The 144,179-nt window shown below is 42.6% G+C and overlaps 1 protein-coding gene across 3 annotated transcripts; it reads left to right on the forward strand.

The window, feature by feature from the left end:
• Positions 1 to 21,268: 21,268 nt before the first annotated feature.
• Positions 21,269 to 115,767, forward strand: LOC133451513 (spermatid perinuclear RNA-binding protein-like). Of its 3 annotated transcripts, none has more exons than XM_061730630.1 (18): positions 21,269 to 21,542; positions 59,657 to 59,754; positions 69,773 to 70,002; positions 72,189 to 72,354; positions 77,823 to 77,967; positions 85,520 to 85,659; positions 91,032 to 91,127; positions 91,228 to 91,339; positions 93,466 to 93,563; positions 95,182 to 95,275; positions 96,550 to 96,618; positions 99,986 to 100,194; positions 101,912 to 102,061; positions 103,002 to 103,136; positions 108,968 to 109,108; positions 109,179 to 109,302; positions 111,093 to 111,158; positions 115,037 to 115,767. In XM_061730630.1, the coding sequence occupies exons 2-18, from the start codon at positions 59,752 to 59,754 to the stop codon at positions 115,123 to 115,125; spliced, it is 2,067 nt and encodes a 688-aa protein (XP_061586614.1). In that variant the 5' UTR covers positions 21,269 to 21,542; positions 59,657 to 59,751; the 3' UTR covers positions 115,126 to 115,767. The 3 variants fall into 3 exon arrangements, with proteins under 3 accessions (XP_061586614.1, XP_061586616.1, XP_061586615.1); XM_061730632.1 differs by having other exon boundaries at positions 85,538 to 85,659; XM_061730631.1 differs by lacking the exon at positions 115,037 to 115,767 and adding an exon at positions 111,261 to 114,327.
• Positions 115,768 to 144,179: the final 28,412 nt, after the last annotated feature.

The following is a 144,179-nucleotide window of genomic DNA, read 5'->3' on the forward strand; positions in this document are numbered from 1 at the left end:
GATATGAGATGCTACTAATACTACTGTCATTTAGCTTTTATCCAAAGTGACTTGCATCTGTGGGTGTGTGACCAAATAAACTAAACCAGGGGTGTCCAAAGTCGGTCCTGGAGGGCGGCTGCCCTGCATGTTTTAGATGTTTCCCCTTTTCCACACATCTGGTTCTAATTAATGCTTGTCATCAGCTTGTCCTCAAGGTCTACACAACTCTGTTAATGACACAGCCATGTCTGTCAAGGTGCGTTAAAGCATGGAAACATCTAAAACCGACTTTGGACACCCCTGACCTAAACCAAAGAGGTGGTGATGACAAAGAGAAGGGGCCCAAGTACTGAACCTTGGGGCACCCCTGTGGAGAGTTGATGTAATGAAGATGTTTTTACTTGCCATGACACAGTGAGGCAGGAACAGAACCAATAATACACTGATCCTGAGAGACAGAGGGAGAGTAGAGATAGCAGTATGTTGTGGTTGACTGTATCGAATGCAGCAGATGGGTACAGGAGGATAAGCACAGATGATTGGCTCTCGGTGCTCTTATGTCTTCTGTCACAGACAGCAGTTTCAGCCGAGATGCCCCTTTTTGAAAACGGGTTGATTTGTATTAAAAAGATCACTTTATGTGAGGAAGTCCATGACCTGTTTAGAAACTGCTCGTCCCATAACCTTGGAGAGGAAGGGAAGCAGGGAGACCGACTGATAGTTCTCAGTTCCCAGAGAGGGGTTGAGCATGTTTTTATTTTTATTTTTTACATTGGCATGATCATAGTTTATTTGAAGGCAGATAGAAATGTGCCTGAAGCGAGCGAGGAATTTTTTTGTGCTCGTGGCTACTGGCACAACCCTAGGAGCTATGGCTTGGAGTAGGTTCGGTAGCAAGAGGGCTACCTGTGTGTAGTTTGGATACCTCACAAAATGAAGAGGAGCATGTGGTTATATGACTGTCAGGTTTAAACAACCTAGAACATCAAAAACATAATACAATAGGTTAAATTTTTACTTGAAAGGAGAATGGACAGAGATCTGTTTATTGAAAATCTCCTACCGCTCTGAAGCGTACTCTCGTTATTTCCTTAGGGTGGTCCCTAGTTACAATATGAGTTGCAGCTCTAAGGGGGAGGGAAAACAGCTGCAATTCTCCACGTTTACATAAGTCCTTATCTTCAACTTATTATATGTTGCTCATCCTTGACCTTGAAACAGCCCGGTATGTCTTCAACCGGGGGAGCAGTTCTTGTTTTGCATAGCTCTTTGATGACTTCCGCAGTCACGCTATATGACTTCTCCTCTCTACATAACAAACTCTAAAAATTTTAGTTGTACTGTACATACACACCAAACAAGCTTAGTTTGTATGTTAAGGCAATTGGAGTAAATATGACATTACTTTATGTTCAATTATTCTTACAATGACCAAGGGGGACGGGTTGGGACCAGTCGGGTCACCTCACCAGTTCAATGTTAGGCTCTTGAACAGAGGCGTTTGCCAGTTCCAGTGACGTCTTCAAGCCTTTAGCTGTTCCTTGTAGGTTATTTTTTACTTCAAGAAAGGATTCTGTGTTGTGTCTTTTTCAAGTTGCCTAAACATTTTGAGAGGACTTTACATCCCTTTCCAGCTTTATGCAGATTAACTACTCTTGATCATACGTCTTTAGAGATCTCCATGTTGTGAGGCATAGTTCACATCAGCAGATGCTCGTTATGCACAGTAAACTTGAATGTTGCACTTTTTATTTTTTTTACTTTTCAACATATTTCTTAAATCCATGTACAGGTATGCAATGAGTTCTGATGAGGGAACCTTTATTTTCTGAGAGCAGTGTGGTACAAGAACTGGCTACCGTAACCCCATCACAACGCATCGCCGTATCTTTGGGGCAGAGCAAGACGAGGAAGTCTTTACCGGTTATCTCCTTGCAGGCAGAGCTCCATCCTCTTCTTCCATCCGTCAGTCGGTCCTCATCTTGGCGGACACGTCAACTCCGTCTCAGTTTCCCAGCAGATGGATGAGCAGCAGTGACGGACATTTCTCCGCTCAGTTGACAGTAGCAGCAACGCTCTGGGAAGCTTTTAAATATAAATGAGCGAAGAATAAATTAAGGTTTAATGATTTACGAGAGCACCAATCTGATAGATGAATTGTCCAGGTTTTTTTTTTTTTAATTTAAACCAGATACACCAGAGTTGGAGACTTTTTAGACTTCTGTCAGTTGGCTTTTCTTTGATCACTGTTGATGCAAAAGGGTTTCATCAGTTAAAAATAACATCTTGCAAATTTTAGTTGTGTTTTATAAATTTCTAGTAAGAGTGTTTTGCTGGTGAAATGATCTATTAGTGTATCTTGTCCGGTGATAGTTCCTCACTAACTGGTTAATCCCTCGTTAATCTTGACTTTTCTTAATTCATTGCTGGATTGTCTATTTCTTTTCTTTTTAATTTAATATGAGAGAAGTTAATGTCAGTTTCTCCTGCAGAGGCCAGTCTCTCCCTTAGAGATAGCTTGTGAAGCTCTGGCCTTCAGGAGGAACTTGTTAGGATGTCTCCTGGACGTCCCCGTATGGAGGTTTTTCGGGTATCCACGTGAACGCCTAGGGCATACCCAGGATACAAAGAGAGACTGCATCTTCTGGCTAGATTGGGAACGCCTCTGCATTCCTCCATAAAAGAGCCGGAGGAGGTGTCCAGCGAGAGGGAGGTCTGGGTCGTCTTTTCCTGGGCTGTCGCCCAAACTAAGAAAAGTGATGGATGGATTGGATGTGTTGTCGTTTCTGGGCTTTCAGTTTTTTGTCCTCACACCAATCCACATCCTGAGTGTTTACTGTCTAAAAAATGGATCCCCTGTGGAACAAAATGTCCTTTCTTCTAGGGTCAAACTCGCTATACTAAAGCAGACGGCGGTTTTTACTGTAACAAAAGTTTAAGAAAGTGAAACCATCCTAGCACGGACGAAGCCTTCAAACTGTCCGGGTCTCATACATGATAAACTTTAGGAACCAGTTCGTTAGTGTGGTCGGGATAACGATCTGGAACAAAACGTATCTATTGTTAGGATGTAGCACCCAAATAATGACCTGTGGGATATTGAGTTAAGCCAAAGGTTCATCTGGGTGCACTGTTCGGCCTTAATGTGCGTTATGAATGTCTCTGCTGCAGTGATGCATCCGGGATGAGAAAAAGAGCAGCAAAACATGCTTGTCTGACTTGAGTCTGACGGGGCAACAAAGCCCAACACAATAAATAAATAAATACTTCAGAGAACTGAGTTTTACGGAGCTGGGCATCCAAATCCCAAAAAAGAAATCAATCAAAATAAATAAATTATGCTGATAACTTGTTCCTACTCCTTTAGCTCCGTTATGGACATTAGGACATTAATAGCAACACGAATGAACGTGGATGCAGCCGCTGAATGCCGGTGAGGCCGTGTTTTCCTCCATGTGTAAGCCGGCACATTCAGCTGTGTGTGCAAGAAGCCTGCAGAGGCTTCTGACCTTGAACACCGAGTGAAACTACCAGAAACGCGCAGCAGCTCATCAAATATTTACGCTCCGTCTGCAGGACTTGATGTTCTCTTCGCTTCAGGCAGCCAGGTACGAGCATGGAGTGCTTCTGATCTCCAGTCCAGAGTCACTGCAAACTCGTGAACAGCTCGTTCCCACCTCGGTCTCACAGGAGGCTTGTGAGGTCGAATCCAGCTCTTTGAACGATTTCTGTCCTTTTCCGTCACTGGATCAGTCAGTTGTTCGCAGAGAACCGGGGATCCCTCGACTCTGCTGGGGGTTTCGTGGGCCACATGTAGCCTGAAGGTCAGAAACCAGGTCCGAAGGAAACTGCAGATGTGGGCCACATCTGTGCCAGACACTCAACACTCTGTAGTTTTACGTCCTTTGTCTCCCGGCCTTCATTAGTCACACCTGAAGCTTGTTTTCCAATTATTTCTCAGTATGAGTCTACTCTCCATCCGGCCTGTCATGTTTCTGTTCCCGGCATCGTTACCTTCCAGGATTCTTGTTTGTTTCCCTTTTTTTAGACTTTTTATTTTGATTTCCTGTCTTACTGTAGTTCTCTGCATGCCTTTCTTACTTTAATTAGACGTCTGTTGTTATTCGTGTGTCTGCCTCCTGTGTTTTACATGCGTTTTCGATCCCGATTCCCACGCAACCGTTCTTGTGCCTCAAAATGAAAAGTTTCCCGTCTTTGTAGCTCGAAAAGAACCTGAAAGATAAACGAAGACTTCTCCGTTCATTCGGTAAAAAGGGATCTATGAATACACTGAACTGGTCCCGATGACAAGCGAGTCAATCAAGCATTTCTGAGAAACCTCTAAGCTGGTCATAACTTTTACTACAGCAGTGATTCTGATTAGATTTGTCCAATAACATCTGTGTGCAAATGCAATGATATACTGAATTATTGAATTTCTGTCAGCCATTCGACTCAGCAGCTTTTATTCAAGGTACACGGAGTGCTTTCAGTTTGGTTGCAATGGTTTGGTTGGTTTTTAAGTTATCTGTAAACGTTATTTCACTTTGATTTACATCGAGATATGATCACAGATCATTTAATCTGAAATCCTGGGCTCATCACCTGCCTCCAGAGAACAGGATGAGCTCAGGGTAAATTGCAATGGAGATTGTGCATGTTAAATGAGAGCAACCTGGAACAGATTTTTAAAAGAAGCTCTTTCTTCAAAACTCAGATGTTTCGTTGTCATGATGATGTTTTTTTTCTGTACTTTGTGTGTTTTGTCATTGTTACGTATCTCTGTGATTCGATGTTGACTTGTTTCCTCCTTTTTGTCTCGTGCCTTGTTTTTTGATTTGTGGTATTTGAAAATGTCAAAGAAATAGGAAGGGAAAGTGTTACCTCTCTGCACCAAAAAAGAAGCTCCTGATTACGGTACAATTTCCAGCTTTCTGCAGTTTTAACTAATGAGGTTCATAGAGATTCACCCGTGTGCAGCTTTCATGGATGTGAAGTCCAGCTATGGAGAATAACATTGTTTCTTTAAGCTTCTGCAAAGCTCAACATCTCAACATAGAGGTCAGACCGGCTCACTTTTTGAGCCAGTCCCTAGTGGTCAGTCAAGGAAGTGCACGTTCCCGTGCTTGTGGGATTAAGTATGTCTTTCTTTTTCCAAACCTTGTTTAATCCAAACATTGGGCAAATTGGGCGGTCCAATCGAGCCTGGAGCACATCCACCTTACCACGAGTTAGCTACTTTAGCTCATCTCAGCTCCTGCTACCGTACACTCAGTCTGATCAGATCTGCTCACCCATCCTCTCTTTCTTTTTTTAAAGCTTTTTTTGGCACTAGTGGCCTTTATTGGGAAAATATGTAGACAGAGGGGGGAAGACATGCAGTACAGCACAACAGGCCGGGACTCGAACCTGCACTGCCTGCACAAGGACTACGGCCTCTGTGAGTGGCACCCGCTCCACCCACTGAGCTATCCGGGTCCCCACCCGTCCTCATTTCTGACGTGGCCACTGAAAAGATATTTGAAGTGAACTGAAACCAGGCCAGTCTGGACCCTGCGTGACAGCGAAGCCCCTAATTGACCCTTTGTCAGCCTTCTGATTGGTCCCCGACTGACCAATCAGAAACATCGTCCTCCGTTGCTACATCCGGGTCAGAATATCCGGTTGGACCAAACAGCCGTCTCTCTCGTTCACATCAGTGGAAAAAGTAGTTTTTTACTTTCCTTGTATCCAAATTTAAATCACTTGATTATTTTTTTTAAACTTCGTATTAGTAAAATGAACACATAGTGTCGTGAGGGTTCAGCGTATTTTTATGCCCAAACTGGCAGAAATCCGATCCGTACTTCCAAAACAAAGTCGACTCGGCAGCAGCTACAACCCATACAACTGTGAACGCGTTTATGTATTTGTCTTAAAATGGTTAAGCGGTGTGTTTGGGGCACTTGTAAAAGAGAGAATCACAGGAATACATTTCATCCCAAAACCAACAGTAAATTATGAAAAATGTCTGCTTTGGATAAAGCTATGTGGACAGTCACACCTTCCACCGTGCTATCGGCTAAACTCGTCAAAAGATCTTGTTTTTCCACCGAAGACCTCTGTATTTTCAACTCACTACACGGTACCTGAAGTGTTCCTTTTTATTTATATCTAGTTGCTGTTGATTTTCTCCGTCCAATAATTAGAAATAAAGTGATGTAAAATCCTGTTTTTACAATGGAAGTGGACGGGAGAGATGACCTAGCAACGGGGGCGGGGCTTGACAAAGGGTCAATTATACATGTGTTTGTAGCTTTGTAAATGCATAAAAATTCATCCCTGTATGGGGGTAATGGACATGAGAACGAAACCGTTTTTGCTTTTCTTTTTGTTTTTTGATGTTTTTGCACCAGGTTGCAGGTATGTTGATTTTATGGCAACAGAGAACATGCTCACCGTGAACAAAACGGAGAGGAAGAAGACAGAAAGCATCCTGCTTGATCCAAATGCCAAAGAAAAATGAAGATTCATGTGAGTCACTTGCACACTGATTAATCGTGCCAGTAACGGCGGGCTTTGTTTATCCTCCAGAAGCGGGAACGTCTGACTGTTTATGTGGCAGAAACGCGTTCGTTGTGTCAGAAGCCTCCGCGCTCTCGATTGAACGTGAACCTTTTGTTAAAGATGTCATCATAAAGATATCACCATGTCAGGAGAGGTTGCTTCACAGCATCCCAGGCACTGAGCCGGGAGGGTTTATGAATAAATGAATTGTAAACCAACACGTGGCAGCTTGACGAGCACTGACGCCCACTCTGCTCCATGTGATGACTGTAAATGTGCTCTGACGCTGCTTCCATCCAGATTTTAAGGTGTGATCCTCATCCTCATCACCATCTCCAGTCAGTCTGGGTGACGGCGAGAGACGAGAGCTGCTTCACCCGTCAAAGCTGACGTGAGCAGTTTAAAGCCCCCAAAAGGAAGACGAGTAATATTCATCGTTGACGTTTTGGAGCTCTAGACCAATCAGGTTGCCGTCCCTGCAATCAGGGAGATCCACACATGAAATTAAAACGGCCTTGCTTCGTCCTGTTGGGACTAAAATGTAGATTACAAAATAAAAACTCTGCTAAAATGTGTCTTCATTTTCGTTGATCCTTAATATCCATGTTTTCAGTAGTTCAGTAGTTCGCGGCCCGCGGGGAATCAGATCCAGAAGATGCAGCTGCAGGTTAGAGGCTGATGCCGTTAACGCAGAGCTCTAGGTTCACGTCAATTAAAAACAAAGTTACAGAGAAAGGGGCCGATGGCCGGCCACGGGGATCTTCTCTGGGGCTGGGAGAATAAAAAGAACCATCTTTGGATACACTTTCCTACATAGACGTGGAAAAGAAAACTGAATGTGTCGTCAAAAAAGAAAAAGATGGTGAGAAATGCGTCTTCTCTAGAGTCTTCTGTATCTGGAATGAATGTATTCTTGAGTCTATAAGGTAACAATAATATAATAATAAGATAACCTTGTTTGGAATTTAAAATGGCTTTGGCTAAATACAATCTTTGACTAAAATTAGACTAAAATGGTCCTGGACAATTCTGACTAAAATGACACTAAAATGCTCAGATTTTTAGTCGACTGAAACTTGACACGACTAAAAGCAGTATGAACGTGACTAAAACTAATAAAAACTAAAATGATAGCTTGACCCAAAGACTAGACTTAACCTAAAATTGAAACGGGCGCCCAAAAACAACACTAGTTGGGACCATTTCCACACTGTCACACCAGTGGAATGACATCGGACGCTTAAGATAGCAGTTTCTTGCGACGTGGCTCCTTTCCCTTTGGGCTTATACTGAATCTGCTAAATCTGTCCTTCTGCAAACATATTCGGTTGTAACCTGAAACTGAATGTCGGATCTCAGTGGGGTCAAAGGAAGAGTTCATGTAGGAAAGTCAAGATAACTGTCGGAATTCTATTTAAAGAAAATCTGATCGAGTGTTCAAAAATTGGAAGAAGGAAGTGATCTGATCAAATTTCACCGGAAGCATTTATGGTACAGAATCGTAGGCTCACGGGTCCAACTAGAGAAATGTATATAGAGGCTACCACATGTATGATACAAGATGAAGATGGCAGATACACTAAATGCATTTGAAAAATGAGGAATAATTATTCAGACATTGCCAATCACACCCATTTATTCTGGCTATGTCCTAAATTAAATGTATTGGAGAGAGGTATTTGATGCCCTCAAAGAGGTTTTTCAACAGGATATTCCACAAGACCCCACAGTGGCACTGCTGGGAGTAATACCCAAAAGCCGGGACAGGAGGGCCAAGAAATACCTTTTAAGTATATTATTATTTACTGCAGCCATGAAGTGCATAACTATCAGATGGCTGAAACCAGAGGTCTTTTACCCAATGTTGCTCGGCCCACCTGCTAATTCTTACTGTATTACACATATTTTATACAAATGCCAATTTTTCCTAGAGTAAATATGGTGCCTGCTTTTCTATACACAACGTTGTACCTTGGAGTGGACAATTATTATTATTGACTTTACTATTTTTTTATTTTTTTATTTATGGGTTTGTTATTATATACGTATATTTTAGAGTGAATAATTATGTTGTTGTTTTCTCTTGTTTTATTTGCTTAATACTTAAGTATAATGTGTACAAATGTTGTATGCAGCTGAAAAAGAGAAAAAGAAAGAAGAAAATGTATGTGGTGTATTGTTGAAAACTAAATAAAAATTAAGTTCCAAAAAAATTATTCAGACATGAATGTTGTATTTGTAGGGGTGTCATATTAGTGTGTTAATTGCAATTAATTAATTACAGCCATATTTAGCGCATTGTTTTTTAATTGTTCAATCTATTTTTTAATCTCTAACTTTACTTTTACTGTTTGCGAGTTGCCGTAAATAGCTAAGACTGCATCAGTTCGTCTGTTAAAAAATAAATAAATTACTTTATAAAGCCACTTTTTTTTTGTTTTTTGTTATATATCAATCTTTTGATCTGCCACAATAACGTAATGAATTTAAAGGAAAACACCTCAAGTTGAGGGCTTTTCGCTGCAATTTTTAGGTGCTTATAGAAAAGAGATTTATTAGATTAATTCATTACAGATTTTAATTAATTAATCGCAAAAAATGTTTAATCGCTTGACAGAACTATGTATGTGACGTGAATTATGAAACTCTACTGATTAATAACAAAATAAACCAAAGAAAATGGATGACGTGAAAAGTTAGAAGATGGCATGAAAAGTTACATTTTTCTACCCGAACATAATCCTATTAAATTCTTGTGATCGAGGTTGTCGGTGTGTCGGGTGTGGACCTGGGTCTCTTATACGAGTCAGTACACTTGCTTTAGTTTCAAACTCAACTTCGGTTTTCAGTTCCTTTTTTTTACCTTCACCCAGCAGCTAAACCACATGATTTGCTGCCTGCTTTTCCATCTTTCTCTAACTCGACAGGTCCCACTCCGACTGCAAATTGTAAAATCGTGCTGTAGTAATCAAAGAAATTTAAAGGGGACCTATTATGGCATCTAATGTCTATTTTACACAGGCTTTGAATGTCTTAAAAAAAAAGCTTTTGATTTTTTTTGCTAAACAAATTCAGCCTCTGAGCCATGTCTGCAGCTTCCCAGTGTCTAACCTCCTTCTCTATGCTGGATTCTGGGTGGGCGGGGCTATGATAATGAGGCACTGTGCTGATTGGCTGCCTGAATGACGCGATACACCACTATGAAAAAATGGCGGACGCTCCGGGCGCGGGGTTATTTACACTGTGTCCTAATTACTGCAAGCGATGCGAGCGAGCGTCACTGTCAAAATTAATTCCATTGCTTTATTTTCTATTGGACTGTCCTTACTGTCCTAACTGGATGCAGCGCCGCGCTGCGCTCAGTTTTGAGCTGATCATTTGTCGGACAACCTGCTTCTATTTTCTTCCTGTCGCTCGCGATGAAAGCCAGTTGAAAGCGCTGTAGGAAATGGTCATGGATGAGGAACGGCTGATCCAGTTAGTTGAAATGAGAAGTTTTCTCTATGATACCTCCTCATTTCACTACAAAAACCTCAATAAAGTGGCAGCTGGCTGGAGGGAGATGGACAGAGAGCGTCCGATGTCACGCAGTGCGACGCGATAGTCGGACGCTCGCATGCAGTTACCCTGCATTCACACTGAAAGCGTCACGGGTGTCATAGGCAGCCGGCTGCCATTCATTTTCTATGAAAACGCACGTCGAGAGGCAGCGGGAGCAGCGGGAGCAGCGCGTCAATTTGAAGTTGAAAAATTTGAACTTTATGCAAATGAGCAGCGGCGACACCGAGGCAGCGTCCAATCACAGACCGGGATTCCCAAAGCGAGACGCCTCAATGCAGATTGTACTTTCATGTACACACAAACGTACACTCATTCACATGAGCAGAGCTGTGCACTAACAAACTTATTTTATCAGGAATTAATATATTTAATCCAGCAAACTGACATTTTTGCTGATTTGACTGCCGTTTGTACCTGAACTGCTCATGTGAAACACGTAATGCCTAAATTATGGTTCCGCGTTAAATCGATGCAGACCGTACGCCGGTAGGCTCTGCGTCGGTGTAATGCGGAACCATAAATCACCCTTAACTGATGGTTGAAGGCTGGATGGTCGGAACGATTTTATTTGCTACATCAATCCAATGCAAAATCATTAAAAACCATGCTTATTTATCACAAAACACAGTTTAAACATCATGACCAAATCCGCTAGGACCCGGTGTGTCAGTGTTCACTGCAGACAGACTGCAGCTTCACCGGGACCAACGGCTCTGATGGTTGCTGTTGATCCGCGGACCAACCTTGTTAAGGAGCGTCAAACTCACTCTTATCTATGCGGAAATAACGCTAAAATATAAAGAAGGCTTCCCAAAGTGTCATCTATGGTGAAATAGGAAACTGAAGATGTGCACGCTATATATAGATATGTGTAGACTGTTCCCTCCAGTTCTGCAGCGCAGCTTCAAGCCTCGTCCACTGCAGGCGTCGACAGTGCATGAAGCAAGCAGCGCTGAGGACAGCGCGATGCTGGCATCAGGAGATTTTTTACGCTTTCAGTGTGAACGCAGGGTTAGGACACAGTGTTTAGTTGTGGGCGTGGTTTGCATTTTGGTTACGTAACGAAAGGAAGCAGAATCTGAACAGCTCGTAGAAGCCACATCAGACTGGATGGCTCATCCGGGCGGCTGTACAGACACTGCAGAATTTGGTTGCTTTGAGTTGGTTGAGTTGGCAGGCTGAGGGGAGACCACTTTATATATGTTAAAGCAAGAAAAAACATATTTTTCATAATAGGTCCCCTTTAATGCACAATATGTGTCTGTTAACAAAATACTATTTAAATAAAGTATTTGTTAATGGTTGTTGGAACCTTTTCTGGGGACTTTCTGCTCCTTCCTGTGATGCATGTTGGTCCTGTACATACATAGATACTCTGTAGGACTAAATGAGGCCAAGCAGTCAAACTGATCCTGCATCTGCAGAACGGATCAAAACCTTTAGATACGTTTCAACCCAACAATCAACTCACCCGAGGGAATCCAACAAACGCAGGTTTTACCCGACTTGCCTCGCGGGGAAGAGAAACGCTCCACCTCAGAATAGAAGAAGGAAGCAATCTTGGACTGGATTTGTTGAAAATCTTTTGAAGTTTTTGAATCATGGTGTGGCGATATCGGGAGGTTTTTAGGGGGATCTTTTTAATCCCTGCTGTGCATACACATTCCCCACTTTCTCTCGTGCCCTATCAGGGTCACCTTCACCGTTAATCACCCCTTCCTCTCTCCCTCATTAGATCTGCACATCGCCTCCATCTCCACCTCTGCATTATAATAAAGGGATCAGGATGAGAAGAAAAATGAAAGAGGTCAGACACAGCAGTGAGTGAGTCAGTGTCGACACCTTGTGTAAGTGTGTGTTGAAGGGTTGTGGACGCCTGCCCATCACCAGCACCTCCCCCACCCCACTGCAGGCCCTGACTGTGCTGCACATTCGCTGTAAATAATGTGGAATAACAAGTGTTGTCTCCACGTAAGGCTGCGAAACGTACAAATCTTCTGCTGCTGTCAGAGTGAAAACTAGATTTTCAACATTATAAAAACCAGCTTGTCTACAATTCTTTCATGACAGCATTATTTAACAAACAAAGCCAGAAAAACCCAACATGAGATTTGTTGAGCCATGTTTTGCAGCAACAATTTGATGTTTGATCAGTCTATGACATCACTTAGTGAGGTCGGGCAGGTGGAAGCAGCAACGGGATGACCGGGGGGGTGCAGGCCAGCACGCAGCTCCCGAGGCTCCGGCCTGCAAACATGCACAAAAGAGAAAAAAGGGGGCCAGCACAAGAAACTGCAGCAACGATGGACAAAAATGATGGCTATGAGCTACTTAAAATATAAATGGAAATGGAGAGGAGAGGAAGGGAAGAGGAGAGGAGAAGAAGGGGGGGTTCACCACCCAGCGCATCATGTCGGTGCCCCCCTGCAGCATAGGCCTATAGCAGCATATCTACCCATTGATATACTGTATATACATTGATTGTCTTCAAGTGAAACATTTACATTTTCTTTTAATTTGTCATTTTCAGTCATGTGGCTCTCTGGCGCTGCGCTAGTGCTGCTGACGGACATCGTTCCCCACGTGAGAGACACTAACATCGCAGTTACAAATCTTTCAGAACGGGTAACTGAGCCCCGTCCTGCTCCTCTTAAAGGAGCTTGAGGCCGGATTGTGGCAGGATTTATGAAAAAAATCTGTATACATTTTAAGTTTTCTAGTAATAATGTCAGATGAAGCGTTCCAAACCCAAAAGAATGAGTCCTCTAGTGTATCTCTCCTTTGCCTTTAACAGGCTGTGTGCTGCAAAATGTGCTGCAATTCGGTCCCGAATTTCCCGCCCTGGGCTGCGGATGTGACGTCACATGACGCTGCATGTGCGTTCTCCCCGTTCTCCCGTGCCGGCTTCACTGTTGGCTGCAGTACCCCCAACGGCCGTCGTGGTGAAGGGTGGCGCTAGAGAGTCTCATTTCTTAAAAGGAGCCTCAAGCTCCTTTAAGGAAAGTAAATTTGGTTTCCCATTTTTAGAGATATTTACACAAAGTCTTCGCTTTTTTGGCAGAAGCCTTCTCCCTGGTTAAATCCATCCATCGCTCCTATTTGTTGTTCGGAGTTTGTTCCTGTTGTCTTCACTAACCTCGAGAGAACTGCCACCCATGCTACAGCAGGTGGCAGTTCTCGCGAGGCCAGTGACAATTTAGTTTGCTGTTTAAAAATGATTATCATAAAATGGGAAATTTACGGGAAAATGTTAATACGGGAGGACGGCGGGAAAGAGGTAAAATACGGTAGTTTCCGGGACAAAACGGGAGACTTGACAGGTATGCCTCCCACTGGAAGAAGAAGTTACTGCGCCTCGTGTTCTGCTTCCTTTCCACGGTTTCATCCATTTACTAGTGGAGCGTTTATGTCAGGTACAAGGTTGTTCACGCAATAAATCAGATGTCTGGTCCGTTACTTTAAATGCCTGTTTATACTATGATCTGATTTTTGTTTGTTTGGCCTGACACCAAACTGCCACACAATACCATGCTTTGATGCTCATGCGGAACTAAGACTCGCTGCAGTTCCTCCACCGGCCGCTAGGGGCTGGCTGCACAAGTGAGTCAATCTCCATTGACTCTCTTGTTAAAATGTCTAACTTTAGAGGAGAAATAAACATTTACAGCCTGGTTCAAAAAGCCGTTTTGGTCTCAATCATTTGATTTCACACCCATGTCAACCTTTCTGGACCATGCCAGGAGAGTTTATATCAACCATGATGCTTCGTGAAGCAACCACCCGTTTGTATTAACCAAGTGTTACGCTGTTTTCTGATTCTGAATCGACATGTTAACATCGCTGTAAATGTCCGACAGCAGCCCTGCAGATATTTCGGAGGGATTCAGGAGCTCGGAGCAAAGCTAACTCGTCAGCTTGCTGTCAATCTTTGTGAAAGGGACTTTAAGACAAAAGGGTTCGAAGGTAATTTATGTTCACCGCAGCATCTTGCAGAAATTTCTGGATTTGCCAAATAAACTCGGGCTTTAAAAAATTCAATCAGCTGCTCATGTGCGGATGAAACATTCCTGTCGTTGCGGCCCGTCAACGTAAAAGACGTTGTACGGTGTCAGAATTTTTCACAGATATCCTGGACGAAGGCGAGCATCCAAAAAGTAAAATAAAACTATGAGGTGTGTGTGTGTGTGTGTGTGTGTGTGTGTGTGTGTGTGTGTGTGTGTGTGTGTGTGCTGAATCATGTTCCTGTAAACAACCTTCACTGATGGGACTGTCAGCTGAGATTTGTTGGAGGGTTGGATTTACAACACGGAAACAAACGGGTCTGAACTTGTATGCAAAGATTCATTTATTATTTATTTCTATACCATAAAACTCGCTTGAGTGGGCGGGTTTCATTCGGGCTTGACTCAGGACCGGGAAGCCTCCAGAACATCTTTTAATCTCTAAAAGAAAAAAAAAAGCGAGGACAAAGATCTTAATAGTTGGCATGATTAATAAGCACCACAGAATAACTGATTGATGGGGAAACACTTTTTAATTTAGGGGCCTGGAGTCGCGCTCAAGACTGATTAAATCCCGCCATCAACGCGCCGGAGACTTGAGCATGTGAGCTGTTTACTGAAGAGTTTCATCTCTGCGGCAGGAGGAGATGCCGTATCCCCCCGAGGGGTTCGTTTCAAATTAAAGCAACGCTGTGGAAAGATTGTTTTTGGGTTTTTTTTCTGTATTTCTTTTTTATTTGCTTTTGTGGGCCTCTTCCAGCCTCGGTGTGAGGGACCAAGCCGGTTAAGCACGAGGACATGAAGATTTTAAAGAAAAAGAGGGTTTTATTGCTATCTAACAACTCATTCAGGTGCTTTCTCGAGTTCTTACAACCAACCACCGCACACGTCGTTCCCGAACCACTTTTCTTCTTTGAAATATCCATGTAGTTGCTATATCCTCTTTGTCAGTGCAATGTCGGCACTCGGCACAACGCCAGTGCTAGCTAGCAAGACAGAACTAGTCCGCCAGAACGGAAGTGGATTGCATCGACGGGAGGACTTCAGGAAGTAGAGCGGCAACGGCTCAAAAACTTGTCTATACATGGGTGCAAATAGCATACATTGATATTGGTAGCAGGGTTTAAATAACCTACGCATCAGTACTTGCACCCGGGTGTAAACAGCCTAAGCCTATAAATAAAGGTGTGTACCAATTAAAGTGTCGGTGCTTGCAACCTCTTTGCTGCTAGTGTAGAAAGTGTAGAAAAACCCTGTACACTATAGTCCTGGACCCAAAATACTCATTTGTCCGGATATCCATTGATTAGGTGGATACTCTGTTTACAATCTGTAATATTTTGTAATATATCGCAAGCGTTCCCTCACTTTTTTTCTCGCCGGTCCAGGCAGTTTGGTCATGTGGACCTTGGTCATCCGGTGGTGCGCTCGTAAACCACCATCAAGTGTGATAGATGGGCCACAGTCGAAGACTGGGCTCTGGATATTTGTTGTGATCTTTCACAGAAGCTCTGGATCTTATAAAACGTCATTTAGGAAAAGCCCCAAAAATGATGATGACAACATCCTAAAACAAGACAAAAAAAAAAAAACACCTGCCTAACAAGTGGAGGACTAAACTAAATTAATTTCAGTTGGACATAATACAATCACACCGGTCCGGACACCAGTCCAGGAACCAGTCAGGCCCACCGGTCCGGAAACCACGCAGGGCACCAGTTTGGGAGGCAGTCCAGGCACCGGTCTGGGAAATTGTCCAGGAAACGGTCTGGGCACCGGTCAGGGAACCAGTCAGGGAACCAGTCAGGGAACCAGTCAAGGTACCAGTCCGGAAACCACGCAGGGCGCAACGGGCCGGGCGCCAGTCCGGGAGCCATGGAGGGGGTAACTTTATTTGACACATCGAAACCATGGACTCCAGAAAAGACTGGACAATGCAACAGTCAGGTGACCCAAAGGTTTTCTGAGGAGCAATTTTGAAGCCTCCTCTTCTTCTTTCCTCTTTCCACTGTTTTTCCACCTGGAACGCCGTAACACCTGTCAGCCAGAGTTACCCGTAGCAACCATCTCCTTTAGCCGATCCACGCTGAAGCAAATCCACGCTTGAAGAAATATCAATATGTAAATCCAATAAAATGTAAACTAAAACTTAAAGGAGCATGAGGCAGGATTTATGAAAAAAAAATTGTATACGTTTTAAGTTTTCTAATAATAATGTCAGATTAAGCATTCCAAACCAAAAAGAATGAGCCCTCTAGCGTATCTCTCCGTTGCCTTGAACAGGCTGTGTGCTGCAAAATGTGCTGCAATTCCGGACCGGAATTTCCCGCGCTGTCCTGCGGATGTGACGTCAAATGACGCTGCATGCGCGTTCTCGGCGGCGCACGAGTAAACATTGGATACGCGTGTGAGTCATGGAGGCAGCTTCAACTTGAATTGGGACTGAAAACAGATGCTGACATGACTCATTTCCTACTGACCAGGTAAGATAACATTGTAAGTCATATTTAGAGCTTGATTTGAAAATCACATGAGATTACACACGCGCTCCCGTGCCGGCTTCGCTGTTGGCTGCAGGAACCCCGACGGTTGTTGTGGCGCTAATGAGTCTCATTTCTTATTCTTGCCTCATGCTCCAAATACAGTCAAAATAAAAATATGTCAATAAAACAAATTAAAACTGAGAAAAGCGATTCTCTTAGGTCTTCAGTAAAACGGGTTAAAAAAATCAATTCAAATAAAGCAGTTTTGATCTTCAAGCCTCCATAGCTATATTTCGTATCCATGGCAACGGCACTTTTCCTTTTTCTCTGGGACATCATGAGGTTGAATTTTACAAAACAATAAGCAGATATGCAAAGCAGCTAGCCCCTTGCACTTTATTGACTTCTAAGCTGTGAATAAAGAGCAGAATCGCTGTAACCGGCTGCAGGTCGGGTCGGGTCAGTCGTCCCGGCACAGTCTGAGTGGCCGCTCACGGAACTGCACCTTCCTGTTACTCCACCTAAAGTTGCTTTCGTCAACGAAAATTATGACTAAATATCGTCGTTAACGAAGCTTTATCACCTGAGGAAGACGAGACACAACGAAAATGCTGGTCATGTGACGATGACGATAATTAAATATATAATGCAATATTGTAGACGAAAAAAAAAAAAAAAAGGCTAAAATGTAGATTACAAAATAAAACCTCTGCTAAAATGTGTCTTCATTTTCTTTGACCAAAACGAGACGATACGAAATGTTCTAACAAAGATTCTTAATATCCATGTTTTCAGTAGTTTCCTCTGGTTTAGTTCTGCTGCTGGGTGACGTCACGTCCTCAATCCCAGTCGCGGTCCGCAAGGAATCAGATCCAGAAGATGCAGCTGCAGGTTAGAGGCTGATGCCGTTAACGCAGAGCTCTAGGTTCACGTCAATTAAAAACAAAGTTAAATAGAGAAAGGGACCGATGGCCGGCCACGCGGGGATCTTCTCTGGGGCTGGGAGAAGAAGAAGAGACCATCTTTGGATACACTTTCCTACATAGACGTGGAAAAGAAAACCCAATGTGTCGTCGAAAAAGAAAAAGATGGAGAGAAATGCGGAAAAATAAATATGTTGTAAACTCAAATTAGAGTCTTTGACTAAAACTAGACTAAAATGGTCCTGGACAATTCTGACTAAAATAAGACTAAAATGCTCAGACTTTTAGTCGACTGAAACTTGACACGACTAAAAGGAGAATGAACGTGACTAAAACTCATAAAAACTAAAAGGATAGCTTGACCCAAAGACTAGACTAAAACTAAAATTGAAACACGCTGACAAAAACAACACTAACTCCACCCTGACTTTTAAAAAGCACAAGCGGAGATTGATCCTTGTACTGTAGAAACCAGGCAGTGAGGCTGCTGCAGAGACGGAGGCTTCTCCCTCCACGGTCCACCTGCTGCTAAGTGACGCAGGCTGACACACACACACACACACACACACACACACACACACACACACACACACACACACACACACACACACACAGCCCTGTAACCCTGCACCGTGCTGATGCAGCAGTACAGCAGGGCTACTTGAGCATGCAGGACGGTGGTGCAACATGACAGACGAGCACTGAGATGGCCGTGGGTGCACGGCGTTATAGATAGATGTCTGTGGCGTTAAACACACGCTAGATGGGGGGTGTCGGCTGTGTGTGTGTGGGAGAGAGAGAAAGAGAGAGAGAGAGAGAAGAGACTACACATGCATTTGGATGTGAGAAAGTGTGCATGTTTGTTCGTGTGCTAACAAGAGTTTGACATCAACAAAAAGACATCAGCTCACTGATGATCACTCGTCATCTTCATCAGAACCACCTTGCAGAGTTTTTTTCTCTCCAGGATGTTTGGTTCAAATGGGAAAAAGGCAAATTGGAAATTAAGGAAATTGCTGCAATTACTGCGATTTGCTTCAGCCCGACTGGTCCCGAAGTAAACTGTAGGAGCCGGTGCTCAGCTGCTAAACATTCCTGCCGCGTCCATGTGCAGGGCGCTGGTGACTCACCAGCAGGATTGCTCGGTTACCTGAAGTGCCTCCTCTTGTTGTGTGGAAGCAGCCTCAGCTTTCACCTGAGGAGAAAGGAAGACCTGAGAGGCGTCACTCTGCTGCCATTTCACAGAACCAAAACACATGGACTCACTTTTATGTGCAACTTTCTCACACTACGTGTCCTGCTCATAATCAGATCCAAATAAAAAACATACAACACCACACACCCTCGGTTTTATCAAACTTTTATATCAATTTGTTGTATTTGTGGAGTTTTGTGTTGTTGTTGCTGTAGTTGTTTTATGGGCTCATTTAATGATTTTCTTTGCAGTTTTTTTTTCTTTTTGTGCTTATTTTGAATCTTTCTACTAAACAGTGACGATCAATACAGTCCCTCTGTCTCAGTTGATTGTATGGTAACTCATTTCTGCCAAAGTTCTCCTCAATCTAAGAAACATTAACTGAAACTGCAGCTCCTATTGTTCTTTTTCTTATTATTTTTTCGGTTTTCTAAGGACTTTTTTTTCTGCATTCTTGCCTTTGGAGACAAGGACACTGTGACTTCATATAGTTATTCATTTTATTGATTGCCCCCCCCTCCCATTTAATAACATGGATGGTAAGAGAAAAAAGCAAATACACGTATTAATATAAACCAAAATGATAAATAAATGGCAAAACAGATGAAAACAAGAATTCTTTTGTATTTTCACAATAATTGCTAGTCTACAAAAATTAGTCAATAGAAATGTGCAAATATATATTTTCTGAATACATAATTTTTGTATTTATTGATATTTTTAGTCCTTATTACCTGTCTTCCTTATTCAGTTTTTTCCTGTTTTCCCTCCAGCTTGTGTCTGAGTCAGGGCCGAGTATAAGTATTAAGAAAATACGACAACATTTGACTTTTAATCTTTTGTTAGGACTTTATTTAACACAATAATGTTAAAAAATAGAGAGTGAGCACGTGAGGAATACTAAATACTCCCCTTAGCAAGATGTGGTGGTTATGAAGATGAGGAAGATGAGGAAGATGAGTAACTGTACTCTCAGCTGGGTCTGTAAATACACACTTTCAGTCACACACACAAAAATAATCACAATACCGGTACATCCTTCTGAAGACACTGAGCTGCAGTCGGGATAATGAGCTGATCATCAGCATCATCTGCCGAGACTTCTATAAACGTTGAACATCGAGACGTTGCAGCTAAACCGGAGAACAACATCACTTCAACTTTGCAGCCCTGCCTCACAAAACTCACTTTTATGTGGCACCAAGTCCAGAAAGCACTTGAAATGAAAAGAAGCTCTGCAATGTTCAGATCTTGAAGTAAAAATAACTTTGAGGGTATTTCGTCACGTTTACTAAATCTTGATTCAAGGTTTTTTTTAATTCAATTCAGGCTGTGGTTATAAAAATATCCATTTGGCTCCTCTTATATTCCAAAAATTAGTTGCTCTTTTCTTTTGATCATTTTGAAAAACACCCCCATGAGACATGAGCACATCATTACTCCGGTTAGGCCTGATAAACATCTCGTCAGATCAGTGTAGACTGAGGTTTGAGAGGCTGCAGAACAGCCAGTCCCACCTCAAAGTCTGTGTTCAAATTACAGGCTGCAGTTTTACAAGCATAATCAACCCAACTGGAAAGCTGGTGTTTACAGTGAGCATAAATGGTGGATAATAACTCATCTTGGACCCGGCAGAGGTCGTTTTACTGGCATTCCTGATTCAGTCAGGTTAGAGGTATAATTTCAATCTATTTTTAATGTTCAAAGGGAGATTAAACTAGTTTTTCCTTGCAGACATTACGTGTTGCACAAAAAAGGAAGTCACACGTAGGCTCAGAGAGTTGGAGGCGTGAGCGTCAGCTGAATCGTGGCTACGGAGGAAGTGCTCGCCAATCAAACTGTACATGGGGGTGGGATATGTCTAAAGTACATTTCAGACATTTAATTGGTTGGCTATTGGATGACAAATTCACATCAGAAGCATCACCCGTGGAGTGCGGAGGAGGGCCAAGAAGAACAAGAAGAACCGAAGAACAGAGGGACTGTGGGGGGTCAGTCAGTCAGTCAGTCTGACCAACAACAAATTGGACTGTGCAATAACTTTGTACAATATTTCACATTTATTTCTTTTCTATTCATATAATTATATTGATGGCACTGCACTTTTTAGTTGTATCTTTTTCTATCTTTATATGGGTGGTGGTTTATGGGGTGTTTTATTTCTCCTTTCTTGGTTCTTGTAGACAGTGCTGAGTGAGTGAGATGGAGATGTCATTTTCCCTGAGGGAACCTCCCAAAGGGATTAATAAAGTAATCTGAATCTGAATCTGCCTTCACTCTCGTTTTCACCTCTTATAATGAATGAATATTTCAGAAGTACTTAGTCTTGTGCCTACTTTATGATAGTTTGCATTGAACGGATTGCATCTCAGTTATACAGTGGACATTTTATAACCACTGTTGATACTATATCCACTGCACTTAGTGCTTATTGCACTTCTGATTAGATTATAATTGCTTTTCGGTGCCTTGTCAAAAGTGGGAACTCCGGTTGATTTCACCACCTATGAATAGACAATCTTTGTTTTCGCAGTAGTCGTCGTGGTGCGCATGCGCTACCCCCTGCGCGGAGCGCTGACAGCAGGCTGCCGGAGACCGTCGATGCTGCCGCGTCTGCCGCTTCTACCGCTTCTGCCGCTTCTACCGCGTCCACCGCGTCTACCTGCGGGCTCCCACTCACTCCACGGTGCGAGCGAGCTGTTGGCCGGACGCAAACTGACGCCAAGAGACGGACTTTTTTTCGTTGGTCCCATTCCTGGATTTGTAAACAACAGAAAACGACTGGAAGAAAGTGTTTTCGTGGGCTTTTCACGGGGGGCTCCGGTTCCCCCTCGGCGGACGCTCTGCGGAGGTAGGTGTCCGCTTTTGGTGACAGTTTTGGGGATGAACTCGCGGCGGCTGCCGCTGTCCCGGATCACCTGCAGCCTCTGCAGCTGCAGGCGCCGCGCTCCCTGGTAAACTGCGTGCAAGCTGCTACTAATTGGGGGGAAAAAAACACACACCAAACAATTAAAATATAAATGTCCCTTTTCAGAAGTACATTACGCTGGCTTCACCTGTTTGTGGTGATTGTGGAGGACGTGTAGGCCCGTGCAGGACGGATGCACCTGCTGCGAGTAATTACTGCACACCGCCTTTAAAGGGTCCCGGCATCAGCGTGGAGGCGCCCAACACACCTCTGGGGGGTTTAATGGTCCTAAATGTGCCTTTTGAGGGTTTTAAGGCTCCTAAATGTACTTCTGAGGGGGTTAAGGGTCCTAAATGTGCTTTTTGAGGGTCTTAAGGGGTCCTAAAATACCTTTTGACGGGTCCCAACCTGGTTGGTTTGAAGGAAACGTGGTTCCTCAACCAGAGAGGATAATAAAACTGTCATGAGTTTAATTCAACGCAGGTTCTGGTCCAAGCTGTTTTTTGTAGTCCGTTGAGACCAGTGGCGTCAATCCAGTGGAAGCTAAGGTATGGCAAGGTTACGAGTCACAGAACTTAGAGTATCAATCAACATGTCCAGCAAATACTCATCACAGAAGTCTGCTATGTAGCTTGTCTGTGTGGTCAGGAAAATTGGAACTTTTTCAAATGCAGTCTCGCTCACTGCAAAAACTAAAAAAAAAAAGGAATATTTGTCTTATTTCTAGTTAAAATGTCTAATTTTTAGTCAAAAAATCTAATTACACTTAAAACAAGAGTCATCACCAGAAAAAAATAACTAATTTGACAGATTTTCACTTAAAATAAGTGGAAAAATCTTGTTCCACTGGCAGATTTTTCCACTCATTTTAAGTGAAAATCTACTTGAAACAGGTGAGAATGGTTGTTTTTGAGTCTTGTCTTAAATGATATGAGATTTTTTTTTACTAAAAATTAGACATTTTAACTAGAAATGAGACAAATATTCTTGTTAAGATTTTCAGTTTTTGCAGTGTATAATAACTAGTGAAATCAATCATGTTGTTCTGATTTGCATTTGTAGTTATTCTATATGTATTAAGTAATAGAATAATCAATACAAATAGACACAGAGTAATTCCATAAATGTATTTAAAAAACAAACATTTACATTTTCCCTTGAAGCCAAAGTGTGGCGGCTGCCATACCTTCATACCCAATTGACGCCCCTGGTTGAGACCCTCCCCTAAAAAAACAAAATACAATTAGATAAGTAGATACAAAATGTACTTGCAGGTAAACCAGAAACATTATTAATGGTGTGTAAAATGGAGATAGAAACAGACTCTGATTTGCAAATCTAATAAACCCGTTTTTTTTTTTGGTGCATGAAAAAAAACATCAAAGTGAGGTATTTTACCGTTTCATGATAAATCTGAGCTCAATTTTGAGTTGGATGAGGGGCGATGCGATTCAGAAAAGTTGAAACTTGGCCAACAAAAGGTTGGAAATGCGAGCGGTACTAAAAACCACCTGGAGGGACATCTTGCAGCCCGGTGGTTTGATCAGTAACAGGACCGTGTCATGACTGGGTATGAAAGGAGCATCACTGAGGATCTCAGAAGAGTTTGGTTATCTGCAGATAATATCAAATGTTTCAGAGAATCTGGAGAAATCTCTGTGTGCACGGGACGAAGCTGAAAATCAGCATTGGGATTTTCGGCATTGGACTGCAATCTCTTATTGTCTTTGCGGCAATCTGGGACTTTGCCACTAGATGGCACCAGTTGGTATTGAGTCCTGAATGTGACATATTACCCATTACATAATGTCTAAGCACGAAAGGAACCTTTCTATGGAGGATGTAATTTAAAAAAGAAGTTGTTTTTGGTAGGAATCATTTTCCGGTGGCACTTTAGCTCCTGCTAACCGACAAAATAAAACAAAAAAACGTTTTTAATGCCGGTAAACAGAGTTATGACCAGAAAAGATCAAATGTGGGAGCAGGTGCAGACCATAATCTGATCATGTGACGTTCGTTTTTACAATTATAATTGTCCCGCCCACGAGAGACAAGGGGAGCGGGGCTACAGATGCTCCAACATGGCTAGTTTGCTGGTCTGGTATCGACTCCAAAAGTTGTTTGGGACTAAATTTAAAGTTTTCACGTTTGCTGACTTAGGACTGTTTTTGTGGCTTTTTGCAGGACTTTGTTGGACACGCTCTTTGTTTAGGGCAGGGGTCGGCAACCCAAAATGTTGAGAGAGCCATAATGGAGCAAAAACACAAAAAACAAATATGTCTGGATCCGAAAAAAAATGAAAAGTCTTGTATCAGCCTTAGAATGAAGGCAAATGACGAAATGTTGAGAAAAAACCCAAAATGTTGAGAAAAAAGTTGAAATGTCGAGGAAAAAACCCATAATGTCGAGAAAAAAGTCAAAATTTCGAGAAAAAAGTCGAAGATTAATGTTGAAGTACAATTTTGAGAGAAAAGTCGAAATGTTGAGAAAAAAGTCTTTAATGTCGAGAAAAAAGTAAAAATTGCGAGAAAAAAGTCGAAATGTCGAGAAAAAAAAGTTGAAATGTCGAGATTAAAAAGGAAATGAAAAAGGAAGAAAGAAAGAGAAAAAGGAAAATAAGAAGAAAAAAAAAAGAAAAAAAGAAAAAATAAAAAGAAAAAAAAGAAAAAAAAGCAACAAAAAGGTCAAACAGTTTTGAAAAAGCTCCAGGAGCCACTAGGGCGGCGCTAAAGAGCCACATGCGGCTCTAGAGCCGCGGGTTGCCGACCCCTGGTTTAGGGTGACCCACGTGTGCGTGGCAATGCGTCGATGACAAAGTATGTCGACGATATTTTGAAGTCGGCATCATCGACGCATCGCTACAGGCCGAGATCGATCCTAAAGCTGCGTGTGAAGTGTGAACGCAGCGTAATAAAGTGTTGATTTCAGATTTTCCAGACTCTGTTTGAGTCCTGGTTTGGGAACTGTTGGGTTAGATAACTGAACACCTGCAAGAGTTAAACGTAAATCAAGATAAAATATCAGTAACATGTGCAACGAGTTAGTTTACTTTGATTATTGAAGTACGCTTTTATTCCTAATACTTGGGGACTCGTGAGGGTGTTTTTTAGTGCAGTTTCAGAGTATTAGTCCGCCTGCCTCCCTCTATTGATTTGGTTTGGTGCGAGCGACTAGCCGGGACGTTTCATCTCTGCAAGCGTTAAGGGGATTTTTTTCTTTCTTTCTTTCTGAATTTCAAAAAGTAGATGAATAAGATCGAGATAATCGAGTGTCTGAGAACAAGATGTAGCCTCAAAACCTTGTGTCCTTGCGTCACATCAGAGGCACAAGTCGGCCGTAAAACGTGAAGCTATTTCAAACGATCGACGGCATGCAGTGATGAGTTTAGGGACCAGATGACACATCTTTGAATGCTCAATGTGAAGCTAACCCTAACCATTGGACATTACTCTTAAGATTTCTAAAGGCTGTATCTATCTTATTTTAAGTGTGGTGGGTGAGTTCTCGGGGCATTTAGTCATCAGACTTGCAAAACCTCTGCTGGATCTCACTGCTGTTGGCTGAACTGTGTTATGAAAGGCTGGCCTCGACCCGGCGATCACAGCTTTTCATGTTTCAATCAAAAAGGAAAGGAAAGGAAAGATTCGTTGTATCCTTGGCACTGAAGGTTTCTCTGGAAGTTGTGTACTACTGGAGGCGTATTCAGCCGCTGTTACCGTACAGACCCGTCTTGCAGCTCTGTCCTGAACGGCTGGTTTCAGGGGAGGAGTTTGACACTTGACCCCGCCCTTCTCAGTGAAGTGCCTTTTTCTAAACGTGGTTGAGAAGGACTGGAAGCCGTTTAAAAGTGGTCGCAGTGGGCTGTTAGTACAGTTAACAGCATATTCTCTTTTAAAATAAAAATGACTTTCCTTGTTAGGACTTATTTCACAACTCGTTGAGTAAAAAAAAAAAAAAAAATGCGATGCCTGAAAATATTGAATGGAGTTTGTTTATTTTCATTCAATGCTGAACATATTTGAGGTGTAAGTCAATTTCAGTTGAATTAATGTCAACGTTGGACTATACCTGGCATTAAAACGCCTACACCAGGGGTCGGCAACCCAAAATGTTGAAAGAGCCATATTGGACCAAAAACACAAAAAACAAATATGTGTGGAGCCGCAAAAAATGAAAAGTCTTGTATAAGCCTTAGAATGAAGACAACTCATGCTGCATATATCTATATTAGTTATAACTGAGGAAATTTTTTTTTTTTTTTATTATGCACTTTGAGAAAAAAGTCGAAATATCGAGAAAAAAGTCAAATGTTGAGAAAAAAGTCGAAATGTCGAGGAAATATTCTAAATTTTGTGAAAAAAGTCAAAATGTCGAGAAAAAAGTTGAAATGTCGAGAAAAAAGTCAAAATGTTGAAAAGGAAAAGAAGACGAAAAAAGAAAAAAAGGTAAAAAAAGAGAGCGGAGAAAAAGGTCAAACATTTTTGAAAAAGCTCCAGGGAGCCACTAGGGCGGCCCTAAAGAGCCACATGCTGCTCCGGAGCTGCGAGTTGCCGAGCCCTGGCCTATGCAGTCATTCAAATTGCTGCCGATTGGACACTTTTTAGATTGTGGCCTTTTGGGCACTTTGGACCTAAAAACCGCTGCAGGGTTTGACCCCACTACGTTCTTGGGTGCAATCAGCTATAGTTTAGCCCTTGAGGGCTCAAAACCAGGTCCACGTGGATTGAAGGGGTCAAATAATTTAAGGTTTTAGTTTATGCACTGTTCTGTCACTGTATTGAAGTGTGAAGTGATTATTTTAGTGGCTGCTAAATACCACTGTTTCAGACTAGAGTAAATCAGATGTGTAAGGTAATTATCTCTCAAATCGTCATGTTAAAGTTGTTTGATCATAATTGAAGTTTATTCTGATATTTCTGCTCTTTATCTGATAGTCGGAGCTTTTAAGTCCCATCTTACCCATTTCCTGACTTTCAAAGGTTCAAAATTGACTTCAGTTGCAACGTAGCCAGTTTTCAGATGCGGAAGATTGATTAGGCCCTGGATAAGTGTTGAAAGAGTAGGCGTACCGCGAGCCTCGTCTATCGACTTCCTGTCCCTGCAACCACGATTTGCATGTTGGCAGTAACGTTACCAGACCAGTTTAGAAAGATAACCAGTAACGGCAGAGAGAGGGGAGGCCGAACGACGGAGAAACAGGAGATTGAGGCTGCACCATTTAACCAACGGGAGTCTTTCAGTCGCAACCAGAGTTAAACGATCCTATTGAGGTGCCTGATCAATATGACCAGGGGTCAGAAGTGTATTGACACTTTTTAAAGACGATCGAATGAGAGACTCTGGGTTTCTGTCGGGGAACAAAGGGACGCCGTTCCTGCTCAACTTTAAAGCTGCTTCCGCATTTGCATTCACCTCAGCCCAAACCTGATAGACGCCCGGTTCAGGTTTCAGTGAGGACTCGTGCGTGCTGAGTGGACAGTGCACGAGGAATGTAAATAGAAGCTGTAACCCGAACCCGGCGCCTGAGACCGGTCGCCTGGGGACGAGCTGCAGGGGACGATGCTGCTGCGGTGTCGCTCGTGCAAACGAGGGCCCACGTGTGTGTGTGTGTGTGTGTGTTGTGTGTCTGACATTTTGATTTCAATTGGGGTCGTCCCGCGTCGTGAGTCACAAGTATACGAACGCCATGTCAACGCTGAATCACTCAGCTTTCCACCTCTGTTTGATCGGCATCTGAAGCCTCCGGTCTCTCTGAACCGATGCTGTATCCCGCTTGATTCCACAGAAATATTTATACTTATTTCTGCAACTGATCCTTCAGTATAAAACTACCTGCTTTAAAATAAAATGGTAAAAAAAAGAGAGTTGGATTCTGATTAGTGCTGTCATGTAATTAAAAATATTGAGATTAATTAAGATCTGTAATCAAACTAATGAATCTCTTTTTTAATCTCACCTAAAAATTGCTGAGAAAAGCCCTCAACTTGAGCTGTTTCCTTTAAATGCATTACATTATTGTGGTAGATCAAAAGATTGATATATAACAACAAAAAGTGGCTTTATAAAGTAATTTATTTATTATTTTAATAGACTGCTGGACATGCCTGGAGCCTACCACTAGCCCACCACACAAACACAGATTTCATAATAAAGGCAACTCGCAAACAGAAAAAGTAAAGTTAGAGATTAAAAAAGAGATTAAGCCATTAAAAAACATAACGTTAAAGTTGTTAAAGTGTTTATATTATACTTTTCTGCAGTGTTGTGATCATTTATCAGTGATGGAAATGTGTTGCTCATCGAAACTGAAAAGTTTAGCAAACGTTGTCCCTCTCAGAACCATAGTTGGCCTCAGTTGGTCATAATCTTATATCTGAAGTAACCGAGGTGCAGTTTTCAAACCAAAAGGAAGTTCCTTGACTGACCACCTGGAGGAGGGTTGGAGGTCGGGTCTCCACCGACCTCCGTGTTAAAATGTCATGTCAACTTTACAGCAGAATAAACATATTTAGAGGCTGGTACTCAAATCAGTGTTAGTTTTATAATCAAAGTAGCTTCTTGTTATTCTTCTACGGAAGTGGCTTTGTTGTGCTTTTACTTTGAAGCAGGAGAGGAAGGAAGAAAATGAAGGTAAAAGATGTGAAATGATCCGTGAGTAAGTCCTTCCATGTGTATTTATAGAAATAGAATAGTTGCACCTAAAACCTAAAAGCCTTTAAACACTCAGGGAAATGTATTTAATGGCATTTGTTGTCTTGGAAACGGCTTCAAGTTTTTTCCTGTTGCGTATGCTGCACTCAGATTTCAAAATGTTCAGTTTTCATTCACATTCAGTCCCCTCACTCACGCCTCCTGAGGGTCCATCAGAGTCGCTTTCATCAGAGTCCCTTTCATATCTGAAACGGTAGCGCCAGTCCTAAATACTTGGATGTTACTTGGACATCTGGTTTTTCTATTCTGTTTAATGTTTCCAATTTTTTTTATTCCATCACAAGCTGTCGGTCTCCGGGGCTTTTACTCCTCGGCGGCCCTGAATGTCACCTTCAGAGCCGTTGACAGCCTGTGATAAACCTCAGCGCCGACACACACTAAACAATAAAGTCCTTCAACGTGACGTCTATTCCTAGAAAAGACTGTCTTTACCGGCGTAGATGATGTTGTTACTGTTGTACCTACTCTCATTAATACGGGGCTGGATCTTGGGCTGCTTCAGGACCAGCAGGAGCGTGCACACCTCCTTCGTTCATTGGTGCACGCTCCTCCTGCATGTCAGACAGAAATGAAGCCTTTTTAAAGTCAGATGGAATCGTGTACAGAATCTTCCATAGCCCATAAAATGATGACCGGGAAGGGTAGCTGTTTAAAATTGGCAGTGAAGGTGAAAAAAGAAATCAATTCACAGCATGATTAAGGTCTTCACCTGAGGATGAGGGAGGTGAGATGAGTGAACATAACGATGTGAGGCTTGAAGGGCTGCGACTGTAGCTGTCCGTTAATTACTCGGCCGGCCGAGCCACACTTAAACCGGCTTCTCTGTTCATCTACCACCATCTAATTTCAGTCCGTTAGGTTAGACTTGGATGTTTAATTCGTTAGATTCCTCTCAACTCTGAGTGATATGAATATGAACCAAGACATCTATGGTGTCTCTGAAGCCCTTAAAATTTAAATGTACAAACCTTGAAAATTAAAAGAGCCAAATCTGGCTCCTTCCCCCAAAAATTCAGAGTTGAATCCAAAAACTTTCCTGAAAATAGGACCTGACTGTGTTTCCTGCTGCATTTCTCACTGACTCTGGAAGTTCACCCAACAACCTTCTGCTAAAGTTGCTTTCGTCAACGAAAATTATGACTAAATATTGTCAACGAACCTTTATCACCTGAGGAAAACAAGACGAGACACAACGAAAATGCTGGTCATGTGACGATAACGATAATTAAATATATAATGCAATATCATAGACAAATAAAAACAAGACTAAAATGTAGATTACAAAATAAAAACTGCTAAAATGTGTCTTCGTTTTCTTCGACCAAAACGAGGCGAGACTAAATGTTCTAACAAAGATCTTTAATCTCCATGTTTTCAGTAGTTTCCTCTGGTTTAGTTCTGCTGCTGGGTGACGTCACGTCCTCAATCCCAGTCGCTGCAGCGGGGAATCAGATCCAGAAGATGCAGCTGCAGGTTAGAGGCTGATGCCGTTAACGCAGAGCTCTAGGTTCATGTCAATTAAAAACAAAGTTACATAGAGAAAGGGACCAATGGCCGGCCACGCGGGGATCTTCTCTGGGGCTGGGAGAAGAAGAAGAACCATCTTTGGATACACTTTCCTACATAGACGTGGAAAAGAAAACCCAATGTGTCGTGGAAAAAGAAAAAGATGGGGAGAAATGCGGAAAAAGAAATATGTTGTAAACTAGAGTCTTCTGTATCTGGATTGAATGTATTCTTGAGTCTATAAGGTAACAATAATATAATAATAAGATAACCTTGTTTGAATTGTAAAATAGGTTTGGCTAAATACAATCTTTGACTAAAACTAGATTAAAATGGTCCTGGACAATTCTGACTAAAATAAGACTAAAATGCTCAGACTTTTAATCTACTGAAACTTGACACGACTAAAAGGAGAATTAATGTGACTAAAACTAATAAAAACTAAAATGATAGCTTGATATGATAGACTAAAACTAAAATTGAAACAGGCTGCCAAAAACAACACCACCTTCTGCACATCAACAATCTCTATATATACGGAGCTAAAGCTCCTAATTCTGTTTCATGATTCAATATCATGAAACCGTCCGGCACGCCACCAGTTAATCGCTCATCAGTATGCGTTGTCAAACTCCTGTTGTGATTTAAAAGTGAAGATGTCAGAGATATGGGAAAGTGGAATGTAAAAAAAGGCCAGGGAGTTTGGTTATTTTATTCTTTCACCCGTATTTCCGTCTCTGTCGTCGTCGGGAGCCGAGCATGAGACGGCGTCCAGGACGAGTGCACTTACACCTGTTTGATGAAGGCTATTAGAGGACAGCGATGCTTCACACGAGACGGCGCTGTGCCCCCACCCCCCGGCCCAGGGATTGCATCACAGAATCTCTGAGCTTTTATCCTCTCAGATGAAGACATAAAAGCACAACTTTCTCTGTGTCTTTCGGAGCGTATTTCTGATCCAACTGGCTCGGGCTGTGTGTTTTTAATTCAGGCTTTTTACTTCTATAAAAACAAATAATCTTAGTAAGTCTTTAGTATTAGGAAGTTTCAGTCTCAGTCTCAGACAAACTCAAGTAAAACTTTTCTTACAGTCTGCCTTTTATTTATTTATCAAAAATGAAGCCAAAAAGGGGGAAACACACCGACAACACTAAGCACCCCCCGACCGCCTCCGTAGGATTTAAGACAGTAATTTTTAGCCAAGTATTGCTGTTCATCGAAGATTTTATTTTTTAAGGTTGATGGTCTAGAATACTCCAGTGTTTGTGTTTACATATTGCCAAAAGGGTAAAAATAGGGCTGGGCGATATGGACCAAAAGTCATATCTCGATATTTTCTAGCTAAATGGCGATACTCGATATATATATTGATATTTTTTCTGTGCCTTAATTGGGGTTTCCCCCAAAGCATTATAGCATAGCATCTCCGTTAGCATCTCTGTTAGCATCTCTGTTAGCTTCATTTTTTCTGATCAAACCCTTAAAAAAAACAGTTTTAATACAAAGCCTCGTGCCAAATGTCACACAGGTTCCTTTATTAACAGAGGTCTGCACAATATCAACATGTATAAAACAAATGAAATAAAAATAAACTGCTGCATATATAGAATAAAAATGCTTCTTGAATAAAATAAAACAAATATCCCTTTCGTGCATAACAATTAAATTAAAATTGTAATTAATACAATGTAGACAGTAACAGGCAGACTTTTCCACTGAGGTTGACAGTTGTGCAAATAACAAAACATTTGTGCAAATCTCAAATAAAACATTTAAGTCAATTTGTCACAAAATAAGCTATCAAAATGATTAAAAAAAAAATGTAAAAAAAGATTTTTTTAAATCGATATAAACGATATTGTCTCGTACCATATCGTGTTTGAAAATATATCGATATATATTAAAATCTCGATATATCGCCCAGCCCTAGGTAAAACATAAGCAGATTTCCTAGAGACAGTTGTTGATGAACATAAATGCAGACTGAAACATAAATCTGTGTTTTAGAGTTAAATTTTTTCCAGGGAGAAAGAGTATTGTTTACTTCATGTGGCCTCGATGTCCAGCAGAACCCCCTCAAACCCGCTGTCGGTAGAGATGTGGGGATCTGCAGGACCTGAGCAGCTTGTGTGTGTCAAGACACAAGATAACATCTCTGACTAGGGCCAATTTGAGATCGGAAACTATGTGATGCAAAGTGTCGACATGTTGCAAAGCATTGAAAAATGCACTTGTTTAAAGTTTAAAATGTAACAAGGATGTCTGCTTCAGTGCAACAAGAGTGTGGATGGAAAGCTGCATTTCACTCAGAAAGAAGTCTCCATTAAATGTTTCCCCGTCACAGAACGTTGGTCGTTTTTGTGCAGATGGATGTTCTGCTGATTGACATCCTCCTCCCCTAAATACTCGTCTATTGTCTCGACTGGTTGTTGTAGTGGACGGACTGTTCGGACCTCTCCTAGAGTGATGAAAGCAAAGCAGGCTTTTTACTCTCCTGTTAAACCTGAAACGTGTGTGTGTGTGTGTGTGCACACTATTTAAGGACCAGAGAATTTGCTCCATTAACAACATTTTCAATACCGTCCCAGTACAGAAGTGAAAAGGCCACATCAGCAGTCTCACTGCATCCACATCGGCTCGTATGGGGAAGACGGACATTGAGAAAAGCCCATCATCCATATTCAAACCACAGCGTAGGATCGTGGTTCATGCTGCGTCTCAGTCTGACGCCAAACTTGAACGTGGGTTGCAGAGGGAAGGTCAGAGCTTTATCTGGTAGCCCTGTTGTTGTGGCAGAAGTGTTGGGTGAGGCTGTGGTCGGACGAGTCTGGCAGGGAGGTGTCTGTCCCAGGTGGGGAGTTTTCCTGGAACTGTGCCCTCCTTTTGCTGGTCTCCATCTCTCCATCCAGAGACCCGTCTCCTCCTAGATGACTGAACTCCTCACCATCTCTGTTGGAAGAGTCCAGCTAACCTGCAAGGGAGAGGGGAGCAGCATAGATCGACCAGTGATCTGAGAGTCTGGCCTTTTGGCTCATCGTCTTCATCGCGGCAGGCCGGTACAGATCCACCAACCCGATCCTTCCCTCAATGTACCGCTTCGTTCATCCGTCCCGTTTGAACGAGACCCTGAGACACCTGCGTAAAATGTAAAAATCTGGCCTGCAGGCGAGCCCGTTCAGAACTTGGACTCTTCTAATATTTAGTGTTGTTTCAAAGAAATTATGCGCTGCCAGCTTGTCAGGTTCGGCACCGGTGTGATGACGACCGTGGAAGATCCTGGTTGGGGAGGTTTAGCCTCGTCTAGCTTTGGAAAGATGGAGGGGGATGGAGGAGGGTGGAGGAGGATGGAGGGGGATGGAGGGGGATGGAGGGGGATGGAGGAGGATAGAGGGGGATGCAGGAGATGCAGGGGTTGTAGGGTTTTCTACTGAGGGCGGATAAAAAACCCAACTGGATGGTCCGTCTCTTCGTTATTGTAAAGAACCAGGCGGCCATGTAGATGTGCAACTTAAGTGTGTCCATTTAAATGAGCTTCTTCTTTTGCGTTGTGCATTTCAAACACTTTTTAATTCCTCTAAGAAACTAAATTCTGCGAGCTGATCATTTACTTAAATCAGGTGGTGAATTTGCTGCCCTGCATTTCGCCAGACTCCTTTTTCAGGGCGTTAAATAGGAAAGCGGCGCTGCTCTCAGAGCCTCCCGTTCTAAATGTCAGGTTGTTAATCTCATCGGCGGCAGCAGCAGTCGGAGCAGTGTGAGCAGCTGTTTCACCTCACGCACATCTGCCAGCAGCGCTCAGAGACGCGTAGCCTGAAGAAATGGGATCTCCTGAGCCCGTCCTGATCTCAGGACGTCTCTGTGACCGACGCTCGAACACTGATGACCTACATGCTGCAGGTGACTCCAGGCGCTGCGTTCTGATTGGTCAGAGTCACAAGGAGCTGAAGCTGCATCCAGGTGTTGTAGTGTAGTTGTGTAATGAGACGGCGGCGACGGTGTTTAACATCCGACCGCCGGAGATGCGTTCATGCGATGCAGAAAAGCTTGTTTCATCTGGAAGCAACGAGACGAGCGCCTGCTAATCATGAAGCTTCATACTTCAATCCTTAAAGGAATGACATGCTTTTCTCAGTACGTCAGCTTTATTTAATAATATTACATAATTAGCTCTGCATTAAACTATTAAAAGTAAATATAAATCATTACGACGGAGATGCAGCCACTCAGTGGGTGGACGCCGTCATAGCCCAGCTAACGATGTCTTTAGGACGCGTTATGGTCCGTGTACGGCGGTGCAGAGTTGTGTTGGAGATGTTCTGGTGGGTCAGGTGACACCAGGTATGGAGGAGGATTTAGCCCCCCGAGCTCCGAGCTTGACACGTCTGACCTATTCTGAAAGAATAGAGGTAAAAAGTAAAGCTGCTGTTTCCTAAAACACGTCACCCCGGCTGTTGATTGGAGGTAAAAGACTGATCAAAAACTGTTTTTCATCAGTCCTTTTAGATTTATTATTATCTGTGTTTGCAACAAAGACGAGTCACTGTTAACCAGGCTCATGGTGACGAGAATAAATGATGATTTGGAGTTCAAAGTTCTCCATGAACGATGGATCAAGAGATGTTTTTCTAGGGATTTTATAATTTATACAAAGCAACTTAACATATTATTAAGATTGTGTTTGTTGTTCATAAAACTGGTGATTAATCAGCTTAAAGAATAATAATTTCCTAAGATCATGACTGGTTTTATGTACAGCAACAGGGATGAAGTCACACAGAAGATGAAACGGGTCGAACTGAAGGTTACAAGGATTGAAATATATGCAAACATCCACCCTAAGAATGAACGTTTGTTTCCCTGTAATTTACATGTTGAATGTAATTCCCTGCAGCCGTTCACACTAATAAAAGCACACCCACATACATCAAGTATATGTGTAACCTCCTTCTGCGTCTGCTGAGAGCTGAGTGCTTTACAAACACTACAAGGGTACTGAAGACGGTGGTTCGGTGAGCAATAACGAGGCAAGGCAGGAAAATAATATGCAGTCCTGCAGAAGGCAGCTACTCTGCTCGGTGTCGCTCGCATCGTTTTCAAAGACGTTCTCTCTCTCCCGAGTTTCCAAACATAAACTTTCTGAATTCTGTGGGAGGTTTGTGACTTCAAGACGGAAGTTTTAAACATTCATTTCAAGGTTTTATGATGCATTCACACTAATAGCCCTGTATTTCCGGTCTGAACCAAAGCCGAGGGATAAAAAAGCCTTTCAACGTTAAACAAAAGACACCAGAAGAAATGTAGAAAGGTCCAAACCGGCTGTCGTGGGGGCTCTGAGTCACATTTGGTGGCATTGTGGCAGCAGGGGTCAACACTATGAAGGCGTTTAGGTTACGTCTAGGGATGGGCGGTATGGACTAAAAAATGTATCACGATAATTTCTGGCATTTATCCCGATAACGATAAAAATGACGATAAAAGAATTACCAATTCAACTCCACCTTTGTAACTATAAATCTATCACCACATTCAGTCTTTGGAGCCCCCAAAACACTGCTCTAAAAGAATACTAAATACTACTAAACTACACCAATTCAATTGAGTTAATAAAAACCAATTAAATAAGTCCACCTGTACTACAAAACTGGAATGACTGAGATCCGCCATGTTTGTTACACAAAAACGTATCAACGGGAATCTTTCTTTCTTTCTTTCTTTCTTTCTTTCTTTCTTTCTTTCTTTCTTTCTTTCTTTCTTTCTTTCTTTCTTTCTTTCTTTCTTTCTTTCTTTCTTTCTTTCTTTCTTTCTTTCTTTCTTTCTTTCTTTCTTTCTTTCTTTCTTTCTTTCTTTCTTTCTTTCTTTCTTTCTTTCTTTCTTTCTTTCTTTCTTTCTTTCTTTCTTTCTTTCTTTCTTTCTTTCTTTCTTTCTTTCTTTCTTTCTTTCTTTCTTTCTTTCTTTCTTTCTTTCTTTCTTTCTTTCTTTCTTTCTTTCTTTCTTTCTTTCTTTCTTTCTTTCTTTCTTTCTTTCTTTCTTTCTTTCTTTCTTTCTTTCTTTCTTTCTTTCTTTCTTTCTTTCTTTCTTTCTTTCTTTCTTTCTTTCTTTCTTTCTTTCTTTCTTTCTTTCTTCACGTACGTTGTGCGTGGATTTAACGCAGAACCATAAATCAACTTTACACAAAAACATCATCAACGGGAATTTATCATTTTTTACCGCGAGATGACAAATTCTTATCGTGAGGAATTTTTTTGACGGTTTATCGTGAGCGGTAAAATATCGCCCATTCCTAGTTACGTCTCATGTTTATATTTGCCTCCAACTTCTTCTGCAAACCTGGCATCCCAAAGTGGCCCGTTCTTCTCCATCACTACAGGACCGTACAAGATACGAGGCTTTGAGACTCTGGGGAAACGACCAGACTTGTTGAAGTTGTAATAGCCGAAGTTAACGCTATGAAGACGTTAGTTTTACTCATGTTCAGTTCGGTCAATTCAAATTCAAAATGCTTTATCAATCCCCGAAGGGGAATTAATTGAATGTGACACGATGCCCTTATCTATAGCCGGGGTCGTGTGACTGTGTACCGCAGGGCTCTTCTCCCGAACCCACGTGCAAAGTCGTCTCATCGAAGCAGTCGAAGCTGTGCAGCGTTAGATGTACGGATCTTATAAGACTACAGAAGTCATGCGGTTTGTTGGTGTATTAAGAAGAATTGGACCTATCCCCTGTGACTTCACCCAGGTTTCTTTTGGAGAGCAGTTTTAAAGCCTCTTTTCCTCACATTGAGTGAGGAAACTCACAGTCGGCAGTTTTATCAAACTTTACTGAAAAACTTTCATAAAATATCATTTTCAGTTCGTTTACAAAACACTCGAATGCAGGAAGAGAGAAAGTGATGTTACTCCAGCAGCTGCAGAACTTCCCAAAGAGCTACCCGAGAGACTTTTCTAGAAGATAATGAAAGTTTTATCGATTTCTGTCAAGTTATCATTCAGACGCTCCCAAAGTGCACCTGAGAGGAGAACAAAAGGGAGGGGGGGGCAGTGGTCAAGCAGATGAACAGAAATTCCTGTTATACCTGTTATTGCTCCACTCTCTATATAAGTTCTTTTTTTTTTAGTTCAGAGTCTAGTTTCTAGACTCTAGAAACTCTAGAGTTTCATTCTAGTTTCATTTAAACGTTAATGTTTCTTCATCTGTTTAAATATGAATGCAGAAAGAAAAATTGAAAAGAGCTAATGGAAGTTAAAAGAAAACGTAACCGAGCTTTCCTTGAAGACGTTTCCATGAAGAAATGGGGTCATGGGGTCTCAGTTTGTCTGAGTAAATTCAGGTTCCGGTCACCTCACAACAACCTGGCATTTTTATCACAATTTATTCTTCTTTCCCAAGTAAAGAATAATGTATTTTATTTGTAGTAACGGATCCAAATTATCTTTTTCATTTCCCCTTGTGTAGTTTAACCACAAACGAAGCATATCACTTCCCTTTTCATGCTTCGGTGGGCTCCTACACAACACTTTTAGGAATCAATCTCTTCTGCCGCTCAGATACAACACTTTATAGATTCTGGGTGACTTTGTTTATGACCGTATAAAATGAACTGGAAAAATGCTCTGACATCACCAGTAGATTTCTGAAAGCAGAACTGACTCCCACCCAATGTTGGTGGTGGAGTCTCTCAATTGTGTGGTGGTCTGTGGATGCCCAACTTTTAGCTTGGCTCACGTTGATCTCTGCTCACGTTGACCTTGGCTCGTGTTGACCTTGGCTCGTGCCAACATTACTTTACAGTCTGAACCCGTCCTTGATTTAAACATCACTATCCAAACGGCGGCTGAAATAAAGTTCTGCAGAGCCAAAATGAAAACTGCCGGTGTTCTGGCTGATCTCTCCACCGAGCCACCGAGGCCATCCCGGCCCGTGGCTCCTGAGTTGTTGTCAGTCGCCTGGCGGGAGGCCATTTCAGCTGTCACTCAGAGGCTTCCCCCCTGGACCCCGTGGAGGCCGACCCAGAATCGGCTGCTGTGGTCTATTAGTACAATTAACAGCTCAGCAAGCAACATCATCTTTAAAGTGAAAATGATTAAGCCGTCTCAGCTCTTAATTCTCAGCTCAGACGTCAGATTCATCAAAAATGCAAATCACTCATTAGCTGAAGTGGTGACGGTGAGCGTTAATGTTGCGAACTGCAATTCAGTTGTCACTCAAAAAGAGAAAAACATGCTTGTAATTATGCATAAATGCATGGCTGCATCCACACCTAGCACAGCTGACAAACAGCCAACCAGACTGGGAGCTGCAGGACACCGCTGAAAACATGAGGCTGGTTTAAAAAGGGGGTTCCCTCTAAAACACGATGTCCGGTGGACAGATATGGCCAGACGTTTCACTACAAACACTATGTTTACAGAGAGAACTTTATTGCTGCTTACAGCACGTGAAACTCTTCTGAATGAGAGCCGTTTGTGAGATTACGGCTTGAAAATTAAGCAACTACATTTAAATAAAGTACACGTCAGCAATAACAAGGTGCGCTTGAGTAACTTTGGTGTTAGAATAAATGTAATGTGAGACGTTACATTAGAGATCTGTCAATCAAGATTTTCTTTCTATTATGTAGCAGTTTTATTTTATCAATTAGTTTTTAAGTAAGTCAGATATTTGCTATAAATGTAGTAATTTCTTCCCAGCTTAAGGACCCAGCAGGTGAGGGGTTTGGGTATGCTCACTTCCGAAGACCGATACCTCGTTAATCCGTTCAGATATTGGAATTAGAAGATAGACGATGGATACCTGTATTGATTCTTCACGGCCGGTGGAACGGGTCATCATCCCTGATGGGTACCAACTGTTTAACAGATTGCATTTAGACTAATTAAGGGATGTTTTTTAATTACTCAGACTTTTTCGTACCTGGTTTATCTAATTAATTTCGCTATTTTTGTCACAGCGATGCTTTCTGCTTCAGTCGGAGCTGTGTGCTACTCCCAGTCCCTAAAAAGAGTGGCAACCAACTCGTCTTCAGCCGCTGACTCCCTCCTCCTACGTGTTTATTTCTGCAGACTTTGGCAGAGGTTTTTAGTTTATTCATGCCAGTATTATGTGTACAGTAATAGCTGGCGTTGATAAACTTATTACTGAAAGTCGTCTCCCTCGGCGACTTCACTCTCTCAACTGGAAATCTAAGGCCACGTGTAGCGCGTTGATTAGGTCAGCCTGCATGTTTTAATCCAAAGTAATCATCTATTTGGGGGAATTAACAATAAAACTGTCTAAATTTAGAGAATCCTGCTCTCAGTGCGACAGATTCCTCGTGCACGGCAACAAAATATGAAATGTCAGCCGTCGCTCCTCTCGTCTGACACGCAGCCACTGCTGCTTTTAGCATCGGGGGGATGAGAGTGCTGTGCTCGCTGGGATGTTGCTGGGTCCTCGACCCAGAGCTGATCCATTAGTGCATTAATGAAGCTGTAATCCTCCACGGACAAAAAAAAAATGACTAAAGCTGCTGTTTCATAACAAAGCAGCTGTGTTTCCTGAGTGGGCGTCACCTGATGAATTAACCGCCGAAGCTCCACTGGAGACAGGTGGAGCTGGTGGGCTGCAGGTAAAGTTGCTTTCGTCAATGAAAATTATGACTAAATATCATTGTCAACAAACCTTTATTACCTGAGGAAAACGAGACGCAATGAAAATGCTGGTCATGTGACGATAACGGTAATTAAATATATAATGCAATATCATAGACGAATAAAAACGAGACTAAAATGTAGATTACAAAATAAAAACTCTGCTAAAATGTTTCTTCATTTTCATTGACCAAAATGAGACGAGACGAAATGTTATAACAAAGATCATTCATATCCATTTTTTAAAGGGGACCTATTATGAAAAACACGTTTTTCTTGCTTTAACATACATAAAGTGGTCTCCCCTCAGCCTGCCAACTTAGAGAAGGAGGAAAGCAACCAAATTCTGCAGTGTCTGTACAGCCGCCCGGATGAGCCGTCCAGTGTGATGTGGCTTCTACGAGCCGTTCAGATTCTGCTCCCTTTCGTTACGTAACGACGGGCGCGATTTACAGAGGTCGGCCTCCGATGCGTGAAACCACGCCCACAACTAACTCCGCCGGCCGGAGCTTCCGCCATTTTTTCGTAGCGGTGTATCGCGTCATTCAGGCAGCCAATCAGCACAGTGCCTCATTATCATAGCCCCGCCCACTCAGAATCCTGCATAGATAATGAGGTTAGAGAATGGGAAGATAAAGACATGGCTCAGAGGCTGAATTTCAAATTTATTTAGCAAAAACAATCAAAAGCTTGTTTTTAAGACATTCAAGGCCTGTTTAAAATAGGTATTAGATGCCATAATAGGTCCCCTTTAAGTAGTTTCCTCTGGTTTAGTTCTGCTGCTGGGTGATGTCACGTCCTCAATCCCAGTTGCGGCCCGCAGGGAATCAGATCTTCTATATCTGGAATGAATGTCTTTTTGAGTCTATAAGGTAACAATAATATAATTATAAGATAACCTTGTTTGAATTGTAAAATGGGTTTGGTTTAAATACAATCTTTGACTAAAACGAGACTAAAATGGTCCTGGACAATTCAGACTAAAATAAGACTAAAATGCTCAGATTTTTAGTCGACTGAAACTTGATACGACTAAAAGGAGTATGAACGTGACTAAAAGTAATAAAAACTAAAATGATAGCTTGACCCAAAGCCTAGACTAAAACTCAAATGGAAACAGGCTGACAAAAACAACACCAGTGCAGGTGGATCTGGTCACGTTCAGGGCTCCACCAGTCTGCAGAGTGGGTGCGTGTCGATTGGAGGCGCGGTGTCTGTTTGTCTTATCCCACGGTGGTGTTTGCACGTTCTCAAGCTGCAGAAATGAAATGATTATTTATTCATGCGCTTTCTGTCGCCCGGTTTAAAGCGTCTGTGCCTGATCCAGATCGAGCTCTTCTCAGTGAGATGTTTTTTATCTGCACCGAAGGTATAGAGCCATAAATTAACTTACAAATCACATATTTGCAACCACTGACTGTTGTCTGTCATTGCAAACTTTCTGGATTCAGACTTGATCTGCCTCAAGTTTTAATGACTGAACAAAAATGCAGACCCGAACACCGACACTTCTTTTCTACCTTTATGCATAATTTACTGGTAGAGTAAATATAATTTGTTTTTTTTTATTTGCATCGGCATCATGTCGGCCGTATAGTTGATTTCAGATTGTAATTATTGTACTATTTATTTGCTGATGAAGTCTCACTTTCTCAAATGGTGCAGAGAGAGCTGAATATTGAGGCAGGGGATTGTTTCCCGAGGAAAACGATCTCCAAGCAAACAAAATGTGTTTTTTTTTTTTTATAAAGCCCAATTCAGCAATAAGGTGAGTTGGAGGCTTTATATAAAATATAAAATGTGTTATAGCAATTGTATAGAACCAACTACGTCTGCTATGAAATAAAGGAGACTAATAAAACTGAGTAAACTGTACACTGCAGTGAAAGTCCTTTGCTTGAGTTCAATCAGAGCTGTTTTGGATAGAAAAGCCTTAAAATGTGATGATTTAAAAGAGGCCCCAGTTGCAACAGACCTGTGGCTCTCTGGGAGTTTGCTCCACTAATGTGATCCATTAAAATTAAATGCAGCTTCTCTGTGTTGACTTTTAACTCCGGGAACAGAAAACGAAGCCTGTTGGGAGTTACTGAGAGACCTGGATTGTTTAGGCTCTGAATCATTTAAGGCTTTTATACCAAAAATATTTTAAAATCAATTCTCTTATGTACCGAAAGTCTGTTTCTTTTATTTTGTGATCCACCTTTCTGGTCTTGAGAGAAAAACCCTCTGAATCAGCTGCAACTTGCTGGTTGATCTTTTATCCAGACCAGTGATCGCACTGTTACAGTAATGAAGTCCACGGCTTTTTTTAAACCACTTTGAGACATTAGTTCCTTAATCTGGCGGATCTCATGCCTCAGCTGGTATGACTGTTGAAATCCTTAACTGTTCTCCTCTGGCTCAAAACACCATAACCTCTGCTTTTGTTTAGTTGAACAATTCTTAGTTATTTATCTAGTCCTTAAGGCACTTCAAGAGTGTTTTGAGGGGCTAAAATCCCCTTTTTGTTCTCTGAACAACTACGGCAGCAAATTTAGCTTATTTGCTTAAATGTGAATGAAAGAGGCCCCAGATTAACATCCTGGGGGACTCCACGTCTTTATGGTCTGCTCAGATATGCAACTAATCGTCTGGAGATGAACAGTTTGCAAATTTAGTGGCCAGATCAAATTTTCATCTACTTCTGTGTCTGCATTGACCGTTCAAATGGAGGCAGTAAAAAGTAGCATGTTTTTTTTCTTTTTTTGTAACTTACACATAAAAATTTGGTAGTCAGGTTTAACATGCTGATCATGCCAAGACGTCTAAATGTCTGTTCTGACGCTGGTGCATTGAGATGCACCAGCGACCATTAAGGTTTGTTTATGCATGTTTGTTTGTACCAAACACCAACGAAGCCTACTACTTCCCAAAAAATAACTACAGTAAGTTCCTTAACTAAGCACTCAGTCTCCATTAACCTTCATGTTAAAATGCACAACTTCACAGCAGAAAATAAACATATTTACAGCCTGTTTTCTTGGGGGGATGTTTTTTAAATAATTTATGTATAATTAGGGACATAATGTTTTGATTGAAAGCAAGCAAGGGCCTAACTGCCATTTCTTTTGCTACTTGAAGCTCTTAGTGATGTATCGACTACTGAGCTCTGAATATTTACTTAGAATAATCATTTATATTTTAAAGAGATGATGTGCTTTTACTTTGGCAACAACGTGGTGACTGGCTGTGGTTCGGCCTGAAAGGGTCCTCGTTTCAGTTCTGGCAGCACTTGTTTCAAATGACGTTTCTGTAATGACGCATGAAAGGAGAATATTTGAGCAGATTGGATACGAATAATGCAAAGTAATATTAATTAGCATCATAAATCTGAATGGCTGGAAACAATACAATTGACCCTTTGTTAGCCTTCTGATTGGTCCCTGACTAACCAATCAGAAAAATCTGTCTCCGTTGCTACATCCGGGTCAGAATATCCGGTTGGACCAAACAGCCGTCTCTCTCATTCACATCAATGGAAAAAGTGTAATTTTTACTTGCCTTGCATAAAAATTCAATGTATTATTTTTTTAAACTTTGTATTAGTAAAAGGGAACACTTATAGTGTAACGGTAAATTACAAAAATGTCTGCTTTGGATAAAGCTACGTGGACGGCCGCACATTCCACCGTGCTACCAGCTTAACTCATCCTCTGTTTTTTAAACTGATTTAAAAGTGATGTAAAACCCAGTTTTTACGATGGAAGTGGACGGGAGAGATGACAGTTTTGTCCGACCTAGCAATGGGGACGACCTAGCAACGGGGGCGCGGCTTGACAAAGGGTCAATTGGACTTCATTTTCTTTGGTTTTTGAATACGTTTCACCTTCCATCCTGTGACGGTCGAGCTAACACAGCTTAAAGTCTTTACCTCTATAGGACCTAATCACTAAGCTCAGATGGGTTTCCGTTGGCAGGCCTCTGGAAACACAGCAACCATGTCAGTTCCTTCAGTGTTGATGTTGTTCTGCTTTGTTTTTCTTGGTTCTTCAGCTGCTTCTTCTATTCACGGGTGGTTAACGAGGGGTGAAAGTGGTGAACTAACGCCACCAAGTGGTGGGGAGTTTGTTTGACAGGTCAGCGGATCCTACAGGGTCTATTATTGTAATGGAGAGGAAACAGCTGACGGTTCTGAGCGGGATGTCGGCCCTCTTGTAATTCCAGCCTGCTGGGTTTCAGAACTAACCCCCACTAAAGGGATCGCAGCTCTTTTTGCAAGAGGTGAGATTCCTTTAGTCCGTCCAGTCCTAATGAGGCAGAAATAAATGCAGCTACTTTTAATGTTTGTGGCAGTTGTGTCTCGTTCTTGGATCTGGGGTAAATGAAATCCATCGTTAGCCTCTTAGCCTTTCAGGGCTAACGTGTAATATATCTTCATAACATTGGGCTTGTTCAACCGGGCCATGTTAATTTAAGTGTTGGATGTAAATACCCCCCTTGTTGTGTGCCTTATTTAATGATGAACTATTTTAAAAGTAAAGTAGATGAATGCTTGGTTGGAGAGGTCTCGGGGGGTGGAGAGGTGGGTGGTGCCTGGCCAGGCTTTGCTCTCAGGGGTCTGGCTGGTTGTGTTGGGGTGGAGCCTTGTGCCGGCCAACTGGGTCGTGGGAATTCCTGGTTCTGCTCTCGTCATTTAGGGGTGCTAGATGTGGGTGGGATGGAAGATTGGACGTGTGTGGTTTTGGTGACGGAGTGCAGCGTGGTGGGTTTGGGGGGGGGGTCTGGGTGCTCTCAGGTGCTGTATATGTTGGTGTGAATGTGTAAAAGAGTATCAGTGTGTAGTTGTTGGATGTTAAAGTGATATCTGAATGTACATTTACAACGTTAAGATTTAGCATTAGAATATTAGATTACTTTCTGCATTACTTTATATGTAGATATGTTTTGTTTTTTTTTAAATAAATTCACAAGACTCAGAAAAGCGGATGGATATAAAATGTAATTCTGGAATATTGGAGAAGTTTTGAAGTTTTAGTTCTTTGTAGCCCTTTTCAGACATGTTAAACAGGATTTATGTGTATTGTTATGCGTGTGCATGTATGTAGATGTGTATATATAGATAGGTGTTGGATGTATATACAGCATAGATAGGTGTGTTCATATTGGGTATAAATGTATTTATTTTGTGTACATTCAGTTAAAATAAATTCATTTATTTATATAAATTTATTTACAAGGGATTCTATATGGTTTTTTTTTACAATATTATAAAAGGCTTCAAATTGCAGTGATCAGCCCCACCGCCACCCGAGTAATTGGATCTGAACGGGGGAATCGGTGCAGAACGTTTTGTTGACATTATGGGTTTTGGAGAAAATTTGCAAACTTAAATTTGGCAAGCTATTTACGTACATGTACAGTACATATTAAACCGTAACGTTATTGACACACAGGAAGTGAAGAAGCGGAGAGACTGTTTAGCCAATCAGAATGCAGAACACAATGCACAATGCAAATCCGTGAAGCAGCGAGACGGTGAAAGGTGAACCCCGTTATAGCGATGGATTACTGTATATCTATTTATATATATCCACATACTGTAGATTCATACTGGTGTTAATGTTAGGCTGTATCGGTGGTTTTGACATATCTGGAATGAATCAATGAATGTAAAGTTTATTTAGACCCAGAAACCTACAAATGAAGAGAGAGATCTGACCTCTACTTTGCTTCACATAGCCGGTGTTGAGCATGAAAGTCAAGACGTCACTGCCTTTCACCTCCTGTTTGCAGCTGGCCGTCTCTAATTAACACTTCTGCAGAAACCTGATCCGATCTTGCCTCTTCTGTTGCTGAGCTTCAGCAAGACGAGCAGGTGTAAATTGATTCACAACACTATCTCCAAAATAGCTGAGACGTGTAAAATGTAAACGTAATGATTTGCAAATCTCAAACCAATATTTTATTCACAGTGGAATATTAAATCCACATCAAATGTTGAAACGGAGGGGGAAAAAATGGTGGCATTTCAGGATCTTGTCATTTCCTGTCTTTGTACGAAAGAGCTTTGACCTGCATTTTTCATCACAAACTGTATTCTTAGAAAGGTAGTTATTTCCATCACAGATTCATGTCTGTTTTTTTTTTAAGTTAAGTGCTGCCTGACGATCAGGCATCCGGTGAGGACTCAGCTTTGTCCCATACGCACAGAGATTCTCAGTATCTACTAGTGTTGTTGTTGGCAGCCTGTTTCAATTTTAGTTTTAGTCTAGTCTTTGGGTCAAGCTATCATTTTAGTTTTTACAACTTTTGTAGTTTTTTGAGCTGTGTCCACCAAACCCTCTTCATCCCTTCCACCCACATCTCTCTTTAATTGTCTCCCAGACGTTAAAACTCAACAATGGAAAAACTGGAATATGCTATTTATTGGTTCTGAATCTACCCGTACAAAAGTTGAGAGCTTGAAAGACAATCCGACTGTTTCTCCTTCCTGACTTGGTGTAATCCTTGACAGCACTTTCTCATCTATGTCATATATCCATAACATCACCTGCTCTGCTTACTTTCACCTTCGAAATACAGTTACAACCGTCTCCCACAGATGTTGCTGCTTTGGTTCATGCTGTAGTTACTTCTCATCCTGACTACCGTAACTCCCTCCTCCTCTCAAATCCAGCAACACACTTCAACTAGCCCAAAACTCAGCTGCCCGCATTATCACAAGAACCATTGATCAATCACCCCCATCCTGCAGCAGCTCTACGGGTTTATGATCAAATCACGCTTGAATGTAAGATTCTGCTTTTTACTTTTAAGTCCGTCCATAGCCTCGCCCTCCCCCCACTACTTATTTGAGCCTTTGCACATAAACACACCATCTCTGGGTCTCAGGTGTTTGTCCTGCATCCAGCTCCCAGTACCGTCTGCAGCTGCTCTGTCACCTCGTCTCCTCGTCTCCCACCTCACATACGCCTCTTTTCACTTCTCAATCCCTTCTGAAGAGACATTTTTTTAAATCTGCTTATTTCTTGTAGTTTTTTTAATTGTTTTATTGTTTAGTGTTGCCCTGTGTGATTGTTGTGTCTTGTTGGATGGTGACCTTGGCTACACTGAAAGGCCCCCATGAATAAAATGCATTATTATTATTTCCCAGACCAGAGCATGCTGGGAGATGACTTTGGTATTCTTTTGAGGTAAAGATAACATTTCTGTCTGAGACGTGTGTGTGTCTGTGTGTTGCTGTGACTCGCTTATGTAACTCTAGCCGGTTTTTATCAAACTCTGCAGAAAAGATGAACTCTGCTTCTGCAAAGAGAGCAAAGAACTTTTGTAGTTTGTGAAATGTGTGTTTTCTCTGCTGTGCAGGAACGAGTCATAATGTTCAGGGTTACAGTATCTGAGCTGAAATACATCCTGATCCGCTCCGCTGTGCTGCGAGCGCCCACACAGATTGTCTGCAAGTCAGGGAACAGCGTCTGATGCAGAGGTTATCTGGCCAGGACTCGTATAGTTTTTCAGATGATGTTCACAAGATGTGGTCCTCGTGTTTCTGACCTGCTTTCACAACCGGCGCAGCCGTGATGCGATACCCGACGCTTGAACATGTGGTAGGCCTCAAAAAACAGCACGACAAGAAATGCTTTCAGCAAGGATGAGAGGTTTTTGTTACATGTGTCGATAGATTGTTGGACACGAGCTCCGCTGGCATCTGTTAAAGCAGCGCTTGTTGGAACCTGTACAAGTGTGAACATTCCTGCGGTCAGGGTTTTGGGAATAGAAATGACCGTTAACCTTTTAGACTCCAGGAAATCACACGTTGGCGTCATCGGTGACATTGAAAGTGTGATTAGAAGAAACGTGCAACATAAATAAGAGGTCACAGTTAAAATACGCTGCATTACGCTGCAGAGTAGAACGTAATATTGGTAATCATGTCCGACCGACGCTAAAAGCAAAACCCATTTTACAATTCAAACAAGGTTATCTTATTATTATATTATTACCTATTTTTACCTTATAGACTCAAGAATACATGCATTCCAGATACAGAAGACTCTCTAATTTGAGTTTACAACATATTTATTTTTATAATAATAATGGCTTGGTTTTATATAGCGCCCTTCAAGGCACCCAGAGCTTTACAGAGATCATTATTCATGCATACACATCCTCACTGGTGGTGGTAGCTACGTTTTGTAGCCACAGCTGCCCTGGGGCAGACTGACGGAAGCGTGGCTGCCATATTGCGCCAAACGGCCCCTCCGACCACCACCAAACATTGGGTTTTCTTTTCCAAGTCTATGTAGGAAAGTGTATCCAAAGATGGTCTCTTCTTCTTCTCCCAGCCCCAGAGAAGATCCCCGCGTGGCCGGCCATCTGTCAACAACTTAAAAAATGGATATGAAGGATCTTTGTTATAACATCTCGTCTCGTTTTGCTAATGAAAATGAAGACACATTTTAGCAGAGTTTTTATTTTTTAATCTAAATTTTAGTCTCGTTTTTATTCGCCTACGATATTGCATTATATATTTAATTATCGTTATAGTCACATGACCATTATTTTCGTTGCGTCTCGTTTTCCTCAGTTGATAAAGGTTCATTGACGACGATATTTAGTCATAATTTTCGTTAACGAAAGCAACGAAGTATACAACGAATAAATTAAAAATGATAAATAAATTTAAAAAACTCACCAAGGCGAGTGTTCATTTTTCATGCAATTAAACTCAATAATTTATGGCCATTGAAGGGAAATTAGCATGAATTCTTTTTAGTAATCTATTAAGTTCTGCTCCTGAAGTGTCACATTGTCACAGGACTCCCGGGTGTGTGAAACCCCCACCAGCCCTCGGGTTATCGAGAGAGCGCCTGCGTTGCCTTTTGTTGTCAGATCAAATGTTGTACAAGCTTTGTTTGTCAGAGCGAGGCTCCTTTTTTCTTTTTTTTTTTTAAAATCCCCTCCTCTCCCGATGCACACTTTAAAATCTAGAGCGAACATAAAAGCCTCCTCGTAAAAGTTACCTGTGGTGAAAACGACCCAAATAAACACAGCCCTCAAAATAAACGCGTCCCCAGGGTCGTCTGTTGTCTCTTAAAAATGAGAGTCGGGAGAGGAGAGGCTGCACACGGCGAGTACCTGCAGGTGGGACGGCTTCCTGGCACTGAATGCAGCAATTTGGTGAATATTTCTGCGCAGGGTTGGTCTGCTTTTATAGCAGGGCCCTACCTGACCCGTACCTCTGCCGGGAACAGAACCAGCACCGCTACCTGTGAAACACGGACTCAGAGGCTGCCGTGGGATGCTTTCACGTCTCATTTCATGTGCAATTTCAGATAAAGCCTTGACCTTTTCTGAAGCCGTTTCCCTAAAAGCATCACTCACACTTAGTGGACCGGCTTTTACCGTCACGACAACGGCGACGCGGCCGTGCTGCTCTTACTGGTGGCTGACAGAACCCAACATGTTCTTTTGTTTTTTGTTTTCCTGCCAAAACGTTTCATTTGTTAATGTGAAAGTTTGCTTCTTTGCCAAGTGAAGATGGAGATGAGCTGTTCCCTCTGTCCTTTTAAAATGTGTGAGTGACTGTCTGAGAACAACGTTAGTCAAAGAACGATGGAAAGGGATTTGCATATTTTTCTTTGTACAGTGCAGAATATCTTTAAACCATAAAAACAATGTGTGATGTGCGGCGGACGAGGCTGCAGGCCCGACCGGAACTGTGGTCCTCGGATGGAACTGCATCAAGAACTGTCGTCCATCATCAGCTGGTAGAACCCCGTTAATCGACGTTTCTGGGCTGGACCATCACCGTGGAAACGTGTTGGAGTCAGACGACTCTGGATTCCAAATGTTTTCTGGTGTTTGCTGTGGACCGTCCAGACTTTCATCAGTAACGAGAATTGGCCCTTTGTCAAGCCCCGCCCCCGTTGCTAGGTCCTCTCTCCTGTCCACTTCCGTTGTAAAAACTGGGTTTTTTATCACTTTATTTTAAATTATTGGACCAAAGAAAATAAACAGCAACTAGATATAAATAAAAAGGAACACTTCAGGTACCGTGTAATGAGTTCAAAAAACAAGATTTTCGGCAAAAACTAGATATTTTGATGAGTTTAGCTGATAGCACGGTGGAAGGTGGGGCCGTCCACGTAGCTTTATCCAAAGTAGATATTTTTTGGTTTTGAGATTAAATGTATTCCTGTGGTTCTCTCTTTTACAAGTGCCCCAAACACACCACTTAACCATGTTAAGATTAATAATTAAAGGCTTTCGTAGTTGTAGCTATGGGTTGTAGCTCCGACTTTGTTCTGGAAGTACGGATTGGATTTCTGCCAATTTGGGGATAAAATACGCTGCACCCTCACAACACTACAAATGTTCCTTTTACTAATACAAAGATTAAAAAAATAATCCAGTGATTTAAATGTTGATACAAGGAAGGTAAAAACTAGGCTTTTTCCATCGATGTGAACGAGAGAGAGGCTGTTTTGTCCAACCGGATATTCTGACCCGGATGTAGCGATGGAGGATGATGTTTCTGATTGGTCAGTCAGGGACCAATCAGAAAGCTGACAAGGAAAATGAATGTGGAAAAAGTTCACTGGGATGTTCAGAGCAACACACACTGCCACCAGGACCACTTTTTAAAATATTTATTTCTCCAGGAAAGAACCATGAATATTCAACAACTGCACATTAGAAAGGCCTGGCAAGGATACTAAGGATACTAAGGGTTTTTTTTTTCAACTATGAATATGATTAACAAAAAAACCTTTCATTTTTAGATTAAAAAGGCATAGTTTTAGTACTTTTGTTCAGCATGTGGATGGACTCCAGCATAAGTGAGCGTAAGTGGGCACTTTTAGTTTTCTGGAGGTGAAACGGCATCATCCTCCCATCAGGTCGTCTTCCTGTCGGATCCGGTCATCTTGCAGGTAAAGATGCCGTTAGCGTCACCCGTGGGTTTTAGTGCAGCTCACACTTCTCCCACTCAGCTGTACTTTGAGCGATGTCGGACTTTGTGGATTTTGCTATTCGCTAACCATTAAGAGATGCAATGATAATGATTAAAAATAAAATCCTGATGTACCTGCATGACGCCTCTCTGCAGCCCTACTGAGATTTTAATAGCTTTTGCGAGCAGCAGTCACAGATCTGTTTCAGAGTCACCACCTGCTGATTTTACTCCCAACCCAACAAGTAATGCATGTATGATTCACAGTCGCTTCAATTCTGTTTTAATTGCTCTAAGTATGTTAATTACTGTTTGGTGAAACAAAATCACACCTTCTGACTCAGGTCAGAGTGTTTTTTTAAATTTTCATTTATCATAACGATGTGGATCCAGTGATGGTCCTTTTGATGCAGTAACTGTTGATAAGCCTTTCCAAACACTTGATGGGAACTAAATTAATTTGACTCATCCCCCCTCTATTATTTTATACAAAGGCATGTTTGCTTGATAACGGGTCTATTTTTACGCTGAGGAAAAAAAAAACACTCTACTTTCTGCTTTTTCTTTTTTATCCCTTTAATTTAGCGCTATCTCATTGTCACATGCTGTGCACACCATCTGCCACGACTGCAGCACCATCAGCGTCCTCACAAAGTCACTGCTGTATTCTTAATTATCTTCCTTTAATCACCTTCAGCCTTGAGGGAGATGAAAGGTTATGGGGAAATGACACCGCCAGTAGAGTTTCTGAAAACTGCAGCAGAATGCTGTTTGCTGAAAAGCTTTCCTCTGTTTCCTGACATCCAGTAATATTGTGGCTGAATCGCTCCTTTTCACCTGCTGCATCTGCGTGGAGCTGAGCTTTAGGACTGTTTCTGGGTAGGACTGGGCGATGTGGTCTAGATTCATATCGTGGTATATTTCTGTCATGTTGTCTCATATAATTGTTCAATTTTCCCCAATTTTCGTCGAATACGTTCTCTTTCATTCTCAGTATGAATGTCATTTTTCCATGTAGGAATGGGCGATATTTTACCGTTCACGATAAACCGTCAAAAAAATTCCCCACGGTAAGAATTTGTCATCTCACGGTAAAAACGATAAATTGAGGAAATGAGCCAGAAGAAAGAAAGAAAGAAAGAAAGAAAGAAAGAAAGAAAGAAAGAAAGAAAGAAAGAAAGAAAGAAAGAAAGAAAGAAAGAAAGAAAGAAAGAAAGAAAGAAAGAAAGAAAGAAAGAAAGAAAGAAAGAAAGAAAGAAAGAAAGAAAGAAAGAAAGAAAGAAAGAAAGAAAGAAAGAAAGAAAGAAAGAAAGAAAGAAAGAAAGAAAGAAAGAAAGAAATATTCCCGTTGATGACACATTTTGTATTGGTATTTTTTTATCGTTATTGGGATAAATGCCAGAAATTATCGTGATTAATTTTTTTGTCCATACCGCCCATCCCTATTTCCATGGCGTGGATTTCCTTGACCATGTCCAACCACTGCTCCCGCCTTGGAGCGTTCACATTGAGCCAGTTCCTTGTTATGGCTTTCTTGCTTGCTGCAAGTAGCACTTTAGTCTTTTTTTCATTATAACTTTCTAACTTTTTGTTCCCAAGATATATCACTGGACAGGTGTTTGGTATTAAATACCCCTTAACATTTTTAAGGACTGAGTTAACATTTTGCCAATACAAACTAATTTTCGTACATTTCCAGAAGATGTGTGTATGATCTGCCTCCACACTCCCACACAGTCTCACACAGTCTTGTTGTATAGCTAGTTGCTTAGATTTGATCTTTGGTGTTATAAAGTACCAAGTAAGGTTCTTCCAGCAGAACTCTCTCCATATTATTGAATCTGTTGATGTACATTGTCTCTCACACATATAATACCACTCCTCTTCTTGTATTTGAATATTTAGCTCTGCTTCCCATTTTGCTTTTATATAAAACGTTGATTCTCTCCTGCTCTCAGTCAAAGCTTGATAAAAAGCAGAAATAGGCCGAGACCCTTTCTGTTTGTACCATTTCATAATAATCGTGGTATATTTCTTAACTTTGGCTGATATGATATTGTTCCGATATCGATATGAATTATATAAAAGAAACTGCCATGGACAAAGAACCAAAAAGAAGTGAGCAACAAAGCCAATAACACCCAAAAACGTTGTACGAGCTGGTAAACGTTATCTGGCTGTAAATCCATCCCTTTATGTCCCCCTCTGAGTGAAGGAAGAAGTCGGTGGACATTGTGGAGTTTGTTTTGGCTCCTGGCTGGAGCTCCAGCCTAGACGGGAACCATGTGACCTCCGCTCTCCAGGGGTTGGTGTAGTTGGGGTTAATGTGTCAGTTTTGGAGAGCAGTTTCTAAGATAGTTGAACTTTAGTGCCAGAAAGAAACAATTCACATCTATCCCTGCTGCGGTACCAGCGCCGGTGGGCGCTGGTACCGCCCACCGGCAGGTGGAAGGCGTGCAGAGGAAAACTTCACGTCCAGAGGTGGAGTCGACATCTCCGGGCTCGGAGGAGTCTGTTTTTTTTTTGTTCTTTTTTTTTTAAAGCATTTTTTTAAATGATCGTTTAGCTCATTTAACTGCTATCATTAAAAGCAACGCAGTCACCACGATTTTGTTCACGTCCACGTTGGTATTCTTTTATCTTTACTTTACAAAGAGTACTGTATTAATATTTCGCAAATTATCTAGTCGATATAAACTGAATAATTTGCAAAGGAATTTTGACTTTGAAGTTTAGTTTTCCCAGAGTTGTATAAATAAAGAAATAAAAAGGCCAAATCTGGGCCAAAACACAGTTATGTCTCTCTGTTTCACTGCTTGACTTCAGGCCAGTCGTCATGGGAACGGGACGCTCAGTGACTGGTCTGAGGAGTGTGCAGACGGTTGTCATGTGGTTTCTGGGGCAGCGAGTGGACCGCGGCGAAGACGACGCTCGAGGACACGAGCTGAACCAAACTGCTGACCTTAAGTGCCGAGGGCTCGGCCCCGGAGCCACTTCTAGGTTACCCGAAGGCTAAAAAGTCTTCCAGAACATTTTTTAGGTTTTCTTTGGCACCTTTATAACAAAACTTCAGGTGTCAGGGCTGCAGGATAACTTTTTTGGGGCCTAAAGGGTTGGAAGAAAGTATTGAAATTGTGTTGTTTACCTTCTTTGTTCAAAACCGTGATCGGTTGTTGGGATAAATATTTATTTTCAACACCCAAATCTAGATGGTTTTATTTATTTCTCACAAGCCCCCATTTTGTGGTCTTTTTTAGTGCTGTCAAGCGATTGATTAAATAACATCTGTAATTAATTAATCTCTTTTTTTTAATTGCACCTAAAAATTGCTGAGAAAAAGCCTTCAACTTGAGGTGTTTTCCTTTAAGTTCATTACATTAATGTGGGAGATCAAAAGATTGATGTTTAACAACAAAAAAGGTGGCTTTATAAAGTTATTAATTTTTTCAACAGACTTGAACAGATGCAGTCTTAGTCATTTACATCCACTTGGATGTAATTAATTAATCGCAATTAAGGCGCTAATTTGACACCACTAGTCTTTTTAATACCTTCTAATACCTTTAAGTGTTGTAGGTTCAGAGTGGCTACGCCTGGTTGGTCCCAGGGGAGACTTCTTTTTATGTCCCGTCTCTGTTTTTAGTGTCTCAGTCTCTAAATATATATATAATAAATAATATATGGCTCTCGGGCTGTGAAGTAATCCAGGACTCCTCACCTTCCACCGTCCTCCATCTCTTCCTCCTCAGTAATCCGTCACTCCCTGACGTCATTCAAGTCTCATTCTGCTGAACGGGTCAGAGCAGAGCTGCGGCAGCATCGTGGAGCATCACCGACACGAAGCAGCGCCGGGTTTTATCTCTGCAGCTCGTTAGTATTCATGTGTTCCCTCCTGTTTGCTTGTACGTAGCAACATCCTCCATTATTGAGCAGTAGTAAAAGCTTTGAAGTTGTGCTGTTCGGGGACTGTTTGTCCCGCTTGTGGGGGGGGGGGGGGGGGCGTTGTGGTGATTGAAGGCAGAAGATCGATCTCAGCCGAGCTCTGCGTGCTGTAAATATACCTACATATGCAGCTCTGCGGCGTCCCCCAGAACGAGGTCAAGGTGACGGGCGATCTAATTGAGGCCGGGCCCGGCCCACCTGCTCCCCTGAGATGTTCTGCTGCAGCGCCGAGACCTCAGACCGCCGCTCACTTCTCATTAGTGTCTGACGGCGTGGGCAGAAGCTGCAGCTTCAGCTTAACACGTTTTAATACTGAGAAAATATTCAGAGTAATTAAATCTGGGTGTCAGCATGAACGGGTTTCGGAGCAGAATTACAGTGGCTGAGAGGGAAGGGAGTGTCCTGAGGATAGAGGGATGGATGTCGGCGGTTGATGGTGATGTATCTCAAGAAAAACATAGAGAGAGAGAAAGATGAACAAAAGAGTGCGTGTCTTGTGGTTGTTTTTGAAACCACACACTAAACTGTCAATATTTATGGATTGTGTCAAAATGTAGTATGATGTAAGCAATGAGTACCTCCAGAAACATTCGATTAACCAGTTTACTTCACACAAATCAGGAAAACTACCACAATAACTCATTTCCCATCTGGGATTATTGAAGTATTTACTAATTGAAATGAATACCGAGTCCCAACGTGCAAAGCACAACTACAGTGAGGGCGATTTACATCACTTTTACGAGTGGTGGAGCCTTAATTAATATGTTAGTCCCCACGTTTACATTTCAATTAACCATTACTGAAGAATTCTGGTCGTATACTAAATACTTGTCTTAAGTAATCTTTTAGTTCCACTGTTAACATGGATAAAAACGTTCATGAAGCATGAACAGATGTTTGGTCCAGCTGTTGGACAGCCAGCCTCCAGTGGCCATTCGAGGAACTGCAGTAACTCATAGTACTGCATTCGCTCGGCCTGGAAGTTGGATGGTCGGTGCTGATGGAGCTGATGGAGCTGCATAGTATGTGTTTGATAGGGGAAATCTCTTTCAAACTGCCTGTGCTCGGTGTCAAATGTGGACATTGTTATTAGGGATGTCCCGATCAGGTTTTTTTGGCCCCGATCCGATTCCAGGTCAGTTGATTTTGAGTATCTGCCGAGACCGAGTCCCGAGCCGATACTTACGCTGTGGGCGCTGAAGTGCGTGTTAGTTCCCCCATGACTTCAGCGCCCACACCCTGGGTGGGGTTGGCGAAAGGGCCTTTCTGTGTGGAGTTTGCATGTTCTCCCTGTGTTCCCCTGGGTAGCAAGGTGAGCTACCCTCACAAAAACATGCAACAGTCCTGGGCTCTACATGCCCCCTCTGGCCAGCCGGGGACAGATGGGGTGGGGAGGATCTGGCCGGAATAACGGGATCCTTCCACGCGCTACGTTCGGCCGGAGAAACCCCACCCTGTCTGGTGAAAAGAAGCGGCCTGATCACTCCTCAGGTTAAGGAGGAGACCTGAGCTCAGTGCAGGACCTCCCGGGGTTGGTAGAGGGAGCAATGCCCAGGACTGACTTAGGTAGGAGCACTGGGTGAAAAAATCGGGAAAAAAATCGGGAATAAAATTTTTTTTTAAATTGCAGAATAAACAGATCCAGGTTGTCCCTCATTTTTATTTTATTCTTATTTTATCATTTAGCATTTAAACAGTACAGTTCTTTTCGAGGTAGCCTGAATAATCAAGTAAAAATAGTGCAACTATTAACTTAACCGTTGTAATTTTACTTTTATTTATTTACCTCCGCTGCTGTGTGCATACGCAGATCACAACAAACAAACAACTTTATTGAACTCACTTTACGTGACATCAGAATCAGAATCGGAAAGATGTTTATTGCCAAATAGTTTAACACACACAATGAATTTGTCGTGGTGATTGGTGCAATACGAAAGAACAAATAATATTAAAAGGAAAAATTACAACATGTTGGTTTTAAAGTACTGGAGTAATGAGTCTGTACAAAGGTGACCTATGATGTGCGTTAATGTGACGCATAAGCTCAGAAGTGGAGTCTTTACGTCAGTGTAACGTAGAGTGGGATGGGGGGACAGTCTGTGGTAGACGGGGGAGAGGGGCCTTGTTGACGAGGCCACTAATGAGAATAAAATGTATATCCGATCCCTGATCGGGATGCAACGTTCGGTTTTGATCAAGTCTGAAGGTAGAAGATAAAGAAGGTAAATTAAGCAGAATAATGTACGATTGTTTAATTAGACTGTACAAAGCAGATGTATTTCAGTCACCATGGATTCTGCTAGTAAAGCGGATACTGGATGACTGTGGTTTTTCTCACCTCTGGCTCTCTCAAACATGGAATAACATTGACTGGTTGAAACTAACTGTTGAGCAAAGGTTGAAAGATCAATTTCAGCAAAAATGGCGAAGTGAACTCTATAGGATGACATCATGTGATATTTATGCAGAGTTTAAGCAAGAGTTTAAGCTAGAACAGTACTTATTGTGTCAAAATCAAAAGTATAGACAGGCCATTTGTAATTTTAGGATGAATAACACCAGAATCCCAAAAGTCACTGGAAGGTATAAAGGTCTGGATAGAAGTCAGAGATTCTGTAACCTCTGTAATGTCAACTGTATTGGAGATGAGTTTCATATTTTGTTCGAATGTAAATATAATGAATCTCAGACAAAAATATTTACCAAAGTATTATACAAATCTATGCTTAAATTGATTTTGTTACTACAATCTAATAAGTTAAATGTTATTTATAAATTAGGCGCCTTTTTGAAAAATATGTCCTTCCTCTGTTCAAATGATATTTATTTTGCCAAATTGAGTATTTTAATTGAACATGTACAGCCCGCCACTTGCTATAAATGTACAATCGTTTGTATACTTGTGCTCCAAACCATGTGATCATAGTCTTGAGTTAAATAAATGATGATGATGAAACAACATGATCGGATCAGCCACTGTCTCACTGTGGGATCGATGACATCACCAAAGATCAGGTTCAACCAACCTGGTCATTCGTGAACAAACTGATCTGACATTTCGTCCACAGTCTGAACCAGTGAAGAGTTCTCTTTGTGAGATGCAACAAAGCTCCTAAGCTTGTGCTTCCAACAGGTGTTTGATGGGCTGGGAAACCCAACCCTGAATGCGTTCGTCCTCATAGGCCCAGAGCTCTGTGGGACGAGATCGACCTGAGGAGGAAACTAGTTCTTTAGAAAGATTAGCTTGTCCGGATCAGCTTGTTTACAAGTGACACATCGTTAGTCTTGCTGCACCGCTGCAATCAGTTTCCTTAGGCACATGTGACGTATATAGTCCAATGTTCTGCCCTTCAATGGTTTATTTTGAATTATTTATTGAAATCACTGATTTTAAACTTGAACGTCAAGTCCATGAGTCTTGAAGTTAATTTGACAGGATGACTTAATCTGTAATTACAAGTCTGCGCTTTGAGATTTAATAAAAACAAGGATATGACCAGAAGGCAGGAGGAAAGTTAATTTAAATTAAACACATTTATAGAAGACTTGGTTTAACCTGACTGGAGCGTCACTTCGGAGCGCCATCTGCTCATCAGGATTCTGTCCGAGGGAACGCGCCCGTACAACTTTGTGAAAACAGTAATGAAGTTGTGTGCCGTGACAGCTGCTGCACCGCTGATTACTCCGGCACACGTCGGATCTGCTGCCAGGCGCTGAGTGAGCCCGACGTCTGAAAACGAGGCAGCGGAGTTGGAAACACCAGACGCCTGCGGTCCACCTCTGCTGCGGGGGGGGGGGGGGGGGGGGGGCCTCCAGGCTGCATCAGCTCCTACAAAAAACAACACGTGTCCTGAACAAGAGCATCTGCACTCACGTTGCATCATGGGTACTACAGGTTGTGACGAGGCAGAGGGATGGACGCAGTACACACGAGCACATATCAGGCTTTGCTGTGGTTAAACCGTCCGTGGTGAATTAGAAGATTAATTTTTAGTGACTATCACATGTTTAAATAGTCAGAAACGGGTAGTTCGCCTGGAGGTGGACTCCCTCACCAGAATCTACAATTATTAATGTTACAAAGACATAAAACGGAGCAAATCTTCCTGCTTGAGATGCAGGATTCATGACAGTTTCTACTTTGTTCTTGTTTTTCTTATTGAAATTCTCTATTTTCCATTAAAATATTGAACATTATGCTGAGAAAATTCTGAAAAGGACTTGTTCTCTTCTTCCTTCTTCGTACGCCAGTGTGTATCACAGGATGCTGAAGCGGGGAAACATCTAAACCATGCTGGAGGCGGGGCTCTCTGGGACTAAAGTTGATTTTGTCAAGAAAATTATGACTAAATCACCTTAATCACCTGAGGAAGACGAGACGCAACGAAAATCCTGGTCATGTGACGATAATGATAATTAAATATATAATGCAATATCGTAGACGAATAAAAATGAGACTAAAATGTAGATTACAAAATAAAAACTGCTAAAATGTGTCTTCATTTTCGTTGACCAAAACGAGACGAGAAGATGTTCTAACAAAGATCCTTAATATCCATTTTTGAAGTAGTTTCCTCTGGTTTAGTCGCTGCTGCTGGGTGAACAGGCTGCCAAAAACAACACTATCTGGGACCAGGGAGGACCCGGTCTGGAGTGAACAACAGAATTGCAGTTTGAATACGTGTGAACGTATGAAGTGGTGAACAGTCGCGCTGCTGCTGTGGATCACAGCACTTGTACTTGACCACAGCAGTAGCGCTTATTAAGAGCAAAATGATTTCTTGAACCAGGCTGCAAATTCATTTCTGCTCTGAAGTTGGATGACTTTTTGACGTGCAGCCGGCCTGGAGGTTAAGTGGTTGGTCGAGCTGACGGGAAGGCCATAAAGTAGTCGTAGTCTGTCTTTACAAACATGCATTATGTTGATTTTATTTATGGATTTTTAAGGAGAAACTAAGTCTGAAAATGACCTCTGCATCGCCGTTTATCAGAGCCGTGCTTCACATTTGAGAGCTGAGCGGGCTGAGTGGAGGCATTTTAGTAAATTACCGCCACCGGTGTCGGGATCACATCTCCGAGGGATCTGATGGACTCATTAGGAGCCGTTGTGGATCTGCAGTTTTCCGTCAACGAAACTCTTCTGAGACCAGATATATCGTCTCTGACAGCCGTTTAATGCTTCTATTTCCTGGCGTGTATATCTAATTCATGGCTCCACTTGTTTAGCAATGACTGTACAGATGAATAATTGTGAGCAGCAGAAAGTTTGAACATTTGTCTTGGAGGTGGAGGTCACCGTTGTTCCTGAGTCGTCTGTCTGTGTTCCTCCGCAGTGACACTCAACGGCGTTGGACTGCATGAAGAGGCCGAGTGACGGGGCTCTTGTCCTCACCTAGACCCCCTCCCGCCGCCCCCCCGCTGCCAGGACATGGTGAGTTTCCTCCACAGACCTGCCCACGTTCATTAACTTCACTAACCTCCTAAAGACTCCAAACTGTTGTTGATTAACAGTTTTCACGTGCGCTGTGTACGTGCTGCCTTCACTTGAGCTCTGGGTATTGGCCAATACTGACCACAGATCTGATCCCAGTGTTTTTGTTTTTTTTTCTTCCCCTTGTCTGCATATATATTAATGGTTAATACCAAGTTTGGTAAAACGTAAAGCATATATATGCATTTTAATCTTTTTTTAAATTATTTTTTCATTATTTTTTTTAAATACACAGGAAAACACACAATGGGCACACAGGCCTTTGGAATCTGCAATAGAGAAAAGAAACAAACAGAAATGGGAACAGGCAGAGACACAAACAGCAACCATTCCATGTCTCTAAAACTGAATCAAGACTAGGCTACTGCGATTATCTGTCCCCTAAAACTGTGTTGGGGGGGGACACTGATCCCAGTGTTGTTTAATACGTTTGTATTTCAAAATCAACGTCATATAAAATATCTATTAGATACATAAACTGTAGCCGCAAATATGTGGAAGAAAAAGTGGTTTATATTGAAACATTTGAGCTCATTTAAGGTCCAAATGCATGTAATAAAAGCTGATTATTTTCCTTTCAGATGGCGGCTGATGTGATTTAATGTCAGATTTGTACCATTTTGAGAACCGTTTCAGATGTATTTCTCCGACCTGGGGAGCTGTGCTGCATCTGGAGCTGTGCTGCAGCTCCAGATGTTCAGTTTCACAGCCAGATCAACAGCTGGCCGGGCCTGGTCATCTGGGGGGATGAAGTTGACAGTTTGGGCCGTCATTGCTCTGATTTCGTGCTGCAGCAGCAGAGGATCCTGCCTCTGCTGCTGCAGCACGCTGCTTTTTCCATTTGTCTTGATAAAAGTCAAGTGTCTCTGTAGCTTCACCTCTGGATGCCGCAGCTTCGGTTGGTAAACATGATGCCGTTTCCTCTGCTGTCTTTTTGAGGAGCAAAGGAGAACTGGGGTTCAGGGTGTAACAGCTGGTGCACGGACACGAATATTTGAGCATATACTGATTTTTATTTTTTCAGGAGTCCTGGCGAGTATGTCTGGTATCAGTATCGGAATAATGCAATTTAAAGTGTTAGCAGCAAAGAGAAAATGTGGCCATTCAGGAAAACCTCTAAATGGACATTTAATGAATGCGTAACGTCTGGCCTCGTCAACTTCGTGACTGCAAGTATCGCAGGTGGCCCGGTCGACGCCCTGACGGTCATCATCTGGTCCCATGTGGTGCTTTTTTTGTGGTGATTTTTAATTTATCTTCAACAATTTTTTTATTGATTTTTTTTCCATTAAACATATACATTTGTTACAGCTTAATTTCACTATCAATCTGTACATAAGCAAAGAATAGCTGTAATATTCAAATAGTTACAATTATATGCACCAGGCCGCAAAATAGCTCCCTTGATTGACCTGTCCTTACTTCAGGCTAGGAGAGCGATTGCATTAAGGTGGAAAAGTATGGATGGCCCGACACAGGGAATGTGGTTACGGGAGATGGCGTCATGCTTGGCACTGGAGAGATTAACGTATATCGTCAAAGGGAAACTAAACAAGTTTACAGAGATATGGGACACTTTTATGCAGTTCCTGGAAAGTGATCGGACTGTAATTGATGATTAAAACCTGAGGGGCGGTGCTGGTGGAAGCTGGCATGCCTTTTATAAGAAAGCAGGACCGCTTATACGTATATTTTTTGTTTCGCTTTGTTTTGTTTTGGTGGGGTGGGAGGGGGGTTATCATATGATTTGATATTATGTCATTGTATGTTTGTATTTGATTTAATTCACCCTTGAGTGTTGGTTGTTGAGGGTGGGGGGAGGAGGGATGTTTGGGATGTCACAGCTCTTGACATTTTGTTTAAAGCATAGTAAAACATGCTCTTTTTGTTTAAGTCTAATAATGGACTAGAGTATTACACTGATGATGGCCCTGAAAGGGCTGCAAAGAAAGACTTTTTGAAGCTCCACAGAAATATTTGGAAAACTGTTTGTGACTGTATGTTCTGTCAAAAAACGAAAATCAATAAACATATTGTTAAAAAAAAATAGTTACAATTATGAGAGAAACAAAACAACAGACAATAAAACAATAAAAACAGAAAAAGGCAATCCCTCCCTCCCTCCCTCCCTCTCACTCAACCCACCCAGCCCACGCCACCATGTGTCCCATTTATCCCTATAAGTCCCTGTAATCACCAGGTTGATTGTCTAATGTTGTATTTTCAAATCAAACATCACAAAAGGATTAGAAAAAAACAATTTGAATTTATTAATTCTTATCATTGATCACTCTGTAGACACTTATGTCCTAGACCATGTTAGTCTGATCTACAGGGAACCTTCCTCCTCGATGGCATTATCTGTCCAGTTTTGTCCTTTTTTGCAGCTTTGTTTAATACCTGAGTGAGTGCTCGGATGAATTGTGGTGATGATTTGTGTGGGATTGTCACGCAACATCCTCCGGTCACAGCGCGCTGTTATTTAGCACATTTTAAAGAGTCACGACTAATCACGCCCGGTCGGGGGAAACGTGCACGCTGTGGCGTGAGGCAGATAGTCGAACAGACCACCTCAGCGCTGAAGGAGTGGGTTCAAGCTAGTGTTGTTGTTGGCAAACTGTTTCAATTTTAGTTTTAGTCTAGTCTTTGGGTCAAGCTATCGTTTTAGTTTTTATTGCTTTTAGTCACGTTCATACTCTATTTAGTCGTGTCAAGTTTCAGTCGACTAAAAGTCTGAGCATTTTAGTCTTATTTTAGTCAGAATTGTCCAGGACCATTTTAGTTTAGTTTTAGTCAAAGATTGTATTTAGCCAAACCCATTTTACAATTCAAACAAGGTTATCTTATTATTATATTGTTGTTACCTTATAGACTCAAGAATACATTCATTCCAAATACAGAAGACTCTAATTTGAGTTTACAACATATTTATTTTTCCGCATTTCTCCTCATCTTTTTCTTTTTTTCGACGACACATTGGGTTTTCTTTTCCACGTCTATGTAGGAAAGTGTATCCAAAGATGGTCTATTCTTCTTCTCCCAGCCCCAGAGAAGATCCCTGCGTCGGCCATCGGTCCCTTTCTCTATGTAACTTTGTTTTTAATTGACGTGAACCTAGAGCTCTGCGTTAACGGCATCCGCCTCTAACCTGCAGCTGCATCTTCTGGATCTGATTCCCCGCTGCAGCGACTGGGATTGAGGACGTGACGTCACCCAGCAGCAGCCACTAAACTAGAGGAAACTACTTAAAAAATTGATATTAAGGATCCTTGTTAGAACATTTCATCTCGTCTCATTTTGGTCAACGAAAATGAAGACACATTTTAGCAGAGTTTTTATTTTGTAATCTACATTTTAGTCTTGTTTTTATCCGTCCACGATATTGCATTATATATTTTAATTATTGTTATCGTCAAATGACCATTATTTTCGTTGCGTCTCGTCTTGTTTTACTCAGGTGATAAAGGTTCGTTGTCAAAAGCAACTTTCATTCCAGCTTCTGTCTGTAAGGTGTAACGCTTATTGGATTATCAGATTGATTTGTGAAAGAAACCAGCTGTCAACTTTGTCAGACGGAGATCAAATGTACTTGGCTTAAGTATTGCAGCTTCTACAAGATATGTCCTGAACTCGTGTTCAACTGGCGTGATAGTCTTTCCTTGTGTCTGGACACATTCAGCCCCACATCATGATGCCACTGCCTCCGTGCCTCAGTGGGGACGGAGCTCCCAACCCTGCAGACTTAATAATGACCATTAATTATGACTGAACCACAGGTTGGATAGACTGTCTGGAAGTTTCTGGTTGCATCTCTGTCACTTCTGACCTTCAGAGATGCCGTTGACCAGGCCGGTTCCTTCATTAAACCCTCCGTGGCATGTTCAATCTCCTCAAGGGAGAATACGAAACCTTATTATTTCTGATATTTTCATCAGACTGAACCAAATTAGGCAATGAAACCGTTGAATGTCCTTATCTTCTGACAGCAGCACGAGGCTGAACTCTCGGATGTTGTGCAGGTGCCAAACCTATCAAGCCTGAGACGAAACGGAAGTTGATGCTTTTGAAAGTTTTTCATTTCATTTTAGGGCTGCAATGATTCCTCAAGTACCTCAATTACAAAATATTATCAAGGAATTTCCTCTGCCTCGAAGCCTTGTTTAAATAAAAAAAAAATTAAAGGGGACTTATTATGAAAAACACGTTTTTTCTTGCTTTAACTTATATAAAGTGGTCTCCCCTCAGCCTGCCAACTCAGAGGAGGAGGAAAGCAACCAAATTCTGCAGTGTCTGTACAGCCACCCGGATGAGCCATCCAGTATGATTCTTCTACGAGCCGTTCAGATTCTGCTCCCTTTCGTTATGTAACGAAGATGCGATTTACATAGGTTGGCCTCCGATGCCTGAAACCACGCCCACAACTAATTCCGCCGGCCGGAGCTTCCGGCATTTCTTCGTAGCGGTGCATCGCGTCATTCAGGCAGCCAATCAGCACAGTGCCTCATTATCATAGCCTCCCCGCCCACTCAGAATCCCGCATAGATAATAATGATAAACTTCACGTTTCGCATGGATTCTTTTTAATGTGACACAACGTGGTAACACGCATGTGTCCCTTTTTAAAGCGGACGAACGCCGGCCGGGACTGACAATGAGAAAACGCAGCTAAGAGGAAGAGACAGAAGGTGTGGGATCATTTGAAATTAAAAATGAATAAAAAATAATAAAAAAAAGGCCCTGGTCCACATGGTGTAAGACTCTTGTTCCGAGTCCCGGTCCACAGCCAAGCATTTCTGCGTGTGAAGTTGCACAATTTAAAAGCAGTGTTTCAGAATATTTTTTATTATTGATTTTTTTTTTTTACTAGTTTGAATAATATGTAAATAAATGTCAATTATTCTCATAAAAGAAACAAATTGGTTGTTTTTAATTAAGTAATGTCTTGTTTTCTATTTTCTATTCATAATTGGGCTTTAAGTAAGTTTTATCCGATTAATCAATGGAATATTTGATAGAATAATCGATCACCAAAATATTCGATAGCTGCAGCCCTATTTCATTTAGATCTTGTTAATATTTTGTCAGTGCGTTTGAGGGTTATAGCGGTCGACACTGCACACGCTCACCGTTGCCCCCGGCAGTTCAGCGAGAGATTAGTTGGGTCTAGATGAATGACCCTCGCACCTCTAGCCCCCGCCCCCCCATGAGATCGGCGGGCATGAATTATTAAAGCCTCATCATAAATAACTCAACATAATGAGCGGTGCTTACGCGCTGCAGGCAGAGAGAGAGGAGACGGAGAAAGAGAGAGAGAGCTTGGAAGGGAGGGATGACTGAGAGAGGCGGCGGTCTGACCTTGGGACGAAGGGCTGCCACCATGTTCAGCGTGGTGGCGGTCGCGCTCGGTGCTGGGAGAGTCGCCTCTGCAGGAGACCGATGGGAGGAACCAGGCGCTGAATTAAAGAGTCGTTCAAGTTCAAAGCGACGTGTTTACTTTAGGTTGGTTCCTGCAGCAAGACAGTCAATATTTTCAGACTTGTTTGTGCGTAATTAGCCGGCGAACTCGGCTTTGATGATCTCGTTTGATGCCGAATGATAATGATGATAATCTCCCTTTGAACCGCAGAGGTTTGCTGATGCGTAGCTGCTGATGACCTTTCCGACGTGGCGCCTATCGGAGCCCCGCAGCAGACGTGTCAATGAGAAGCAGCCGAATGTGAAATTATGAAAATGTATCCTGAAAACTCAGAAGACATCTATTCATTTATTTATTCATTGACCTTGGACTTAGTTGCTGTTGATGAAGACATGTACCTCTCTGTTGATTCCTCTTTCCGGAGCTGCGTCAGCTCTGACACTTTTGTAGGATGAGCTGCACAATAAATTGCAAATGAAGTGCAATCTCATTTCCAAGTGACGGCAGTTCTTCCGCACTTTGTTTCAGGAGCTGCAGCACAAAGAATCACTCCTACAGAGTTTATCAAATGCTCCTGAATGCACCCGCTTCTCACTCGGCCTTTGTTCCCAAGTCCAGTCAGAGCCAAACCTGGAGAAATACACACACCCCCCCACAACATAACAATCAATACATAGAAATAAATACTGAGGGATTATGTAATTAAGTTAACATCAAGAGTTGCATTGACATCAATATGATGGTAAATAAAAGCACAAATCCATTTACAACAGGAGATTATAAATGTCATTCTAATTAATGTCGACTGCCAGGATCAAGGGTTGAGGTTGGAATCCTATCATCACAATAAACATTTCAATTTGTGAAAACAAATCATGCCAGAAAAACCTCGATCTCAGTTAATTAAAAATCACAATTCTCATTGTTTCCCAAATCTTATGGCCCGAATGTCTGGTGTGGTGTTTCTCTTGAGATCATTCCTCAGCGTCTAAGGGCTGAGTTGGACCGGGGTCAGGGCTGAGTCGGGGTTGGGGCTCTGACTGGGTGGTTTTTTCCCTTCTGGATCTGTTCTGTGGTGGATTTACTGTCTTAAATCATTGTCCGGCTGCGTCGTCCACATTAACATTTTTATTATCCTGGAGGTTATTTTGGTAAACTTGGGAAGTCATTTTCATGGCAAGTGCTGAGGCCCTGATGCGGCGAGGCATTTTTTTATTTATCCTTTTCTGGAGAGCGGTTCTTCTGTCTCCACCCTGGACCCCGTCTGGTCAAGACCGATTCAGATCAGCAGACACTTCTAATGAACAGCAAACGTCACACTTTTGACTGTCTTATCCATGAAAGCAGCTCTACATTACTTTTACACATGAAGACCGGCTTTAAACTCCTGATTTTACCATATTGTAATCAAGAGTATCAGTATAAATCTTTACATCATAACATGTCAGGAATAAAGGTAATGGGATGTATTGACTACAAAGTGAATGTTACTCCGCAGATGGCTCATTCCAGTATTTGGTTTTTACTCAACAAGCTGTAGATTTATGCAGATTGCAGAATTTAATCAGCCCTGCAGGACTGACAGAAGGATGCTTAGTCAGATCACTTGTTGGGAGCAACAATAAAACAGAAATACATCACGTAGCTTGCCAGTGTTTTATTGCAGCAAGAGGCAGCTGAATTCTGCAGATTTAGGAGTCTTCATTAGAGGATTCTTCCCGCCAGGCTTCAAGCTGGACATCTGTACTGGAGCCCAGAAACTGGGACAGGTCAGCCATGCTGGCGGGATGTTGTGAAGAGACATGAGAGCAGAGGTCGGAGGTCAGAACGCATCAGTGGTGAAGCAGAGACAACACCCACTCCGTCCATCACATCCTCCTTCTCAGCATCACGTTGACGAGCTCAGAAGCTCGCGATTTGGTGTCTGTGATGCGACGAAAGAGAAACTGTTTGCAAAGTGAGCGTACTGTAGGTCACGTGCTACAAAACACAAAGCAACAATCCCGACTAAAAGTAGAGCGACACAGTATTAAGAAACATGCAGTTTGTAGTGTCATAAATGAAAATTGCAAAGATGATATAATTTGTGATATAAAGTATGAACCAACAGGTTAATGTCTTTGCTAAAATTGACTCCCGGCAGGAAGTTTTCTGAGCAAACGCAAATAAATCAAGTGTGTTTTATTAAAAACACATAAAGAAAATGTAACATTTCTTGAAAGTCAACTTGAGCAACAGAAGCAACCCCAGATCATAATACTCACTCACACCTCCTCTCACGCCGCTGCACCGTCACTCTGGATCAGGGGAAATCTGGACACATCGGGATCACATGACCTTTTTACTCCTGATCCAACTTGGATGTTCTCCAGCTTCACGGACGAGTGTTTGTAATGATGCTACGCAGCTGTTTAGTCCCAACACTCTTTACTCTTCCTCCTACACAGCACTGGTTACTGGAAAAATATTACTGTAGTAACGCCTAACTTTGAACTAGGTTAGTGCTAGACAGTGCTGCTAGTAATGATTTACATAACATTTGTTTTTTTATGATTAAAAATGTTCCTGCAGTTTTTGATGATTATTCATCAAACATGTTTAATTTAGAGTGGTATATCTAATGTGTTTGTATAAAAAGGATATTAAACTCTTCAGTGAAGTCGTTACACCCATCCATACTCTCACTGACTGTGGGTCTGGTACCCGTCCCACTCATGGCCATTTCCACTGGTATAAAGTATCAGAACAGGGCAGGGGCGGGATTTATCAATTACTACTTCATTACTTATCCAGGTGACAGCTTGGCTCTCCAAGTTTTTACTGTAAAAGGGATGACATCCTGCACTGCAGCCAGTTCAGATGTCTGCTGTTGGTGTCAGAGCGACTACTGCTCTGCTGACATCACATGCTTCGGTTCTCCTATGGCGCTTTTCCACTAGTACCTACTCGGCTTTACTCATCTCAGCTCGACTCAACTCGGCCCGGTTTCTTTTCCATAACAATCCAGCACCTGGAGCAGAAGTGGGTGGGGTTTGTAGCAAAGCTGCTGTAAAATATTTGATTGTGTGATCTAAACAAAGAAGACAACAACACTAAAGATGTAGAACATGGAGGAGATGATATATGTAGCTGGGTCTGTGGCTTGTGTTTGATATCAAGTTAAAAAATGAGAGTGAGAGAAGCTTCAAGCGGCGAGGCTTTTTAATTATTTTGTTTGTCTCGGCGCTGCTGAAAAGTCCGTTGGTAGCCGCGAGCAGCTATGAAGTGACAGAGCTTCTGGTAGATCTGGTCGTTCTTTATTGCCCGTCTAGATCCCTTTTTTAATTTCTCTCCTCAGCCACCAGGTTTATGAACATCTGCACCTCAGAGTTGGATCATGAAACAGACTTTTTTGCTGCCGTTGCCTGTCGAATAAAATGAACAAGAATCCACCGTCAGAGTCGCTCTTTCGCTGATGTCACATCCTGACTCAGACGTCTGACTCCAACCCCCCGACCAATCGGTGGTGTGTAGTGTGATGTTGTCAGATACAGCCCGACTCAGCCGCTTATGGCGCTTTTCCACTAGTCCCGCCTCAGCTCGGTTCTACCCGCCACGGCCCCGTCTTGCGCTTTTGCACTAGGGGCTGAGACGGGTAGAGCCGCTCCAAGCAGATACTTTTTCTGTAACCATTCTGGTGAGGTTCTAACCGGGCTGAGCCGGGACTATTTCTGACGTCACCACCCTCCGCGCCACTGATTGGTCGGGGGGCCGTCAGACGTTTGAATCAGGAAGCGGGAGTCAGCGCGAGAGCGACTCGCGGCTCGCAGTGATTTTATTATAAAGCGCAAACGTCTGTTTGGTGATCCAACTCTGAGGTGCAGATGTTCATAAACCTGGTGACTGACGAGAGAATTAAAAAAGGGATGTAGACGGGCTGTTTTACTCTCAGCCGCTCGCGGCTCCAGCTGATTTCTCATCAGCGGCGACATGAACAAAGTGGTTGCGCAATCGAGTATGTCACAGCAGCTTCACCCCAACCCCCCCACTTCTCACCTGGCTGTGGAAAAACAAACGGGGACAAAACGGGTGGAGCCGCGCCGAGCTGATGAGGTACTAGTGCAAAAGCGCCATTCGAACCTCGGCAGAGTAGATACAGAAAAAGTATCTACTCGGCACGTTAGACCCCTGGTGGGAAAGCGCCAAGCCGAGCCGGGCTGAGTAGGTACTAGTGGAAAAGCGCCAAAAGTGGGTGTTTGTTTGTTCAGCGGGTCTGTTGGGGCCCACTTTGAAGTCCAGAGGAACCAGACTAACTGATTGTATTAAAAAAGGAAAACAACTGAGAAGGCCACCTGATTGTTTCATTATTAGAAAGATAACATTTCTACTGACTTTCAGTTCTGTGGGATCTAAAACCCCAGAGAGCTGGGAACGTCACAGGTTCGACTTCATCACCTGTACTCTGACCTGCCACCTCTTCACTCTCCTCCTCTGTCAACCGAAGTGAAAAATGAGTAAAACAAGAAAGAACTGAGGCCCCTTCTCTCTCTCTCTCTCCGTCAGAGGTCATTCCGGTCATTTGCAAATGATGACCGCCACGTCATGGCCAAACATGCCAGCATCTATCCGGCCCCGGAGGAGCTGGAGGCCGTGCAGATGTTGGTGTCCACTGTGGAGGGAGCCCTCAAGAAGGTCTCTGATTGGATGGATGAGCTGAGAAACTCTCCTGGGAATACTTCCCCCCCTACCGAGACGAAGGAGAACACGGTGGAGGAGGATGCTGCAGAGACCCAGTGAGTGCTCCAGTTTCAAGTCTCGTTTATGTTGTTTACCGTCGCTGCTTTTATGATTGTGCGATATTTTGTCATAGTTGTATTATGCTTTATTTTCTTCCTCAGCACGGTACATGGCAGTACATTACTGTTTATATGATGCCTTGAGCTGCTTCCTCTGCAGGCTCCTGCATCTCTTCCCCCATAAAGCTGTTTGGAAATAGAGGTGTGTGAGATGATGGGATGATTAAAGGCGCACATCACTAGTAAATTCTGCGTACTTCGCTTTAAGGCTACACATCTACACTCAGAGCTCCGGCATCCCTAAAACCTCAAGTTGAGATGCAGAGCAGAGCGAATTTGGGACAAATAAAACTATTGTATTGATGGCATAACAACGAAACAACTATAATATTTTTTAGTTGTTATGGTGCTTTAACCGGAGGCAGTAATGTTTTTACATTCATTTATTTCCTTGACCTTAAAGTCTTAAACAGAAAACACTGCGCTAATGAAAGACTGTACTTGTTTCCACAACGCCCTGCATCCTCTTGTGGAAAAGTTAGAACCTCCATTTAATCTCTTTTTTTTAAATCAATATATTAAAAATCATCTGTTCAGAGGGGATTTAGTAAAACATGAATACAAGCTCAGATAAACAAAAACATGTCTTTCACAGTGCAATTATTTATGCAACACAAACTAAGCCAAAGAGGAAGAACTCTCATGTCCAATAATGCGAAGTCCCCCCCCCAAACCCAGACTTGTGTCAACGCAGGTGTTTCCTGTTCTGGAGAATTCAGAGAGGCATTTTTAAAATGCTAGGCTAAAACATAAGCAGTGGTTTAGAGAAACAATCGTCGTTGGCCATCAAATCTGAATACGCTTGTAAAACCAACTCCAAACATTTCAACATTTTACTGTGAGAAAAATAATTTATAAGCGAAACGCATCACAAACAGTCGCCAATCTTTCCAAGAGTGGAGGTTTCAGCAAATAAACCACAAGGTCAAATTGCACAAAGAAATACTAAAAAAAAAATACTAAAAGATAACCCAAGAGCTACAGGTCTCAGACCCTTCCAGCTTCATTGAGCCTGTTAAAAGTACAATATTATACTTTTCCTAACTTTCAGAAGTTCAAAATTGACTTAAACTGTAATATACTCATTTTTCAGGCCATCCGATGGTCATTTTAAGAGGTTCACAACCGATTAAACAATAAATAAAGTTTTAAAAGAGCAGGAACTTCCATGATTTTGTATTTTCAAAGTAAAATATTTCCTCACATGAACAAAACAGTAATTACATCTGCAGTTTGTGTCTCTTTTTTTTTTTTTGATATATTTTTATCCCGGTTTTTTTCCCACCTACCTACTGACAGTCCTGGGCATTGCCATCCTCTACCAACCCCGGGAGGGCCCTGCACTGAGCTCAGGTCTCCTCCTTAACCTGAGGAGTGAGCAGGCCGCATCTTTTCACCAGACAGGGTGGGGCTTCTCCGGCCGAACGTAGCGCGTGGAAGGATCACGTTATTCCGGCCGGATCCTCCCCACCCCATCTGGCGCCCCGGTTGGCCAGAGGGGGCATGTATAGCCCAGGACTGTGTGCATGCTTTCGCCAACCCCACCCATGGTGTGGGCACTGAAGTCATGGGGGAACTAACACGCACTTCAGCACCCACAGCGTCCCCCGGCGGGAATCGAACCCAGGACCTTCTTGCTGTGAGACCGCTGCACTACCAGCTGCGCCACCGTGCCCCCTCAGTTTGTGTCTCTAAACTCCACGTCAGCCAAACCCTAAAAACCACTAGATCATGGAGGGGGAGGGGGGGAGGTACTTGGTATTGCTCACATTATTATTTCCTTTTCTTAAATTAATACAGGCGTGGTGAAGGAAAGATAACACAATGTTGTATTTGACAAATGCTGGAATGAAAATGTCACAACAAAGGATTCAAAGAGGGAAGTAAACGTGTTTAAAACGAAGAACAACACAATAGCTCAAATTGAGGTTTTTTTTTGTTTTTTTTTTAAGTCAAATGTTGATAATCCATGTGCATGTACTTTTCCTCCATGTACATAGCCGTACATGCAGAAATACTTTGGTCCAGGCTTGTCCTCTGGCTGGAGAGCGCCGTTATCACCAGTAAACCCTCTGCTTGGATGTGACATTATCTGACGCTGGCCGTCCTCCATCCGCCCTCAGGTCTGACGGGGCATCGGTGCTGTGCGGGGTGATGCGTGTCGGCCTGGTGGCCAAGGGTCTGCTGATCAAAGGCGACATGGACCTGGAACTGGTGCTGATGTGCAGAGAGAAACCCACTCAACTGCTGCTGTACAGCATCAGCGCCAACCTGCCTCTGCAGATCCAGGTAATGTCGGCCAAACCTCCAGCTCTCTGCATCCAGAACGAGGCGTGAAAGCTGCAGCCGTGACTCCTCTGAACTGAGTTTCAGTGGAAGAGCGGTGGTCCGCGGGGAGGGATGGGAGGGTCTTTATGTGGGATAAAAGAACAGCTCGTTTAGTGGCGGCGGAGAAGAGACGCGCCGACAACCGGAGTGAACAGAGAATGTGATGTGCACATATTAGGCAGATAGTTGCGCTGACTTTCTTTCTAGCTTGAAAGTTATAACATTTAAAGTTTGTGTTGGACTGGATGAGTCTGAAAATTGTATTTATAAATATTTGCCCCTCACAGATTTCTACCATTTTTTGTTGTTTTTGTTTTACTATTATTATTACTATTTCTGTCATTTAGCAGATGCTTTTATCCAAAGCGGCTTACATCTGAGAGAACAAACACACCATTTCACCTGGGGAGCAATTAAAGTTAAGGGCCTTGCTCAGGGGCCCAAGGTGGTTCATCTTGGCCATTCTGTTGCTTGAAACTGGGTCCTCCAGACCCAAGCCAACCTCTGTAGCCACGGTTTAAAATCATCACAACACATTTTTACATCGAATTTAACCTGAGTAAGTGCGGAAGCGTATTGCATTCACTTAAAAAAAAAAAAAAAAAGCTTTGTTTTTCATGGTATTATATTTTTGTTGGCCCTGTTGTCCGGGATACTTTTTTCTGTGCTGTTTTAGGTATAATTCTTTCTGTTTTTCTGACTAATTTTTTCCGCCCATACGCCCCCGAAGGCGTTTCCGTCTCCACAGCTGCACACCGTGCAGATCCAGTATTTTCAGCAGTCTCCACAAAGCTGCCTGAATGCATTTCATATGCATCATCTTGTATCCATGGAGACATATCTGTCCAACTGCTCCTGGAGAAACATTGATATGTTGAAAAAATCTGAATGGGCTTTCCGTCTGAACAACCTCATAGTCTACAGGTGTTTTTGTGAAACTAATGGTGATACCATCTACATGGCTTAAAGACAGGACTCTCTCCGGTGTCTTAAACCCATATCAAAGTAAAACTTGACTAAACTAAACAAGTTGGTCATATTTGCTTTCACTAAATCAAGCTCTAAATAAAGGGATGAATATGATTGTTTCAGATGCTTTCTAAACTGGGGAGGGGGGGTAAACTGAAAAACCATGTTGGAAAAATATAAATAAAATAATTACACCGAAAAACTGGGCTTTTTAATTTTTTTTCTAAGTGAATGTAATACGCAAGTAAGTACAAAATGAAGACTTTAAATGATGATTTCATTTATGACGGGAAAACGCACTCCAACCTTAACTCCAGGTGGAAAGTAATTGCTCCTTGAAGGCCTGCCGGCCCGTGATGATTTAGCCAGCCTACAGTATGCTGACATGGCATACATCATCCAAGTTATGGGAATGTTTTCCATGAGCTCAGAGCAAGATGAAGCATGTACTGTACGCCAGCCAGGTCGTGTACAGGTCACTTATACTTATCTCCAACCCACATTGACATATGCAGACGGGTTCTGGGCGACCACAGACCCTACATAACATCTTTCCATGTTTCTAGTGTTTGTGAAAGCTTGCCGCGCGCCACGGATAATCTAAATCATCAAGGTGTAACGGGGCCTTGAACCCAGTTTTTTATTTATTATTATATTTATTATATTTATTTATTATTTATTTATTTATTCAAAAGATGTATTAAACAAAAATTTATGAGTGAGACCACACAGTTAGAATAATCAATGTTTTTGTACATGATGCTTGACAAATGTTTCTCTATTTTTATATCTCTATTTTTATATTATTGCCATTTTTAATGTACTTAGATTTAGACTGACAAGTGTCAGTTTATTTTGTATGTTGTATTGTATGTTTATGTGATGTTTTATGTGGACCCCAGGAAGATTAGCAACCACGACAGTGGAAGCTAATGGGGATCCGAATAAAGAATAAAGAATAAAGAATAAAGTTCATAGTTGGCGCTCTCAGCGGCAACAACTGTAATCAAGGTTTTATGATAACAAGGAGTTTTCCACATCGCTGTGGAGGTATTTGGGCCTGAATTATTCAAATTCAGCCACATTGGAAGGGTTTGGAGTTAGATATAAGCCTTAATATACCGAGGAAATGCACATATATGATGACTGAGTGACTTTTTGACAGCTGAATTGGAAACATTAACCTTTAGGTCTTTTAACTCGGCAATTAAGCTTGAACATGATTTTAAAGCATCTTCAAGCATGGAAGAAACATGGAAACATGTTATGTAGGGTCTGTGGTCGCCCAGAACCCGTCTGCATATGTCAATGTGGGTTGGAGATAAGTATAAGTGACCTGGACACGACCTGGCTGGCGTACAGTACATGCTTCATCTTGCTCTCAGCTCATGCAAAACCTTCCCATAACTTGGATGATGTATGCCATGTCAGCATACTGTAGGCTGGCTAAATCATCACGGGCGACAGGCCTTCAAGGGGCAATTACTTTCCACCTGGAGTTAAGGTTGGAGTGACATTTTTCCTTCATAAATGAAATCATCATTTAAAGTCTTCATTTTGTACTTACTTGCGTATTGCATTCACTTAGAAATTTCTTTTAAAAAGCCCAGTTTTTTTTTCAGTATTTTCAGTTTTTTGTGGTATTTTTTTTCCAACACGGTTTTTCAGTTTACCCCCCCAGTTTAGAAAACATCTGAGACAATCATATTCATCTTATCCAGGCAACGTTAAACATGATGCTCCTGCTGCAACTCCTGCAACGTCTTCTGTCAGAGCATTTAGTTAAATAACTTTTATAAAGTCAATGAAAGCAAATCTGACGACAACTCTGCGTCTGAGCTTTTGTGATCTTCAGCTCAGTTCATCCCGCTGAAGACGTGGAGGTGAAGTTTTACAGCAGATTTGCTGTCGTTTGGTCTCGGTCGACCTCTCACCGTCTCATCCATGACCTTCACTCTCCTCTCACTCTCCTCTGCTGTGATGTTAGCTGTAGCTCTGAACGGAAATCTGAGGTTACTTTAGCTGGTTTTCGCTGATAGCAGGGACGAGAAACGGCAAGAGATTCCTTAAAGTAATGAAATATTCCTCATATTGAGCCTCATATTTCAGCATGAAAGTCTTTTGTTGCAGTTTGAAGGATTTAGTCCTGAGAAGTGAGTGACATGTGAGTATTTTACAATCATTAACAGCTTAAAGGACTAGACGGTATTCTCTCCCCAGAATACCGTGTGGATGTTAGTGAGAGGGAAGATGTTTTCGTTCTTAAACCTGATGAAAAGATCACCTTTTTGTCTGTAGAAGACACCGCGGAGAGGATCTGAGGTGGATGTAATCTGAGGAGGAAGTGGCTGCTGCCGCTGCCCAGATTACTCTCCATTTATCTGCACTGCTCAGTTTCCTAGAGATGGAAGCCCGGGCTGCACTGCTATCTCACCCCTGCTCTTCTGACCACAAGCTATTTCTTATTTCTGTACTACAAATGGATTTGATGATTCTCAGCAACCCTTACGGCCGGCTGAGTTTTACCTTCCAGTTCATAGCTCCAGCATCGAGGACGTGTGCAGTGTTTCCTCCACAAACGTCCACTAGCAGAGTAGCGCCGCTGCTTTGAGCTCAAATGGGCTTCCTGCGTCCTCGTCTCTGCCGATTATCACCACGGCTGCAGTGCGAGCTTCAGGAAACCATCTGAAGATCAGATTTCCCGTACTGACATGGAGAGATTGAGGGACAGAGGAGTGATGGATCAGGCTGTTTCTCACAGAGATGGAGAAAATGCACAAAATGGTTTGGCATCCTGGGAAATATCAGCAGGGAGGTGAACTCTGGAGTAAATGAAGGGAACCTGCTTGTTTTTGCTGCTTTAACATCCCAAACTGCTTGGACTGTGTTTCTGTTGGCACGATTATGAATTTATATTAGGGATGTCCCGATCAGGTGTTTTTGGCTCCGATCTGATTTTGAGTATCTGCTGATAACCGAGTCCCGATCCTTTCGTAACACATTAAAATAATGAACAAATGCACAATAAACAGATCCAGGTTGTCCCCTATTTTTATTTTATTCTTATTTTATTATTTAGCACTTAAACAGAGCAGTTTTCTTCGAGGTAGCTTGAACAATAAAGTAATAATAGTGCAACTATTAACTAATAAAAAATTTGAATAAAAACAGCAGTTCAACTTAAAACACCCAGCAGGCATGTAAACAAATAAGCAAATAAAGGAGCAACAGTGTCATAAAGTAAAGTAATGTGCTTTTTGGGCTGAACTCTTACTTCTTACTGTCCTTACAGAATAAAATGTTTGTGTTTGAAGGGACCTATAATCTTCCTCGCTGTACCAGGGGGTCGCAAAATTACTTGGTTGCTTGTTGATACACCAGTTGTTTAGCATTTTTTCCATCATCTGTTTGATGCGCTGATAAAAATAATGATAACAAAATATATGTGGGATCCCTGATCGGGATGCAACGTCCGATATCGATCAAATCTGAAACAACGTGATCGGATCGGGACATCCCTAATTTATACCGATTTTTTTTTTAGTAAACAATAAACATCCTGACAGCAGAGCCCGGACCACTGGACGAGTTTGTTCCAGAACCTTCATTATTTTATTTTCCAGCTGTTTTTCAGCTTGGGATGGTTGTTGCTTGACCCGGTGTTGACCAGGCTGATGACGGCGAGCTTACCCAGGTCCTGTGGCTACAACTGCAACCACCCCAGATCATGAAGCCTCCACTACCATGCTTGACATGGATGTGATATCAAACATGGCGCTGACTAAGACTAAACAGCTGCACTTTGACACTAAATCAATCAATCAATCAATCAAACACGGTGACCCAGTACAGGGACTTGTCTTCATGCTCTGTAGAGTTAAAAGCCTGTGTAAAAAAAATACGATTTAAAATCATACCTCACAGAAAGCGGGGAGATCACGACAGAGTCCAGGGGCCCGGTCCCCCCTCAGAACCACCACGAGCATCTGATCTGAAATTTCACAGATGGAGGAAAGCCATTCCAGATATTTGTTCTGATTTATGACTTAAATCCAGATCCTGGTCCAGTCCAACTCCAGAGTTCCTCCCAGCAGTGCTGGAAGTGAATCTCTGGGTTTTAATTAGTCCACAGACACAATGACTTCTGCTTTGTTTAATTTAAATGTGGAATTGTGCGGACTGTCCATGTTTTTATGTGTCTGAGACGAAGCTGCGGCCTCGGTAACTCACTAGCATCACGATGAAGAGTTCTGCAGGTTGTCTGCTGGACAAATGTCACGATTTCTGAGGATGACTTTGTGGCGCTGAATCACTCTGAATTTCCTGCATGTCATGTCACAATGTTCAAGTGCAATTCTAACCCAGTCAGGAGAGGTTGACGTCGTATTTCCATGAACAGCAGGACTTCATGTTGTGACTGAGAAGCTGAATGTTGAGTTAACTGCAGCCCTGCTTTGCAGACGTTGACGGACGACGGCTACGAGGTTCGGTCATGCGTGCCCGAGGCGGCCATCCAGGTCTGCAGCACCAAAAACCCCGGGCTCACGCTGAAGATCACCCTCACCTCCCTAGCCATGAGGGAGGAGCACAGCGCCGGAGAAGAAGGTACCGACTCCTCTCTCTCCGCCATCCCTCCGACATCCCGCTTTTAAGTTGACCTTCATGTAAGAACAAACAGCTGAAGATGTGGGTGGAAACACGGGAATCTGAGGGTGTAGCGTTGCTGTGAAACCGGAACCTGAGACAGACCGGTGGGGGGGCTGAAAGCTGAGAGGAGAACAGGAAAAGGAGAAAGGCTGATATGGATCTGGGTCAAGCACAGTGGAAATAACAGACGGACGGGAAGGATGGCTGCAGCGGGTTGAGATGGAGGAGGATGGAGACGTCTCAGGTGACGTCTCCATCCTCCTCCGACTAGTGTTGTTTTTGTCAGCCTGTTTCAATTTGCTGCAACGAGCAACAAGAGTCGCTCGGCTAAAGTGATGTTTCAATTTTAGTTTTAGTCTAGTCTTTGGGTAAAGCTATCATTTTAGTTTTTATTAGTTTTAGTCACATTCATTCTCCCTTTAGTCGTGTCAAGTTTCAGTCGACTAAAAGTCTGAGCATTTTAGTCTTATTTTAGTCAGAATTGTCCAGGACCATTTTAGTCTAGTTTTAGTCAAAGATTTTATTAAGCCGAAACCCATTTTACAATTCAAACAAGGTTATCTTATTATTATATTATTGTTACCTTATAGACTCAAGAATACATTCATTCCAGATACAGAAGACTCTAATTTGAGTTTACAACATATTTATTTTTTCACATTCTCCCCGTTTTTTTTCTTTTTCGACGACACATTGGGTTTTCTTTTCCACTTCTATGTAGGAAAGTGTATCCAAAGATGGTTCTTCTTCTTCTCCCAGCCCCAGAGAAGATCCCCGCGTGGCCGGCCATCGGCCCCTTTCTCTATGTAACTTTGTTTTTAATTGACGTGAACCTAGAGCTCTGCGTTAACGGCATCAGCCTCTAACCTGCAGCTGCATCTTCTGGATCTGATTCCCCGCGGGCCACGACTGGGATTGAGGACGTGACGTCACCCAGCAGCAGAACTAAACCAGAGGAAACTACTTAAAAAATTGGATATTAAGGATCTTTGTGAGAACATTTCGTCTCGTTTTGGTCAACGAAAATGAAGACACGACTATTTTAGTCTCGTTTTTATTCCTCTACGATATTGCATTATGTATTTAATTATCGTTATCGTCACATGAACAGCATTTTCGTTGCGTCTTGTCTCGTTTTCAGGTGATAAAGGTTCGTTGACGACGATATTTAGTCGTAATTTTCGTTGACGAAAGCAACTTTACCTCCGACGAGCCAAAGTCACGGGTTCAGATTCAGAACAGGGATGTTGATGAAATCTGTAAGTGACTGAAACGTTGATGGAAAACGCAACTTTCCGATCTGTAAGTAAAGAGATGGTGTTTGCTGCCGGGGCTTTAACGTTAATGTTTTCTTCCACAAATGGGAGTGAAATTAAAAATGAATGACACTCGAGTCGAGACTGAAGAGCTGCCATTAACAGCGGAGCCCCATTACCGGTTTTGCTCCGAGCAAAGGAAAAAAAAAGAAAAGAGAGCATTAACAAAAGCTTAAAACAATGTTTTTTAACAAATGGCTCCAAGCAACAGCTGTCGAGTCACAACATTTCCTGCAGGATTAACGTCCTGTCACGTAAACCAGTGTTTCTGTGTTTGTTGAGCAGCGTAAAATCCCATAAACTCTCACTGAACAAGAGCAGATGTGACTGTTCTGACCGGGTGTCGTGCGTCCAGAATGATCACATGGTCGCACGGGAAAGCTCCTTGTTCAGAACTACCTTTTAATCTGGTTGGGTTTTGACAGCAGGATCCAGAATGACGTCTCTGAACACACTCGTCTCATCTGAAACAGTTTGGGTCGGGTTTACTAAACCCGGAGAATCCCCCAGCAGGGTAACAGGACCAGCTCACATTAGTGGACGGAACAAACACCTCTTCATTGACCTGTTTGAGAGGCTCGTTGCCAAGGCGTCGATGGATAACTGCTGTGATGCTGCTTCGTCTGGGTTCTTCTCACCAGTTTTCCATTACTGTGCAACAGCAGAGGTGGATTACTGGAGCGGGTCGATTTATTTGTTATTTGGGATCACGATACTGTTGATGAGCTCCAGGAAGAACCTATTGACGCCAGAGATGATGAAAGCCCAGAAAGTGTGAACAAAATTAGAAGGAATTAATTAAAATACATAAATTAATCAACAATAATGTTTATTAGTAGTTAATTGAAAGAAATTAAGCCGACCAATCAAAACAAAATCTAAAATATCATTTTAAAAATTTGATTTCTACTTTTAAGCGCCACAAATGTCCCATCATTTCCAATAAATTCCCGTCAGATTCCCCTCTATCGTCAAATATTTGCAAAATTCTGTTGGAATTATTTCTGAAAAGTTGATGGAAAGTTATCAGACACTTGTTTTGTTTTGTCGCCACAGCCGTCCATATAACAGTGTGTACGACACGGATAAAAACAGCTTCACAGCTCAAATTTAAAAGCTGTTTGTAGATGAGCCGAGCCAGGTGATCTGTTCTCGTCCAGATCTACAAACTTACAAGACAGTCGACAGAAATCTAACTTGATCCAAGTTATAACTAGATCAACTCGAGTCTTTATGGAAGTTATGATACCACGATAATATTACGAGTCCTGCCCAATTTAAGCTGAGATTGACTCCAGCAAGACCCCTGTGGCCCTTAATGGGCGGATGGATGGATGGATGGATGGATGGATGGATGGATGGATGGCCGGATGGATGCACTCACTACTTCTGTGGCAGTCCTGTATAAATCCCAAATAACCCTGGAAAAGGGTTCGTCAGAGCTGAATGTTTCGTCCTTCTGGACATCAAGTCCAAACCAGTGCTTCGTCTTTCTCCTTCCTGTGAGCTGGGGTGTGTTTTCAGGTGAAGCTCATCTTATTTTAAATGCTGGTGCTGTTTATACGCCAGTCCTGCTGACAGGGATGCTGCACGTCTACTCCTGTCAGCCGAATCTTCCTGCAGCCTCCAGAGTGTTTGCGTCGTCTCTCCTCCCTGCAGACGTGCAGCTTCTTTCTCTCCCTGATCTTATCTCCACTTTAATAGTTCTCGTCTGCCTCCATCGTTTGACATTTTAGACAGTGGAAATTGCAATCTGTTAGAGCTTTGATATCGTTTTATTGCCTTGTCGACTCCATTCCCAGTCAGCTGCTGAGGGTTCGGAGCCAGAATTTATCTGCTCATTTCAACATCATTCAACATGTACGAGTTCTGGTCCGTCAGTTTAAGTCGAGCACTGGGAACCACAACTTCTGCACATAAACTATTTTAAGGTTGTGTTTTCCTCTTTTTATCAACATGTTTCAGACGATTGCATTTCACTGGATGTATTTCAGCCTCCTCAAAAAAAAAAAAAAAACGATAACAAAGTTTGTTTTATAAGCCTTTAAATGTCGCTTTCTCTTACTTCTGCATTTATAGCTTAATTCAAGGTCATAAAAATGTGAACTTACAGCAGATTTGCAGCCACAGCGATCAACGGATGATTGGTTTTACCACAAACCCCGACATGGATGAACTTGTACTAAATTCAGCAGACGTCGGAGGAATGGTCAGGGGAGTAGTTTCATGCGGTCCGAACTTGTCAGAAAATATCAACCAAGGACCCTTAAAGGCTCCAGAGTTTAATTTTCATCGCTTTTAATTACTTCTGTGTTGCATCACAATTTACTGATAAATATTTACCATTGAGCTGGGAAGAGCCGATTGGCCGAGACGTTTGTGCTCTACTGCAACACAAGTTCCCTTAACAACTCTTCAGTAGTGTCGTGGGTAGATGAAGTATCCCACATGTCATGGGAACCAGTTGTTTTGTTTTTAAACCCAGGAAAACAGGAAAATCTGTACATACTACGGAGAAAGAGAGGAAAAAACGTTGGAAAAAAGTCCCTTTTTAAAATTCTCCAATAACCTTTTGGAGCTGAAACTTTGAAATTTCAAGTATTGGTCTTATAAAAGGTTAAAATCGTGTTGAAAAAGAAATGTAATGGTGAGATTTGAGCGGGTTGTTTTGATGCAGGAGCTTCAAAGGAATCGTGGGGGAGAAAACAAGCTTTAAATGCAGCACATGCAGTTCTCCAGAGACGGGCCAAAAGTATGTTTTCTAATTTTAGTGCCACCTTTAGGCCACATTTTGTAATTATAGATGGCAGAGGTTTGTTGTGTTGCAGCGTATCGAAAAAGCTTCTGGCTGTTAACTTTGTCAACATCCAAAGTTTAGTGTCCTTGATAGTTTTTGCTGTCCAGACACTTTGGAGGCAGAAAAAAGCAGAAAATAACACAAACTGCTGGAACTGCGGTTGAGCTCCTGCAGCTTCACCAAACACGTGTGTTCAGTGCTTCTGTCTGGACCCACGTTTGAGGAAATGTTGTCAAAACCCAACTGTTGCCGCAGCATCTCAAGAGGGCTCTCCGTAACCATGGAAACAGTCCCGTCTGGCTCCTGTTCCTCCTGTAGCCGTCGCCGGCCTCTGCTCACTGACTGTTGGTTTTGTTGCCGTAGCTTCGCAGGTCGCCCCTCCGCCGCGTGGAATGAAACTCCTGTGGCGCCGCTGCCGATGAGGCCCCCCAGGGTATGAGGAAACCCCGGGTACACGGGGCTTCCCCCGACAACCAACCAATCACTGTCTGCCCCCCACCCCACCCCCTTCTCTGTTGACTGGACTCTCTCTGGGTCACCATGAAATTCTGGTCCATGTCTCCAACAAGCAGTGACTACATTACCCAGCAGCCCCCTGTCCACATCTGTGTTTTTGTACTCTTAATTATTGGGGCTGGCTGATTTCTATTGGCTCACAATGGCATCCCATAATTTCATGCTGGAAAAATGGTGTGGAGTCAATAAATCTGGTTTTCTGTCACTAATGAAAACTCCCTTCAGCTGATGGTTTCGAGGAGAATCTAGTGGTTGTCCTGATCCGTGTGCGGTCCGGACCTGCGAGTGACGGTTCCTTCATGGCCTGCCTCCGTTAAACCCAGACACCATCCGAAAGCTGCTCATCTCACGACTAAACTGTTATTAAAAATACAGTATTCACTCACGGTCCTGTCTCAGTAACCTGGAAGTGAAGTGGCTGGAGCTTGCCCTCCAAACAATAACAAAACAGGCAGTCATCAAAATAGATTCAGATAGTCCATGTGGAGGCGACATCCACAAATCGCTTACAGTGCCTTTAAATACAGAGCAGGATCTTGTAGACCAGTTTACGTTCAGAATTTCAGATTAAACATCTGACTGGCGGGCTCTGCCTCAAAACCATCCCCATAAAATAATTTGCTAGAAATATAATTTTCATTGTCTCTTTGCTAGAAAATGTCTTATCAAAAGGGCGTAGTTGCAGATTTAAAATGGATTAAATCGTCGCGTAAACGACCTTGTCATTGTTCTGTCCAGCCACGTTGGCGTCGTTGTCACATCCAGTGGCACAAACTGCAGATTGCAACTGAGTTTTATGTTCTGGCTGGAAATATATTAATAAAAAGCTGTGGTTCGTTCCTTCTTTTAAGTTCATAAACGTTAAATGATTCTTGTTTTCACCTAATTCTCAAAAGGACTTTTAAATTTCCCTACATTGTTAACTTGAGTAGGAAAGAGCAGATTTGATAGTTCTGTATTTGAGAGTCATATGTTGATTATTCAATTTAAATACGTCTTTCAGATGTTTGTAGATTGTCGTTTTAAAACTCCTCGTTCAACTGGAAAACCAAATTACTGCATTTTGGTTTTAAATTTAAAATAGAATAAACACAAGTACATTTATAAAAAGGTGAAAATTTATATTTTAGTGACGTTAAAAAACACAACAATAATGAAAAAATGTAATTTTACTTAGTCGACTGGTGGATAATCGACCTGATCAATAACATATTTACGCCGCAGCGTTTGTGTCTCTGACCACCAGCTACCTCCTGAGATTAAAAACTTTGTTTATGAAACTTTGAACCAAACAAGAACAATTCCTGTCAGAGAGGTGTGTGACTACGTTACCCAGCAGCCCCGGGGGCAGAGGCCATGCAGGGCCTCACTTCTTGGTCTCGGAGGAGGAGTGACGCAAGATGAAACCTGCGTTTGTCGTCTGCTCCTCGCTTGTCCTCCACCTCTTCATCTCGTCCAGCTCTCACCGCGACAGACTGCTGAGCCACACACTCGGCCGGCCGGCGGGTGCGCTTGACCTCTGACCTCTGCAGGCGGGCGAACCGCAACATGAGCACTCGCATACCACTTTTCCACCAAACCAGTTCCAGGGCTGGTTCTGGTTCTGGGCCAGTGCTGAGTTTGGAACATGGCTTTCTGTTTCCACTGAAAAAGAACTGGCTCCGGGCCAGAAGAACCAGTTCCAAGGGAGCACCAACTCTTTGCTGGGCTAGAGGAAAGAACCGCTTATGTAAGCCGAGGAGTTATTAAGACCAACGGCAATAGCAAGACTGGGAGACGGAGACATTTTCAAATAAGCAGCAGTCGTCTGAGGACGAGACAACTTGTCTTTTAGAGATGTGTCCACGGAGGTGCTACGTGGACCAAGTCCTATTAGAGCAAATACGTTGTTGTTGCTTCAACTTTCACACCAAAGCAAATGCAGTGACGTAATGACGTGACTCCCCTTAACACCCGAGCTATGGAAAAGCAAACCGGTTCTCAGCTCAACGAGTTGTGAACCAGCACCAGCCCTGGAACCGGTTTGGTGGAAAAAGGGTACCATTCGTGCATTTGGAGACCTCTCTTCTTCTATGATCTTCTGATCGTCAGAGATGTTTAGCCCGCGACGGCCCTGATTCTGCCGTGAGGGGACATTGATAACCTGATATCTGGGGACACGTCGCCGCCTCCGCGCCGAGTGGAGCTCCGCGGTGTGGTCTGCAGTCTGTTGCCCCCGTTTGTTGGTCTGCCCGACCGTCCCATGGCGGCCCCCTCCGCTGCTGCAGAGAAGCCTTCACTTTCTTTCCAGGGCGGCGTTCTCCCTCTCAGATGTTTATGTTCTCATCTGCTGTCATTCTTCTTCTGCTGTCGTTCTCCCGCGGCCCCCCCCCCCCACAGGGACCCCGGTGTGGAGAGGCTGTCTCAGCCAAACATAAACATCTGACACCCACAGGGGGAAGGTACGAGCACGGCCCCCCCAGAAAGCTGCAGAACGGTGCACGTTTCACCGCTCTTGAGCCAGATTCTTTAGCATCCGTCCGATCAGTCGTTGCACTGAAGCATCATTTCAATCCAGAATCGGCCCGTTGGCGTGACGCTGCGGCCGTGCTCTCATCTTCCTCCTGTGCAGTGATTGATTACACTAATCTGCCAGATCCATGGCCTTCAGCCGCTGATCTGCACCTGCTGCGGCTCCGGCCGGCCGGCGAGACGCATGCACTCACGTGTTCTCCGGTTCATCCCATCAGTGTGGTGACAGATCTGACCCGTGCATGAGAATCCCACAAACCCCCCCCCCATCTGCTCAGATCAGTGGGTCTGCCTAATAATTAGCTGTCCGACCCTGCCGTGTGTGTGTGTGTGTGTGTGTGTGTGTTTGTACGTGTATGCTCACACGCAGACTGTCTCGTCTGTCCAGAGGAGGACGAGCAGGGCAACGAGGCGCCGCGGGCGGCTGGCGAGGACGACCCCGAAGACGTCCTGGATGGGCAGAAGTGCCGGGCTGCGCTGGCGGCACTTCGACACGCCAAGTGGTTCCAGGTGAGCTGAGCCGGGCCGCACGCCGACGCTGCACGCCCTTTCCAGTCCTCTTGGTCATGAAGTCATTGATGCTCTAGATGCTGCACTGATTGACAGTTCTGCAACAGCATCAGAGGCAGTTCCATAGGGCTGCAGCTATCGGATAGTTTGGTGATCGATTATTCTATGAAATATTCCATCCATTAATTGAGTAATAGGATAAAACTTACTTTTGCTTTATTAAAGCCCATTTATAAATATACAATAGAAAACAAGACAGAGTACTTGATTAAAAACAACCAATTTGTGTCTTTTTTGAGAATATTTGACATTTATTTACATATTATGCAAATGAGTAAGCTGTTTGTTAAATTTTCCAATAAAAATAAATAAAATTATTTTAAACTTAACATTTCCCGAAACTGTCAAAAATAAAAAATTTTCTTTAAGACTGCAATTTCACATTCATGACCAACACGTTTCAACAGAGATGCTTGGCTGTGGACCGGCACTCGGAACAAGAGTCTTACACCATGTGGACCGGGGGCCTTTTTTATTATTTTTATATATGTTTTATTTATTTTTAATTTGAAATGATCCCACAGCTTCAACATCTTCTTTCTCTTCCTCTTATTACTTTCGCTTTGCTGCGTTTTCTCATTGGCACTGTCACTGTTGTCAGTCCCGGCCGGCGTCTGTGCAGCTAAACATCTTCTTCCGCTCTATAAGGGACACATGCGTGTTAGCACGTTGTGTCACATTAAAAAGGACCCTTGTGAAACGTGAAGTTTAAATGTATTTTTTATTTAAACGAGGCTTCAAGGCAGAGGAAATTCCTCGACCATTTTTTGTAATCGAGTTACTTGAGGTATTTGAGGAATCGTTGCAGCCCTAGAGTTCCAGTTACGACCCAGAGAAATGTGACGGACACACGTGTGGGAGGTTGGAATAAACTTGGTTGGACTGAAACTTCCAGCTAACCACAGTCTTGGCCAGATATGTCATGAATCCAGAGGTCAGCTGAAGGTCAGCTGAAAGAAGGTCATCACTGAGATGAAATGTTTTTTGTTTAGTCCAAAAGTGTCCTCTGGTCTCCAAACAGAAGTGTCCAGCTGTTATTGACTCACATGCAGGCAGCTGCATCATCTGGAACCTCAGACGGGTTCAGCCACAGTGAAGAAAGCCACAGGATGTCCAACGGTGTCCATCAACCATCAGGACTATTTTCTTTAAGAGGATTCCACTCGCGTGGCGTCATCGCCGGCGTGCCGGAGGTTGTGAAAGCATCTGCAGCCCCCTGAAGCTTTGGACAGCGGCCCGGTGTCGAGACAGCAGAGAGGTCCTTCTCCAGGAAAAACCTCCCCGACAGACTGAAAAGCAGAAACCTAACAGCACAAGACTGATGTGACGAAGTTCCCCTCCTGCCACCTAGGAGGTAGATCGTCCACAGAAGGGGTGAACCATGTCAACACTGAAGCATCCTCACACTTGTGTTTGGGATTTCCTCCCATCTAGAGAGAGAGGCTTCCCTTAATTATCGTCATGATGCTGCAACGAGCAACAAGAGTCGCTCGGCTAAAGTGATGATAGATGTAGTATAGTCTGTTTCAATTTTAGTTTTAGTCTAGTCTTTGGGTCAAGCTATCGTTTTAGTTTTTATTAGTTTTAGTCACGTTCATACTTATCGTTCATACAAGTTTCAGTCGACTAAAAGTCTGAGCATGTTAGTCTTATTTTAGTCAGAATTGTCCAGAACCATTTTAGTCTCGTTTTAATCAAAGATTGTATTTAGCCAAACTCATTTTACAATTCAAACAAGGTTATCTTATTATTATATTATTGTTACCTTTCAAGAATACATTCACTCCAGATACAGAAGACGCATATTTATTTTTCCGCATTTCCCCCATTTCTTTTTCTACGACACATTGGGTTTTCTTTTCCACGTCTATGTAGGAAAGTGTATCCAAAGATGGTTCTTCTTCTTCTTCTTCTTCTCCCAGCCCCAGAGAAGATCCCCGCGTGGCCGGCCATCGGCCCCTTTCTCTGTTTAACTTTGTTTTTAATGGACGTGAACCTAGAGCTCTGCGTTAACGGCATCAGTCTCTAACCTGCAGCTGCATCTTCTGGATCTGATTCCCCGCGACTGGGATTGAGGACGTGACGTCACCCAGCAGCAGAACTAAACCAGAGGAAACTACTGAAAACATGGATATTAAGGATCTTTGTTAGAACATATCGTCTCGTCTCGTTTTGGTCAACGAAAATGAAGACACATTTTAGCAGAGTTTTTATTTTGTAATCTACATTTTAGTCTTGTTTTTATTCGTCTACGATATTGCATTATATATTTAATTATCGTTATCGTCACATGACCAGCATTTTCGTTGCGTCTCGTCTTGTTTTCCTCAGGTGATAAAGGTTCATTGATGATGATATTTAGACATAATTTTTGTTGACGAAAGCAACTTTAGATAGATGTCATGGCAGTAGAAGTTTCCAGCTGACGGTCTCTTCAACAACAAGTCCTAAAAACACTGATGCTAAAGAGTTTGGAGGAACTGAAGACTTTTCTCTTGTGGCGGTCGGCCGTACCGAGAACAGTCCTCAACTGGATTCAGGTGGACAGTTTTGCATTATTCTCGTCCCTCTTTGAACCCTTGTTCAAAGAGGGACGTTGTCCGCCGCGGCTTGTCGCTGCACAGCTCCTGGAGTCCCGCTTTCATCGTCTTTATCTGATGGAGCTGAATATTTTTAGAAGGATGAGGAGGTTAGAACCACGTCTGACGTGCACGCGGAGGAAGAGCATCCTCCGGATACGAGGTCGCCGGTCAGGTTCTGGATGAACGGCCTGAACCGAGGAGGATGAGGCGCGGCGTGGGGGGGGGGGGGGGGCTTCCCTCGGGGGAGGAGAGCTAAATGCCAAGTGAGATCAGAGCACACGCTGCAGACCGGCCTTCTGGTGAATACCCACAAACCCGCAGAACTATAGAGCCAAGGACTTGGCAGATGTGTAATATCACAGCCCGTGCCGCCCACGTCCGTCTGCTTTCACCTGGAACAAGTCAACCGAAGACTTGCTGCTCTCAGACGCTCAGTTCTTCTCCTCCAGTGAGATGTGGGTCACATCTATAATTATATGACTTTATCACCACTGACATCTTTCTGGCTCTTTCTTCTTTACAACGCCGTCTCAGATCATTTAACTCGAGTTGAAGTCTGGGCTTTGGAGTCATAACAAACCTCTTTCTTCTGTTATTGCGGCTGTGGCCCAGTTCTGACCTTTTGAAGTCAGACGTCCCGCATCTGCCTGCAGAACATTCGGGTGTACGTCTCCGAGTTCACGGCGGACTCAGCGACTGCGAGGTGTCTGTGTCTCGAGGCGAAATGCCAGAAAGTCACTCTGCTCCACTTCAGTGGGTGAGAGGCGTTTCTGCGGAAACGCCGTTTGTTTTCCCCTGACATCAGCGCTGGACGTTTGTCTTAGCGTCGGACGGACGAGCCAACATCAAGCTCCAAATTGAGACGGCTGTCACGACTGATGTGCAGCACTCTGGACGGCTGCATGCTCTTTTCTTTTTGACTTAATTTTACACTAAATAATAGTTTTTCTTAGGCGTAGCACCGTGAGGGGTGTAGTAAACCCCCCCCAGCAGTCGTCCTCTCCCACAGCAGCAGTCTGCTCTGATGTTTGTGGAGCCGTCGATAAATACTTGAACACATGATTTTAAATATTGAGTCGACTGCTTGTTCTTCCAGATGCGTCACATTCTGCTCTGCTCAGTATTCAGCTTTATCTTCCCTCTTTTCTTCCATTGTGTTTTTGTTGGGCTGTAAAACTGCAGCCGTCTGTAAACGTCTGTTTATTTAAAGAGCTCAGAGATTACGTTATTATTAAAACCTTCAGACGGAGAAGCTGCAGAGTAAAGGAGCATTAATACATCTGAGAACAAGGTGTGGTGTTGAGAGTAGAGTGAAAATAAGACTTATTAGGTAAACACGAGACATTCAAGGTGATTCCAGTCCACAAAACGCAGCTTTAACGTACTGAGAGTCGGCTGCTGAGCATTTAACGTGAATCTAATCAAACAGGAAGGTTGTGTTGATGCTTGACAGGTTGTCAACTGTATTTGTTCAGCGAAGCAACGCTGTGGGAAGAAAATAAACACTCAACCTTTCACAGTGGCGTTGGCAGCATATGGCACTTTTCCACTAGCACCTTCTCAGCTCGGCTCGGCTCAACTCGGCCTGGTTTCTTTTCCGTAACAATTCAGCACCTGGAGCAGAAGTAGGCGGGTTGGAGCGAAGCTGCTGTGACGTATTTGATTGTGTGAGCTAAATGAAGAAGACAACAACACTAAATATGTAGAACATGGAGGAGATGATATATGTGCTGCTGGGTCTGTGGCTCGTGTTCGATATCAAGTTAAAAAACTGATGTCCACACCCCCCGACCAATCGGTGGCGTGTAGTGTGATGAAGTCAGATACGGCCCGACTCGCCCGCTTAGAACCACCGCAGAATAGTTACAGAAAAAGTATCTACTCGGCACGTTAGACCTAGAGGTGGGTGCAATTCATCGATGTGTCGATGCATCGCGATGCGTCACGTGACGATTTGTAATCGATTATGGTCCAGTAAAAAAAAAAAAAAAAAAAAAATTAGGATAGGATAAAAAAGTTATCCTATCCAGATTCCAGACTGAATAAGCTGCGGAATCATTTCATTTTCAAGAATGCACATTTCTTATTATTCACTTGAAATATGGCAGATGTGTTTACACTAAGTACATATCTAGTTTACTTGAATTAATGAACTCATTAAATCCAGGGCTTGACCGTTTTCAGTGTTTTCCACCAATAGAGGGGGCTCTCATGCAAGTGCAGCTTTCCCTGGTCAAAGTTAAGTAAGTCAAAGAGCAAATGAATAAATGAATAAAATAAATTGTTTTGTGTCTTTGAAAAATACATGTCAAATGTTCAAAAAACCTTGTTATTTACTTAATGAGTGTTGTTAGAGGAACTGAGTTAATTGATTGGCTATTTATTTACAAATGTAGCCACAGATGAAGACAAAATCAATCTTGTATGGAAAAAAGCATTAAAAATCACAATAATCGAATCGAATCGACAATCGTTATAATCGAAGAATCGAAGAATCGAAGCTCCAATAATCGAAATCGAATCGAATCGTGAGGTACCCTTGTTTGCACACCCCTAGTTAGACCCCTAGTGGGAAAGCATCAAACCGAGGGGAGGCGAGTCGAGCCGGGCTGAGTAGGTACTAGTGTAAAAGCGCCAATATTGAGCGTTCAGGGGTCATGACGGCATCCGCTCCCACGTCTCAAACGTCTGGTTGAAATGCTGCTGACGCTTGTGCATCTGTCCCTCCAGGCCAGAGTCACGGACCTCAAGTCCTGCGTCATCGTCCTGAGGATCCTCCGAGAGGCGTGCAACCGCCTGCCTGCGTGGCAGCCTCTCAAAGGATGGGTACGTTGCCACGGTCGCCGGAAGAGGAGCTTTACAAACACGTCTCCGTGTCGTACGTTTGTAGCCGACTGGAACCTTCACGCCGAGTGTTTCTCTGCAGCCTCTGGAGCTGATCTGTGAGAAGGCCATCGCCACGTGCAGCCGGCCGCTGGGCCCGGGAGAAGCCCTGCGCCGCGTCGTGGAGTGCATCGCCTCCGGCATCCTGCTGCCAGGTAAACCATCACCACGGTTACACCTGAACTCGCAGCACGTAATTCACCCAGTTTACAGAACAAAGCAGGGCCTGGACGCCAGTGACGGCTGGTCAGTAGAGGGCCCACATCGAGATGAAAAATAAAAATAAAAAAACCTGTAAGATGCATATAATTATTAAAAGAAGGTGTTATTTCAGTCTGTGGGTGACTGTCAATAGTAATTAAATGTTGTTTAAATATTTATTTGGTTCCAAAATGTTTTTTATTTAATTTTATTCCGGAAGTAAGGGGTGCCGGTCAAACAGAATCCAGTGTAAGCTGGAAACATTTGATAAACACGTGACCTGAGGATCTTTTAATTGGTTTGAATTAGATTCCTAAAGGGACGCAGTCGTGTGCTTCCCAGAAACTCAGTTATCAGCAATGAATCAGCGATCAGTATCGTGACGTACTTGTGTGTTGTTTTTTTAATCTAATGAGATTGGACAATTAATTCCCCGTCTTTTTTAGAAAATCAAACTGAACTACACAAACCAGATTTTTATGTTTGTTTTAAATATGTTAAATAACACTCGCTTTGAAATAACATTTGTTGATCAAATATCTGAAAGAAAGGAACGTTATCTTTTTAAATAATATAAATTACAGATAGAACAATGGAAATGTTAATGTTTTTCTTCTCTCTAATTTGTAAAATAAACTGAACCCAAACCATGAAGAAAAAAACAACAAAATAACAGTGGACTTGTTGAAATGACTTTATGTTCACTTTTCTTTTTCCACTGCAGCAAAACTGAACTGCTTCATTAAAACCTATGACCAATAAGCCATTATTGGATGGTTACATTTTTCAAAATGAAAGGACCAAAATATTATTTTCTACCTTTCTTTTTTCCCCCATACCAAGCTTGTACCTAACCGTGACTTCTGTGTACCGTTACACCCTGATGTATGCCAAGGTAGATTGCGCCCCCCAAAAAATTGTTAGCACCAGCCGCCACTGGTGGACGCTTGTTGGGTCTAAACACAATACCAGGATGGATGGATCTGTGAAACGCAGGCAGAGAGTTTCATTTCCTCCGACGTGCGTTCAAAACAAGCTTTTCGTCGCCTCCGTGTACGAGGTCATCGGTGTCTGGCTGTGTCGCCGCAACCTGATGACGTATGAAGCAAAGATGTCGTCACCCCGTTCCAAGTCTAAAGAGACAGACAAGTTTATCATCACTGAAAAGTGATGTGACGTGATACTTTGTGTGCTGTTGCTTGTATGAGGCCTTATTTGGATCATTTTTAGGTTGTTTTATGGTCCGGAGGAATTTTTATACTTTATCTTTAAATGTAAAACCTCAGAATTTCAACAGACTTCAGGAGTATTTATGAACCCCTGAGGCGCCTGCACTTAGACGAGCTGAAGAATGCAGGAGTAGATTCTGCAGCTCAGGGTTTTAATGTCAGACAGGAGTATGGCGGTCCAGCAGACCCCTCCCACTCCTCCTCCTCCTCCTCCTCCTCCTCCAGGACGGCTCTTCTCAAACTTTGATGGAGAGAATTGATTCCAGTTTTAATGATGAATGTTCTTGATGCCTCAGAGAAAACAACAAAGTCCCTCATCTGATGGTGATGCCGGAGAAGAGACGGTTGTCATGGGCGCAGCGTGCTGCATCAACGGTTTTAATCTCATAAATAATGCATTTTATACTCCAGGAAATGAGAAGAAGTGAGCGTCATCATTTTTTCACTCCGAGAGAAAACCTGGAGTTGAGCGTTGACCTGAACAATCCCTCAGGTGACCCTGTGAACCTTCACCCACACGGGGGTGGTTTTATCCCACAGCAGCCCAGGAAACGTTAACGCGTCCTCAAAAGGGATTTAGTTCCTTGTCGTCTGATCCTCCGACTTCCCTCCTCCTCTGATGTGGCTGGACTTTTATCGTAACTGAGGTTGCTGATGTTGTATGAGCTCAACCCTTAATTAAAAATGAAAAAATCTAAAGAAAATACCAAATATACCTCATGTTTTCACGATAAGGATTTAATTAGAAATTCACAGCAGATGAGTCGGTCTCAGGGCCACGGGAGCCGGAGGCGGGTTTTTCTTTCCCCATGAATAGAGATAAAGACGTCTGACGCGTGTTTCCTCGGCAGGAGGTCCAGGAGTCCACGACCCCTGTGAGAGGGAACCCACGGACGTCCTCTCTGACCTCACCGCCCCGCAGGCCGACGCCATCACACACAGCGCGCAGGTCAGTCCGCCACACAGCCGCCTTTCAGCGGCCATGAATAATAACTGTGCAATATTCTCAAAACATTTGTTTCTTTTCTATTCATATAACTCTATTTATTGCATATATCTTTCATCTTTTATATGGGTGTTTGGTTTATGGGGTGTTTTATTTCTCCTTTCTTGGTTCTTGTATATGACAGTCCTGAGTGAGTGAGATGGAGATGTCCCTCCCTGAGGGAACGTCCCAAAGGGATTAATAAAGTCATCTGAATCTGAATCTGAGATGTTTTCCTCTGATTCACTGATCTGAAGTCGGCGTTAGAAACATTAGACCCCAGCTACTGTCACTGGTCATCCTCCTGCTTTTACGTTCCTGAACCCTGCTGATAAAGGTCAGATTTGCATCTGTCAGTAAACTTTAACTGCACCTGCAGTGAGAGAGGAAGTTGTCGTCAGGACTTGACGCAGATGGACCTTGAAGCCACGATCGTGATTTCTGGTTCCTCTGTTGTCGATACAAAGCATCTGCAGCACAAAATGATAAAACCTATTATTTAATGTGGAGAGATGAAGCTTTTTCTGTGGCACAAAGCTGCTTGTGCCGCTGACAGCAACACTGCACCACAAATAACTTAATTGTTCTTTGACATCAGACGCTCCGGTGTGAGCGGTTGTGGAAGGTCGGAGGAATTCCCACCTACATTATCCTCCTCGGTGCAGAGCGGTGAGACTTAAGCATCCATTAAAAGGGTCCTGCGGGTCCTGAAGGAGAAGAAGTCGGTCAACACTCGGATCTGTGCAGCTTTTACTTGGCGACCCAGAAATCCTCAGCACAGAAGTGTTCAGCAGAACCCTGGATGTGTCATTAAGAGTCAGGCCGGGACTCCTGGGTCGTGTTTACAAGCTGAGCTCCCCGGAGACGATGAAGCAGCACTGCAGAACCTGCGGCATCCAGAACCGTATCTTTTTATAGAGGTTTCTCTACATGGACCCCCTCGGAGCGTATAAACCTCTCCTTCCTGCTGTAAACCCAGCCGCTCGCCGCGCCGACGCAGTCATTAGCAGGCTCGGCTGAGAGACTGGAGCACCGGGGTGCACTTCCGACGGCGTCTGCTGCACCAGAGTCAGCATTTCTCCCGGAAACGGGACGAGTAACGCCCCCCCCCACTTGATTGAAGGGGAGTTATTTAAAGGCCCACCGGCTTATATTAGCGCTGTAAATATCCGAGCGCCTGCACAAAGGTGGACTCTGACCGCCGGCGGCCTCGTTACCCGGCCGGCGAGCGTGGGAACCTCCGTCAGCAACGCTGACATTACAACATGAAACAACAAAGTCTGCCCCCCCCCCCCGGGCAGAACACGTGGGCTCAACGCTGACGGATATCAAGGCTTCAGATCCATCTCGCCCTCCGTTGCTCTCGCTCCGTCTCCGGGGCTGGATGAAAGGGAAGCCTGGGAGTGTTTTTCCGTGTTTTTCCTCTTCTGTACGAGCCCACTAACCGTTTCTCCCCTCAATAATACATGAAGTTTCTTCCAAGCACATAAGCAGTTGCAGCCAGACGTTAATCACGTATTGATCAGAGGATGGTTGGCAGCTGTGCTGCAGCAGCTCACCCACTGTCTGCCGTGTGTTTCAGCACGCGTTACGCCTCCTGGCCTTCGGACAGCTCTACAAGGTCCTGAACATGGATCCTCTGCCCGCCATCAAGTCCCCCCCGAGGCTGCTGGAAGGTCTGTGTTTACGTCCGTCTGCATCCGTTTGTCCTGCCCTTCAGTATTCTACTCAAACAAAAACATCATCGTTAAATGTTTGTCCCTCAAAAAAAGATGAAATTCGTGCATCATGCTGTAATCTTTACTTGAAGGTTCTCCGTAGCTCCTTTCACACAGAGATGGAGGGATGAGGTCACACTAGACATCTTCTCTTTATTCCGCCTCCACTCTCCAGTCATGGGTTCACATTGATCTCGTGAAGGCCGCTGATTGTGTTCTTTCATGAAGCATTACAGTGATGTGCAGGAAGAAGACATTCATCATCCGTGCGCTCCACGGCCAGCATGTAGATATATATATATTATATATATATATATATATAATATCTATCTATCTATCTACTGTATGTATATATATGTTATGTTATGAATCTTTATTTCGGCTTGTACGCACTTTTTACAAAACAAGATGAAAAGGTAATAAAAAAAACATTTCCTTTGCCGAAAAGGTGTAGGCTGAAGCCGTAGCTTATAGTGCCTACCCTTTTTTTCTTATGATCAGCGTAAATATAAGACATCAGCATTATTCCGTTGAAACAAACAATATATAAAAAGACAAAAATAAGTAAGACAAAACACAAAATTGACGTTTCACATTCTAGAATGTTCCCGATAGTATACTCTATATTCATAGTGTTTTATATTTATTTACAGTATTTTCTTTAAACATTTCCTTAAACTTGAAGATAGAACTACACATTTTTAGGTTGTTATTACAACTATTCCAAATTTCTCTAGCCTTAATTGATGTGCATCTCTTTTTCATATTGGTTCTTGCTATATATATATATGTATATATATATATATATATATATATATATATATATATATATATATATATATATAATTTTGCTGCCAGTGTTTCTGCGGCTGCAGGAGGGAAAAGCTCAGGTGTTCCTGAGCAGGTCGAGGCTCCACCAGGTTGCTAAGCAACAGGGTTCACAGCCGCTAGCGTCCCAAGTCAAAGGGACTGTTACTGAGGTGTGACTGGGGCTAATAACCCCCCCCACCCCCCGCTGAAGTCTGAGCAGTTAATCTCAGTTTTAATTAAAACAGCTGCTCGTTCTGCAATGAACACATTGATTTTAATGAATTGATTTATTATGCATTCCTGGTAATCTCCTTAGATTTTGAATGTTATTTAGAACGGTCAAAATAAAATGAGTCCATGTGTGTGTGTGTGTGTGTGTGTGTGTCTGTCTCGAAGTGATGGCTGTCTTTTCTGCCCCCCAGCCGGCTGTCAGAAGAGGCTGCGGGACGACGTGGGGTCAGATGACAGAGACTTCATCAAAAGAATGAAAGGTGACCTTGAGCTTCAACCGTTTCTACCTCAGACTGATGCTTCATGACAGATCCTCGTTTAGTTCAGAGGAGTTGACACTCTGTATGAACGAGGTTCACACACACTTAAACATCCCCAGAGGGGACATTAAAGGTTTCAATCAATTCAATCAATCAAACACGCTGTCAGACGCTGATCCTGATGTGGTGACGTCAGGTTCAGACAAATAATGTGGTGGTAGCGGGATTCGGTTTCTTCTCAGTGGTCTTTGTGATGTATTTTCGCTTGAATAGTTGTGCATTCACAGTGTGCTCAGAAAGTATTACAGCTTCGTCATCTTTCTAGTCTGAATCCACCTGAACGCTGGTGTCAGACAGACTCCCGGCCCGTCCCACAGCAGTCATCTCAAACCTGTTACCTGGGGCCGACCTGGGCTTCAGGTTTCCTCCGAAAAATCCAAGAAGCTGTTCGTAAACGCCCGAGTTCAGTTAGAAACCCACGCTGGTCACATGGACCTCACCACACTAGGACGAGACGCTGTTCTGGGCCGGAGACTTGAAGACGGGAAGTTCTGGTGGAGGCAGAGCTGCTCATGGACATGAGGACGCCCCGGTGGGACGTGGATCTGAACAGGTTAAAGAGATGGCTGAAAGATATGTTTTCGTTTGTCTGGTGAATCGGAAGAAAAACTAGTGGAATGGAATTACAGGTTAATACAACTTTTAATCATGTCAAGCACAAGGTTTTTCCGGCCGGAGGTAGACTTCTCTCAGACCACGTAGGTAGGAGAAAAAATCACACGGGGGTCATCGATCCAATCTTTTTTATACTGAAAAGGAGGGTGTTCTTTGCAAATGATTTTCATTGGTTGAGCCTAAGAGACGTGTCACTTCCTGGGGTGTCAAGCCTAGCTCACAGGTGAGACTCCCCACAGCTAAACGTCTGCTTATTCCCCCATGGCATGTGTATTGCAAATTAATTTCATTAGGAGAGCCAGATCAAGGAGAAATCGCCTTAAGGTGTCACCTTTCCCCCGTCTCCTCTCCAACAATAACATGTGTATTGTATTTAACTTCTAATCTAATTTTTGTCTACCCTTGGCTCTTAATCAGAATAAGATTACTTTGAAGAGAGAGCCTAGACAGTTTTGAGCTTCAATAATTTCATGAAATCCTAACACGGCGCTCTGCATCAGTCCAGAGGAAGTGAGCTCAGCCTATCCGGATGAGCGGTGTGACCGGATCAGCTGATCTCTCACCGCTGCAGGGGCCTCTGATGAGCTGCATCCTGGAAGCAGGAAACTGATAGAAGTTATCAGGTTTCCTCAGACTTCAGCAGTGTCCGGGGTCAGAGGTCATGTGATGCTGAACTCCATCTGTACAGAACCTGGAGGAGACTTGTGGATGGTTGTGCGACTGATGGGCCCAGAGACCTCAGACCAGCTGACATGAAGAAGTAACGCTGGCTGACCGACGCCATCAGAGTTTTAATGTTGGCTGAAATAATTTTATTATTATTACTTTTTAACAGAACCTAAAGTTTCTTGCGGTATTTTAGAAGGTGTCATCAGACAGCTTTGTTAAGTTGTGACTGATTTTAAAGGAAAAAGACGTCCAACAGTCTGGAAGCTGGACGGAGGTGTTGTGTTCAGACCTGCCAGAACAAATCCATTAAACTACGGCTGCAACAAATACGCTCAATTTTGACACCAGAACAATCAATTCATTCGTTTTTCCTGCTTCTAATTGAAGATAATTACTTTAAGTGTCCCTTCGGGCCAGTCTCCGTTTCTGTGACGAGCTTTTTACAAAACATTCCAGTTTACTGAGGAAGTTATCAGGAAATGAATCGACAGCCGGGATAATCAATGTATTCACTGCTCTAAACGGTCGTTCCACTGCAGCTGCAAACCCCCCCCCACACAGCCACCCCACCCCACAGACTCTCACAGCAATTAAATCGTCCCTCGCTGGGAAGATCGTCTCCAGCAACTCTCATCTGCTACCAGTTCAAAGGAGGCGACGGGAGGCAGAGAGGGAGTTGGATCAATGCTGCAGGCTGCACGCACGCACGCACGCACGCACGCACGCACGCACGCACGCACGCACGCACGCACGCACGCACACACCTCTCATTCAGTCCTGAGCGTGTGTCACGACCCGACTCCTCAGGTTTCCTCGGCGACGCTGAAATCTGTTAAACTAATGAACTATATTCTCGTGATTTTTAAAGCGTTATTGATTACTCGTTGATGGTTCTCTGAACCAGAATCAGCAAATTTAACAAAAGGAGGTGAAACAAAAAGAAACCTCAAATCTGTCGCCTCAGTCGAAATGAGGTTGCCTAAAGGTGTGATTGTTGCTTTCATCAACGAAAAGTATTACTAAATATCATCGTCAACGAACTTTTATCACCTGAGGGAAAACGAGACGCAAACGTGACGATAACGATGATTAAATATCTAATGCAATATTGTAGAGGAATAAAAACCAGACTAAAATGTAGATTACAAAATAAAAATCTCTGCTAAAATGTGTCTTCATTTTCGTTGACCAAAACGAGACGAAATGTTATAACAAAGATCCTTAATGTCCATGTTTTAAGTTGTTTCGATAAAGACGGGGAGAAATGCGGAAAAATAAATATGTTGTAAACTCAAATTAGAACGTCTTCTGTATCTGGAATGAATGTATTCATGAGTCTGTAAGGTAACAATAATATAGTAATAAGATAACCTTGTTTGAATTGTAAAATGGGTTTGGCTAAATACAATCTTTAACTAAAACGAGACTAAAATGGTCCTGGACAATTCTGACTAAAATAAGACTAAAATGCTCAGACTTTTAGTCGACTGAAACTTGACACGACTAAAAGGAGAATGAACGTGACTAAAACTGATAAAAACTAAAATGATAGTTTGACCCAAAGACTGAACTAAAACTAAAATTGGAACAGGCTGACAAAAACAACACTACCTCAGTCCCACCACTCGTTCCAGCGACGTGTCTGAGGTCGTGTCCAACACTAGACCTCCTGCTGGTCATCATCATGACGAGAGGAACTGCATCCCTGAGGATGCTGAGGACGGTTGTACTTAGGTGGGGCAATAGTGTGATATCCCATAATACACGAGTTGTGCCAAGCTTACAAGTCCAGTATTTGTTCTGTTTCCTGGCGTCAGTGAATGCATCACGACAGAGTTTAGCTGCTGCGTTTGTGAACCGTTGAATGTTTTTAGCAGCTGGATGTTCAAGTTAAACCAGAAACCTAAGAGGAAAGAAAAGTAGTTCTAGCTGGAGATCTTCAACAGTCCTTTCAGGAGTCGGTACCATGAAGTGTTCTGATGGGTCCGTTGTGTCCTCACTCTTTGCATCTTCCCTCCTGCAGTTCTGGACTGGAGGATGACTGACCCGAACCATCCCATGAACGCCCTGATGCGTCTGAACCAGATCCACCCGGGCCTTCAGTACCGCCTGCAGTCCCAGTCCGGCCCAGTCCACGCTCCGGTCTTCACCATGTCCGTGGAGATCCAGGGAACTTCCTACCAGGCCACCGGGAACTCCAAGAGAACCGCCAAGCTGCAGGTGGCCCTCAAGGTACCGTCACAAGTGCTGTTGTTTCTGGAGCCTTTCAGTTTTAGTGTTTATTAGTTTTAGTCACGTTCATTCTCCTTTTAGTCGTGTCAAGTTTCAGTCGACTAAAAGTCTGAACATTTTAATCTTATTTTAGAATTGTCCAGGACCATTTTAGTCTAGTTTTAGTCAAATATTGTATTTAGCCAAACCTATTTTACAATTCAAACAAGGTTATCTTATTATTATATTATTGTTACCTTATAGACTCAAGAATACATTCATTCCAGATACAGAAGACTCTAATTTGAGTTTAAACATATTTATTTTTCCACATTTCTCCCCATCTTTTCTTTTTCGACGACACATTGGGTTTTCTTTTCCACGTCTATGTAGGAAAGTGTATCCAAAGATGGTCTCTTCTTCTTCTCCAGCCCCAGAGAAGATCCCCGCGTGGCCGGCCATCGGTCCCTTTTTCTCTATAACTTTGTTTTTAATTGACGTGAACCTAGAGCTCTGCGTTAACGGCATCAGCCTCTAACCTGCAGCTGCATCTTCTGGATCTGATTCCCCGCGGGCCACGACTGGGATTGAGGACGTGACGTCACCCAGCAGCAGAACTAAACCAGAGGAAACTACTGAAAACATGGATATTAAGGATCTTTGTTAGAACATTTCGTTTGTCTCGTTTTGGTCAACGAAAATGAAGAAAATTATTTTGTAATCTACATTTTAGTCTCGTTTTTATTCGTCTACGGTATTGCATTATATATTTAATTATCGTTTTCGTCACATGACCAGCATTTTCGTTGCGTCTCGTCTAGTTTTCCTCTGAAGGTTGAGAATAGAGCTGCAGCTATCGAATATTTTAGTGATCTATTGTCGACCACGCGTTCGCCCGCCGTTATTCTATCAATTATTCCATCGAGTTATCGGATAAAACGTACTTTTGCTTTATTAAAGCCCAATTATAAATATACAATAGAAAACAAGACAGATTAATTAATAAAAATAACCAATTTGTTTCTTTTATGAGAATTGACATTTATTTACATATTATACAAACTAGCAAACTGTTTGTTAAATTTTCCAATAAAAATTAATACAATTATTTTACTTAACATTTCCTGAAGTGTAAAAAATAACAAATATTCTTAAATACTGCTTTTAAATTGTGCGACTTCACACGCACGTTTCAACAGAAATGCTTGGCTGTGGACCGGGACTTGGAACAAGAGTCTGACACCATGTGGACCGGGGGCCTTTATTATTTTTATATATTTTTTTATTTATTTTTCATTTAAAATGATCCCACACCTTCGACATCTTCTGTCTCTTCTTCTTATGACTTTCGCTCTTGCTGCGTTTTCTCATTGGTACTGTCACTGTTGTCAGTCCCGGCCGGCGTCTGTGCAGCTAAACTGTTCAAATCTTCTTCCGCTTTATAAGAGACACATGCGTGTTAGCACGTTGTGTCACATTAAAAAAAAAAAAGAACCGGTGCAAAACGTGAAGTTTAAATGTATTTTTTATTTAAACGAGGCTTTGAGGCAGAGGAAATTCCTCCATCATTTTTTGGAATTGAGTTACTCGAGGAATCATTGCAGCCCTAGTTGAGAACCGAGAATTGATTCATTCCCCTTCTGTAGTGGTGTGTTCACGAGCGGTCAGGAAGTTAGAGGCCGTTCCCAAATCTGGCGAGAGACAGCTGAATGTGTCTGTGCTGTGTCCTGGTCTTCAGGTGCTGCAGGCTCTGGGCTACGTGCTTGGCTGCGATGGAGACGGGGACTCACTCAGCGCCGACGAGAAGTCCGATGGTGAAGGCAAGAACGACAGGATGTCCACGAGCTCCAGCTCCACGTCCATCACCTCCTCCGCCGAGGTGCCGGAGGTGGGGAACGAGCACACACACACACACACACACACACAAACACAAACACACACACAAGGACAGTTGCATCTTGAGTTTCCTCCTCGACTACGACGCAGCGACCTCGTCTGTGAGAATGTGAAACCACATGCCGTCTGCATTCAAGTCTGTTGGGACAGTTTTTCTTCAATCTGTCCTTTGTTGCACTTCCTGTCGTCCGTCACAACCTGCTTTTTCTGTCGTGCTAACAGTATCTGTAATCTTGGGTCATCATCTTAGATGTGACTTTACACATCCTGAGGACGCTTCCCTCTGACGTGACTCTCCGAGACCTCAGAAGTTTCTCAAACGCCATTTTAAAAGCAGAATGTTAATGACTACACAGCGAGGGTCAGATATGTTTTAATTTTTGGCAAAATCCTATTAATCGTTTCATGGTGCTTTCCGGAGGTCTGTTGGGTGAACAGGGCCAGAAGGACGCTCCAAAGATGAATTCAAATAGTTCTGCTGAGAGCTGCCGTGCGTGCATGTTGGTGCAAACATCACGAGCCAGTTGCATCGTCACCAACTCAGCTGAGGTTTAGAGTTGAACCTTAAAGTCACTCCATTTCTTGGTCCGGTTGCATCGTTGTTGAGCCTGAACTATCTATCACCTTGCACCATCATTTTCTTGTTTCATGCAGGCTGCTGCAAACTCACGACCAATAGAAAAATAAATGCTTATAGTGTTTTATAAATAATGCACAATAAGCACCACACAGTTTCTCTATAACATGTCAGGTTTACTTCTGCTTCCGTCAGGAGGTTTGATGAAGCTGCAATAAGCAGCAATAATCAGCAGATTTACATCGAGACTCAAAAATTCCTCCTGCTTCTGCTGCTTTGGAGAAACTCCAGTGCAGCATCCTGGCGTTAAGTCAGTAAGGTCACTCCCACAACTGTGTCTGGTCTCCGTCTGCAGTCCAGAGCTCTGGGTCCAATCCTGACGGCGGGGGGGAAAAACCCGGTGATGGAGCTCAACGAGAAACGCCGCGGCCTCAAATACGAGCTGATTTCAGAGAGCGGCAGCAGCTACGACAAACGCTTCATTATAGAGGTAAAGCACACACACACACACACACACACACACACACACACACACACACACACACACACACACACACACACACACACACACACACACACACACACACACACACACACACACACACACACACACACACACACACACACACACACGCCTCGCGGACTTCCTGTCCTCCTTTCACTGAGTCTTATTAGGTTTGATGACAGGGAAGTGTTTGATGTGCGGATGCAGCCTCTCACTGAACATCAAAACCACTTCGACGCCAGTAAAGTAAAGTTATCTGAACACGGCACCAATTTATTCCCCTGAAATCACCACGGGCGGTTTCTGCGGTGCTTTTAGGGGTAAACGCCGCCTCCACATTGTGCGATTGAAGCTCGTGTTTGCGTTGAGGAGCACCTCCAACGGTGTCGTTGAACCTGAACTTCAACAGCTGCAGATCTGCACACCAATATCACTCCTCTGGGGGCAGTCAGTAGCTCGGCTAAGCGTGGATTTGTACACGTGCTGGAATAACTCGGATTAGGACGCATTATCTGGTACTAACAGCTCCATCTCAAGAGCTTCAGTTTCGGCCCGGCTAAGGTTAGGGATGTTAACAATTAATCGATTTTCGATTAATTGCCGTTATGAAATTACCTGATTTAAAATTAACGATTACAATTAATCTATTTATTTATTTATTTTTTTCGTTTAATTTCACCAGCTGGTATTACGCCCGGACCACATTTAATGCGACACAACGCACCGCGGCGCACACATAAAGTTAGAAGAAAGAGACGGCGGGTATGTTTGGTTTTAGTAACATGCTCAGGCAATGAGTCTGCAATGGCCCAGACGGGAGACACATGTAGCTCAGTGCTTAACTTTTATTTTTAATCCACTCTATATTCTTCTGGTTGTTCTCCGATATGCTCCCCTAAAGTCTGAATTATGGTTCTGCCTTAAATCGACGCAGAGCCGCCGGCGTAGCCTACGGCGTAGGCTCTGCGTCGTTGTAACGCGGAACCATAAATCAGCCTTCACCCGGTACATACATAGGTTTCTCTAAACATCTGTCCCCGCTACAGTTTTAACTAAAAGAAAATGTGCTCCAATACAGCAGGTCTCATAATTTTATTTTGAACACTGCCAAAACTCTAACTTAAAACGTAACTAGAACTTAAAATTTGCTTGACACAAATGACACTATTATGGCTGCTGCTACTAAAGTGCACTTTATATTATATTCCTTGTGGTACAAAAATGTCTTTTTGTTACTTTTGTATCAAATAAATATTTGATTACATAATACATTAAAATGTCTCAAAAGGAAAAAATGCAGGCACTCTGGTGGCTTGAAAAAATTAAAAAACCTTTATTTGACTAGGGTTACATACTAAAAAGACACCAACGCGTGTCGGCTTGCGCCTTCCTCAGGGTGTATGGAGACAAGAGACAATCAAACAAAATTAAATAGAATTCAGTTCAGCTGTGGCTCCTCAGGTCTCTGCAATGCTCCTCCAGGCCTGAAGGAGGCGCCGGCAGGAGCACCCAGATATTCTGCTTCCTGAACAATCAAAAAAAGGAAAATTAAATTGACTGTTGAAAAGTAACACAGAGTAGCAGTATAACGTGAATCATGAGTACCAAAATGAAGACCATACAAAGAATAATAAAGCTAAATATATAGAGAAAATCTCCCCTCCTTTAAACAAAACATGACAGTAAGTCACAAAATGGCCTGAAAAGTCATGACAAAACAGAAGAGCAATGTGAATAAAAATATAAATGCAAACAAAGAAACCCAACAGAAGAAGACTGATAATTATACAACAAAAATTACTAAATCATAGAAAGGATGAAAGGTCAAAATCCTCATTGAGGCCAGGGAAGCTGGTGGCCTTCAGGACATGAATCCAATAAGCCTCTCTCTGTTTGAGGCGCCTGACTCTGTCCCCACCCCTTGCATCGACACTGATCACCTCAATCCCTGAGACTCGTAGAGAAGAGTCATCTGTGTGTTGTGCCTCCATATAGTGTTTGGCCATTGGGTAGTTCACATTTTTGGTACGAATGGCATATTTATGTTCAGCCACCCTGTCCCTCAATCTCCTTTTTGTAAGGCCTACATAAAAACAACCACAGGTGCATTCCAGTTGGTATACAACATGAGTAGTGTTGCAATTTATGAAACTGGAAATAAAATACAACTTGTTGCTAAAAACATCCATGAAAGTATCCGTTTTGACCATGTTGTCACAGCATCTACAGTTACCACACCGAAAATTGCCCTTTGGTCGACGCAGCCAGGTGTCTGGTTTGTGAGCAGGAAGGTAACTCCTCACCAGTTTATCTTTAATGGTGGGGGCCCTTCTGAAGCTGATACCTGGCGGTTCAGGGAAAACCCCTTTTAAAGAGGGGTCACTCTCAATTATGTCCCAATTTCTTTTTATAATGCGTTTGATCTGGACAGCTTGTTTACTGTAGCGTGTAACAAAGAAGGGTTTCTGAACTTGTTCTTGTTTAGGTTTAGGGGTGAGTAGATCCCCTCTCTCCAGTGATGAAGCTCTGTTATGAGCCTGAGTCAGGAGCTCAGATTTATACCCCCTCTGTTTAAAACGTTGCTGCATGTCCGTTGATTGATTTAAAAAGTCTTGGTCAGAATCACATATACGCCTTAATCTGTGCATTTGTCCATAAGGGATGTTCTTAATAAGCCACGGCGGGTGGAAGCTATCTGCATGCAATAGAGTGTTACGGTCAGTTTCCTTTCTAAAAATGGATGTGTGCAAGTAACCTTGGTCATCTTTAGAAATCTGCAGGTCTAAAAAATTGATGACTTTAACGTCATATTCTATGCTCAGTTTCAAGTTTTTGTTCAAATTGTTTACATAGAAATGGAAGTCAAGGAGCTCTTCTTCTGACCCGGAAAAGAATAGGATTATGTCATCTATGTATCTGCCCCACCATACAATCCTTTCTTTAAATGGGTTGTGATTTGAAAAAATGTACTGTTCCTCCCATAGTCCCAAAAACAAATTTGCATAATTTGGTGCAAAACAAGCACCCATAGCTGTTCCTTTTTCTTGTCTATACAGTTGGTCTTGAAATAGGAAGACATTGTTTTTTAAAATCCATTCAGTGAGTTGCATAATAAAATCACTGGGGGGCATAAGGTCATCAGGTCTTGACCCCAGATAGTGTTTCAAGGCTTCCAGCCCTTCCTCATGGACAATGTTACTGTATAGGGATTCTACATCCATGGTGGCCATAATACAAGAACCGATATTCTTTATTTGTGCAATCTTGTTCAAGACTTGGGTGCTGTCCTGAATGTAAGAAGGCAGCTTTGCAACAAAAGGTTTAATGTAGTAGTCCACATATTTAGAACAGGGTTCTGTGATGGAATCATTACCACTGATGATTGGACGACCAGGTGGATTTTCTAAATTTTTGTGGACTTTCGGGAGCATATAAAAAGAAGGAAAACGTGGCTGTTGGCATAGTAAAAAATCATATTCTTTCTTAGATATCCAGTTTTGATCTTTTCCCATACTTAGTAGCTGTTCAATCTCTTTTTTCATGTTGTCAAACGGGTTTGAAGAGGGCATGGAGTAATATTGGGTATCCCTTAGCTGACGCATAGCCTCTGTTGTATATTTATCTTTGCCCCATACACAAACTGCCCCTCCCTTGTCTGCACTTTTTATGATGATATCGTCTCTATCCGATAACCATTTGAGTGCTTCTGATTCTTTTTTTGTCAGGTTGTATTGTCTAGTGTTTCCTGGTTTGGTGAACACCTTCTCCACCTCATAGGATACTTTCTTAGTGAAAGTGTTGATAGTGGGATTATTTGTGCAGGGCAGAAAGGTGGACTTGGGTCGAAAAGGCGAGTTCTGTATGGAAGGCTCCTCACTCAAAGTTACAGAGTGGGCTGTTGTGTGATGAGTGTTCAAATGATACCAGGCCTTTAAATGTAGCCCCCTGTAAAATCGAAAAAGGTCCACCTTTGTGTCAAAATGTCTGGCTGTATAGGTGGGGGAGAAAGACAAACCCTTGGACAGGACGGAGATGCAGTCTTCAGAGAGGGGGAGGTCCGAGATGTTGATCACAGCCGATGTTTTGATTGGCTCCTCGTGGTTGGACGTGGATAACGCACGTCCCCTCCTGCTGCGCCGCGTCTTCCTCTTCTGTAGGGTGGACGTTGGGGTCTGGCACGAAAATCTAAAAAATCACTAGCTTGAGGCATTTCAGCTCTCTGGTGGTAATTAGCCATGTCATCATTGTTCTTATTGTCATCATCCTCACCGTCATCATCAGTGCTGGGGAGATTGAAAGACACTTTTCTACGTCTCTGACTGCGTTTCTTGGCCCAGTCATATACGGCACCAGTGCTGTAATCTTCCAGATCACGCTTAAATTTAGCAATTTTGCCTTGTTTGAGTTTTACAGACAGTTTTTCCATGTCTTCGTTCAATTTCTTATCAAAAGACAGTCTGTATTGTTCTGACTCCAGCTCAATGAGCTGGGTTTTCACTTCTTGAATCTGTGTTTGTAAGGCCATTTTTTCTTTTCTTGCTTCTTCAATCAGTAAGAGGATCAAGTCCAGGGAACATTTATTGAGAATTGCTTCCCATTTGTCTTTAAATTCCTCATTACTATGGCCAAATGAAGGAAATTTATTCAATCTGAGTCCTCTTGGGATCATATCTTTCCTCCAGTAATCAGACAAAGTGACTGTATGTAAATGTATCTTCAGTTCTTTTTCTGACAGTTTTTGAAGATCAAAGAACAGCTTACGTGAGTCTGCCGTCTGTGTAGGTTCCTGATCAGCATCCAGAAGTGTGTCTTCAACAATAATGCTCTTGCCTTCATCTTTGGTGTAGGAGAATGACCTATTGTTGGTCATTTTCTTCAAATAAAAGGGCCCAAAACGTTCACAAAAAAATGGAACGGAGCTGCTCCTGTCGCGGACAACCCAAAATGTCCCACAGTGCATAAAAAACAGAATAACAGGAGCGCTGCTGGTGTCCCCACAACCACCGGTGCTCTTGCAATGGGTGCAACAGTAATCTCAAAAGGAAAAAATGCAGGCACTCTGGTGGCTTGAAAAAATTAAAAAACCTTTATTTGACTAGGGTTACATACTAAAAAGACACCAACGCGTGTCGGCTTGCGCCTTCCTCAGGGTGTATGGAGACAAGAGACAATCAAACAAAATTAAATAGAATTCAGTTCAGCTGTGGCTCCTCAGGTCTCTGCAATGCTCCTCCAGGCCTGAAGGAGGCGCCGGCAGGAGCACCCAGATATTCTGCTTCCTGAACAATCAAAAAAAGGAAAATTAAATTGACTGTTGAAAAGTAACACAGAGTAGCAGTATAACGTGAATCATGAGTACCAAAATGATTCATCATTTTGGTACTCATGATTCACGTTATTTAATTATTTAATTTTCCTTTTTTTGATTGTTCAGGAAGCAGAATATCTGGGTGCTCCTGCCGGCGCCTCCTTCAGGCCTGGAGGAGCATTGCAGAGACCTGAGGAGCCACAGCTGAACTGAATTCTATTTAATTTTGTTTGATTGTCTCTTGTCTCCATACATTAAAATGTCCTTTGTATTTTATATAAGCAAAAAAGATTATGTTTGTATCTCAGATGGGGGAAAAACGCCGCTTATCAACTAATCGATGATCGATCGATAAGGTTATCAACTGTCAATTAATGAAATAATCGATAATTTGCATCCCTAGCTAAGGTGTAAACACAGCTTCTAAAAACTCTATCGGTCGGATTAAGGCAACAATTTGATTTTTTGACTGTTGAAGCATTTTCCCCTTGTCGGGTTCGTGGGACAGGTGGAGGTGGACAAACAGATCTTTCGAGGAACCGGCCCCAACAAGAAAGTAGCCAAAGCCAGCGCCGCGCTCGCCGCTCTGAACAGCCTGTTCTCCGGCACCAAGTCGACGAGCAACAAGAAGAAACGGCCCAACCCTCCGGTGAGCGCACGTCTTCATGCCGGTCACCTCTGGACCGAACCGTAGACTGACTCTTGATGTGTTTGTGCAGCCGAAGCGACCGGTGGCCTCGGTGCTGACCATCCCCACCCTCGCCGCCAGACCTCCACGAGTCCCCGTCATCCCCAGAGCTCCGTACATCAGCACGCCACACACTCCTGGATACATCCCTCCAGGTGAGGAGCAAGCAAGACCGCCTTTGTGTGGCAGGTTACACGTTCGCTCAACGTCTTTCAGAACCAAAATAATCACAACTGTCCGTCAATTAGGGACAATCGACTCAGTGTATCTGTGAGTGCGTACACATGTTGGTGTGTAGCTTTGTTTACTTGTGTGTAAAACATTATTTGTAATCCGTAAAGAACATTTTGTCTCTTTACGGATTATTACGAATTCAAAAGGCCTCCTGCACACACAAATCATTAACTACTGTACGCATGCACACCTGATTCACACTGATCAGCACGAGGGGGTTTGAGACTCTTCAGATTCCTACAAACATGGTGCGTTTAAGTGCTGGTGGAAAGCTGGGTCATCTAAATGTTCTTCTGAGTCGCGCGTCATTTCCCTCGATAGTTAGTCCCCTTTGAAGTTGAATTATGGATTTGTATAAAAATCTCACTTATTTTTTATTCATAAAGTGAAATAAATGTTTGCAACATCAGTGAGTCTATAGTGTTTGTAAAAATCTGCGTAAACGTTAGAAAGGTCGCTGATTAACACTTAACAACTCAGTGTCGTGATGGTTTTTTAAAAGGTATTACATTTAACTTCAGAACAGCCGTGTTGATCCTGTTAAAGACGGATGTGTCCAATTTACCAGGGGACCAGCCTTGGCATGCTAGCCGTTAGCCTCTTCAATGCTAAGCTATCGGTGCAGGCCTATCGGTAACAGATCAATACTCGGCTTCAGATTGGATATAGCCTCCTGCGACAAGGATATAGACACAGCCGGTTGTGCAATAATCTTAATTTTGGCCCAATTCGCTCCTTCCTGTTTATTGACCAATAGGAGCTGGACCAGGAAGGGCCGCCCTGCGTCAGGTAGAGGAGACGAGGGAATGTGAAAACAACAAATGTATATTTCTGCTTTTATCTTTGATCACGTCAGTTTTGGTCCTCCTGGAGGAGGGCGCGTCCAAGTACCAGACACATGCAACGTTACCGGCCGACTCATCATAATCGGGTAGCAAACTTATACTGACGTCAGAGGGTCGACCACCGCCTTCGCATCTTCTCGCCTCGCGCTTTGACCGTCAATGTTTCCCAGCTGAAGAATAAGTCCACCACTTAATTACATCCGCACGGCTCGTGAATGCATATTGTCCATATAAGGAATTTTACAATATTACAAAGTAAATGTGTCATAACCACGGTGTGCAAGAGATTTTTGTACAAATCAAGTAGTACGCACACACAGATGTACTGAGTTGATTTTCTCTCTATGACAAATCTACCGGTATCGGTTACATTTGACCTTTGAGGATGTTTACATTCGACTTCAACCATAAATGCAGCAAACCAACCCTGACCAGGTTAAGATTCGGCGACTAATACAACAAAGAACTCTGGGTAGTGATTTAGCAAAGCAGCTGCAGCTTGTTCATGTTTCTAAAACGATCCCACAGCATCGTCGTCATCACTGTCCTGATCGCCTGAATCAACCCGACGCCAGTTCAGCACTGGTGTAATTATGTTATGTCCAGTCTGAGGCGATGTCAGTATCAAACCTTTGTCTACCGTAAAGCCAACCCTCAAAGAATAAACAACTTTGATCCAACGCACTAATCCATTTTCACATCGGCGAAGATCCTGGTCCATTAAGTGATACGAGTTTGATCGACCTTAATGTGGAACGAATCTGAGCTGGATCTTGTAGATGAGTTTCCTCCATCAGCTGCTGGTTTGTCTGAAACCCTGATGCAGATTAAAACCAGCTTTCCTTTTCTCTTTCCCTCCTCTGCAGGTTTTGGTGCTCCTTACGGCTACAACCCTGCAGGCGCCCTCCCTGCAGGCGCCCTCTCCGCTTACGGTAAACTCTCTATCCTATCAATAATCCATCCGTACATCCTTTCATTCATTCCAGTCATTACCTCCTCATCATTTTAAGTTTGTTTTCTTGGTTTTTCTTCAGGTTTTCCCTCCAGATTCCCCTCAGTAGTTGTACCCGTCATCAGAGTCCCCACATCTTACCCCGTCACCCACCTCTACCCCTATTAGGACCGCCCCCCCCACCCTCCGCGCAGGAGAGGGCTTGTTAAAGGAATATCGTTGCTCTGGCTGCTCGTTCACGACACTAAAATCATCTGCGTGAACGCGGCTGGGTCACCAAAGACTTGAATTAGAGCACTGAGGTCATGTGACTGTTTCTGAAATCAATGCTAACTTCAGGGAACTTTTTCCTATCAGATGTTAAGACAACCGGAACCACAAATGACAAAAACACGCCTTACTGTAGATGAGCACCAACTAAACCTGAAATTAAAGAAGTGAATAAACATGATAGGAATGTGTGTTTGGTAGATTATTTCTTTGTTGTAGCCATGGTTCATGGCAATGAATCTTGCCATTGGAAAGCTTGTTTATTTCCCTTATAAATGGTGCCACATCTTTAATGGGCACAACCCACCAGGGAAATAAACGGGCTTTCCAACGGTAAGATTCGTTGCAATGAAGCACGGCTACAACAAAGAAATAATTTACCAACCACATTTCTTACTTTTTGTGCTAAGTTTATATTTCTGTTGCATTTATTTTTTTCCCTTCATTAAAAATCTGCTGATGATAAAGTTACCCACAATCCACCTCAGAAAACAGAATGTAGATTGACTGAGTAGACCAGATTTGGAGTTTCTGGATCTTCTGCATCGATGCGAATTAACGCATAACTATAAACTATAAACACAGAAACAAGGAAACTTAAGAACCTCATTTCCACCGACAACCGGCTCAGGAGCATCTCACATAAAAGTGAAGAGACTACAGCGGACATACCGACAAATAATAGGGTTAGACGGTAAAGATACTTAATCTCAGGTTTGGAGGGTTTTTTGTTGTTGTTGTTTAACTATGAATTAATGACCCAGATATCACAAACATCACTCCGCCAGGAGCTCGATTATTCCTTCATCAGTTCCTCTTGGATGTGAAAGATGTTTTCCATGTTTTGTAAAGATGTTTTCGTGGTTAAAAGGCAAACGGGTTTACAATTATCGGTTGCACTGAGAAGCTTTTCCTTTTGTTTGAATCTGAATGTTTACACTCACTGTTGAGTTAACTTTCTCTTTTCAGAGACATTTTTATTTTGACCTGTTTGAAGGTGATATTCTTTTTAAATAAATTAATATTTTTGTCAAATAAGGCTGTGGTTCATTATGTCTTCAGAGCGCGTGTCCATGGAGTTATTTTCTAGTTGTTGAAACACAGAAACTCGAGTTACCTCGACTCCTCACGTTCACACTCAAATATCAGTCCGATATTATTCACGTTTAGGTCGTTTCCCGTCATGCTGTTGACGAAAACCAATAAGCAAGTCTGGTCTTCTCGTGCAACTGTTAATCATTTTATTGCATTGAAGACGATAAAACTCGCTGCAGTGGACATGATGGTAGGGCAGACTTAAAAACATCAGAAAAGTTGCTCTGTGCTGCTTTTCCTGAAACTAGCTTGATGTTATAGAAACTTATTTTTCCAGGTTACTCTTTAAAGTCATAGTTGAAATCTGGTGATATTTTGGCACTAGAAGCTTCAAACACGGGGGGCTGTGAAGCACGGCGGTGGCAGCATGCACTTCACAGAATAGATGGCATTGAAAGATTAAGGCGTGTATTCCAGCGTCATAGAAATGCGTTGCAAAGTGGTTTAAGGGACGACGAAGTAAAAGGGACGAGAGCGGCCAGTGATGGTCGGGACTTGAAGAGAAAACAACGTTTGTCTTTTTTTAAGCCGCATGTAAACTTCCAATTGTATATCGATGTGAACGGATGATGAAAAACGTCATCGTGATGAGGTATTTGTCCTCAAATCACTTGTAAGAGCCTCAGAAATGCAGCAGTTTATCACTAATGTATACGTCTCTGTATTTATGATTAGCTTTACTTACCACACGAGTTGACATCTGGAATGATCTAATGGAAAACAAGAGAAATAAGTTAATTCAACTTTTGAGCAGGACTCTTCAGCAGATTTAACCCCTTAATGTCTGATGTAACATATTTAAAGATATAAGAGTCATCATTTAAAGTGGATCAAAACAATTCAAAGTTAAAACAAGACATCTATTTTATCTATTTTAACATCTATAAGCTCCAACTTGCTCAAATTATAGGGGAAACAAAGTGTATCATAACTGCAGATGACACACAAATCTATATAAATACCTTACAAGGAGACTATAATCTATTTCAAACACGGATCAAAGTAGCAGAAGTTTCTTCAGTTAAATGAAATCAAAACAGTAATAATAGTTATTAATCAGTTAATAGAGCTGAGGAAGAAAGATTAAACATCATCACTCACCTTCAAGCTTTTATCTTCAGTAGACCGGACTACTGCAACGCTGGTCTCACAGGTCTCCCTGAAAAATCTAAACTGCTGCAGTTAGTCCAGAACGCTGCTGCCCGAGTCCTCACTGAGACCAGGAGACCCGAGTCCTCACTGAGGAGACCCGAGTCCTCACTGAGACCAGGAGAGTGGACCATATAAGTCCCAGACCAGATGTTAAATCCTGCTGCTGGTTTATAAATCTCTTAATACATAATACATCTCTGATCTGGTCCATCATGACCCAACCAGAACCCTCAGGTCGTCAGGGCCACACCCACTTCCTGTACCCAGAGTTAGACCCAAACACGATGAGGTAGTGTTCAGCTTTTATGCTCCCAGAATGCATCAGGGCTGCTGAAACACTCAGTTGCTTTAATTCTTTTCATTTACCGCTGCAATTCACTGATCTCCCACAATGCACTACAACCTTTATTTCTTGCATCTCATTTGTTGAATTATTTTTAACTTATGTCTCTTTAATTTATGCTTTTAAACTTTTTCTTTTTAATGTATTTTTTTGTGTTTTCTTGTAAAGCACTGAATTGTCTTGTACATGAAATGTGTTTCACAAATAAACCTGCTTCCCCCCCACCTATACCCAAAACTGTTAGGCAGAATTGGGGATGTTTGGGGATGTTTTTAATGTCAAAATATAATAAACACTTTAAATTTTTAAATGTATTGTCTGTGTATTTCTTCATACATCAGGCATTAAGTGGTTAACAGATCCTTCACATTTGTTTTTTTAATATAAGAAATATCTATTTTCTCTCTGAGCTTGATTATCTGCAGACCTCATGTTTGTAACTTTTCTGTTGTCTAGCGTTGTTAAAGGTTAAAAAGGCTCAGCGATGGTTATTTGACGGTTTATTTCAGAGTTGAATAACTGCTTGTTATTGTGTATGTTTGTTGCATCAAGGTCAGTATTGTTTCCTTTTGTTTTGGGCTTTTTTCTCACTACATGGTATCTGAAGTGCTTTTTATTTCTATCTAGTTGCTGTTGATTTTCTTTGGTACAATAATTAGAAATAAAGTGATGTAAAACCCCGTTTTTACAAAGGATGTGGACGGGATGACAGCTTTGTCCGACCTAGCAACGGGGACGGAGCTTGACAAAGGGTCAATTTTAAGTTTAGAAATGCCAAATTCAGAGATCATGAAGTGAAAAACATTCAGTTTGTTGGACGTAGCAGCGAATTCAGCTCAGGTGGGAGGCCTCACTAGGCAAGCTAATACAGTTAGTTCATGACAGCACAACTGGAAGAAAACTGCACACCCAAGGTTTGTGTGGAGGAGTTGCTGGGAGAAATCGTGTTTGATGATGATGACGATGACGACGTGTTGTCTCGTGTCTCCTGTCTGCAGGGGGGCTGTACATCGACAGCGCCTACTACCAGCCCCAGACCATAGCCACGCCTATAATCATCCACCTGGGCCCTCAAGATCTCTTCTGACCCCCGGAGGCCCGACCCCCCAACGGACTCTTCCTCGCAGTTCCTCCCTCACACTTATTAAACCCTCAGTGACCCAATCCACCCCACCCGCCCCACCCCTCTACACGACACACTGCAGCAATATAGAAAGCAATATGGAAGAAGACGAGGCCTGGAGCGGCCCGGGTCCAGGTCCAGGTCGGGTACCCCCCCCACCCCCCACCCCCCACCAGGGCAGAAATGTCAATAACACACAAAGCAATAGTGGTTCTGCCTGCAGGAGCTGCTGCAGCTTCCAGAACCTCACACATCTGTAAATACATATCTGTACATATTCATGTGTTGAACTTTAAACATTTACAAGCGTGTGTTCATAAATTTGAATATTTATCTGAATGTAAATACGGCAGTGAGTGAAGAAGCTTTGTATTTAAAAGAACTCCCGTATTATTTATATAAACAATTAATCCACAAACGCTGTGTTGGTATAAAACCCTAAAAGAAACATAACTGCATTTAGAAGATTAATTAATAAAATTCCAGTTTGAATTAGGGCTGGGCGATTTTGGACAAAAATAAAATCCCGATTTTTTTTTTCTCTGAAAACCCGATTTTCGATTTCGATTTTTTTGGTAAAACTACAAAAGACAATGGAATAAATTGTTTCAAATATTTTATCTTTATTTTTAAAGAAAAATGGCAAACACATTTCCCTATTGGGAATGAAGTGCAATTGAAAGATACTGTAAATCCTCCTTGAGTTTTGTAAAGTGACAACATTTACAATTTTCTTGACCAAACAAAGATGACTAGACGAACTCTGTCTGTAATGCAGCCAGCTGCAAAAAAGGAAAATCCATTTTCCGATTTTCCTTTTTTTAACATCGATTGTGATTAATAAATCCGATTTAGATTTAAAATCGATTAATCGCACAGCCCTAGTTTGAATATAAAACTTTGACAAAAGAGAAAAACAAAAGAGAAATTGTCTTAATGTTTGTTATTTATGCGGTTTCTGTATTAATCCGCTCCAGGAAGCCATTGCAGTTTTTATTTATTTATTTATATATATATATATATATATATATATATATATATATATATATATACAGTTAAGACAGTTAAAGTGGTTGTAACCAGTAAATACATGAACTGCTCCCGTTTTGTTGGGAATCGCTGATTAAAATGGTTGTAAATGTTCCAGAAAGAAAAGATTCACAGAAATACTGATAACTTCTATCATTTATCATTATTATTATACATTATAATTAATTTTATATATATATATTAAAGGATGTTATTTTGTATCAGAATAACGACGCGCTTCTGTTTTTGTCTCGCTCATCTCTACCGCAGTAGAAGGTCTGCAGGATCTCTCTTGGACCAGCTGGAACCAGGCTCTGGTACCGGACTCGGTCCAGAACCAGGCTCTGGTACCGGACTCGGTCCAGAACCAGGCTCTGGTACCGGACTCGGTCCAGAACCAGGCTCTGGTACCGGACTCTGTCTAGAACCAGGCTCTGGTACCGGACTCTGTCCAGGGGGCCGTTTCCAGAAACCATCAGTAACGATGTTGGCGACTGATGCAGCTGCAACAGAGCGAGCCAACGATGTTTACCAAATGTTTTCAAAAAATAATAATTAGTAACTGTTAAGACAGAATTGGGAGGTTTTTATTTGTTTTTGTTTTTTTTTACATTTCAAATGTATAATAAATACATTTTAAGAAAAATTATTTCCTGTGCATTTATATATCAGGTGTCAAAAAGTTAAACTCTTTTATTGGGTAAATACCAACATGAGTTTAACACCCATGTAGGAACATCAACTTTTATTATAATTATAATTATATTATATATTATTATAATATCATTATCGATACGCTGAATGTGATAATTTGCAGCCATCTTGAAGATTCTTGTTCGTTATAAAACTCCTTTACTGCATATTTAAACTTGTGTACACTGATTCATGACAATCAATATCTATTCAAAAATTTGAGGGGTATGAAGGTGAATTTTTATGTTGTTGATGGAATGCTACTTTAATTTAACAGTTAAAAATCGAATTAGTGTCCATACTCTAACCATCTCATTTAAATCACCGGTACCTCAGAGTCTGGAAGTCTCCAACTATTTACGAGGACTCTTATTAGATAGTTGACATAGTTGATCCTTGCTGCAGGGCCATAAACCTCCACTTTTAAAATTGGCTGCAGACGAGAGAATATGACCATGCAAGGTGACTCCGCCCCCCGTGACATCAGAGAGAGCTGACGTTACGAAAGGAAAAAAAAAACTAGAATTAAAATGTTAAAATCCAGAATTAAATGTTATCAGCACCCTAAAAAACAAGACGCACACTTGCCTACTTTTTCTTCTTTTTAACCTCTGGTCACGTCTAAAATACTAAAACCTTAGTAAATTAGTGATAAAACATGAAAAAGTCTAATAATGCCACTAAAGAAAATACTTTTGGTGCCTGTAGAGAAACTGCTTCTGTGGTTCTTTTCACCTCAAGTCTCGACATGTTCAACATGTTGAGGATGTAAACATTCATTTGGTTTGTTTTGAGCCTTAAAGCTGAAAAAAATAAGTCCTGGGGTTTGGGGGCCGCTGAGTTTGGAGCTCTGTGGTCGAGTCGAGGTCGCTGGCACCGACAGCAGCGCACCTTTGTTTTGTTTGTTTGACACCATGGGGGTGCAGACATAACAACAACGGCGGGAACTATCCATCTGGTGTTTGATCAGACTTTAAAACAGATGAGCGGTCCTGATGCTGAGGTGATGGGCGTCTCTCCGCCGTGTAGCAGCCGCAGAGAGAGAGAGAGAGCCAACACTTATCGGGCCTTTCATCAGAAACCAGCGGGCCTGCAGACGGCGGCCACGTCCCGCCCCGCGCCGATGCCTCCGGAGATGTCTCTCCTTGTGGGGACAGGTTGGACGGCGCGGCGCCTCAGCGTGTGAGATTGCATCAGCTGCTGGGATACTTCACGTTTGTTTTTCTTTCGGAGAGCTGGAGCAGACGGAGAGGATGGTATCAGATGGATTTCCAGATCCCGCTGGTATTTTTAGTGGCGAGAGTGACGCCAGAAGGTGTTGGATTACGCAATGTGGGCGCATGCCGCTTGTCCTCTTATATCGGCTCTCCACCATAAGCGAATGGTCTAATCGCCGTCTTTGACCGAAGCAAACACCCCTGAAACGAGTCCAGGGGATCAAGAGAGACCCAACCGCGGGACCTGCCGTGCACGAGAAACAGGCTTTGGGGCGACGCCAGACTCCCTGAATGACCGAGACACAGAAAGATCCAGAAGTGACTGTGACACAGTCGTGAATAAAGACCTAAATGGGTTTTTATTGCTCTCAGTTGAAGATTATAGACTCATTTTACTGTTAATTGCACCAACAGACGGCCGTGACTGCTCCGAACTGGCCCTGGATGGTCAACAACCTGTTGGCTGGTGGCCGCGGCCCGCCCGGGCCGAGCAGCCGTTCTGGGCGACCCGCCTTCAGCTCCACAACATTTAGACCAGCCTGGACCGGTTGGACCGGGACCCGGAGCTGATGCCCGCCAGTGTCGTTGGCCACAGCAGCTCTCGGGTCTCCGCGTCTAAGACCTAAAGTTGCTTTCGTCAATGAAAATTTTGACTAAATAAATGTATCACTTGAGGAAAACAAGACGAGACGCAACGAAAATGCTGGTGATATAACTATTATTAAATATATAATGCAATATCGTAGAAGAATAAAAATGAGACTAAAATGTAGATTACAAAATAAAAACTCTGCTAAAGTGTGTCTTCATTTTCGTTGACCAAAACGAGACGAGACGTGATGTTACAACAAAGATCCTTAATATCCATTATTAAGTAGTTTCCTCTGGTTCAGTGGCTGCTACTGGGTGACATCAGCTGCAGTGCAGGGCCCTCGCACCCTTGTGCACGTGCAGGCGTGCTGCAGTGGAAGCGCTTGTATGACTTGCATGTAGATTCTTCAGGCCTGGACATTTAGCAGATGACACCACCCACGACTCTCTCTATCAAACCATTCAAAAGTTATGGCAGAAAGTAGGAACTATCAGATATCGACCAATCAGATGAAGGGGCGGGGCTAATTTGCACCAATTATGTTCAAGGACTCAAAACTGAGTCCGATGACACCACCCACGAGTCTTTATGTCATACCAATCAAATATGGACCAATCAGATGAAGGTGGGCGCGCTTTTTGGCGTCTATCGTCGCCACGGTAACGCTTTTGACTGAGAAAAGTAATGCCCGTCGTTGCAGGATCGAGACGCACATTTTGATGTATAACACACCTGGGTGCACGTTACGGTTCGGGCCGTATTAACAGCCGAAGAAATGGCATAAATTTCGCCAAAATTACACGATTAATTCAAAATGGATGACTTCCTGTTCGGTTTCGGCCATGGCGCCAGGAGACTTTTCTTTAAGTTGCGACATGATACAGGTGTGTACCGATTTTCGTGCATGTACGTCAAACCGTACTGTGGGGCTTGAGGCACAAAGTTTTCTAGGGGGCGCTGTTGAGCCATTAGGCCACGCCCATTAATGTGAACCATTAAATATAAAATTTTTCGCCAGGCCTGGCTTGCGTGCAAAATTTGGTGACTTTTGGGGCACATTTAGGGGGGCAAAAAGGCCCTAATTTCGTCTACAGATACAAACTCCTACAGATACAATAGGGCCTTCGCACTGTCAGTGCTCGGGCCCTAATAATAAGATAACCTTGTTTGAATTGTAAAATGGGTTTGGTTTAAATACAATCTTTGACTAAAACTAGATTAAAATGGTCCTGGACAATTCTGGCTAAAATAAGACTAAAATGCTCAGACTTTTAGTCGACTGAAACTTGACACGACTAAAAGGAGTATGAACGTGACTAAAACGAATAAAAACTAAAAATGATAGCTTGACCCAAAGACAAAATAACACTAAAATTGAAACAGGCTGAAAAAAACAACACTACTAAGATGTCCCTAAGATGTTTATCCGGATGAATGTGAAGTTAGACTCATTGGCGAGTCAGGCTTGTTTTTGGTTACTCGTGGTTCTGGCGAGTCGGTTCCAGCCAATATGGCGTTTAATATGGAGTTCTTGGTCTGGAGCAACAAAAAACAGTGTTTGTTTGGTCTCCAATCTGCCCGATACCACTCTGATCTGCAGATACCCCACCCCTGTACGGGGAGGATCTACTGCAAACGTCCCAGTACCGGAGACACGCTCAGATGTTTGTGGTCTCGGTCCACTGGGCAGAGGAGGAGGAGAGCCTGCTCCGTGTTGAGAAGACCGTCACATTGTTATTCAAACAGAGGTGAAAATACTCCTCAGGGAAGCTTTACAGGTCTTCAAACTGTTGTATACATAACACACACACATACATACATACATACATACATACACACACACACACACACACACACACACACACACACACACACACACACACACACACACACACACACACACACACACACACACACACACACACACACACACACACACACACACACACACACACACACACACACACACACACACACACACACACACACACACACATACATACATACATACATATATATACACACACACACCGGGGGTATATGTGTATGTGTATGTGTGTATATATATATATATATATATATATATATATATATATATATATATATATATATATATATATATATATATATATAAACTATATACAGTTTTCAGGCCATCATTTATTTTAAAGGGTACACAATCATTTAAGCAGCTGATAAAAGTTTGGAAAGAGACATAACAGAAACTTCTGCAAATGTGCACGTTATTGTAGTTAAAGTACATCTCTGTGCGAGTGTGATGTCTGAATGCAAACACATTTCAGTAAACCATGAATTCAAGAATTTTAAATCAGAACTAGGAGGTCCCTGTCTGCTGTGCTCGGGCTCTGCCCCCAAAGAGGAAGACCCACAGATGAGTACTCTCTCACCAGGCACACGTCTCTGCATCAGGTTACTTTTAACTGAGCTGCAGTTTTGGTTTTTGTTGTTAATTGCTGTGAAAGTTTCAGAGAAAAAAAGAAGGCCAGAGGTTTTCAAATTAATCTACTTTCTGCTTAGATGCCGCCGGAGGCCTGATTAGAGACGTTCTTTCATCCTCATGAATATTTCATTTTACTATTTAGTTTGTCTCCGTGTTACTGTTTGCTCCTTCATTAGATGCACTGGGTGAAAACTAACCGTCCTTTTGAGATGGATCGGTTTCATCGCAGCCGTATTTTAATCTTTGACTTCTGCCATTTAGATGTCCCTCATTTATAAACATGGGCTGCTCAAAATAATAGAAACTAGTTTGTGTAAACTAATGCAGTTCAACAGAACCACAACCTGCATCTACAGACAGTTTAATGGATGTGAGCCACATCTGGGCCCAAAGCAGCCCAGATGTGGCCCAAATGTGCCTCCTATCTGGGGGGAGAACTCTGTTTCCCGTTCTTTCCCCACATTTAGATTTAACTTAAGTTTATTAAAATGTGTGTTGTGTTTTTTTTTGTAGTTGCCTTTTGATTTTGTCCTCAGAGACTAAAATATAATCAGATTTGTATTTGTTTTTGCAGCGTTGAAACGGAAGTGAGCCGCAACTAGAGGAACAAACGTGACCACAGCTCCCTCTGCTGGTCAGCTTCAGTCCGACACGCCTGCTGCACAGACCTAACCTGATGCTGACAAAACCTCTCGTTCTTGTGTTTGTGGAAGTGAACTGCACGGTTTGTGCTGCTGTGTTGGTTTTTCCAGGTTCTAATGCATCTTATTTTTGTTTCATCTTCATTCTCTCCCTTGGTTCTCTAAAACGTCTGAACTTTTTCTACGCTTCATCTTTCATATCTCCTGAAAAAGACATTACACAGTCAGAAATATTATAATAAGAAGACGAACGGTGTCAAAAGGGAGGAGAGAAAACAAAAACATGAAAGAGTTTACAGAGAAAAAAAAAGGTAAAACAGAGAAAGCAAGATTTCATACCGTAAAAGATGGAAAATTCAGGAAAAACTAAAGAAAAAAGGACTAAGATGAAAATAAGACAATTTAAGGGAGAGAAAAGCAGACAAAAGGAAATGTAGAGAGTGTAAAAGGAATAAAAGTAATGGGAGTATTACAGTGAGGAAAAGAAGTGACAACAGAAAGAGACGAGTGCATGAAATAAAGAAGAAACAAAAAAAGTGTTGGAAAGAGGGAACATTACCAAAGAATGAAAGAATACAGTTCAAACCGGGACAAATAAGGACTGGAGGAGCCCTGGAATACTTTTAAGATGCTTCAAAGGGGGCAAAAAAGAAAGGAGGGGCATAAAAAACTAACAAAAAGAAAAGACAACCGAAGAAAAGGAGGAAAATAACTTGATGAGCAGGTGTCAAGTTGGACCACTAGATGGCAGCAAAGCTCCTGCAGTCCACCTGGACTGACAGCTGTGGACACCGTCTCCTTTGTGTCTTCAAACCCCGAGAACGTCCATCTACGAGGGAACAGGACGCGTTCTTGTCTCAGCCAAACAGCCGGCGCTCCACGGTCAGTTATCTGATCGTATCTCCTCCGGTTCGTGGCCTCGGTGAACCAGTGAACTCGTCAGGCTGCTCCGCTCAGACTGGCCACTCAGCACTTTCTGCATAACCAGTGTTTTCACTGACGGCAGTTGAAGAAGCTCTGCATTTTAATCACCAGAAGGTTCTGAGAGGATGGAGCCCACCGAGCACCAGCGCCTCTGGTTCTAAAGGGATGATGATCCATGAAGCTGCAGTTGCATCACGTGTAGGGCTGGGCGATATGGACCAAAAGTCATATCTCGATATTTTCTAGCTAAATGGCGATACTCGATATATCTCGATATTTTTTCTGTGCCTTAACTGGGGTTTCCCCCAAAGCATTATAGCATAGCATCTCTGTTAGCTTCATTTTTTTCTGAGGCAAACCAGAAAAAAAAGTCCGTTTTAATACAAAGCCTCGTGCCAAATGTCACACAGGTTCCTTTATTAACAGAGGTCTGCACAATATCAAAATGTATAAAACAAATGAAATAAAAATAAACTGCCTGCATATATAGAATAAAAATGCTTCTTGAATAAAATAAAACAAATATCCCTTTCCTGCATAACAATTAAATTAAAATACACTGTGCAATTAATACAATGTAGACAGTAACAGGCAGACCTTTCCACTGAGGTTGACAGTTGTGCACATAACAAAACATTTGTGCAAATCCCAAATAAAACATTCAAGTCAATTTGTCACAAAATAAGCTATATCAAAATCATTTAAAAAAATATATATATATATATATATTTTTTTTTTTTTTTTTTTTTTTTTAAATCGATATAAACGATATTGTCTCGTACCATATCGTGTTTGAAAATATATCGATATATATTAAAATCTCGATATATCGCCCAGCCCTAATCACGTGTCTCAATCCACGCAGGACAAACGTGATTAAAGACACATCATGTAAATCTTTTGGGGAGTTTGTTGAGTTGCTGAAGGAGAAAGACAAGACAGACTTCATCCATTGGTTAAAGCAGGACAACTTCAGTTCCTGTTGTCCAGGGCGCCCCATGTTGCAGTCCGCCTCCTCCATCTGGGCCACTTGAACTGGACCAGACCTATATTTGTTTCTGGGCCAGAGTTCGCTTCTTTGATCCACTCAAATACCGTATGTTTGCAAAGTTTGCTTATCAGACTGCCTTTGCACACAGTTGTTTGGCGCTACGGCCGGTTTCTTCGTCCCTGATCTGCTTCTTAGCTCCACGTACATCTACATTTCTACACTACTTTTACAAATCTCTCTTGTGCTACCACGATGTTCTCGGACGGATCAGATAACGAAACACAGACTTCAAAAAGGAAGCACCTCCTCTGCTCGTCAGGACTTCAAAGATGTCCTGAAGACACGTCTGAGCAGTAAATCTCATGTGTTAGGAGGATTTATCTTTTCTTTTTGAACTTCAGATCCCCTCTTCCTTTACCGATAGTCGAAGCATAGTTCTGGAGTTTTAGTTCGAGAGGCTCGTTCAGCCTCGGACGAGGACGAACTGGGCTGCAGAGATCTGCAGAGATCTGCGGAGTCCTTCACCATGAATGGATCCAGATACGCTCCTGGTTACCAATTTAAAACCACGACTAAATCCACACAACAGCTGGGTTTTTTTCAGAACGAGAAGCTGAGAAAAGGGAACGGGTTTTATTTGGCATTTCAGATCTGGAAACACGAACAGAAAATAAACTGCTGCGTGGGAAAAAAAGTAAAACAATAAACCGTTAGCTCTGCAAGTTCAAAAAAAGGACCTGGCACAGATCTAAAAATAAATGTTCGACCGCGCAGCTTTCAGCTGACTTTTGTTTTTTTTAAATCAGAGGACCAATGACACCGTTTCATCTGCAGCTGATGAACACAGCCTGAATAACATGAGCATGGAAGTGATTAGGAGGTGCATGCAGATGTATTTATGAAGCATGCTGCATGTTTTTAACGTGGATTCAAAGGGCTGCAACTACTTTCATCTGTTCAGAATGATCTCCAAACCTTTGTCCTCTTTTAAAAACGCCCCCCTCCCAAACTAAAGACATTCTGGGGTATTTGATGCTCTTAAAGAGGTTTTTCAACAGGATATACCCCGAGACCCTACTGTGGCTGTACTAGGAGTGATGCTGAAAGGAATCAATGGGAGGTCTGAAAAATATCTTTTAAATGTTACTTATTATAATAATAATATTACTACTATGATAATAATAATATTACTTACCGCAGCACCGCAGTGTATAACTATTAGATCCCCCCTTCATATAATATATGGATCCAGAAGGTTTGGGACATCTATCAGTTGGACATTACCTACTGTATCTATTAAACCAGTGATTCTTAACCATAGGGCCGCGGCCCACACTTGGGCCGCGAGCGCCATCTAGTGGGCCGCAAAAAAAAATCTGTTTTGTACGTTTGGGCCGCGGGGGCAGCGGGACTGCATAGCAACTCCCGACCAAATGAGGAGAAGATACTCAGCTAGCTGTACGTGTAATAGTAAGAGAAATGGTGTGTATTTACAGAGTAAATCCTTAATTTTGCACAGAGTAGGTTTAGATCCGCCAGTATCAGGGATCGATTACTTGGGTCTGCGCCCAGAGCGAGCGAGCGCGGTCTGATCATTTATCCCGGCGCGTCCCCGCGGCCGGGGAGGTCGGTGCCGCTCGGGCTTGCGGGCTCCGTCGTTACTGCTGAAGGATGGTAGATGTAGATGCGTGGGCTGTCGTGTCTGCTGGACTGGACTGTTGTTCGGGCTTTCGCAAAAGCATCAGAAAGTGACTGCTCCGCAGCCAGAGAGCTGCGGGCTCCTGCCCTCAGCTGATCAGGCTCGGATGAAACCTGACGCGCTGAGTCCTCTGACAACTGATTAATGTAATATTAATGTAATATCTTAAATAAAGTACAATCAAACTAAGTTTTGCTTTGTAAAACTAAATATCGTTCCAGGCTCACCAATGTTTATATTAATTTACTATAAAAATGTGTTGAGACAATTAACAAAGAAAAGGGGAAATTCAAACTGCTGGTAGAGAAATAAAATAAGATAGCATTTGAAAAATAAAATAAAATGTATTTTATTTTTAAGAGAAAAAAATGTGTGTAATTCAAGTTACACATGTTAAGTGGCAAATATGCACTTTTTTTAATATACCAGTCAGATGCAGATGTATATACAACTATGAGGCTACTTGAATATATACATACATAAACACACACACACACATAGGGCCTATATATATATATATATATATATATATATATATATATATATATATATATATATATATATATATATATATATATATATATATTATGGTGTTCTGGACCTTCGCTTGAGTAAATTTTCTCTAAATGGACCTCTTAAAGTTTTAGTTGAATACCCCTGCTATAAAGTGTTAATATTTAATGGGCCCCGGGCCACTCTGTACTGAAAAAATTGGGCCCCAAGGTCAGAAAGGTTAAGAACCCCTGTATTAAACGGTTAAAATAATAAGCATGTTAAAATAATTTTTAACATGCTTTTAACACTATTAAAAGTCTTGGCCAATATCCCTCAAATGTGTCTAAAAGGGTGTAACAAGAAAAACTTCACTTCAGTACTCCATGCCTGGCTTCTTTTATGACAGTGTTTTTTGCCTGTGAAAAATGCGTCCTTTTCCCCCGTTTTTGCATAATTATGCGGAAAATCCCAGAAAGCACACAATACACTGAATGTTAAAAGTTTTTTTTGGGTGTAATTGATGTCAAGACACCCAACAAAACACAAAAAATCAAGAAAAATGTGTTTTTCATGTCAAAATACCTCTAAGGCTCCAAAAGTCCATCTTAAACTAAACTCCTGTAGTGTCCTGTTTATTAACACAATAAGACTAGATATTTGTTTTTGTTTGTTTTTGTTGTTTTGCTTGTAAGCTTAATTTGGATATAATTGCCAGCTCCAGCTAGATACAGACAAGTGTATATACTGAATGCTGTTGCTGAAAATCCAATAAAAAAGTAGTAAAAAAAAAAAAAAACACACCCCCAAAGCAGCCATTATGTCACGTGATCGTCCCGCCGCCCTTAGTTACTGTTGCCAACTCAAAAACTGCTGGTAAAATGCAATGCACCTTTCAATAACCATGTCTACCTCATACTGCTGCACCTTTCACTTTTTTTTAATTGTTTATATGTTAATAAGAGCCACATTTGTCTATTTACTGTTTGCTACTATTTAAATCTGGGTACAGTGAGCGAAATAACCAGAGTCAAATTCCCTGTCTGGCATGTTCAAACTTGGCCAATAAAACGGATTCTGATTCTGAAAAAGACACAACTCTGCCACCTACTGGCACAAACTCGTACCTGCATTAAAAAGTTACGCCAAGAAATGAACACGGGGTTTTCGATGGATTTAAACAAACAAAAAACACTCCAATCAAAGACTTGTGCAACAAGGACTGATCTCCATAGTTTCCTGACCAATCATAGCTTACTCGACCTGGAAGGTCCAGCAGATGTAGTTTTTTCTGGGCAGACAGAGCGAGTCATGTGTGAGGGTGAAGGCGAGTATCAGAAGTGCAGTACGAAGGCAGCATCTCTGTTTTCTTCCTCCTGCACCTGCGGATCATGAGGGCGACCAACAACAGAGCTGCCGTCTCTTCCCTCAACACTGGGCTGCATTGTCCCGAACCGGCCGGAGGCAGATTAGTCCAAAACCCAACGCCGCCCCCCCGAGAGCCTCCGGGAAGTTCAAACAGGAGCGATGAGAACACAGAAAACGTCACCATTAAAAACAAAAGTTATGTTATTAAACGTCCACCGACAACACTGGAGGAGCGGCTTCTCCAGTCACAAGCTCGCTCTGAGCTCAAACCCGAGTTCAGTTCAGAATCAAATGACTGAGTGTGTCTGTGCATCTCGTCTGTTGAAGACGATTAAATCTGTCTCCGGATACTGGATGCAGCGGCGGCCCGACTGAACACAACCATTCCAGGGCATCTTCACACAGAATCAGTTTTGTTTTGTGTAATTAGTTTGAAGTGGTCTCAGACATTCCTATAAATGTGGCATTTATGAGCTAAATGTTCAATAAAAGACCAGCAACAAACACATAACAGACGGGGACTTCCTACAGGGGACCAGACTAAAGGTCTGGACGGGTTTGCGGGTCGTTGGCCTCTACCTCTCCTCTACCTCCCTTCCTCTCAGCACATCATCCTCACTCGGGGGTCAGTGACAGGTCTAAACCTCTAAACTGGCTTGTAACTACACGTAGACGAGAGGACACCAGAGTTTTCAACGACATCATCCTCCAGCGCATGAGAGTCGCCGGGCACGTGCATCTGCAGGCCGCCCCGAGCCGTTTAACATGTGACACTGCCCCTCGTTTAATTTAATAAATGTAATTCAAAGATTTAATAAATGTTCAAGTTAATCTAATTTGTGTCATCTGTTATTTTTTATCATTGGAAGGAGGGGGGGCATTATGAATGGACCATCGGTTGTTTGGATTTCCTAAAAAACTGTCCTCAGAAAGACCCAGATCGGCTGCTTGCTACTCTTAACCCCATAAATCATCCCCGCCGTATTTAACAACATTTATTTACATGTTTCCTCCTTTGGGTTCACTTGTGGCTCTGAACATTCCCGATGGAGTCGATATAGGAATACGGGACCTTCAGGCCACGTCTGGCCCACAAACCACCCGACTGTACTGTCTGGACTCTGAATCTGCCCTTCCGGGCCGCTGAGCATCCTTCTCTGGTTTGCCACGCCTTCCCAACACGGAGCCGTAACTACGGCATACACTGTGGACTCTGTTGTCCTCCGTATCAGCTGTTCTGCAGAAAATATGCTGGTAATGTTGCTGCATCTGCCTCCCGGCCCAGGAGGACGGCCGCTGAGTCAATCACTTCAGAGTTTTCCGCCTGTTTTTGTCCATAAACACGGGAACGCCCAAAGAGCACGGACGCAGGGATTAAAGCAAAAAAAAATCCCAGGACGGAAAGTTTTCAGACCCCCCCCCCCGGTGGTTTAAATTTAGTCATTTCAACCATCAGGGGGAAGGATAGGTTGCAAGTTTGGATTACAAGGTAGACCATACCTGTTACGTGTTGTAATCATATCCTTCTTTCTTTCCGTTGCGATTGAAAACGTAAATTTATAATCCATTCCTGTGAGTTAACTTCAAAAAATAAATAAATATTGCAGAAGCTTGCGCGTAACCTACGGCGTAAGGTACGCAGCGACGCGTACTCTACGCCGTAGGCTCTGCGTCGGTGCGACGCGGAACCATAAATCAACGCACACGTGGATGTCGGCGCCGCAGCTCCGCTTCCTCCCGGCTCCCGGCACCGAGTACTACTGCGCGGTACTGCGGTAACAGTCCTGGGGCCTCATCTATAAAGCTTGCTTGCGCAGAAAAAGCGCCTGAAAGTTGCGGAAGCCACCATCTACGCAAAGCCTCGGATCTAAAAAGAAAAAACTAATCGATGGCTGCCGCTCCAAGCCCACTACTCCACGCCGAAGAGGAAAAAAGAAAGTGTTCTGATTAAAATAAGGAAAGTTGGACTACCGTATATAACAATTGCGTTCATAAGGATAAAGTTTAAAAAAAAAAAAAAAATTAAAGAAATTGTCTCTTCTCCCCGTGTGTGTCTGCCTGTCGTGCACGGGTACTTGGGCGCATGTTGTTTACTTTGCCGGAATTATGGTTCTGCGTCACACTAACGCAGAGCCTACGCCGTAGGGTCTGGCGTAGGGTGCGCGTCGCCGCGTACCCTACGCCGTAAGCTCTGCGTCGGTGCGACGCGGAACCATAAATCAACGCACATGTGGATGTCGGCGCCGCAGCTGTGCTTCCTCCCGGCACCGGGGCTCGGCGTGTCCCTCCGCGGTACTCCCGGGGACTCTAGTCCCTAGTCCCGCAGCCTTAGTGAGTATTTTCACCGGACATTTTGACCGGAGAGATTATAAAATACCGGACTTCGGCATATTTTACCGGACAAAGTCCGGCAATTACCGGACAACGGAAACCCTGGTGCAGTACCCCCCGCGACCGCTATTTAGCGATCTTTTTCTGAATGGTTTATCCGACTTTTTCCAGTCACAGTGAATCAAAGAGATAAGGACAACTATTGTGCAAAAAAAACAAAATAAAAAAAAAAAAATCACACATAAACGTAGAAAAGAGCCAACCACACGCCGTAGGCACGGCGTCGTTTTGACGCAGAACCATAACTCAGCCTAGGCTGAGTTATTAGGTGTCAGGTTACGTGCATCTAAAAACAGAGGAGAACTTTACTGTGTGTGCACAGCCAACAGCTGATTGACTGCAGTGGGCGCCGTTCGACAAGTCACCGCGGCGCTACAGACACCCCGGTTTTCATATTTTTTGTCGGATTTGCGCTGATCTCATAAAAAAATATCCCAAAAAAATCCCCAGGACGGAAATCCGTACCCAGTACGGAGAACTTTAATCCATGCGGACGGAAATGTGATAGCAATGGTCTGGATGGATGGATGGATGGATGGATGGATGGATGCATGGATGGATGGATGGATGGGTGAATGGATGCATGGATGGATGGATGGATGGATGGATGGATGGATGGGTGAATGGATGTATGGATGGATGGATGGATGGATGGGTGAATGGATGCATGGATGGATGGATGGATGGATGGATGCATGGATGGATGGATGGATGGATGGGTGAATGGATGCATGGATGGATGGATGGACTGGTGGATGGATGGATGGATCGATGGATGGACAGACGCTTTTAAACCCCTTTGCTTCTATGAAGCTGTGGAATCTCAGTTCTATAAATGCTTCATAAAAAGCTTTGTCGGTGAAGGTTTTCCACTTTTCTTTTGAGCGTGAACCCTATGCATTGTGGGTCGTAAATAACAGATGTGGAGCCAGTATGGCGCCGCTGAAAATTACACAGCTCGACACGGGGCACGCGCTATGTTCGAAGCAGAAGCGGAGGTGAACTTTGCGCTCACTCAGCAGCAGCGGCCTGAAATATTGATGCCACCTCAGAACCGAAGCTGCCAACGCCGTACAGGGAACGCCACTCGCCATCCGCAGCCGGGCAACACACATCATCTCAGGGTGCTTTATGATCAGCTACCTAGTTTAATTCAGTTACTTCCAATTCATTTGAACTGTTTTCATTCTGCCAATAAGCCGTTTAGCAAAATAACTAGTGAGAATTTCAGCTTTAGATATTCTGGTCTTTATCTCTAACAGACTGTCAATCAAGTCTCTAAGAACAGCAATAATAAAGAGTAATATAAGTTAAAAACCCTTCAATATAAAATGAATGAATGAATACAGTTTGACGGTTTTGTCAGAAATCCTGCATGTTTAGGGGAATCTTTCTGAACGCTGCTCTTTTTCTTACGTTTTTTTGCGCTATAAAAGGTCCATGTGGTCTTTTAAAAAAAGAAAAGCCGGTGTAGCTTCTCAAACTTGCAAGATGCTTCATGTTTTTAAAGATCAGAACAGATCTAATTCTGCACTCCTTCGTTTAGATTTTATTTTTTTATACTTTCATGAATATCTTATTGATACATATATCGCTTTATTTGGAGCAAGGAGGTTTAGCTTCTTAACTTAACTAAATTTTTCAGATTAAATGTTAATCTCTGCACAGCCCTTGACCTTTGCTGAACTCTTCACTCGTACAGAGCCCGAGTCTGCTGCTCCACCAGCTGTAATGTGAATTTCATGAAGGAAAAATGCCCGAAGGAAAGAAATAAAACAAGGAATAAAAATGAATTTGAGGAAACTTAATTCAGCCTCTTTGCTGAGTCAGCCCGGCGAGCTGAAAACAGATGAATCGATCTAAGTTGGTATGATTCCTGCCGACGGTTATGAGCACGGCCTTAAAAACGCTCATCATCCTGCGGCGCTCTCGCTTTGTGCTTCTGTCCACCGACGCCACTTTAAATAAAGTCTGCAGGTTAATTCCTGTGTTCAGGAATAATTCGGCCAAACAAGTCCAAGGTCAATGTCAAGGTTACTTCTTTAATACCCTGAGGTGAATTCTGCTTGCAGTGAGTCAAGCTCATTATTAATAATAAAAAACAACGGCAAAAACCATTTACCAGCAGCGCAGCACGTATACAGGACATATCAGGACACAAAAGGGTGAAAAGGAAAATGAAGAAAGGACCCTATTGAAAATAAATTAAATAACTTAAGTCTATTTAAGTCTATTTAAAAAATACATGTATTTAAAATATTAAAGTGGTTCTCCGAGGGTGGGGTCGAACTAGGAATGGGCGATATTTTACCGTTCATGACCGTCAAAACAATTCCCCACAGTAAGAATTTGTCATCTCACGGTAAAAACGATGAATTCCTGTTGATGACGTTTTTGTGTAAAGCTGATTTATGGTTCTGCGTTAAATCCACGCACAACGTACGTGAAGGAAGGAAGGAAGGAAGGAAGGAAGGAAGGAAGGAAGGAAGGAAGGAAGGAAGGAAGGAAGGAAGGAAGGAAGGAAGGAAGGAAGGAAGGAAGGAAGGAAGGAAGGAAAGGGGAGAAGGAAGGGAAAAAAGAAGGAAGGAAGGAAGGGAGAAAGGAAGGAAGGAAGGAAGGAAGGAAAGGGGAGAAGGAAGGAAGGAAGGAAGGAAGGATGGAAGGAAGGAAGGAAGGAAGGAAGGAAGGAAGGAAGGAAAGGGGAGAAAGAAGGGAAAAAAGAAGGAAGGAAGGAAGGAAGGGAGAAAGGAAGGAAGGAAGGAAGGAAGGAAGGAAGGAAGGGGGAGAAAGAAGGGAAAAAAGAAGGAAGGAAGGAAAGGGGAGAAGGAAGGGAAAAAAGAAGGAAGGAAGGGAGAAAGGAAGTAAGTAAGTAAGTAAGTAAGTAAGTAAGTAAGGAAGGAAGGAAGGAAGGAAGGAAGGAAGGAAAGGGGAGAAATAAGGGAAAAAAGAAGGAAGGAAGGGAAAAAAGAAGGAAGGAAGGAAGGAAGGAAGGAAGGAAGGAAGGAAGGAAGGAAGGAAGGAAGGAAGGAAGGAAGGAAAGGGGAGAAGGGAGGGAGGAAGGAAAGGGGAGAAGGGAGGGAGGAAGGAAGGAAGGAAGGAAGGAAATGAGCCAGAAAGAAAGAAAGAAAGAAAGAAAGAAAGAAAGAAAGAAAGAAAGAAAGAAAGAAAGAAAGAAAGAAAGAAAGAAAGAAAGAAAGAAAGAAAGAAAGAAAGAAAGAAAGAAAGAAAGAAAGAAAGAAAGAAAGAAAGAATACCGCCCATCCCTAGGTCCAACTATAGAGGGATCACCCCCCCCAGCCTGCCTGGTAAGGTCCATTCATGGATTCTGGAGAGGAGGGTCCACCAGATAGTCGAACCTCGGATCTAGTATGAGCAGCATGGTGGGACTCTACTGAGGCTGCCCTTCCTCACTGGGTCTCTGCTTTTTGCAGATGATGCGTTTCTGTTGGCGACATCAGGCCGAGGCCTTCGAAAGAACAAGAACAGCGGCAGAAATGAGCTGCCTCCACGACACCTCCCTGGCATGGGAGGAGACGCCGGGTAAGACCCAGGACACGCTGGAGGGACTACCGTATTGGCCCGAATATAAGACGAACCTGATTATAAGACGACCCCCTCTTTTTCAAGACTCAAGTTTGAAAACAATTTATTATAACAACATATTCGAGAGAGAAAGCATGTTATTTTGCCTCATTCAAATCAACATCTTGAAGTTTGCATCATAACTTCTCCTCAGCTGCCGGTTGATTTGCCGATCTTCCACCCACTTTTCTCCAGATTGTTGCTACGTTTCTCCATTTTCTGTTATCTCTTCTCTTATTTTCTTCTCTTTTCTTTTTCACTGCTATTTTTATTTTTCTTCTTCGTCACAGCGGTCCCCTTTGGCCTGGGGAGTTAAGTTCAGCATTCGCTTTAAAGATATCTGGCGCCATCTAGCTTTGTAAATGGGTATAATGTCTAGACCCCGAATGTAAGACGACCCCCACTTTTTCAGTCTTATTTCAATGCAAAAAAAACACTGTCTTATATTCGGACCAATACGGTAAGTAGCCGGAGAAAGGGAAGTCTGCGATTCCCAGCCAAGGGTACTGCCCCTGCGACCCGATATCGGGTAAGTGGAAGAAAACCAGTGGATTGAGTGAGGATGGGTGGGAGCATAAAAGTGCAAGACTACGGTAGCGATCCAGATGATGGTCGGACTGAAACGCACTCGTTGGCCGCCAGAGAAACACGGATGATTTACTTGCCTCTTCGGACCAGGAACGTCTACAGCTGGAACAGCACCGACGTTCACCTTTAGTCCAGCGGCGTTCTGAGCCCTGCTCATAAAACGGTCCTCCGTAAAAACAAACGGCAACCGGTCAGCCAACTTCACCTCTCAATCAAAAACACATTTCCCTGAAGACATCTCGACAGCTTGGTAAGAAGCAGCTCCACATAGAAAACATACTCCATCCTTGCTGCACGGGCCTAAAGTTCTGCTTTAAAATGACCGTTAGAGCTCTACCTCATATGTTGTAAGCCTCTCGTCTAAGAAGATAATTATTCACAATAATATGGCTCTAACAAAGATTTTGGCTTTGAGATTGTTTTTTTTGGACGTGTCATAATAAAATGTACACAAACGACATATTTCTGAGTTAAAACTAACTTCTAAATCAAAGTCATACAGCTTCACATTTTGCTGAAATTCGCAACAACTCAACACTTGTTTCCATCTTGTCAATTTCTTATTGTGGGATGACAAATTACAGAGCCACATAATATCGAGCTGGTTCACAAATCACGCCAGTCTTGGGGTGGGGGGTGGGTAATTAGTGTGCTGTCACCTGACTGTGCTGATGGACTGGCAACCTCATTTCTCTACATGCACTTCACACCTGACCTGTCGGGGGCTACAAGGAGGACGCCCTGCAGATCTGCCCGAGAGCCTCCACAATACGACTGAACTGATTTCTCTGCACACAGCTACATTAATACAAGTGCACATACGCACACACCAGCACACTGCATATTCTGCACAGATTACACTCCTGCTGTTTTCAATGATTCATTAGCTGCTCGTTCCATTATTGATGCTCTGTTTGTGTGCAGCACGGAAACCTCCATGAATAATGGATCGAACCCCGACCGCGCTGTTTCTGAGACAGGAAGGGAGTCAGAGTGGAAGGAAACAAATTAGGATTGGAGAAGGAGAAGAGGGAGTAAAGGTCAAGGGGGGAAAATAGGCTTGTTTTTCGTTATTTAATATTTATTCTGTGCTGGCGCAAAGAATTAATCTATTCCTTATTGCTCACTATGATTTTCCTTCCCATCTTCCTCCAGTGACTGGTGGCTCTGAAGAGGCTCTGGGTTTCAGAGGACAGGATAAAATATCAATTTGTATGGTGGCTGTCGCTCAGGAGGCAGATCAAATCCTGGTGGTTCGACTCCTGGCCTGGCGAGCTGCAGGCCGAAGAGTCCTTGGATGAGACGCTAAGCAAGAAAGCAAGGAAGCAGGAAATATTGCAGTTCTTCATCTGACCACTAGGAGCTGGCAGAAAAGTGAGTCAATCTCCAGTCCAAAATGTTGACCTTTGCAGCATCATGCATCTCCTGATTGTGCATCTTCTACTCCTGAGGCTGAAGCCAGGAATAAAAGCCCTGGCTGTAACTGGCTGTGGGTTGGCCTGGAAGGGCTCGAGGAAGTCATTTTGGTAGTAACACCTGATATTAGAAAGTCTGGACAGATTTCAGAGGAATGACGGTTATATTAAAGCCCTGTCACGCCTGAATCGATTTAGCCAGCATATCAAAATGTCCTTAACGCTGGTATAAGCTGAACTATTGATGTTTTTCGTAAAGGCAAGTCGTCCCGACTATTTTGGGCTCAGTGTTTATTCGCCTGCTAATCAGCAGCGTTTGCCATCTGTCAGTCAGCTGTCCATTTGGCTCTCCGGGTGTTTAACAGGCTTACAGGCGTACCTGGGCCCACACTGGGTTTTTGTTTTCGAGTTTGCATGAACAGTTCAAATGTGACCGTTCATTTGGTGGATGATGCTTATTTACCGACATCAACTCCCTCACCGCTGGCCTAAGGTTTCGACGGTGCCGTCTCCGTTTCCATATATATATATATATATATATATATATATATATATATATATATATATATATATATCCTGGATAAACCAACCCCAACAATAACAAAAACTCATTTTGGTCTTACAAAAACTCACGTGTGAGGATTGCGGCAGCGCTTTGTGGTGGGCGTGTCTAATGTTTTGCTTTGTCCCTTGCTGATGACTTCATTAGGTCATTATATAATTCACTACATTTGTTTAGTACGTTTAGTACTGTCATTTCTTGCATCTGTGTTTTTAGGTCAAATTTGTGATTTATTTGTTGTCACTGAATTTTTTTTCTTTCTTTTTTAATTATTATCATAATTTACAGCACTTTGGTCAGTAATATCTCTGTTTTAAATCTCCTTTATTAATAAATTTGACTTAGCCTACTTACTTTACTAGTATTTTGGCCGTTACTGTCCTGTCCCCACGTGTGGTTTCTTTAGCAGCATTAGCTGTATAGCTTCAATTTGATTGGCTAACATCTGACACGAGTAACATAATTCAAAGTCGGTGCTCATACTCATCCAATCCGTATCAACACTGGACAACCTGGGAGTTGTTCTGGGCTTTAAATGGGCAAATGAGATGAATCCTTAATGGTTTTAGTATTGGCTGATGGTGCTGATGCTGCACATAAGAGCCAACAGTCAACATGTGTGGCGGTTTTAAGTGTCAGAATCAGGCTCCAGTTGAAGAGCGGTAGGCACTGCCGTCAGAGCCGGATTAAATAAATGGACTACACTAGGCAGACTGTGATTTTCGGGCCCCCCTCCATCGATGTTATTTATGAAATCTTAAACTTACCAAAGTTACTAATAAAACTTAATTCACATTTTACATAGCAAAGTCATAGTCAAGTTGGTTATTTGTATTCCAAAATAAGTCATGTGTTGTATATTAAACAGTCTATCAGACTATTTTTAGATTTTTATTATTTATACGTTATTACAATGCTCTATTAAATGCTATTAAATTATCCTTATCTTATCGATTGTGAGCATTTTGCAGAAAATCTTAATTAAATGTGTTGATTAAATTGAATAGTTAAATAAGAAGTCAAATCTACAAAGACCAATACAATTTGCAGTAAGACAAAGTGTGCTGTAGTATGTATGTCTGTATGTGTATATGTATGTATGTGTATGCGTATGCAGAGCCGTTAGAGAGATTTGCGAGGCCCTGTGTGAAATAGCCAGGGTGGCCCTCGCGCGTGAGCGTAGCGAGCGCGCGCGAAATTTTTGGGTTTTTCGGGTCGGATCTGGTGTCTCTATGCACAATTTTAACTCTCCAATTAGCAAAATACTGGATACCTTCCCCTGCCTCATCATCATCTGGGCTTACCTCGACCCGGGGCCCCATGGCTGCTTGAGACCCGAGCGGATCGGTGATTTTTGTAACAAATTTATCAAACGTGCCTTTCAGAGAGGCATTAAACTCTTCCATTGTCTTTAGTTTTTTTCTTTTTTCATCCCCTGATGGAAATTTCCTGAATCTGTCTCGTTTTCTCGACATTGTGTGACAGTTTGTTCCACCTCCACCCGTCTGGATCAGAGCAGCTTGTGTCTGCGCTTGGTCTGATCATTGGATTGAACAACAGACACGCGTCATCATTGCACATATATTTATTGATATGCACAGACTAGTACACATTTAGGTCTGTAATGGAACGTGACTGTTGATATTTATAAAGAAAAAAAAAAAAAAAAATAGGGGAAAAAAAAAAAAAAAAACGGCCCATAGCGCCAGCCCCCTTGGGGCGCCAGGCCCCTTGGGGCGCCAGGCCCCGTGCGGTCGCACGGTTCGCACATCCCTTGCGGCGGCCCTGTGCGTATGTATGCGTATATATATATGTATGTATACTAAATATAGTAATAATGCACATATATATATGCCTTAGGTTTTTACCGGCATGTTATCAACCATTAACATGTGTGCAGACAAAAAAAAAAAAAAAAAAAAAAAAAAAAAAAATTTCCCCTCGGTCTGGGCCCCCCCCCTGTCGGGCCCTAGGCACGTGCCTACTCTGCCTCTCCGTTAATCCGGCTCTGACTGCCGTACTGCAGACCACACCAGTTATAAAGGATTTAACACTTTAAGAGGATTTTAGTGTGTTTACTGAAGCACTGGTAGGGAGCTGAGACTCGCAAACCAAATCAGGAACTGTTGGACCACGTTTCAGTTGAGGGAGTCCGATACGCGGTCTGAGCGCCGCTCCGGTACTCAGCGACTCGGTGATCAAATCTTTTAAACCCAGTCTCGTCAATGAATCCATCCCAGTCACTGGGTTCAGTGACAGGAACAGGGACGGCCGTCACCGGAGGCAGCGAGTCAGTAAAGGCGAGGAGATGATGCAAAAAAATAACTGAACGCGAAACTCAATCTGTAATATCTCTGCAGAACGTAAACGGCAGTGCGAGCAAAGCTATCTGAAACATTGTTAAGAAGAAAACCTTCCTTCTATCTAGAGACCTCTTTCAGCCCCACTCAGCCTGATTTTATCTCCCATCCCTGTAGATGTTTTTTGTGTATGTGTGTATATATATATATATATATATATATATATATATATATATATATATGTGTGTGTGTGTATATATATATACACACACACAGACACACACAGACACACACACACACACACACACACACACACACACACACACACACACACACACACACACACACACACACACACACACACACACACACACACACACACACACACACACACCTCATCTACAGAACTGCAGGGTCCATTATGTGCAAAAGAATCTTAGAGATGCAAATTTGACAAATCCCACAAAATGTATAACGTCAAATGGACCAATAATCCTGAAAAACAGAATAAAACTGAAAGTCCCTTCAGCTCAGGTCTTCATTTCCTCCTGAGAACATTTTTTTTTCTTAATAATACTTATTTAAACTCTAGTAAATCTAAAAGTTCAGAACTTTTATACAAAGTTAGCTAATTAAACTTAATTAAATCCATTTATCTTCTCCATCTGTCCTTAAATGACACGATCTTAAAGTACAAGTAAATGTTACCCCCTAATATAAAGGCCTGATGTCTGGATTGTGGTTATGTCAGTGTTTTTGTTTCTATCGTTCCCCCGTGAGCTCATAAATTCAACCGAGCCTTCATTAGCAGGCAGATAAATGCAGAAATCAATCAGGACACAACTAAGAATATCTTTCCTATTCCTAAAAGCCCAGTAGACGAGTCTGATTAGGAGCGAGTGTTTGACAGAGAAGCACTCTGTCTTCATCCCTTTTAAGCTGACATCACGGGCACTTTGATGTGGTTAGCACCCTCAACACGGACTCCGAATCAAAGAGCACTCGCATGCTCCAAATACTTATTTGACACATAAACATTAAGTGTTTCTGTATTCGTAAGTCCAGTCTTCCTAAAATGGCTTGTTGGAGTTGTTGGCACGCCTCATTTAGAGCGAGCGCCCGACTGCTGCAGTCAGAGGTCGGAAGGTCAGAAACGCTTGCAGCACAGTCGGGGCAGAGCGAGGGAGGGGAGGAAGCTACCAGACACTTTCATCTTCTTCTCTCCGTTTTATTGACAAACATTTAGCTCGTCCCTCTTCTGACTGGTCAGTAACTCAAAGCTGGCTGGGTCGGCTCTAACTTTTAAGTATTTTTGGATGGGCCAAAAAGACAGGCCAGAACCAGGCCCGGGTCTACGCGGGTGCAAAAGCATGCATTGCACCCTCAGTTTATGTGTTTGAATGCTCAGTTGAAAAGACGAAAAGAAAACTGACAAATGCACGCGCGTCAGCCTGATTTATGGTTCCGCGTTAAATCGACGGCGTAGCCTACGGCGTAGGATACGCGGGGACGCGCACCATACGTTCGCGTCACCGCGTATCCTACGCCGTAAGCTCTGCGTTGGTGCCACGCGGAATCATAAATCAGCCAGTGTCCGTCACTCATGCTTCCAGCAGTTTCCTGCACCAGCAAGACGCTGCTCTCTGCTGCTCCGTTAACACAAAGTAACGATGGATATTCGGAAGTGGTTCAAGCACAACCACGCAAGCAAGTTTACAGGACTGTCTCAGAAAATTTGAATATGGTGATAAAGTCCTTTATTTTTCTGTAATGCAATTTTAAAAAAAAGTCATACATTCTGGATTCATTACAAATCGACTGAAATATTGCAAGCCTTTTATTATTTTAATATTGCTGATTATGGCTTACAGTTTAAGATTAAGATTCCCAGAATATTCAAATTTTTTGAGATAGGATATTTTAGTTTTCTTAAGCTGTAAGCCATGATCAGCAATATTAAAATAATAAAAGGCTTGCAATATTTCAGTTGATTTGTAATGAACCCAGAATGTATGACATTTTTGCATTACAGAAAATAAAATACTTTATCACAATATTCTAATTTTCTGAGACAGTCTTGTATATTTATGGTTAAATTTATTTTTGTTGCTATGTTTTATTTTCTGTTGCTAGATTGTCTGATGGGTGAGGTAGTCCAGACTAAATGTAGCATTTTCTTTGTTCTGCAGCGATATTGCTGCAAAAATGCACTTGAAATACACTTCAAATATTGTTGTTTTGCTATTATTATTCCGCTTGAAATTATGGGAAAATGCATAATTTAGTGTTAAATAAAGTGCCAGGCATGTACACCCCCTCTGATCTGAAATGCACCCCTAGTCATCATTTTCTAGAACCGGCCCTGGCCAGAACACCGTAAGTAGCCGGGGAAACGGAGCGCTTCAGTCCGTCACATTGGACGCTCTGAGGAACATTCTGTCGTGTGATCCGCTTGTTTGTTTATTTATTTATTTTTGTTTTGAGTATTTAATAATATAAATGATAATTGTATGTTAAATAAAAGATTGAATTATTTAGTAAACTATAATGAGATCAGGAATTGTAAAATGACATAAAATGTTGAATTTTGTATTAATTGAAATGTCACGCCCGATGGGAGGGGCTTGGTGAGAAGGAGGCCCCGGCGCTGTCAGTCAGTCTGCTTTATGATAGAGACGAGTACGGTGAAAGTACCGAACCCAATGGTCTTTACTAGCGTATACGTCTTTTTTTTAAAATTATTATTAATTATTATTATTATTATTATTATTTCAGAGTTATTGAAGAACTGACTGATGCAGCCGGCTCTTTACAAAAGACTGTAGCCTATACAAAACTAATATTTGTGCCCAGCCCTACTTTGGAAGGGTCGCTCGTCCGTCACAGGGCTGTGATTATGTGATCAATGCCTAAATCAATCAGTGCCCTCGTGATCCGACTCAGAATATCTCCACAAACCATAAATCCACAAATGTTGGGACGCCGTCAAATCTGAAATCAAAAATAGAGCTCAGTGATTTGAAAATCGCATTAATCCATCTCCAATTCAACATAGAACATAAGAATCACATCCAACGCTGAGAGAGCGGCATGTTACCGTTTGGTTAGAGGTCCTATAGTCCTCCAGCATCACGACAGAGCTGTGTGACTTTGATCACGGCTCAAAAGGTCTCCAGGTCCCTCAGAACTTTTATTTGCTATGAGCTCTGTTGAGCAGCCTGTTTAACACCCATCCAGGTGTTTCATTTGGATAAATAATTACATAATACTTATTAAACAAATAAATAAAGGAATTAAACCTTAAAATGCACCCTCAAAAATATAAAATAAAAATAACTTAATCCAGGTTACGTGAAATTAAATCTGTTAGTAGGGCTGCAACTAACGACTAAGTTTATAGTCAGGGCTGCACATAAGTGGGCCGCCAGAGCGCATGCGCCGTCAAAATCCACAGTGCGCTGTCAATCTTGTGCTGCGAAGCGCTTTTGCGTACCAACAGCTGGGGCTCATATTATTGGTTGTGGCCAGACCAGAATACTAATATTAAAAAATCTATTGGGAGAGCTTTTCCCCAGAACTGCCACTCAAAGTTGGTACTGGCCAATCACAGGGCGTCCTTACTCCCCCTCCATGCTCGTGGCGGCGGTGGGTTGAGCAGGAAGAGAGGGAAGGATCAGCTTTACTGAACAAACCCCGACACGTCTCGTCAAAATGTCCAAGAAGCAAGCGCCATTAAGTAATTATTTTGGCGTTCCACCACCACCAACTACAAAGAGACGCCAAACTGAACCACTACCCGAATCGAACAGAAAACGTGTGTTCGCCGAGAAGTGGCTGCATGATGTTACGCGGCGACGCGTACCGTACGTTCGCGTTCCCGCGTATCCTACCCCGTAAGCTCTGCGTTGGTGCAACGCAGAACCATAAATCAGCCAGCAGTGTCCGTCACTGCGTGCAGCAGTTTGCTGCACCAGCAAGACGCTGCTCTCTGATTATGGCTCACAGTTTATGAAAACCCCAAATAAAAAATTAGAGAATATTTTATGAAATCAATAAAAAATTCCATCATCAAAATTATAACAAATAAAGGTTCAACATATCTTGCTTTGCATGTAATAAGACTAGGTAATATATTAGTTTCACCTTTTAAGTTGAATTATTGAAATAAATTAACTTTTACGCCATATTCTAGTTGAATTATTGAAATAAACTAACTTTTACACCATATTCTAGTTGAATTATTGAAATAAATTAACTTTTACACCATATTCTAGTTGAATTATTGAAATAAATTAACTTTTACACCATATTATAGTTGAATTATTGAAATAAATTAACTTTGTAAAGGACCATATTGAGCCATTCATCTTTATAAGTGAATAAATATCGTTTTGCCTATAACTTATTCCTGCATCCCTCTTTTATCGATCCGGCGAGACGGGACACCGCGTTTTTGGAGCCCCAAGTCACATATCCAGGGGCTCCTCTGAGCACCAGACCAAAATAATTATGTGCAGCCCTGTTTATAGTTGATTAGTCGGTTATTGAAACAATTAAAAGGACTAATCAGATTATGAATGAAACAGTAACTTAAATCATTTTATATAAATATAAAAGTTTTAAAATGAGTCCAAGATCATGTTAGGCGTGTGACAACCAACAAGAAAGCATTTTCAATGGTTTCTTCAGTCAAAGATATGTGATTTATGAGTTATTGGTCAGTAACAGGAATTTGGGAGAATACTTCTTATTACCATAACTAGATGTTTAAGAGACCTAGAAAATTCAAAAGCTGCCATGAGTGAACGAGAACATGAAGTTAGTTGGTTTGAGAGAGGAGGATGCAGAGGAAGGATTAGCTGGAGGCGGAGGATTCACCATGGAGACGCTGGAAGGGAAGAGTCGAAAGGAAGAAAAAACCCTGAGAAATAGAGGTTTCTACGCATATACGAGTCTTTATGGTGCCACCAGGACTTCTGGAAAGAGACTTCATGGCGAGCATGTTTTTGGCCTCTGCTCACGGCGGACACTCGACGCTCACGGCTGAGACACTCCCACCGTCGTCAGTGTTTTTGAAACTTTAAGCCGTTACATAAACTGATTTAATCAAAACAAACAAACAATATTCTTTATTCAAGAATGGATGAACCAGACGTGTGATGATGTAACCAACTAATAATCAATTATTAAATCTGGTTTGTTTTTTGTTGACTAAGTGGATTATTCATTGCAGGGGTGTTTCTGACCGGGAAAAGGTACCACGGCTCCGGATGTTCAGTCACGTAATGCAACCAAACATTTTCGACCACCGACAAGGCCTGGTCATTAAGCACAATTAATTCAACAGTACTGCCCATGGTTGCTCTGGCAAGCTGCCCTTTTTCCCCATTTTTCCCTCTGACTTGATGAGCTTGTGCTTTTTCACGTGACCATTCCCGTTCTGACTCCTGGAGTAACAACGATCAATTGGATATACCGGACAATTGTTTCAAATGCAATGAGGTTCAGGGAACATTTGAATGTGACAAGATTGTTAAGATTGTTAAGTCAAAAGTTGCTGTGAAATGTCCTTTATAATAATATCTTGTGTGTGAATAAAAAAAATTTGATATTGTTAAAAAAACAAAAACAACGATCAATTGGGATTCTGTTTATAAAAGTGATGGTGGATGGTTGTTTTTGTTTCCATCTTTGTCGCTCAGACCTCCTTAGAGAAGCAACACACCTGAGCAAATTGGGCAAACCACCCTCCAGCATCACGAAGGACCTAAAAGACACTGTCATTCCCCACAATCACCACGCAGTTCTGGTCACAGAAGAGATCAAAGTCGTGGCCGAAAAACAGGAAGCCACCAGTGGCTTGTTGTGTGGCCCGTTCAGCAGTAATGGCAGCTGCAGATTGAGTTTTCCATCTTATGTAAAAGCTTCCAATTTGAGGTTAAAAAGTGTCGAGCATGAAAGCCACAGAGAGCGAGTGAGCTGCAGAAGAATGACAGGAAGTGAGAAGAATTAACAGAAAGGGAAGCCAAGGAATTCCAGCGTTCTCCAACATCACAGACCTGCAGAGCTCTGA

Source organism: Cololabis saira, chromosome 9 (genome assembly GCF_033807715.1).
Source record: "Cololabis saira isolate AMF1-May2022 chromosome 9, fColSai1.1, whole genome shotgun sequence".
NCBI classification, from domain to species: domain Eukaryota; kingdom Metazoa; phylum Chordata; class Actinopteri; order Beloniformes; family Belonidae; genus Cololabis; species Cololabis saira.

Coding starts and splice junctions, on each gene's coding strand:
- LOC133451513 (XM_061730630.1), top strand. Junction 77,968..85,519: donor GCACAGCGCCGGAGAAGAAG/GTACCGACTCCT, acceptor GCTCACACGCAG/ACTGTCTCGTCTGTCCAGAG. Junction 93,564..95,181: donor CCATCACACACAGCGCGCAG/GTCAGTCCGCCA, acceptor CGTGTGTTTCAG/CACGCGTTACGCCTCCTGGC.